Source organism: Microcebus murinus, chromosome 15, assembly GCF_040939455.1.
Source record: "Microcebus murinus isolate Inina chromosome 15, M.murinus_Inina_mat1.0, whole genome shotgun sequence".
Classification (NCBI taxonomy): Eukaryota; Metazoa; Chordata; class Mammalia; order Primates; family Cheirogaleidae; genus Microcebus; species Microcebus murinus.
This window is the reverse complement of record NC_134118.1, coordinates 63,381,180-63,513,391: the sequence shown is the minus strand read 5'-3', so window position 1 is coordinate 63,513,391 and position 132,212 is coordinate 63,381,180. Positions and strand designations below refer to the sequence as shown.

Below are 132,212 nucleotides of genomic sequence, written 5' to 3'. Positions count from 1 at the left end.
TCTACCACTGCATCAAAGCAAATATCAAAATAAAGCAAGTCATGTGAAATGTTTGGTTTGCCACTTGTAAGGCTGGTGGCGGCCCCCTCCCTTCCCTGGATCAAAAAGAAAAGACTCATGAGACCAGACCCACCAAGGACAAAACTGCCAGGCCCCGCTGAGAGGATCCACACCCAGATGTCCACCTGGATAAGAATGTTTTGGCTCCTGGATTCCACAAATACCTCCAGCCCCTCCTAAAATCCCCAGCTCTTCCCACCAAAAGTCCCTAGCCAGGCCCAAAGGATATAAAAGGCCTCAGCCCCTTCAAACTGCGGCGACTTCCGGGGCCCCCTGCTCTTGGAGCCCCAGAACCTCGTCCACGAGTGTATAATAAAGCCACATGGTTTGGCCCCCCACTCTTTCTCTTTCTGTGTCTCTTTTCTTTTCGCCACCGCCGAAAAACCTTACACCACTGCATACAAAAGTTATGTTTATAGTATTGTCTAGTAAATGTGCAAGAGTATTATCTCTTTAAAAATGTACATACTTTAATTAAAAAATTCTTTATTGCTAAAATATGCTAATGTTCATCTGAGCTTTCAGTGAGTCATAATCTTTGTGCTCGTGGAGGGTCTAGCTCTGATGCTGACGGCTGCTGACGGACCAGGGTGGCGGCTGCTGAAGGCTGGGGTGGCTGTGGCAATTTCTTAAAATAAGACAATAATGAAGTTGCCACATCGATCGGTCTCTTTCTTTCATGAAAGATTTTCTCTGTGGCATGCAATGCTGTTTTGATAGCACTTTATTTACAGTAGAACTTCTTTCAAAATCGGAGTCAATCTTCTCTCCTGCCACTGCTTCATCAACTAAATTTATGGAATATTCTAAGTCCTTTGCTGGCATTTCAGCAGTGCTCACAGCATCTTCACAGGAGCAGATTCTGTCTCCACAAATCATTTTCTTAGCTCATCTATAAGAAGCAAATCCTCATCCTCATCATGACATTGTAGCAATTTGGTCACATATTCAGGATCCACTTCTAATTCTAGTTCTTTTACAGTTACTTCTTCCAGTGAAATCTTGAGCCCCCGGTCATCTATGAAGGTTGGATTCAACTTCTTCCACACTCCTGTTAATGCTGATATTCTGACCTTCTCCCATGAATTACAAATGTTCTTAATGGCACCTAGAATGGTAAATTCTTTCCAGAAGATTTGCAATTTACTTTGCCCAGATTCATCAGAGGAATCACTATCCATAGCAGCTATAGCCTTATGAAATATATTTCTTAAATAATAAGGCTTGAAAGTTGAAATTTTACTCCTTGATCCACAGTCTGCAGAATGGATGTTGTGTTAGCTGGCATAAAAACAGCATTAATATTCTGTATGTCTCCATCAGACCTCTTGGGTGACCAGGTACACTGGGTGACCAGGTGCACTGTCAATGAACAGTGATATTTCAAAAGGAATCTTTTCTCTGAGCAGTAGGTCTCAACAGTGGGCTTAAAATGTTCAGTAAACCATGCTATAAACAGATGTGCTGTCATCCAGGCTTTGTTGTTCCATGTACAGAGCGCAGGCAGAGTGGAGTTAGCATAACTCTTAAGGGCCCTAGGATTTTAGGAATGGTCAATGAGCGTCGGCTTTACTACCTGTATTAGCCCCTAACAAGAGAGTCATTGAGTCCTTTGAAGCCAGGCCTTGACTTCTCCTCTCCAGCTATGAAAGTGCTAGATGCATCTTCTTCCAATAGAAAGTTGACTCATCTCCATTGAAAATCTGTCGTTGGCTGGGTACGGTAGCTCATGCCTACATTCCCAGCACTTTGGGAGGCTGAGGCAGGAGGATCACTTGAGGCCAGGAGGTCAAGACTAGCCTGAGCAACACAGCAAGACCCTGTCTCTACAAAAAAATTTTGAAAGAAAGAAAATTTGTTGTTTAGTGTAGCCTCCTTCAACAATTATCTTAGCTAGATCTTCTGGATAGCTTGCTGTGGAGTCTATATCAGCACTTGCTGCTTCACCTTGCACTTTTATATAAACTGCTGCTTTCTTTAAAGCTCATGAACCAACCTCCACTAGCTTCAACCTTTTCTTCTGCAGCTTCCTCACCTCCCTCAGCCACCATAGACTTGGAAAGAATTAGGGTCTTGCTCTGGATTAGGCTTTGGCTTAAGGGAACGTTGTGGCTGGTTTTATCTTCTATCCAGACCACTCAAGTTTTCTCCACATCTGCAATAAGGCTGCTCTGCTTTCTTATCATTCATGTGTTCACTGGAGTAGCACTTTTCATTTCCTTTAAGAATGTTTCCTTTGCATTTATGTTTGGTGAAAGAAGTCTATTAATAGCTTTCAGCCTATCTCAGTTTTAGACATGCCTTCCTCACTAAGCTCAATCATTTCCGGCTTTTGATTTAAATCAAGAGATGTGTTCTTCTTCCTTTCACTTGAACACTTAGAGGCCATTGTAGTGTTATTAATCGGCCTAATTTCACTATTGTTGTGTCTCAGGGAACAGGGAGGCCGGGGCAGAGGGAGAGAGATGGAGGAACAGCTGATTGGTGGAAAGAGCAGTCAGAACACACACACCACTTATTAATTAAGTTCTCTGTCTTCTATGAGTGTAGTTCATGGCACCCCCAAACAACATCAATGATCACGGATCACAGATCACCAAAACAGATATAATAATAATTAAAAATTTTTAAATATTGCAAGAATTACCTAAATATGACACAGACATGAAATGAGCACATGCTGTTGGGAAAATGGCACCTATAGACTTGCTTGACGCAGGATTGCCACAAACCTTCAATTTATAAAGCAAACACAATATCTATAAAGCACAATAAAGGGAAGTACAATGAAATGAGTTAAACCTGTACTCAAAAGAATAAAGGGACAAATCCAGGAAATGGAAGGACCTGTCCTTTCCAACTACAACTACACCATCAGCACAGTCTCACTGGCGTCCTCCACCAATGATCTTTTAAGAGCTTTGCCTAAGGTAAAAAGTATTCTCCAGGCCGGGCCCAGTGGCTCACGCCTGTAATCCTAGCACTCTGGGAGGCCGAGGAGGGCGGATTGCTCGAGGTCAGGAGTTCAAAACCAGCCTGAGCAAGAGCGAGACCCCGTCTCTACTATAAATAGAAAGAAATTCATTGGCCAACTAATATATATATAAAAAATTAGCTGGGCATGGTGGTGCATGCCTGTAGTCCCAGCTACTTGGGAGGCTGAGGCAGGAGGATCACTTGAGCCCAGGAGTTTGAGGTTGCTGTGAGCTAGGCTGACGCCACGGCACTCACTCTAGCCTGGGTAACAAAGTAAGACTCTGTCTCAAAAAAAAAAAAGTACTCTCCATATATTTCCAGTATAACCTAAACTCCTGTTAAAGAGGTTTGGGGAATTTCTAAAGGGGAACAGCTATTTGTTCTTTCCTGTATTTTAGTGTCTAAATCCCTTCTACGGAGCCTCTCACATTCACGGTTACAATGTTCTCGATCAACTGTGGCCCGTGGGGAGGGGGATGGGGGCAGCTGCTTGTGGAAGATGAACGAGGAAGGGAAGTAGACCAGAAGCAAGGACGAGTCATTAATTCTGATATGAAAGATTCCAACGAAAAAGAGAAAGTACAAACAGTTCCTTTTTGTGGGACTGAGGACCGCACCTGTTAACAAAATCTCAGCACTTGTCCACGAGGCTGAATCAGAGGAACGAGGACAAGTGTTTTGGGCAGGAGGAAAGAGATTACTTTGCTGGCAAAGAAAGAAAAATGGCAGAGCTTCTCATCTCAAAATCCAATTTACTGAACATGAGCAGAAATACAGAGCTTTTAAAGAAAGGGTCCCTTAGTTGTAGGCTATTGTGGTTAACTATTCTAATCCTCCCATCTCTGCCAATGACAAAGCCTGTGAACTCTGTCAGCTGCTCAGCTGGGAAGCTGGCGCCACCCAGGAGTTGTCTCTTTTAACAGAGGACTTAACCGGCTTCAGGGATGCAGGCCAGGCTGCAGTTCCCAAAGAGAGTGGGGGGAAGTTTTAAAGGGACAGAAAATCTTTTTTCCCCTCAGGTCCCTCTCTCTGTTACACACCTGCATCTACCAGATTTTTCCAGAGAGTCCCAGTTTCGAATGTTTAACCTGATAGTGGTGGACACGTTCCCACTGGTCAGACCTTGGTCCGGGTTGAAGCCTCAGAAGATAAGGTCACTGTGCAATGGGAGGCCTGGTTAGTGTCAGGGCTCTGCTTCCTCAGACCTGGTGCTCCCCTGGGCCATCTGCCACTCTGACCGGGAGGTAAACGTAGCCGTCTACTATTTACCACCAGACTTTATAAACCAAGGTTGGGGTGGGTGGCAGGGAGCAGATCAGCCTGGGAAAACATCGATCTCAGAGCCAGAAGGAAACTTAGACTGGCCCCCTTAGCAGATGAGCCTCTGCTTCAAGATTACAGCCAAAGAGAATGCATTGGGCTTTTCTATAGGTTTGGGAAAATCAATCCTAAAACCCTCAAGGATACTGCAACCATTTGCTATTTATAATGTTTTCCACAAGCAAGGGGCTATTTTATACTATAAACTGATATGAAGGGAGCTGCAAGGTGTAAGCTTATGGAGTGGATTTCATTGCCTGTGCTGCCCCCCACTGGTGAGGGGAAGATTGCATACCAAAATGGAAGCATTGGCACCTGCAAATCTGGGAATGAGCTACTTAGACTACTACCATTCACTGCTAATCAATGCTACAATAACCTTGTACGCTTGGTCCTCCTCTTCAGAAATTACAATATTAACCTCTCACTGACTTGTTACAAAAAAAAAATTACAATATCATCCTTACAGCTATGAATAAACATATTTTATGTACAAGCACTGGAAAATTTTACCTTCCAGATACAAGGCCATAGAAAAATGTTTTAAATATACCATGTATTATTGAGCAAATATTTACTGAAACTAGCCATAAGCCAACCACTTTCAGGCCTGAGGGACAGAAATATCAAGAATATAGGACTTTTAGCTGGAGAAGCTGACAGTTCGTGGCCTGGATTGAACAACCAACAAATCACTGCAATTCAAAGTGACGTGCATCTTAATAGCACTACGATGATCTTTACTTTTTCATATTTTCCCCTAGACAATAGTTCAACAAAATGTAAATGAAGGTTACAAAGATACTCTGTTCTCTTCTCCAGCACCTAAAACAAACCTTCCATAACTGTCTCTCCAGGCCCCTCTGTTAAGATGCAGATACCTGAAGAAGGATCTTCAGGTATCTGCATCTTCGTCAAACCCGCCTCCCATAGCTGACGGCAGCCCCAGGTCATAGGATCACAGGATGTAACTGTCCCCAGATAATTCTGCCCCATTCTCCATAAACCTTTCTGTCTAGTCCATGAGCGGCTTTAAAGACAAGGCAAAACAATTACCAACAACAAAACACTTTCTTATTACTCACATTTTTAAAAATGCCTGTTAACTTTACCACTTTATTCTTTTTCCAATATCAGTGTAAAAAATTGGCTTTTATAATATGTTATGAACATCATCAAACATCAAAGATATCAGGCAGAAAAAAATAACTTTGAAACTTTAGGGTTTACCCAAACCAAAAAATAAAAAGGATAAACTTTTTTTTTTTTTTTAACAGACAGAGTCTCACTTTGTCACCCAGGCTGCAGCCTCACACTCCTGGACTCAAGACTCAAGGGATCCTCCCGCCTCAGCCACCACCACAGGCATGTAACAGCACACCTAGCTAATGTTTTTTTCTTTTTTGAGACAGAGTCTCTCTCTCTGTTGCCGGGGCTAGAGTGCCGTGGCATCAGCCTAGCTCACAGCAACCTCAAACTCCTGGGCTCAAGCAATCCTGCTGCCTCAGCCTCCCGAGTAGCTGGGACTACAGGCATGCACCATCATGCCCGTCTAGTTTTTTTTCCTGTATATTTTTAGTTGTTCAGCTAATTTCTTTCCATTGTTTTTAGTAGAGACAGGGGTCTCACTCTTGCTCAGGCTGGTCTTGAACTCCTGAGCTAAAAAAATTTTGGTAGGCCCTGGACACTCCTATTTTTGAAGACCCTTTACTTCGTGTCATATCAAATATATTAAAGTGATCAAAATATTCTATATTAAATATAATTTTCCTATAAAATTTTGAAAAGAATCTTTTTTTTTTTATTATTATGCCCAAAATCCCACCATAGTGCCCATGAAAAGAATCTTTATAATACAGATCTGATATTTTTATTATTTTTTTCACTTTGATGTAAAAGCATTTTTTTCAGATTTCAAAGGTTCTTGGAGGTTCTTAGGGTTTTGTGGCCCTGACACTGCCTGTACTATACTGCCTGTTGGCTCTGGACTCATTTTGTTGGAGGGCGCAGGTTTGGCACTTAGCAGATTTGGTCTTGCCAACATTTCCTTTCTCTTCTATTGGCCATCATCTCCTTCCAAAATTTGCAGGCTGACATTGAGACCCTTTTCTGTGTTTGGCTACTCCAGGTGAATTGTGCTGTTTCTGTTGTCCTTAAGTATTCAGGGAAGTAGATCCTCTTATTTAACTTCATCCATTCACCTTTACCCCAAAGTCTTACATTTTTTTTTTTTTTTTTGAGACAGAGTCTCACTTTATTGCCCAGGCTAGAGTGAGTGCCGTGGCGTCAGCCTGGCTCACAGCAACCTCAAACTCCTGGGCTCAGCGATCCTGCTGCCTCAGCCTCCCGAGTAGCTGGGACTACAGGCATGCGCCACCATGCCCGGCTAATTTTTTGTATATATATTTTTAGTTGGTCAATTAGTTTCTTTCTATTTTTGGTAGAGACGGGGTCTCGCTCAGGCTGGTTTCGAACTCCTGACCTTGAGCGATCTGCCCGCCTCGGCCTCCCAAAGTGCTAGGATTACAGGCGTGAGCCACCGCGCCCGGCCAGTCTTACATTTTTTTAGAGAAGTAAAAGCTATCATTTTGAGTCTTTCCTCAGTGACATCTGTCTAAACCAAAACATCATTAGCTTTTTAGATATTTTAGGAAGTGTCTGTCATTCTTTGCTTGTCATCTCTTTACATCAAAATGGAAAAAATAATAAAAATATCAGATATGTACTATAAAAATTCTTTTCAAAATTTTATAGGAAAATTATATTTAATATAGAATATTTTGATCACTTTAATATATTTGATATGACACAAAGTAAAGGGTCTTCAAAAATAGGAGTGTCCAGGGCCTACCATAATTTTTAAATGGCCCTTTCAGTAATTCCTATATTAAAGAGGAGGTGACTGCAGCTTTACATTGTCATGGAGTGAAAAAAAATAATTCCTCTAAAAGTCGGCATTCATTTCGCTCTTTCTTTAGGGTTTTTTTTTTTTCTGTTAAATAAAATAGAACAACCCGGCCGGGCGCTGTGGCTCACGCCTGTAATCCTAGCTCTTGGGAGGCCGAGGCGGGCGGATTGCTCAAGGTCAGGAGTTCAAAACCAGCCTGAGCAAGAGCGAGACCCTGTCTCTACTATAAATAGAAAGAAATTAATTGGCCAACTGATATATATATAAAAAAAAAATTAGCCGGGCATGGTGGCGCATGCCTGTAGTCCCAGCTACCCGGGAGGCTGAGGCAGAAGGATCACTCGAGCCCAGGAGTTTGAGGTTGCTGTGAGCTAGGCTGACGCCATGGCACTCACTCTAGCCTGGGCAACAAAGCGAGACTCTGTCTCAAAAAAAAAAAAAAAAAAAAAAAAAAAAAAAAATAGAACAACCCAAGCAAAAAAAAAATCTTGCTGAATGAGCACACTAGTAGAAGAATAGAATGTGTATGATAAAGATAAAAGTAGTAGACTTAGGAACAGTAAATAGAAGTTACTCAATCTGAATAGCGGAGAAAAAAATACGCTGACAAAAATGAACAAAGTCTCAGGAACCTGTGGAACAATAACAAAAGTTATAATATTCATTTCAGTGAAATCAAAGAAAGAGAATTTAAAAAATGGGAAGCTAAAAAAAAAAGCTTTTGAAGAAACAACAGCTGAAAACTTCCCAAATTTGGTGAAAGACATAAATCCTAAGATTCAAGAAAATCTGAGTTAACTTCAAGTTAAGTAAATTGAAAGAAATCCATGCCAAGACACATAATAATCAAACTTACAGAAGCTAACGTCAAAGAAAAAATCTTAGAAACAATCAGCAAAATATGGTACTTTACCTAAAGGGGAACACCAATTGAAATATTAATAACAACAGATTACTCATCTGAAACCATAAGCCAAAGGAAGTGGCACATTTTTCAGGTGCTACAAGAAAAGAACAGTCAACTGTGAACTCTGTATCCAGATAAAATACCCTTCAGAAAGAAAGGGGAAATTAAAACATCCTCAGACTAGAAAAAAACTAAGAGAATTTTTCTCTAGTAGACCTTCCACTGAAGAATAGCTAAAGTAATTCTCCAGATAGAAAGGAAAGGATAACAGAAGAAAGTTTAGAACTCCAAAAGGAAAGCACAATGAAATGGGTAAAAATAAGGGTGAATATAATAGACTATTTTTCTTCTCATAAATTTCTGAAATCATATTTGATGGGTAAAGCAAAAATTATGACAGAATCTGTTGGGATGCTCAATATATGTACAGGAAATATTTGAAGCAATTACATCTAAAAAGTCGGCAAGGTAAAAGAACCTTAATGAAATTAAGTTTAAGTTTTCAATATTTCACTGGTTTTCAATATTTCACTGGAAGAACTAAAATGTTGATACCATTAGGCTGTGATAAGTTATGAATATATATTATACTCCATTGAGAGCAACCATTGAGAAAACTATACAAAGTGATACACTCAGAAACAGTGTAAATTGAATGAGATACAAATTTTAAAATGATCAAATATTCCATGGAAGACTGCAATAGAGAAACAGAAGAAGAAACAAACAGAAAATAAATATTAAAGTGGCAACCTTAAGCTCTAATACAACAAGAATTACCTTAAAGGTAAATGGTCTAACTATATCAATTAAAGATCAGTTTAGACAAAACAAAACAAAACTAGATATAACCCAGCTACATGCTGTCTACAAAAAACTCATTTCAAACATGGCATAAGTTGATAGTCTTTAAAAGAATGAAAAAAATACATATCTTGCTAACATTAATAATAAAAAAAAGCAAGAGTGGTTATGTTGATAATAGATAAAGTGCACTTGAGAAAAAAATTTCATCTATAAACTGGCTCAAGTCTAAAAAAAAAAAAGAAAAAAATTTCATAATAACAAAGAGGCATATTACATAATGATTTTTAAAAATCACCAAGAAGACATAGAGATACTAAATGTATATGCACCAAACAACAGAGCTTCAAAATATAAACAAATGCAAATGCATTTTTTATAAAAAATTAGCATTATAGTAGCCACATTTATTCAAAATTATTTTCTATCCATTTGTTACTATAGTAGCACAAACAAAGACATAGGGCTTCCTGTCATTTTCTTCTTCTACAATTCTCCTTGTTGCCTCTTTAGCAATGTTTCATTTTAAATTTGATTCTTCATAAAAATCTCTTACTTTTGGTTCTTCAAACTTCTTTTCTATACCTATTCTTAAATATATATTGTCCACTATTTTTTAGTATCCAGGTCAGAAAGTCCAGAATACATTCTTTTAAGGGTTTGGTTTCTGCAACATGTTAGAAGTATGAATGTTTTCCATAAACTAGGTATTTCCTCCCCAACTGTAACTGTCAGCTAGGAACAAAGTGGCATTATATACTCTGCAAGAGTTCGAGTTGATTTTTAATGTAGCCCAGGGTATGGTTAAATACTGGCTCCTAATCATACAGATCCATCAATGGCTTAGCACACTAAGACCTCAGCTGCTAGTTATTTCTGTATTTTTCCACTCTGTTGGAAAGGGAAAGTACAAAGTCTGTGAAGTTAGACCAGTTGTCATACCTGTAACATTTGGGGAGTTTTGTTTTTTAGCGTTTAGCTGCTTAACTGTCACACGTGGCATCTCAGGTGGAAGGCACTTGTATCATGGGGTTTTCCCTTCGTGCTCTGCGGCATATGTGAGCAGAGCCCCCATTCAGAAGCATTCACAAGTATTTTGTATACCAACATCACAATTAAAGGGAAAAATTGTTATTGTATCTTTTAGTTCCTGAAGGCCACAGTGATAGTAACTACGTCAAGGCTTCATATTCTCAGAGGGTCAGTCCTGGTCTTGGAGGGCACATTCCCCTTCACCCCACTGCCATGACTCACAGACCAAACTGGAAACAGTGAACATCGTGAGGTATGCTCACTGCCGCCCATGGTCAGTGTTGGTGCTGGTCAGTAGACCTACGTTCTTGTTGACAATGGGTAGGTTGATAAATGTCTCCTCGGAGGTTTTCTTGATTCATTTCAATTGCAGCAAGTGAACTTACTTAGAGGAATTCAGGAAGGTTGCTAAACAGGAGCCCAGGTTGAATTTGACTCCTCGGCAGGCCTAGGCTAGTGGACCAGGTCTATCATTTTTCCTCGTAGCCTCTGGCCACTCCTGGGACATATCATGATGCCACTACTGATTGGGAATTTAGTGGACAGTAGGTTGCTAATCCCTGTGACTGGGGACAAAAATAGACATTAAGAGCAAAGAGTTATAAAATGAGTGGGATTGACATCTGCTTATTGTGAGAGGTAGGGATTGAAGATATAAGAATTTGGTACTTGACAGCCATCTTAGTAGTTAGCAGGGCTCGATAAAACCCCTTCTAGTGAGGCTTCAACAATGTTTTCATGGATAGACCCCAGTGGGGAACCATGTTCCTTCATGATTACGCAGATCAATTGGTAGAACCTCTCTTACTTGTGAATGAAATGTCGCTTCTCATCATATATACAGTGTTATTATCCAACACATCATTTAGCTCTTGTATGTTTCCCCCCAAAATATTCAGAAGACCCAAAGTCCTACAAATTTATATTTCTTTTTTTTTTTTTTTTAAGCACAAAAAGCACTTGCATAAATTTATATTTCATATGGGGAGAGTGCCAGTCTCTTATAAGCTATAGATTTCATATTCAGAAGAGAAATGAGCAGGGACGGCGTTAACATATATCACGGCAAGTTTATTTTCCAAAATGCCATTTTGAGATTTTACTACTTCTATTGGAGAAGAATGAGGTGCTTTCGTCTTTAAAGTTTTCTCACTGTGTGGGCCTGAGAAATAGGGCAATTCTTGCAGTACTGTCGAGCTGCCCTGGGAGACTGGGAGCTTATTACTCACATCTCATTCTTCCCAGGATCCCGCCATCGTGTCTGTGTGCCAGGCCACGAGTTAGATCGGTGGGAAGTGCATCCCTTGGCAGTGCCAAATGGCCCTCTAAGTCGTGCCAAAGATAATTTGGGTACAAGGTCATCTGACGGTTTACTAAGTATTTTTCTCCCTGAATTTGGGGTTGTCAGAGAAGACTGGTTATTCTTTTTTAAATCAGGGGTCCGATCGGAGAAAGAGGAGCAGCAAAGACTTGTGTCAGGGAGCCAGCAAGGAAACAGGTACAGATGACAGTCAGAGAAGGGCCGTCTGGAGGTACTGCCTCCTCCAGAGAGACGCACCGTTAACGTTTTATAATTGTCATTAGTCATGAATTACCCCAACAGCATAGCCAGCGTCTCTGCAAATGTGAAGTTTTTCTTAGAAGAAACAGTACTCACTTGAGAAAGGGTACGTTCTGCTTGGGTGCCTTTGCTTTCAGGGGGAGGTGGGGCCAAGGGACTTTTTGTGATGTTTGGCTGGAGCAAACTGTTATTGTAGTTTTCTGTCGTGTTAGGCCGCCCTCTTCTTGGTCCTTGGCTAGGTATAGCAGGCTCTCTTTGGCTTGTTTTAAATCCATGCCCACTGGTGTCTGTGGGTGGCTGGCTTCTTTAGTATTCGGTCCAGCATATATGAGACAAAAAGAAAACCCAGGGACTCAATGCCATGTCATTCCCGGGTTCCTGGTTCCCTACCCCATCTTCCTTCTTCTATCTACTTTCAGAGTTTTCATGTATTTGTTTTATAAATAATGCCTAGGCTTTTTAGCTGTGCTTAGCAAGGAGGACTAGAGAGAAATGCATCTACTTCATCTTGGTCCCTGTCGTATTTTTATATCACCTACATAGGAATTCCACTGGAATAGAGAAGAATAGTATAAATTTCAGATGTTTCTAGAGACACACAGAGTGAGGTCAGTGTTTTCTCCGGTGGAAACTCTGTTCGTCATCATTTTTTAAAATCAACTTTATTACTGTTTGATATCCACACAGTAATGAATATATTACATACAATAAAATGCCCTCATTTTAAGATTACATTTCAGCAATATTCAACACATACATACACCTGTGTAGCTGTTACTATCACCACGACATAGAACATTGCCATTTCCCGCTCCCCAATCTCCCTGGGGCCCCTCTGCAGTTTAGACACCCTAATCCCTACCCCAGGCAAGTACTAATCTGATTTCTTTCACTATAGCTTAGTTTTCGCTCTTGTGGAAATGGACCTTAATACAAACAAAATTAAGCAGTACTGATGATAGCTTAAATAATGAGTGACTGGAACCGACAGGCACGCTCCAAAGAGGTTTATTAAGCGAAAGTCCAAGGACGTATGCCCGGGATAAGCACAGGTCACCAACACATCTGTGCCCTGGGCTCTCCGTCCAGGGATGTAGGAACAGGGTACTTAAAGGAGAAAGTCATACAGAAGAGAAAGAAGAGGGGAAGGGGAGGCAGTGTGGCAAATGATTACATTCTTGTGAAGCTGTAACTAGTGCTCAGTCAATCTACATTGGACATAAGATAGGGTGAACATTCAAAAAGGGAGCAGGAGGAAAGAGAATCGATTATGCAGTCTTCTCCTGAGCAGGCAGAGGTGTGGCTGGTTTCAGCTGTCCTTTATTCACATCTGTGGAAATAAACTTGCAATCAATATTGTCAGTGTGAAAGTTAACAGAACTCAGGGTCAAGGATTTATTGAGATTGTAGCTCTAAGGTTACAACTGGCAGGTGCATGTTTTATAGGGGCCATAAACCCTGAAGGGCCACTCCCTGTAAGCCATCTGGGAGGACAGCCACGTGGAGAGGCACGGGACCTTTGCTGTCATGGGAGCCTGGCTCACGCATGAATTCCCGCTCTTTGCTTTGGGGTGAGGATGGCAGTGCTGCACGGTTCGGTTCTCAGGCTCGGTCTCCCTTTTGGCGTTATGACCCAAAAGGAACCTTTTATGGGGGGGGTCCCAAGATTTTATTTTCCCTTTACAGTATGTATTCTGGTGCCTGGTTTTTTCTTTCCTTCAGCAAGATACCCCTGAGACCCATCCATGTTGTGTTAGTAGTTTGTCCTTTTTTATGGGTGAGCACTATTTTGTTGCATGACTACACCCCAATTTTTCCATTCACTCTCTTTGATGGACATTTGTGTTGTTTTCATTTGGGGCTATTATGGATAAAGGTGCTCGGAACTTGTGTAGACTTACATTTTCATTTCTCTTGAATAAACACCGAGGAGTAGAATGGCTGGCTCATACAGCAAGTACACATTTAAATGGATCAGAATCAGCCAAATTGACTTCCCACGTGGCTGCCCGATTTTGCATTCGCAACAACAGTGCATGGGAATTCTGGTTCCTTCGCATTGCTGGGCTGTGGCTCTGGTCCCAGCTCCGGGGAAAACCCCTCTGAAGCCAACATGGATTGAGCGCCAGGCTCTGCCACAGGCACTGCTTGCTAAAACCTGCCCACACTCACACCCCGTCAGCTCTTTTTTTTTTTTTTTTTTTTTTTGAGACAGAGCCTGGCTCTGTTGCCCGGGCTAGAGTGCTGTGGTGTCAGCCTAGCTCGCAGCAACCTCAAACTCCTGGGCTCAAGCGGTCCTCCTGCCTCAACCTCCCGAGTAGCTGGGACTACAGGCCCTTTCAGCTCTTTAAATCCCCTGGCACTGGGCCAGACAAGCCCCGGGGCTGCCCTGTGCACACCCAAAACCAACTCTTCCCGTTTGATTTTTTTTAAGTTCTGAATTTTTAATCCCACGAGTCTCTCTCAAGCTGAACCCTGCTCGTTAGCATAGGGGATCCTTCCTTAAAGGAAAACTCCCACTGCCAGGTTTCATTCGAAAGTTTATCCTGAAAGAAGTGTGAAAGCCCTTTGGAGGGCCAGGGCTGCAGAGACAAACAGAGCAGTCAGGGGTCAGGGGTCTGGACAGAGGACGCTGAGCAGGACAAGGCTGGAGCTGTTTTAACCCGAGCAGAGCTTGAGCGACTTTGTAAATCACTCACCGTCAAAATGTGACTGCCTCAGGGAGCCTACTAATATGAATGCAAAATTTTTGTCTATTATAAATGAGAAATAAGGTTTTATACTAAAGAAATGTTCCTCCATTCAATTAATTAATTCAACTTCAATTAATTTGAAAACAAGTCTTAAACATGTCTTTCTCTTTACGGCAGCAGTCGCTCAGGAATTTGATTTTTATGTGGAAAATGCCCCAGCCCACCCACACCAACTAGTCTTTTCTTCCATTCTCTAGTTGTCGCCCACTCGCAAGACCACTTGCGGGGAATCCTAACCAACTGATGGGTCCCTCCTCGGATGGCCAGGCCCAGCCAGCGCATGGAAAGCCCAGCCAGGACGCTGCTGCGGGAGGCCTGGGGCGGGGCTGGATGGGTCCCATCCCGTCCGGGCTTTAGTGTCGCCACAGTTCATTAGATGGAGGGTATTTCCGAAATCAGCCCCCAGGCCATGTGCTCTGCGTTGCTCTGGCTGCCTGTCACAACTCAGGATGTTCCGAGGGAGACAGAAGGGAAGGGGACGGGGTGACGAGATGTTTCCGCCGGGACATCACATTTCCCAGAGAGACCATGTATGGCAAGAAGGGCATGGCACCTAGAATTCAATTCCGGGATTCTGCAGGATCTGGAAAGAAGAAAATGCACCTGGTGAATTCCAAGTGAATCAAGAGCTGATTCACAAGGCAATCTACCAAGTTGCTCACCCCTTTCTAAGGCTCAGCCTCGTCCCGGAGCTGGTATGACTAAACAGGCAGAGGAGGCAGGTGGCCCCAGCCCCTGCCCCCAGGTGTACATGCCTTGTATGGCTCCCTTCCTCGTGTGTGGGTGGAACATGTGGCTATGACTAGGTTAGGTGGTATGGCAAACGTGACCGGATTTTGCGCCTTAACTAAGATCTCTAATCAATTGACTTTGAAGTGATCAGAAAAGGCATTATCCTGAGTGAGCTTGACCAGATCAGGTGAGCTCTTCAAGAGCCCAGGCCTTCCCTGAGAGGAGGAGACGTCTGAAGTGAGGGCCATCCTCCTGCAGGCCTTCAAGAAGCCACCTGTGGAGGGGCCACATGACGAGGGCGAGGTGGCCTGCAGACGCTGACCTGGCCCCAGCCAACAACCAGAAAGAAAACAGAGACTTCAGTCCCACAACCATAAGGAACGGGGCTCTGCCAATAATATTCCTGAGCCTGGAAAGTTTCTTTCCCAGTCAAACCTCCAGAGAAGAACGCCGCCCGGCCAGGACCTCCATTCCAGCCTGGTTAGCTGAGGATCCAGCTAACCTGTGCCCTGACTCCAGACCACAGAAACTTCCAGGGAATGGATCTGTTTAGTTTTTAGATGCTAAGTTTGCAGTAAATTGTCCCCCATCAGTAGGAAATGGAGTACAGCAGGGACCATTCAGTGCCAGCGTCCCCCCAGCTCTCTGCTGCTGGCCCACCTGGAGCAGGGACCAGCACACACCAGGGCAGCGAGCCCGACCGGGAATCTAATGGAAACCGTGGAAGATCCTCTAGGAAACATATGATCCCTCAAGTAGGACAGAGCTGATTGCCTATTAAGTCCTAAGCTGGGTACTTTATACACAGTTTTAATCTTCATAACAACCACACAAGGGTGTAAATAATGCTATTTATAATCATTTTATTATTATAAATGAGAAATAAGAAAACTGAGTTTCCTAGAAGTTGACGAAAATGCCCAAGGTTACATAACTATTGAGTGGAGACCTCAGGACTCAGAGCCAGATCTTGCTGACTCCAAAGCCCATGAACTTTCCTTTTTACAATGTTGCTTCCTATTTTCCCTCCACCTTGTTTCTGAGCCATAAGGGCCACCCGCACTGTCACCCAGCCTCCCTGTGCCCAACTCTGCTGCCTGCTTGTGTCGTTACTCCTTGCCTATCTTTTTTTAAAGACAGGGTCTCACTTTGTTGCCCAGGCATGAGTGCAGTGGCATGATCATAGCTCACAGCAACCTCTAACTCCTGGGCTCAAGTGATCCTCCTACCTTAGCCTCCCAAGTAGCTGAGACTACAGGCGTGTGCCACCATACCTAGCCAATATTTCTATTTTTTTGTGGAGACAGACTTCTCACTATGTTGCTCAGACTGCTCTCGAACTCAAGTGGTCCTCCCACCTTGGCCTCCCAAACTGCTAAGACTATATGTGTGAGCCACCATGCCCAGCCTAACTTACTTGCTAATTGCCAAATAAAAATTATATCTATTTATCACATATAACATATTGCTTTGAAATATGTGTACATTGTGAAATGGCCCAGTTGAGCTAATTAACATATACATTACTTCACAGACCATTTTCTTGTGATGAAAAACACTTAAAATCTTCTGTCATAGCAATTTTCAGGAATATAATGTATTGTTATTATATTAACTATAGTCACCATAATGTACAATAGATCTCTTGAACTTACACCTCCTTAGTTAGTTGGTTTCTTTAGAAGGTGTAATGAAATATAGTTCTTGGCCATCTTGAGGGCAGATTTTGGAAAACTGAGTTTCAGCCATTTGTTCAGATCCTTATTTAATTTAATTAATTAATTAATTTTTAGAGACAGGGTCTCACTATGTCATCCAAGCTGCAGTACAGTGGTGCAATCATAGCTCACAGCAACCTCAAACTCCTGGGCTCAAGCAATCCTCCTGCCTCAGCCTCCCGAGTAGCTGGGACTACAGGCATGCGCCACTATGCCCAGCTAATTTATATATATATATATATATATTTTTTTTTTTAGTTGTCTAGCCAATTTCTTTCTATTTTTAGTAGAGATGGGGGTCTTGCTCTTGCTCAAGCTGGTCTCGAACTCCTGAGCTCAAACGATCCTCCCGCCTTGGCCTCCCAGAGTGCTAGGATTACACGTGTGAGCCACCGCGCCCAGCCCATATTGATTCCTTTGAAACAAAAAAAAAAAATTTCCTTGCTGAAACTTTACCCACATGCTCCTTGTGGCAAACAGTGAGGTGACAGAGCTGAAGCTGATGTGGCTGACGATTTTTCAGGGTGGCCCTGGTGCTAGCATGCCAGGGAAGCGGCAGTGGCCACAGGCTTCTCCATGCAGGTTACTTATTTGGTTACTTTTGCTAGGGCAGTTCTCATGCTGACCTTTTACAGTTAGAAAATATATTCCGCTTTAACCTCCTCCCTGTCCCGAGCTGGGCTGGAGAGAGCTGAGCTGCCAGGTGTCCAGGTGGCTGACAGCGTAAGGACGACACGCCCGAGATGAAAGCAAACGCGGAGGCTTTGATCACCGACGGCAGCTGTAGGCAGAGGCCATGTGGACACAGTGCCGGTGCCCCACCTTCGAGTTCTGCCCACCGGACAGCCCCAAGAGCGGGCTGGGTGGATCAGCACAGATATTAGGATCCGCGCATTGAGGGAACCCCGACAAAGGCTCCTGAGGAGTTATAGGGCAGAGAGAGAAAGAAGGGCTACAGTGTGAAAGCACTGGACGCTGAGAGCAAAGAGAAATGTCTTCAAGGCCCCCAGAAAGGTGGTCTCGGCAGAGGCCCTGAGAAAGGCCTCCGCTCAGGGTTCTCAGATATGGGGACCTCTGAGAGGTGGGTTTGTGCCAGGATTACAGATAGATATGTGTAGGGTCGTGGCCGGCCCGGAGGACCCCAGACTATGTGCCAAGTCTGGGGTGGGGAGGGCAGCTTCCCCCTAGGCCTGGGAGGAAAAGCCTTTGCAGTTGCCCAGGGTTGGGCCTGAATGATCACATACAGGATTCCCCCCTCCTGGCCTTTTGGCCCGCCTCCTCCCTCCCCAGCGTCACATGCTTGGGTTGTAGAACCCCAGACCTAATTGCACCTAAAAGGAGATATATTGCACCACACAAAGGCATTTGGAATGTGCATATTTTAGAATGTCTCATCGAGCATAATTCTGTATCCTAGACACACGTTTATTCATTTGCTTAATTTTTCCACAGATATTTCCTAGCAATAGATACACAATAAATGTTTCCCATACTTCAAGGTGGTACAAGTTTTTTAAAAAAAATAAATAAAAAAAAATAAAAAAATAAAAAAATGTTTCCCATATGATCTTGGAAAAAAAAAACATGACAATATGAAGACGGTACACCACTTCTTTTCTGAGACACTAGATCTGATTTGTGGTGTGAGCAGTGGGTATGAATGGACAAAAGGGGGGCTAAGGAATGGATTCCAAGTATGTTTGACATTGTGATAGTCATTCTTTTTTTGTTTTGTTTTGTTTTTTTTGTTTTTTTTGAGACAGAGTCTCACTTTGTTGTCCAGGCTAGAGTGAGTGCCGTGGCGTCAGCCTAGCTCACAGCAACCTCAAACTCCTGGGCTTGAGTGATCCTTCTGCCTCAGCCTCCCGAGTAGCTGGGACTACAGGCATGCGCCACCATGCCCGGCTAATTTTTTATATATATATCAGTTGGCCAATTAATTTCTTTCTATTTATAGTAGAGACGGGGTCTCGCTCTTGCTCAGGCTGGTTTTGAACTCCTGACCTTGAGCAATCCGCCCGCCTCAGCCTCCCAAGAGCTAGGATTACAGGCGTGAGCCACAGCGCCCGGCCTGTGATAGTCATTCTTATCCACGCTCGTCCCCTTTGTAACAACCAGTGAGGAACTCAACGTTCCCACCCAGACCCCACATGGATGTCCCTAAAGAGCTGAGTTGTGCTAACGTGGCTTGGCCCGGGCCCTGTGCAGTCTGGGGGGAAGTAGGATGCGCCATCTCCTTAAGACCGAAACTCCCCAGGGAGCTTGGATCCAATGTGGTGCAGTTGAATGTAGCCTATCCAGTGACTGACTGCCTTGGGGTTGACCAGTCACTCATGTTTTATTAAGGTATTGAGTTTATCCAGGTTGCTTTTACTTTCTTTTTTTTTTTTTTTTTTTTTTTTTTTTTTTTTTTTTTTTTTTGAGACAGAGTCTCACTTTGTTGCCCAGGCTAGAGTGAGTGCCGTGGCGTCAGCCTAGCTCATAGCAACCTCAGACTCCTGGGCTCGAGTGATCCTGCTGCCTCAGCCTCCCGGGTAGCTGGGACTACAGGCATGCACCACCATGCCCGGCTAATTTTTTTTTTTTATATATATATCAGTTGGCCAATTAATTTCTTTCTATTTATAGTAGAGACGGGGTCTCGCTCTTGCTCAGGCTGGTTTTGAACTCCTGACCTTGAGCAATCCGCCCGCCTCGGCCTCCCAAGAGCTAGGATTACAGGCGTGAGCCATACTTTCTTTTTTGATAGATAAATAGGTAGAGAGTAAGAGGCTGGCTAATAAGTACCTAGGATAAGGCTCTCATAAGACACAGAAAACCCCACACACCAGGCAATTCTGCAGCAGGCACCAACTAGATGCCCTCCAATTCAATTCCAACACTGTCTACCTGGGAATAGCGTCAGATCCCACAGGTTAAGGGCTCAGTCTCCAAGATTGCCTCCCCTCCATTTCCAATGCCAATCGGAAATTCCTGGGTGTTCCACCTGTGTGTCTGACGGGCTATAAACTGGGGTTTCCATGACACCCTCATTGGGCTCAATTAATTTTCTAGAGTGGCTCACAGAACTCGGGGAAACACTTACATTTACCGGTTTATTATGTTACTGAAGGAGTGCAGGAAATTTCACCCCAAAATAAGACTCCTTGGGATAAAGAGTAGTTTGAATTTAAGGCCCTCAGAGATCAACAGGTGTTGGAAGGGGCTTCCCCTCTGTCTCCAGAAAGACCAGATAAACCAACCCATCAAGAAGAACAATTGTCTTTCCAACCCCTCCCTGTTATCTCACTATATTGTAGGAAATAACAAAAATGCAACCAGACCTGGCCCAATCCATTTTTAAAATACTACCTGTCTCTCAGGTTAATTTAATCTCCAAAGAGAACCATTTACAAGTCAATCTGTTTCCCCCATCCATCCATCCTCCCAAGTATCTACTCATCCTCCCTACTAATCATTTATCTGCCTCTCAACAGAATTGCCTATATTCCTCATCCTCCCCTTCTAAAATGAGGGTATATAAACTTGTAGACCCCATTGGGATATTGGGTAATCATTCTGTGATTCTCCCTATGTGCATTGTAAATACACTTGTAATCTCTTTCACTTATTAATCTGCCTTACTGTGAGTTGATCTTTCAGCAAAACTTCTAGGGGCACAGGGGAAGTTTTCCTTTCTCCCCCATATTACAAAGGACACAGATGAAGGGATAAGGTGTAGAGGGAAGAGGCACGGAGCTTCCATGCCCTCCCTGGACACACCACCCTCCAGGAACCTCCTTGTGTTCAGCTATCCAAAGGCTCCTCAAACCCTGTACTCTTTGGGGTTTTATGGAGGCTTCATCATATAGGTATGATTGATTAAAACTTGGCCATTGGTGATTGGCCTAACTTTCAGCTCCTTTCTCTCCCTGGAGGTTGGGGTGAGGTGCTGAATATCCCAACACTCTAGTCCTGCTTTGGTCTTTCTGGTGACAAACCCCATCCTGGAACTACATAGGGCTCCCAGCCACCAGCCAACCACTGGTGGAAAAGACACAGCATGGAAAAGACATAACTTTGGAGATCCTAAAGATGATTCTAAAGATTTTAAGAGTTGTTCGCCAGGAAACAGGGTCAAAGACCAAATATATAGTTTACAATATCACAATATCCCTGTTTGCTTCATCAACCAACTGAGGAACTCCTCAAGGGCATGAAATGTGTCTTTTATCTCTGTAGTCCTAGCACCTACCACAATGCCTGACATATACGTTGCAAGCATTCAGTAAATGTTGAACAGATACTTTACCCCAAGGAATGTCTGCACATTTAGGGCTAAACCAGCTAACATGGCTGCCACCATCATGCAGAATTTCTCCCACCCTCTAGGTATCTCAGCATAGTGGTTAAGAACACAGTTTCTATAGCAAGACTACTGAGTTCGAATCTTGACCCTCACATTTAATAATGCACTGTGACCTTGGTCAAGTTCCTTCAGTTTCCCTGTCAGTAAATTGGGGATATCTCATAAGGTTGATAAGAGGATTACATGAGTTAATATTTATAAATCACCTAGTACAGAGGCTGGTACACAGTGGAGAGTGAGGTAAGTATTGATAAGCTATGTAAGTGTTGCTAAATAAAAGTTTCCTTAGTTTTACTGACATTTTCAAGGACAATGTCAAACTATTATGGATATCTAGAACAACTTACCATGGTTCTGTTACCTTGAGCTCTCCATGTAATAGAAATTATTCAATAATAAGAGGCCAAACAAACTGCAGCACCAGGCAAGGTTTTGTTGGGGCTTATGTTCTAACACAAGGAAGGCAGTGCAGAGGAAAAACCCTCAGGCTTCCTCCCTGAGGGGAGTTCACGGAGAGTTTTTTTAAAAAGGCTTAGACATCATTCTAACATTTTAGGATAACTTAAAGATTTTAATGTACTAGAGTGGCCCTGAGTCTAGCCCATCTTTCTTTCTCATAAGCTCATTGAATAAACCAAAATACTGCCTTGGTTCAACTATTGAAATCTTTTAATTCTGCTGTATGTTTGAGGATGTGTGAGGGGCCAGGCTAGTATGCTAAAGGAACAGGAAAAAAATCAATTTTGTATGATTTTGTACCTACACTAGAAATTCAAATAAAATATAAAGGATACATGAATGGAGTGAATGTCAGAGAGATATGCCGTGGAAGTTCATAATGTCAACCTAAAGAAAGAAACTAAGGCAAAATTAACATAGTCTATTGGGCCTAATGTTGAGGACAGTTGCCTGGGACACACTTACAGGTTGCCTTGAGGAGTGTTCCGTTTGGCCCTTATTACGAGCAGGTTTTTAGAGGCAAAAGGGAAATCCACTGTTGTAAATGTTCTGCCGAAGCTTTGCAATGGCATACGTAAGTATAAACCTTCCATCTGAAACATCGCCCCAATTCAGCAGGAAGCAGCTCAATGACTATGTGGCCTCTCCTCCCATAGCTATGGGAGGGTAAAATTGACAGGGGGCATATGTAACAGAAGGAATGGCCTGAAAAAAAATGGCAAAATATTTTCTGTCTCTTTAAAACATCCCCCACTCCTTTTGGAGAATTAGGACCTGCATCCCTGTCTCAGGCCAGCGGTCAGGAGGGGTAGGGGACTGTTTTTTGTTCTTTGTGCTACAGGATATGGCTATGAGGAACTGCCAGGCCCATCCAGACCTGGCAGATGGAAGTCCCAGGTGGAGGTCACAGGACTGTCTTAGGCAGAGATGGGACAAGTAGAATCATCAACTGTATTTGAACAGTAATTGTCTGAAGCTGAGAACTCACCTTTTGAAAGCTCTGTTTTTCTGCTTATTATTAGGAAAATGATATTTTTAGATAATAGTCTCCATCCTCCTCCTTTGCTGGCAAATCAATAAACTCCTTTTTCCTTCTCCTCAAGAAAAAAACAAAAAAAAAAAAACCCCCCAAAAACAAAAATAAAGGCAAAAGTGGACAAGGAGCAGGCTGATATGAAGTTGTATGAAAGAATTCTCAGTGGTTTATAGAAATAACATTGGTTAGTAATTGGCTATACATTTTTGAACTATATTGTATGTGAACTAAAAATAAAACCATAAGCCACCTAGCCAACATATGGACCTCCTCTTGGCCAAGGAGACCCTAGAAAAACCTTAAAGCTGAGCTGCTGGCCCTGAGGAGAAGAGAGGTCAGACACGCTTTGTCATGACCCCTTCCTTTTGGAGTTACTCTCTGTAACAATAAGATAGCCAGGCCCAAGGCCAAATGAAAAGTTTAAACCACACCTGCAGCCCATCAATTTACATAACAAAGCACTTGAGTTTTGATAAACCTCCAGTGGCTTGTCTCTGATTAACAGACGTCCTCATCTTAAATTAAAACATTCCAAGTCTTGAGACAAAGCTTCATTTCCTTAACCAATTATAAATCAAAGAGTCTTTATTTCTTTTTTCTTTTTTTGGGGGGGGGGCGGAACTCTGAATGCCAATCAAAGAGTCTTTAAAACCACCTATCACCTGTAATCCTCTGCTTCGAGATATCCTGCCTTTTTGGGCCAAACCAATGTACGCCTTCCATGTATTGACTTATAACCTTATGTGTAATTCCTATTTCCATGAATGTCTAGAACCAAATGGTAGCTTGGCTGCCTCGAACATATTTTTCAGAACCTCTTGAAAAAGTGATCAAGGCATTCATTGGTCACACATACTGGGCTCAGAATAAACCTCTTTAAATTATTTTACAGAGTTTGTTTTTTTTTCCCTTAACAGGTAGGAGTTATGGTGTGCAGCATATGGCAATTTATGGCTCCTTGGCCTCAGTTAATCTAGAGCCTACCTAGCAGGTGACTTCAAGAGGCAGTTACCTAGCTCAAGGTGAGGAGTGAGATACAACTGCTGTGGCACTTCAGAGCCTCTCTGGGCCTGATAATTTAAAGGGGCTCACATTCCTCAGATAAAAACTTTCTTCTCTTTCTCAATATTAAATTTCTTATATATAAAGAAAATATTTTTGAAAAAAAAGTGTTTCCAGAAGGCTACCAAGTTGATCAATAGGAATAAAGTGGTAGAAAGTAGAATAGAAAGATCAAATCTGTCCACTAAAAGCGGATTTTAAAAATATTTAAATCATTTAATTTTTGTATTAGCCTGGGTTGGGGTAAAAGGATTGTAAGGGCCAAGGGAAAATTCCCCTTCACCCTCTGAACAGTCACTAAAAATCACCTCAGGAAAGACAGACGAATGGGGGAAAGGCCAATTTATTAACGGGTATGGGAATCTTACAAAATATAATAACTTAAAAAATTGTTACATGGTTGATGCTTTTATAGCATCTTGAGGTTACAGAAAGAATGGGGCTCAGTGCATGGCCAAAACCAGGTTATGGTGATAAAACAGGTTATGGGAGGGAGGTCGGAGAAGGCCTGGCTAGCAAAGGTGGTCTTGTACATAGACGGAGCCTAACAGTAGCAGCCCTCAGAGAGAAGAGATGGTGACTTTCTTTCAGACCTTTACAGGTGTCAGATTCTCAGTTAATCTTTCCTAGATTCGGACAAGGGAGGCCTCAGAGGCAGCCTGTCTGCATCAGTGCAGATTTTCTCTACAAATGCACGTTTCCCTCACAAAAGACAGCTGTGTGGGGCCATGTGTCTCACGGGCCCTACCTCAAAATATGTCAAAGAAGTCTATTTTGGGGTGAAATATTTGGTTTCCTTTAGGTGGTGAGTGAGACCACCGTTGATATGCATACACCAGACAAATCCAATTGCTTCATTCTGAGGTCTCTAGTTCATAGCAGGGGAAAGAGGGCGAAGGGGGCAGACAGGAAACTGAGGCAGGGTAAGACTGTGTAGGAGCACAGCCTAGCTTTGCTACAGCCTGCCTGCAACACCCTCTCCCAAGGCAATGCAACTCCTTCTCACATATTTACACATAATAGAAACTCTCAACAGAAACCACTTGCAAATTTTATTTCTCAGGTCTTCCTGCCTGAATTTGCATCAACAGAAAGAGCTCTGGAGGCAAATGTTCACAACAGAGACACAGCAGCATTGGCTGGAAATAGAACTGTTTCTACATGGTGCTATATTATGTTCTGATTAGAAAATGGGAAACAAAAAAACCTTATCTTTAGGTTTTGAGCAAAATCATCATCATTTTTTGAAAGCTTGAAAAATGGGCAAGGGCCTTGGAGAACTTGAAGATCAAGAAATTAAATACTATAAATGAACATAGGATAATATGGAAAGATAAATTCACGTGTTTTATTAGAGACAGATGATTCACAGAATATTAGGCTCTGTCTCTTTCCTGGCATCTCCCTGCAGCCATCTTCCAAGTTTCCAAGTCTCTATCACATCTACCATCTCCTTCTCCCCTACAGGGTCCTCCTTCCTCTGTCCCCCACCTTCACCAAGCTGCTTCTGCTCTGGCCATTTTCGGCTACTAAAAATAATCACTGTATACACTGCCTACGGGTACAGAGATGACTTGTTAGTTACAGGGCTTTGATATCTACCTGTGAAATATATTTGGTCTTCATCCTGGTTCCTGGCACAGAGCTCCTAAAACCCTTGGAATTTCCAGAGTGATGGGAGTGACTTTTGTTATTCATAAGAAACCCCTAGAGATCAAAGAAATGAAGCTTTGTCCCAAGGCTCAGAATGTTTTAAGATAAAGAAGTCTCTTAGTCAGAGACAAGCCCCAGCCATATGCCCAGACTCAAGAAATCTGTTAAGTAAATTGATGACCTGCAGGTGTGGTTTAAGCTTTGTCTTGCATAGCCTTAGGCTGTTAATGCGTTATTAATACAGAGGGTATCTCCAAGAAGGGAAGGGGGCATGAAGAGGCATGTCTGACCTCCCTTATCATGGCCAGCAACTCAGCTTTAGGGTATTTCTGGGGTCCCTTTGGCCAAGAGGGGGTTCATTCAGTCAGCTGGGGGACCTAAGATTTTTAGTTCCCAGGAGTTAGCCCCAAAATGTGACATTCCAGGTCTAAGGGAAAGAGAGCTCTAAATATGAACTTCCAGTTGCTTTTTTTTCACCTTCTTCTCCTTCTGGTCAACGCGGTAGTATCCAGTGGGGAGGTTTTGGGTATCTGTAAGGCAACTTTGCTTGAGAAGTGCCACTGGTATTGAGGTTCCAGGGGTGCCGCAGGTTCTGCAGCGCACGGGGCAGAGCCCCAGAAGGTGTGTTCCTGTCCTGCCTGGGCTTTCCGATGCTTGCTCAACACCCATGCTGGGAAATGTTAAAAACATTCTGGCCCCTTAATTCCATGACCTCATTTACAAAATGGTCTGTCCCTTCTAGGCCACTTTATGCTTCTCCTGAGTCAGTCCCATCTTCTTCATGGTCAAGCTTGTCCCACCTCCATTCAGACATGTTTCTGAGCAATCTCCATCATTCAGTCTCAGCGTTCCACTCCTGCCGCACTTCAGATTCGTCTGGACCATCACGCCATGGAGCCCCTTCTTATTCCCTATGATTAGCCTCCTCTTGTTTTCATTTCCCTGTCTAACCAGCTTACATTGTGTGGCCCATCAATGCAGTTAAGTCATTCTGCAGTACCCCAGAGTCTGTGGCCTCTGTCTTGTTTTATTAAACGTGGGCAAAAGCCCAAAGTGGAACATGCGATGTCCATGTCAATACCCGAGCAGCTGAGTGTTACTGGATACAATCACACAACAGGGCAGGCTGGTACCACTGTGCATTCATCATTGTTGGTTTCAACTGGGCTCCAAGCACTGCAGAGCCATCTTACTAATCTTCTACAGTCAATTCATTCCCGCTGGTGACAATGATTGTTTCAAACCTTCCTTGCTCTTCTAACCCTCAATCTCACTATCACCTCCCTAACTTTGAACAGTCCTTGTCTTCTGCTTCACAGAAAACACAGAAGCTGCCATAAGGGAACTTCCTGCCATAAAGACTACACATTTAGCTTCATTCACACCCGGACTTTCATACTTTTCCCTGTCAAAAAAAAGTTCTCTTCCTGCCACCCCCAAATGTTATTGAGAGTCAGTACTTACCCGTGAGGCTGAACAAAGAATGAAGACAAGTGGTTTGAAGAAAAGGAAATAAAAGTTTAATTTGCTGGCAAATGAGGATGGCAGATTCTCATCTTAAAGAACCATGTTCCCCCTTGAAGCAGAAATACAGGGTTTTTAAAGGAGTTTTTCAGCTTCGGGCTGTTAGGTCTGGTAGAGAGTAAACAGGTGGCAAGGAGGTGGCTAAGGGTGGAGAGCAGGCATTAGATTGTAGCTAGAAACCAAACTGCAGCTAGAATTGTTCCCTGATGTGAACATACACAGTAAAAAGTTCCCTAGCAGGGAAACTGCTATATAACCTACCCTGTTGTCTAACCTGTCACCTCATCTTTTATACAGCACCAACCTGTCAATCACCCCAAAGGTGGGAAACGGCAACCAATCCCACCAGGGGAAAGGCAGGACAAACTAGTGGTCTTATAAAGGGCAGCAGGTGCTCAGCCTTCCAGATCTTTCTTCACTCCTGGAGACTGACCTATTCCACTCTCTCTGGAACGTATTTTCCCTTTGTGTAGCTTCCTTTACTTTCATTCTTTCTTTTATGTGATAAACTGTTTGTATTAAGTTGCTGTGTTTGTGATCACTCTGTCATTGGTTGGACTTGGTACCAGTACTCATTCTTGACACTGGGAACCTGGGGACCAGGAAACATCCACACAGATGAATCTAACAGGGCTATTACTGTTTTCACTATGGCATCTCTGGGGAAGATGATCTCCTGACCTCCGTCCAGATAGTTTCATTGAGCCATCTCCTGTAGCTTAAGATACTAGAGAATGGAACACTCCTCTGCCCCTCTGGTCACAGGCCTCAGGTAGGAACGCAGGTTTTAATTCCTCAAAAAGGGTGAGGGGTTTAAAGAGACAACTTGTAAAACATTTTGCCCTTTGCAGATCCTTACTTCTGTTACCCAACTATGCTCAAATGTACCCTTCCTGGGGTTTCTAGGAACACTTCTCTCAGTGACTCTCCCTCCAGTGGTTCCAGTCTTTTTCTTGGCTGGATCCCTGCCACCAGCATTTAAACATGCACAGATCTCTCCCACTTAAGGAAACCCAAAACCCTTTCAGTTCACCTTCCCCTCTAGCTTCTTCCCTCTCTCTCCTGTATAGATGCACCAGTGTATTTAACCCACCTTTTTTACAGCTGGGTTGTTGCCATTTTTTACTAGTAAAGCAATGTTACTATGAAAAGCTTGCATATAATTTTCTATGCATACAGGTGTATGGGTCAGCTGGATTTCAAGAAATAATGTAACTGGCTCTCTGAATAAATCTCAATGACCCCTATATATTTTTTAATAACCCTCTCCCTTGACTACTTGGCCTTTTGAGCTGTTTCCCAGAAATGGTGCATCTTCTGAAAGACAAAGGAGCTGAGATTCTGAAGGCCCCTGGGCAGGCATCCTGACAGCAAGATTCACCAGCCCCCACAACCTGCCCCCAAGATGTGGCCTCTTCTTAGTTACAAGATGACCTGCCCCAAGCCACGTGGCCCCTCCTTGATCTTCCTCATTCTGAAAGATGGATTTGAGGCAGCATCTTCCCTTCTCCCCACAAGACTTGACATCTGTCTTATTAAAATTCCTTTTATCCTTGGCATTCCTTCTTGTTTCAATGATTGGATTTTTGTGTGATGAGCAACTAGACCTAGGCCGAAAACTCCTTGTGGTTGTGACAATAAGACTGCTACTGCAAAGACGAATGATGTGACAGGTTCCCTCCATGGGGAACTTCACCATTTCTCACCCCCACCAACATGAGAGAGTACATTTTCCCCAGGGCCTTGCCGACAGACTATGTTAAACTTTGGGATTTTTGCCAACGTGATGGATGACAGATGACACCCTAAATCTGCATTTCTCTTAACTGTGATGGAGATTAAGATCTTTACCCGGGTTTAAGGGACATCTGGGCTTCGTTTTTCTGTGAACTGTCTGTTCGTGCCGTGGCCCATTTATCTATTGGGTTGTTGGTCTTTTTCTTTTTAGAATCTGAGACCTCTTTATACAGCAGGGAGATTAGAATGGGCCAGATCTTCCCCATTACAGAACCACAGCTTTAACCGGGGCTTAAAGAACTCATTCATGGCACACTCTACTCCTCGGAAACAGGAGCCCCGTTTCTAATTGGGACAATTTTATTAATATTTTGTTTCTGATGTAAATATATGTTCATTACAGAAATGTTGGAAGAAATTTAAAACCAGCCACAGCTCCATGTCCTGTGGTTCCTCTTCCAAGCATGTAAGGTGACAGGGAGCATCATCCCAGGCACACGCCCTTCCCCAGGACACCAGCAGCAACCAGCAGCGCTCTGCTGTGTGTCCCTCTTAACTGTTTTCCTCCCCCTCCCCCTTTATCCCTATTTAAAATGTACATGGTGGGAAATGTTTCAAATTAAAAAATATGGTCACATGTAGGGACTGAGATGTGGGCAAAGCTAGTATCCTTGCTGGCACTGAGGTGGTTTAGGAACAGGACCTCCTGAGAGGACCTGGGACGCCCAAGAGCTCCGCTCACCCTATTCGGTGACTACCACCACCTCAAGGCGTCATTTGGTTCTGGTGCTTCCTCTTCCACTCTTCTGAATTAAGCTCTTGGTTAAAAATACTTTAACTTCCAAAAAGAACAACAATAACAAAAAAACTCAAACACATTGGTTAATTTTAAGTTTGAAAGTGTATTTTGAAATAAAATGCAAAAGAGGTTTTTATGAAATGGTCACACAAGAACATATCTTAAGATACCATGCCATGCTGCACTTACTGAGTTACAGGTCTAGTCAAAACAAATGGCTGTCATTTACAAATGTGAATTCTTCTCTTTAAGCATAAAGAAAGCTCCGGAGAAATGCCAGAGTGGGCCTCCAGGAGCGAGGCGGTGGGGGCCTGCACCTCCCCAGGGGCCAGAGGAGGGCTCTGGCTGGCTGACTTCTAGAGTCCTATGCACCATGGTCCTCTCATGCCAGAGAACAGTATAAAACAGTACTAGTATTTTCCTTTGATTATAAACTTCAACAGAAAAATAACTTACCATGCTTTAAAATTTTACTACGAAGAGTACTATAATTTTTATTGCGACATAACCACCTTTGAAAAAAATTTCCATCCAAGAAGTTTCTGATCTGGCTCAGTTTCTTACTTGGCGATTTGTGCCTTGGGGCGTCCTCCACACACGCCAGTACGGATGAAGAGACTAGCTGGTGGTCTTTCCCGAAGGTGCCTCCCACGGAGCAGGCTGTGCATGTCCCTGCTCAGGCTCCAACCACCTGCTCTCTAACTCCAGAGAGCCCGGCTGACCGACTTACTGTTCTTCGCTCACATTCCATTTTTATTACGTAAGTTGTATTTTAGTAGGTTCCTATAGAATTTGTGTCATCCTGTTAATGATCAACAGTTTGAGGTTTTTACACAGTAGCTCTTCAGATATTTTGCTGGTGTGTGAAGCTCAACTGACGTGCACAGGAACAAATACGCTGGCAGATCAGCTGCATTTCAGCACCTTATGGTTGTAGCTCCATCCCCTTATAAATGCTACATTTTACCCTTAAAAGCATCATCTTAGTTTGCTCATACTTCCTCTCGAATAAAATATTTACTTTCTTTTTCAATAGTAAACAATGACTTTTTTTTTTATAACAAAGACATGCTCAAGACAAACATCACAAAACCATAAGCTTAGATAAATGGTCTAAAACACAGTTGATTCATGTCTGCACATCAACTCTACACTAAAGGTTCCAGCCTTTGACCATGCCCACAGGTCCCTACGTTCTTCCACATAATCATTTTTATAGTTTGACAAAAACTAAAACACACCTTCCTAAGTGGGAAGATGTCGTCAAAATTCCTCACTGCAATGTTTCATGATTACTTAAAAATTCATAGCATAGCATTTTTTTGCTAATTATGAAAGTTGTAAATTTACAATCATTTCCTTTCATAAGGACTGCACCATTATCCATTTTTATTTATTCCTAGTTAAATTCAATTCCAACTACCTGATTTTGAGTCTGAGGTAAGCTTTGTATTGGTTCTACTACCATGGAAGTGGTATGTTTCAAAGAACCATCTAGAACATTCGATTGGATTTAAATGAGAGCAGAAAATACGGTATTAGTTGTACTGTTTTCTCCCTTGGCATACAAACTAAAAAAACCCAAACAACCATTTCTTTAGTGATAAAAATACAATTCTTTTGTGAGCATGGACACAATACATGGAATTTGTTTCTTTGCATGAAAAGTAGCTTCCAAGGAAAAGGACTCAAATTCCGTTGCCACCTTTCGGTTAACCCGAGTAAGAATGTGCATGAACTCGAGCTTGTGAGCGTACAGTTTCAACATAGCACAAAGTGACTGGATGAACCAGGAGCCATCCTTTGAATTTCGCCAGGAATAGTAACCTAGAAGGCCAAATACAACCAAGATACCATGAATATCTGGTTTTAGTTGGTCTAAAGATTATTATGTAATCAGAAAGGTAAATAAAAATAACCATAAACTCCTATAGGTTTTATTAGCCAAAAGAATGGAAAAATTACACCTTTGGTTTCCGGAGAAATTATGCTGTAGGGGAAGAAAATGTGTGCTGTGTATATACCTCTGCTTTCAGCAAAAGAGAATCGTGGACTCATAGCACCATTAAATTACTGAAAGTTTTACTTTCTGGGCTCCCCCTTCCAATAGGCAAGAATGGTAAACATGCAGAAGATGAGAAGATACAAAACAAAGAAAAATGGGAAGGACCATTATGAGTTGCATGGTGTTTCAATCAGATGCCATCTTATTTTAATACTGATTTAGCCAAGAAATAAATTGCTTTGAGTGTCCTGTCTACAGAGCATCTGAATGAAGCATAACACATTGCAGAGTATTCAAAAAGTCCCGAGAAGAAAATAGCATATTTATTGTACTTTTTTTTTCAGATTAACTATTAGACCCATTGCTTTTAACTTAGAAGTACTTCACCCAGGAAGATGACTGGAGAATAACGGAAACCATATTGGGCATATTTAAAAATGTTAATACTGTTTAAAAATACATTTACAACTTTAAGCTTCTAAGCTCTCCGACATTCTGAGTTAGCTGTGTAACAGCTGTATGATCAACAAACATTTATTTTTAAGATGATGTGCAACAGAACTGCAAAAAAGTAGAGGTTGACAGCATATTCACATGTCATTTTTAACTTCTATCCTCTCTTATACTAGTCACATGTTTATGCTTTTTATTTCCTATCTTCCAAAGAATTCCTGGAAAACATACCTCTCTTCCACTCTGTGGCCATACAGTATACTATTTGGTATTAAGTACATGGATGGCAATGTGTTAGTCTACTCTTAGATATGCATATTTTCTAGCCAGACTTGTGGCTAAAGACAACTTTTTGAGATCTCTCTGCGATTAGCGTACTCTAAAATATAGACAAGTTAGCTATTCTTTACAGATATCAAAATCTTGACAGTCTCTGGAACAGACTCTTAATTCCACAGTTAGTCACACTGTAATTCATTTAAAAATCTGCAGGTAACATAACATTACGTGTAAGTATCTTACCAGGTGCTGTGGAGTACGCGTACAAGAAGTCGGCCTCGACTGGTATTTTCTGACACGCCATGTCGTCATCTGCACTGCTGTCTGTCTCAATGCCACAGTCCAGTTCAGTGCCTCGGCAGGCCTGGTCATTAAACAATAAAGATTTATTTAAAAAAAATACGTGTGTGCACACACATAACTTATTTCTAAGACATGGGAGGGCTGTGTAAAAATGGATGTTCATTACGCTGAGTCTTTTCGATACATGTGTAAAATTAAAATTTACTGCATATCTAAGTGGTGATTTAAGCGAATAAGAAAGTAACAATAGTTCATCAGCCTCAGGAAGAAAAACAAATCCTCTGGGTTATTTACAACGGAGTATATTACTCCCTGATTAATCCTGAATAACCAAATTGCTCAATTCCACATTACCTGAATAATGAAAAGTTTGGGTTTTCCAGTTAGACTTCTACAATAATCCCCTCTGAAGAAACTTGTTATTTTTTTCAGGTCAACAGGTCCATTTGTCCCAAAAATTATTCCTTCCTCACCATGGCTTAGAAGCACGCAAATAAAACTGCTCCTTTTGCTGTGATCTTCTTTAGAAACTGGAAAGATATTTACAAGTAAGAAGAAACCCAATTTTATTCAACAAGCTCAGATACACTGTATGGGAATAAGATGAAGGAACTGAGAACAGATCATCTAGACCAGGGGTCCTCAAAACTGTCCCTCAGACAGTTGCAAAGTGCCGGGTACATTCCACACATGCGCACTGTGGGCCCGGGATGAGTCAGCTGCTAAGCAGGACAGGCAGCGGCAGCATGGGCCGGATAAATGTCCTCAGCGGGCTGCATGTGGCCCGGGGGCCGTAGTTTGAGGATGCCTGATCTAGACCCAACCTCAGGCAGAGCAACACACCTCAAACTATTTTTGGGAGCTGGCATAAACAAATTCTTTTTTACTTCTTATTAAAATATGTAAGATTAGGATTGTGTACAGTATAATTCCACAATCCTTACACTTTATTATATGTACAAACATAGCTAGGTCATAGAATAAAATTGGACAGCAAAGGTCAACGGTAATTATTTCTTACCGTTATGCATCAATTCCACAATTTCTTCACGTGTAAGATCGTTTTTATTTCTGACTTCGTATTTCAAGTTCATGAATGTTTCCCTGAGGTTCGCTGCATCTACATCTGTACCTGACCGAGATGGCATTCCTTGAAACAGAAAGAATTACTTTTAATTGCACTTCCACAGAAGAAAAAGTACTTTGAAATGAACTATTCAGCCACTCACAAAATCCACAACAAGTTCTTCCCTTTAAAATGCTCAGAAAATTCGGTGACATTGTCAAATGAATTAAAAATAAATAAATAAAAGTAAAAAATAAATAAAATAAATTTAAAAATAAAAAAAATAAATGCTCAGAAAAGTCTAATTGTTTTGATCACAGTAAGACAAAATCTCTTTAGTTTCTTAGCTTATAAAGCTGTATCAGTGTCACAGCCATGAGGCGATCTTTTACAGCTGCTTAGACGGTGAAAAACAGAATCAACTTAAATGCCTAACACGGGTCTGAAAAACCAAATTATGATTTAATTATATAATGGGATACTATGTTGTCATTTTGTAGATAAAATTTTGCCAACAAGTGGTCACTGTTTAAAAAAAAAAAGACCAGAAAACACACAATCCTGTTTTTAAGAAAAAATTTTATATGCAGTACATACACACATCCCACACACTCAGAGGAACTGCATTCCTTTGATTCTAACTTCCTAACAATTTTAAGATTGTATTACCACTTTCGTATTATCTTTCCAGGGAAAAAACCCAAACATTAATACAGTCCATCAGGCATTCTGCTATGGGTAATCTCCTTTAAATTCTTCCAACTACCACGAGACGGTTATCGCTGCTGGCTTCATTCGTACAGACGTGAGACATGCAGCCGTAAGACAACTAGTCCACAGCAATAAAGCTGGCGTCGGGCTGCACCCAGGGCTCCTCCACCGCACCTTTCACAGTAATGTACAGGGTGACCCTATGATGTGCTAGATTTCAAAATGCTAACAATGTTGGTGGGAAACACACCACAGATTTGAGTAAATTTAATACATGTGAAGGCTATGTTCAAAAAGTCTAAATATATCTCTAAAATACTGCTTATCTCTGGGTAGTGTTATTACGAGAGATTTTCATTCTCCTCTTTTTGCCTATCTGTAATTTCTAAAATTTCTATTATGGCATACATTATTTTTACCAAACTGAGATCATCAAGGTTTTGTCACTGGAAAGGCTGAGGACACCATGCAGCTGTGACAAGGTCTGTGGGCTGCACAGAACAGAAATCGCTGGGCTGCCTGAGATGCTGTGGGAATCTGGCCTTCAGACTGCAAGCGAGGAGAGGAGCTCTCCGTAGCAACATCCAGACCGCTGGCCCAAATATTTGGGGGCAGGTGGTGGTGGCATGACATGCTTTTTTTGTTTGTTTGTTTTTAAAATAAAAATAGGCTCTACAGCGCAAATTCTATAGGAAGAGGGCATCACAACTTGCAATGAGAGGCAGAATATCTATAAGTAAAATTATAAAAATAAAAATTCATAAAGCAAAAATAAAATAAGGTTTTTTAATTTAATGCTTGAAGATGGTACTCAAGTTACAGTCAAAAGTGATAAAAATGGTGCCATTTAGAGACCAATTTTCAACTATTCTCTCCTTGCTCCTTATAACTAACCTAACACCAACTTCTGTTTCTCTTCCCAGTATAATCTGGCTTTCTTCCGTTTTCACCACTATTCTGGTAGGGAGTGCCCTAAATTAGATCTACTGCATCTAGTTTCTCTAATTAAACATTAATTCTAATATGAATAATATGCCAATTCGAAGAATTATCACAGGATCAACTTAAAAATGAAAAACAGGGAAACAGTTAAAACATTCATTCAAATGGTAAATTACGCAAACTAAATGAATAGTATTTATATTTAGGGCTTGTAGTATTATACACTCATTATAATAACATGTGAAAATTATGCAGCAACATGAAAGAATGCCATTAAGAATGCCATTAAGTAGAACAAACAGGATACAATATTGCTTCCATGTTACGAATAAAATCAAGCTTTAAAAAAACAACTGTCAAGAACAAATATCAAGTAATACACCAAAATGTTGGTTTTCTGGGGACTGTGAAGGATTTTATCTTCTATATTTTTAAATAAAATTTCTAAAATACGATATCAGAGTCACACTGTATATAGTACAGAGGCCGACAAGGGGATCTGGCAGTCAGGCCACAGTGAATTTGGGGAGTAGTTCAGTGGTAGAGACAGAAAACAGAGAAAGATTCAAGAGGGACTGGGGAGAAGGGACAAGGGCCAGCTTAAACTACATGTATTCAAAATTGAGGAAGAAGGAAAGGAGAGAAACAGCAGAGGAATCGAGAGGAAGCAGGGTAAGAAACAGGTGTCTTCAAGATGAGGGGTCCCTGTCAGCTTTGCAGGGCAAGAGGAAAAAGGCGACAGAGCACAGGAAGACAAAGGAAGCGAAGGAGAGCAGAAGGCGGGGTAAGAGATCAGGCTTTGCAGTCAGGCAGAACGAGGCTCCGATCCTGACTCTGCAGTTATACTGTCTGTGTGACTGTGCAAGTTTTTTAAACTTTCGGAATCTAACGGGAGTTACTTTCCGGGCTGTTGTGAAAATGAAATGAGGCAGTGTCTGTGATGTGCCCCGCAGTCCTACCACTTAGTGTTTGGTGAGAACCTTCCACTGGGAGAACGGGGCAGAGGGTAGCGCAGCAGGGGTTACAGAGAAGCAGGATGGAGGAAGCCAGCACAGGGGCAGGAGGCCAGCTGCTGGGAGGAGCAGACTGAACGGGGTAGAGGAGTTAAGAGTGCACGTGGTGGTGTGGGACCCGCGGGGTCCTGCCCTACGTCTGCCTCACGCTGCTCTGCGTCCTGGCTTATGTCTAATCACACACCCGCTGTGTGTATTATATCACAAGTATTAATACATGGCACAAATATCTGAAAAGGATCACAGATTATGTAAGCTACGTACCGGTGCTTTTATGAAAGTTCTTATTATTAATTATTATACATAAACCCATTTCAGGATAATCCATTTTGTAGCTGTTGTCCAGGGACATTCCAGAGTCCATCGATTTGCTTCCATGGATGATCTTTCTGTTTGGAAATCAAACAATGGTGCACAAAGGCAGAAATGACCAACCCTTCCGTTTACATTAATATAACTTCTATAACTCATAAGAACAGTTAACATTTTGTTAAGTGTTACCTACCAGTGTTACCTACTTTGTGCTACAAGCCTTTCCTCATTTAAATTTCACACCAACACATTTTACAGATGAGGAAATGACCTGCCGTGAGGCTAGTTAATATGCTGAAGGTTATGCAGATACTGTGTCGGAGCCAAGGAGGAAGGCAAGCATCTGGTGGATTTCACAGTTCAGACTTTTAACATCTATGTTTTCCTCTAAATTTTAGTAAAATGTCATTAAATATCTTTTATAATTTAAAAACTTCTTATAACTTTGTGAAATATTTTATTCTTTAAGAGTAAAATCTTAAAAATTATTCTTAAGTGATAGAAAGTCAACAAAACGAAAATATAAAAAGTCACTTATCCTAAAACCTCTACTATCTAGATCAGGGAATCAGTAAACTTTTTCTTAAAGGCCAAAATATTAAGTATTTTAGGCTTACACACCACCCTGTCTCTGTTGCAGCTACTCAATTCTGCTGGTGAAACTAGCCCAGGACAATATGTAAATGAATGGGTGTGGCTATATTCCAATAAAACTTGACAAAAACAAACCATAAGCCTGACCTCTGTCTGATCTAGACCAAGAATCCGGAAAAAGTAGATCTATGAACAGCCAAACACTGACACTTAAAGTCCATGTACCAATGCATTAAATTTTAGAGTATTTCACATTATACACAGTTTTAAAAATACTGCTGAAGAAGATTAAAAGTACATTAAAGCAGTCAAGGTCAGAAAAGAGCTATTTATTACATTTAGGTAGAAGTGAAGAATCCCTACTTTTAAAGAGAAAACCAGAACCCTGAAAGTTGAGTGACTTGATCTTCTGGTTGCACAGAATAAACTCTCTAAAATGAGACTGCATTTAAGTTTAATGTTTGGAAAAATCCCTTTGCTAAACATTATGAAATCTTTATTGGTAACTTTTTAACAGTACTGCTGTAATACTGTTACTTAGTAATAAAATTAGTTTGTAATTCTCAGGGCAGCCCAGAATAACTTTACTGGGCTTTAGAAATAAACTTTTAGAATTAAAAGTATCACAAGAGATGCCAAATGAATAACAACAGACATGAATTAAATGAAAATTGTTTGAATTTTATCTTCTTCCTTTCCCTCTCTGCTAGTTATCAGAAGCATTAATAAGCAGAATATTCTAAAAAGGAAGAAAAAAAAAAGTAAAAAATAACCCATAACTAGTCAATTCTCTAGACTGAAAATTGGCATTGCATTTTAGTCTTAAAAACTCATAAATAGGATCCTGTGGTATGAGCTTTATAATTGAAAAACCAAAAAAACAAAAAAACCTCATAAACCAGAGGTCAAAAAACTAAAAAATCTATCCCCGAACATAAAAGCTCTAAACCTCCAGAGATGTGGGAAGGTGCAGAGCACCAGACTCGTGAGCTCTGCCTCTCCTGTGGCCTTCGTTCCTCTGGTCCCGGGATGCAGTTTCCAACTGTGGGTCTTTCCCTGCACCTTCCCCACGGTCTGTGAAAGTTTCTGACCTCCGTTTTACAGATGAGGTTGAGAGAGGATAAGTAAATCTACATAAAGCCACGGAGCTGTCTGAGGTAGGCAGTCCGCTTGGTCTCCCTGGCTGGAGAGCCCATACCCTTTCTGCTTTCCCACTCCTCAAAGCTTGCTATACTCCACACACCCACCTTTCTCTGATTATAGAGGATCCATTTAAGTACTCACGTTTCCAAATTTTTAATGGATTTTGCATCCACTGAGTTTTCACTGTTCTCCATGGATACTTTTATTAACTAGAAGATAAAGAAAATGGAAGTTAATAAAAAAAATCAGTTACAAAACAACTGCATTATATTAGTTATCCCAGTGATTATTTCTCCAAATTAATAACCTAGTTTCACCTCTACTATTAAAGATTTCTTTGAGTCAGATCTGGGTAAAAGGATCCTTTGTAATAGCACATATAATGTAGCTAGAATCTCTCTAATTGAGCTATGAATTACATATATTGAATTATATAAAGTACACAGATAGGAAGTGTGTAGCTTCATGAATTTTTATATTTGTATGCCCTCACCAGATCAAGACAGAGGATTCCCAAGAGATACAGTACCAAAAATACCAAACTTCCATATAATGTTTACTCTTAAACTGGGCTTTGGAATCCCAGTAGTGGAATGGCCTAGTAAACCTATAAGTAAAAACTAAAGTTTTTGTTTTCCTACTTCCATCAAACAATTATATCTTACATAGTGAACCAGTCCTTATAAGCACAGCAACTACCACTCATTGGGCACTTAATATATACTGAGTACTTTGCTAGGCACTCATCTGTAATCTTCCCAATAATGCTAAAAGTCAGGAAACCCAGATTCTAGTGGTTAAGTGACTTTGTCAGCAGTCACAAGCTAAGTGATGAGCTCCTTCTCTTCCCACTCCACTCTCCTGCCTCCAAAGAAGCCAGCTCCTTCTACCTGGCTTCTGGAGTTCTGCCACGTATTCTCTGGCTTTCCAGAAGGAAAGGTATTTCCCATGGTAATCCACCTGCCTAAATAAAGAAGATAGAAAAACAAGAACAAACACAAAAACAAAAAACAAGAATAAAAAAAAAATCATTTTTTTTTTTTTTGTAGGATCAGGGTCTCACTATGTTGCCCAGGTTGTTCTCAAACTCCTGGCCTCAGAGTGCTGGGATTACAGGTGTAAGCCACTGTGCCCGGCCTTAATTTTTAAAGTCGTGGTAAAATATACATAAGATTTACCATTTTTTAAAGTGTATAGTATAGTGTGGCATTGAGTGCAGTCACACTGTTGTGATCCGTCCCTGGAATTTTTTATCTTCCTAAACTGACACTCTATTCCAAGGGCCCCCTTTTCAAAGTCTCTTGGAAAACATAATTTCTCCCTTTCTCAGGGCTAAGTTCCTTCCTCCCTTCTCCCCCAGTGTTGTGTGCAGCCAGGACAGGGAGAGAATATGGAGAAGAGTTAAGTGTCACCATTTCAATTTAACCAAAGAGGGGAGTGTTGCACTTTCTCCTAAAGCCCATCCATGTTTTGCATTTCTATAAAAAGCTCCCTGCTTTTCTACCATCCTACTTCCTGTAGGCTTTCCAGAAAACCAAGGGAGGATGTGAGCACAGCTAGGATGAATCATCTTTTCGTTAGTGAGCAAATATTTACACACTTTGTGCAGGTACCATTCTAGGCACCGGGACAGAGTGGGAGACAAGACAAAGTTCCTGCCTTAAGGAAGTGTTCACTCTAGAGAGGAGAATAATTTCATGGTAGTCCGCACTTATCAGGAGGTAGAGAATCCAGGACCCCCAGCGGATGCCTGGAACCTCAGATAGTACTGAACCCCATATGAACCCTATATATACTATGTTTTTTCCTTATACATACATAACTACGAAAAAGTTTAATTTATAAATTAGGCACAAAGAGATTAACCATAACTAATAAAGGTTACTTGAACATAAGCATTGCGATGCCTCGACAGACGATCTGATAACCGAGGTGGCTACTAGGTGACTGACAGGCAGGCGGAGTGCTCAGTGTGACGATGAAGGACGACGGGACGAGTCACTCCTGGTGGGATGGAGCGTGATGCGCTCGAAGCTACTCAGAATGGCCTATAATTTAAAGCTTATGAATTCTTCATTTCTAGAACTTTCCATTTAATATTTTTGGACCACAGTTGACCGTGGGTAACTGAAACTGAGGAAAGTCAAACTGTGGATGGGGGGACGGACTATTGTAGATGGATAATAAGATTTCAGATACTGGTAGGAATTACAAAGAAAATAAAATAGTGTAAAGTAATAAACCGGGAGTGTGGGCTATACTTTAGCTAAGGTGGTCAGGGAAGTCATCGCCGGGGTGACATTTACACTGAGATCTCAGACTGAGGCTGACCTTGCGGGGAAGGACTAGCAAGAACAAAGGCCCTGGGAGGGCGTGGTGTATTCAGGAACAGAAAGCAGCCCAGTCCCGCTAGTGCAGGGTGAAAGAAGGGGAGCAGCGAAGGGAGATGACATAGGAAGGGCAAGGCCAAATAAGGTCTTGGGAGATGAGAGGAACTTTGATTCTATTCTAACTACAAGGAGAACCACGGCACATTTTAAGCACAGGAGGGACAGCACACTTTAAAAAGACAACTCTGGCTGCTGAGTATAACCCCAGCACTTTGGGACGGCAGGGCAGGAGAATCACTAGAGGACAGGAGTTTGAGACCAGCCTGGGCAACACAGCAAGACTCCATCCTTACAAAAATTAAAAATATTAGCTAGGTGTGGTGGCATGCACCTGTGGTCCTAGCTACTGGGGAGGCTGAGGCAGGAGGATCGCTTGAGCCTCGGAGTTCCAGGCTGCAGTGAGCTATGATCATGCTACTGCACTCCAGCCTGGGAGACAGAACAAGACCTTGCCTGCAAAAAAATAAAAAGAAAAGGGCTGAAAAAAGGAGAAACAGAGAATAAAAAGCACACTGGTCGTTTCAATGTTACTTTCTTTATAAAGGTTAAGGCAGAGGGGATTTCCTTACCATACCAGCTAAAATTGACCTGTTTGGGGATTATTTCTTTCTACTGATTTCTTGGAAAATCAGATAAACAACTTGGTTTCAGATAGGTGGTGTGGAACCTGAGCACAAGTAGCTCCCTTTTGGTTTGGTCTATTGAGCACAGTGCAGGAACTCGGTCCAGACCAACAGTCTCCGGTGATTTTTTTTTTTGAATGCAGAGTCTCACTCTGTTGCCCAGGCTGGAGTACAGTGCTGTGATCATAGCTCACTGCAATTCCAAACTCCTAGGCTCAATCAATCCTCCCACCTCAGCCTCCCAAGTAGCTAGGACTACAGGTGTGCATCTCGAAGCCCAGTTAACAATTCTTATTTTTTGTAGAGATGGGCTCTTGCTATGTTGCCCAGGCTGGTCTTGAATTCCTGGACTCAAGTAATCCTCCCTCCGTGGCCTCCCAAAGTTCTGGGATTACAGGCGTGAGCCACCACCCCGGGAGCTCCTATAAATATTATTTAATAAAAGAGACAAGGGGTATAGGAGGTTTCTTGTTCTGTTTTAAAGACAGTCCATGTTAAGGCATGTTTTCATGCTGATAAGAAAGTGAGACATTAGTAAGGCAGGAGTAGAGAGTGAAGTCCCTGAAGGGACGGAAAGGCTTGGGCATCCGGCTTCCATATGAAGAGTAATTCACTTCAGACAAGAACAGGGACAGCCCATCTGCTGGGATGCGAAAGGAGACAAGGTATTTTGACACAACATAGGGAGCCTGATGAAATTGACAGAAAGGAGAATGAGGTACATCTCATATGATTGCACCTATTTTCCCTATATTTTAGAAGACAAACTATGATACAAGAATCCCCAAATGTCCTCATTCTATAGTCTCATGTGCACTCACTCACCTACTTTACCAAGTAATACCAACAACTAATCCTGCATAATGCTAGCAAAAGTGCATGAGATAGCCGGGCGCGGTGGCTCACGCCTGTAATCCTAGCACTCTGGGAGGCTGAGGCGGGCGGATTGCTCGAGGTCAGGAGTTCGAAACCAGCCTGAGCAAGAGCGAGACCCCGTCTCTACTATAAAATAGAAAGAAATTAATTGGCCAACTAATATATATATAAAAAAATTAGCCGGGCATGGTGGCGCATGCCTGTAGTCCCAGCTACTCGAGAGGCTGAGGCAGCAGGATTGCTTGAGCCCAGGAGTTTGAGGTTGCTGTGAGCTAGGCTGACGCCATGGCACTCACTCTAGCCTGGGCAACAAGCAAGACTCTGTCTCAAAAAAAAAAAAAAAAAAAAAAAGTGCATGAGATAGGCATGCGTATGCGCTACTGAAAAGAACGTAAACTGATAAGATCTCTTGAGATTCTCCTGACAACATGTCCCCCTACTCCCTAATAAAAACCTTAAATTCTGATTTGGTAAAATTACACTACTAAGAATGCATCCTAAGAAAACAACCCCAGGGGCTGGGGATGGTAAGGAAAGGGAAGAATATGCATTATTCATCCAAAAATTTAAAATACGAGAACAGAAAATAGTTATAGTATGTCCATACAATGATTAATACAGACATAAATTTTTTTTGAAGAACTTACCAAGGAGATAGGAAATGCTCACAATATAAGGCCAAGTGAAATCAGTCTATGAAAAAGTATCATCTCAGGCTGGGTGCAATGGCTCACACCTGTAACCCAGCACTCTGGGAGGCTGAGACCAGCCTGAGCAAGAGTCCCTGTCTCTACTAAAAACAGAAAAATCAGCGGAGCATGGCGGTACATACCTACAGTCCCAGGTATTCGGAGGGCTGAGGCAGGAGGATCGCTTGAGCCCAGGAATTCAAGGTTGCACTGAGCTATGATGCACGTCACTGCACTCTCGCCTGGGGGACAGAGTGAGATTCTGTTAAAAAAAAAAAAAGCATCATATTAATGAAAATATACACAAGACCAAAAATACTTATACAACCTCTTTATATATTAACATATTTATTAACAGTGGCTATCTCTTGCTGATGATTACTGGCAATTTATTTATCACTTAATATTCTATATCTTCTTTCTATAACATTTGCATTGCTTTTAAAGTTCAAAAATAGCAACAAATATTATTTTATAAAATAATATCAACAAAGGAAGACTGCATTGACCTGGTTTGTGCTAGGCAATTTCAACTCTCAGCCCAGTTTCAAGAGTGACAAAAGTAGGAGTATTCTCCTGCAATCAAAGTATAATAGCAACCCTTCCTTGTCTGCACCATGCTCTGTACCATGTTCCAATCTACCTGCTTTTCTCTCTTTCTTTCACATATACAATAAACATGTATTAGGTACAAGGAAATCTCAAACTTTCTTTAACCATGATTACTATGGAGCCCAACTTGTCCTTATGCATGTCAATTCCAGTGAGCAGACCACAAGACAAATTAATTATCCATCTGTGGTTGAGGAACAAGGTGTGGTTAACTTGGTTAACTGACAGAACACTACAGGGTGGCTAACAAGTCCGGAAACAGGTGAATACATAACAAATGGTTCATTGACACTGCATTACAACCCATGAGAAAATATCTTGGTTTCAAGACTTTATGGCTAAACTATAGAAAATGGAGTGAAAACACCATGGGCCTATGATATACACACTACACTCCTGGTAGAATAGCCACTATCCAGAATACTGTCAACACCAACTGCTGGCGAGAATGTGGAGCAACAGAAATTCTCATTCATTGCTGATGGGAATGCAAAATGGTACAGCAATCTTGGAAGATGGTTTGGCACTTTCTTATAAAACTAAACATACTCTTACCATATGATCCAGCCATATGGTAAATGTGTGCTGTTTGGTATTTACCCAAAGGAGCTGAAAATTTATGTCCACACAAAAACCTGCACACAGACAATTATAGCAGCTTTATTCATAACTGTCAAAACTTAGAAGCAACAAGATGTCCTTCAGTAAGTGAATGAATAAACTGTGGTACACCCAGACAATGGAATATTATTCAGTGCTAAAAAGAAATGAGCTGTCAAGCCATGAAAAGTCATGGAGAAAACTTAAATGCACTATTAAGTGAAAAAAGCCAATCTGAAAAAGCTACATACTGTACAATTCTAACTATATGGTAATCTGGAAAAGGGAAAACTGCGAAGACAATAAAAAGATCAGTGGTTGCAGGGATTAAGAGGGAGACAGCACAGAGGATGTTTAAGGCAGTGGAACTACTCTGTATAATAGTATCATGGTAGATAAATGTCATTGAAAATTTGTCCAAACCCAGAGAATGTACAGCTCCAGGAGTGAACCCTATTACGAACTAGGGAGTTTGGGTGATAATGAGGTATCAGGGTAGGCTCATCATTTGTAACAATCTGACAGTGTCATCTCCAGTCCCATGGTTTGCCTTGAATTGTCCCTTGGAATGAGATTGCCAAACGCAGGTGCTCAGGAACCCCTGAGTGCCCATCAGCTTCCCCCAACAACCAAGGCCCTAAAGGTCTCTTTTTGAATACCTCTGCCAACAATGCAGTAACTCTTAGACTGAAATATTCACTTTTAATAACTTTTTGCCTCTTTCCAGGAATAAAGTTGTGGGATAAAATTATTCCCTCCTTGTGACTGGTAACAGAAGCTTCAAATAGTAATCAGCTTTCCAGAATTTTGTAATATTTGCTTTTCGGCTCAGACCTATGTAAGATTTCATCTAAATATTAGGTGATTTTACTTAAAAGTAATTTCCCTTCTATACATCAAACTGACTTTCTAATCAATTACCAAAAGTTAGGAAAAATTTCAGATATATCAATCTCAACACAAGTAATTATAAGGTAATCATTTCTGATATTAGACACAAGATAGTTTTTTAGTTGTAGTTGGTGGCAGAAACAAAAACGTGAATTCTTTTAGAATAGGATTTAAAATAATGCTTTAGTATTTTATAAGGATTTCCCTGGAACAAATACTATAATGTATTTAGTTTCCTTCATTATTGGTACCTGAACAATATATACTGCTACAGTTATGAGTTGATCTTGATATGCTATTAAAAATTTATATGATGGTAAATACAATCCTAACAGTACCAGACATGTGGACATTTGCTCTCTACTTGTCATCATCTGCTTTTTCCACATGAAAGCCCCAGGCAACTCTTGGGAGCAGAGCCTGGTTCCTGCAGAGTGCACGTAAGTGTTACACTTAGCATTACCTCACCTCCATTAGCTAATGCCCAGCTGGATACAAGTTATTCTGAGGATGGTGATCTCATCTCAGAAGGATAAAAAATTATCTTCTAAGGAACATAATTACTGATTTAAAGGATAACAGGAGTTTAGGTTCTTCTTAGAACATATTCACTTGGCAAAGGACAAATAGGGAAAACAATGGGGGTTTAAAAAACACGTATGCTGGCACAGCAATGGACTTAACACTAATTCCTTCTAACTGTGCTGATGTGTGTAATTCTTTGCATCAATCCAGGATGCTGATGATAAGAAAGCACATTTAGGAACATGTATCAGGTCACAGCCAAGTTCTAAGTAGACCAACTGACAGACTTAGGTCTCACAATCACTTCCCTAGTTCCTGGAATCCCTTCAACACTTGCCATCAAAGCTACAACGGTCAGATCTTCAAAAGTTAAAAATGTTATATGCTGACAGTTCCCCTTGCTGCGGGCTCATACAGCTAGACCCTGAGCAAAAAGGTTCATAGGTATTGCAAGTTAGTCCTCTCAATGACACTCTGAAGCATAATGATCCCCATTTTATAGATCAGTTGATTGAGGCTTAGAGAGTTAAGTAACTTTTAAGTGACAGAGCCAGCATTCAAACTAGGATCTGACTCAAGAAGGCAGTGCCCACTAGTCTATAGACCACTTAATACCATTCAGGAGTGACACTACTAAATTTCAAGAAAGGAAACAAAAATCCACATCTTAGAAGCTCTAATTAAGATGACATAAAGACCATAAATAACATAATAGAAACTGACTGTAGAGATACCAAAATAGCATATAGTACACTTAATTCCAATTAATGAAAAAAAAGCAATAATGATTATGGCACTTTTGATGCCACTGGGTAATTTATTTCTAAAAGTAAAATAACCAGTTTCATGTTCAGCATTCAGTATAAGTCATTAAGACACATTTTTCTCTTGTCTCTATTTGCCTCTAAAATAAAGCTGAAGCATTTCTAAGTATGACTTCTGGGAAGACTACACTTCTGTCAAAAGATTTGAAAAACATCAGGGTTATATTTATTACCTATCAGAGGACAGTCTCAAAAGCAGTCACATTTTCAGATTTAGTAAATGAAACAGAAAGATCTGTTTCACAATAGTTTGGATAAGAAAAAACTTTTCCAGTAATGTATAGAGGTTTTATTGAAATCTTTTCCCATCTGGTCTCTGAATTTCTTTGGGGACATATAAGAATTACCAAAGTGGTTATTGTCATTGGGCCTGGTGAAGTCAATCTTTTAATATTTATTAGAAAAACAAGCAAACAGGAAAGTGAACTTAAATACAGAATAAACTAAGTTCAATTGTACATATGAACAAATAAGCCATCCTTTCCTTTTCTCTGGCTTGGGCCACATAACCGGCAAGACAGACTAGAATGTTCCTCACTATTCAAAGCCTCCGAGTTTATGCCACAAGTCAGAGAGAACACAGTACTTACTATATGTAAGGGGTCTGTGTTCCCCTCTTCCAAATAAAGTCCTATGATGATAAAGAGAGAAAAATGGGAATGTCCCTGCAGACCTAAGTATCTTGTATGAAGTGTAGAATGGAGGATCTTGGATGCCTTTTATAAAAATTATAGATAACCTATAATGCCTCGCCACTCCTACTGAGAACCACTGCTTTGTAGAATTAGATTCAGATTTAAAAACACTTAAAGAAATCCTGCCTGCAGAAGGTCCGAAACAGTCAAAAGTCAGAGTTAGCATTTATTCATTTGATATTTGCACCATTAATAATTTGCTAAACAGTACTGCGTGCAGAATGCTGTATTGGACTCTGAATGTATAAAGCAGTGGAATTCACGAAAGACTCTATCTATCCCTATTCAGGGCTCATATTTAATATCAATGTTCACTGATATTGGAAAGTGGCTCAACAAACAAGGCAGGTGCCAGACTGTGTTCAATACTTACCAGATAACTTAATCTTACTCTACCATAATGCAGAAGCTCTACAGGCCATATGTGAAGGCAAGAATAAAACATGCAGTGAAATAACTAACATTACATAAATCTAAGAATTTCCACATTTTATTTAAGGTGCAAATACCAGTGCTTCCTATCTTTGGGGAAGAGCTTGAAGAACTATCTATTAGTAGTATTAAGTACCAGAATCAGGGTAATGTCATTCATGAAAATAAAGATTGCTTTGTAACATTAAAAGGTGGATGAAGCAATAGGAGACTGTGTTAAATTGGTTTGAAAGCAAAACGGTAAAGCAGCATTGTAATTGCCTATATCAGATAAGATGCAAGTCTCTTCAAATGGCAGGCCGCAAGCAAAAGCAAATCTGATTCTACTAAGTCCAATGTTTCATTTCTTTTACTTTGAACAGGTTTTATTACCACACCCAATAAATTGGTCATTCATTCATTAAAATACATTTTCACTTTCAAAACCCTTCTTTTGCAAAAGAGCAAAGCAAAACCAAAGCTCAAACATCATGTTGTGATAGGGATGATTTAAGCTTTACATGTCATTATCAAAGATCATGTACAAAAGCACAAAGTGGCTGAGCACATTTTCATACAGGCTGGCCTGACCTCCTTGCTTAGCCCCTCCTCTGCTTTCTTGCATGCTCATACTGTTACAGTGACTCCATATTTCACCTCTACCATTCTTTTCTAGTCCACATCTTAATTATAATTTGCTAAATAATGCTAAACCAGATTTACTTTTTCTAGATAAGGCATTATCATTAAAAAGAATAATACTATAGTAAAAACACTAATGGATGGGCATTCACTTGTGCCAGGACCTGGATTTGGGGAAAGACAGTAAGGAGCACCATGATAAAGTCAGTCCCTCATGGCATCTGCTTACCATCTGGTAGGAAAGACAGCAAACAAGGAACTGCAAAGGATATGACATGCCCCTTGAACTGTTTAATGAGAGCAGAAACATAGGTAGGAGCTCCTATTCTAAGCACATGTGATGGGGTGAAAGAGGGAATGCAAAAGTGTTCCAGGCAAAGAACAGGTTTGAGGGGAACCTGAGCCAAAATGAAGACAAGGCAGGGGAGGGTTCTCAGGACCCAGCCAGTGCTGGGCTCTGTTAACCAGTTAATCCCCTAGGACCGCTTTCTCTGCCTGTTCGTAAAGAATGCCCTGGAAGTGGGGAGGCAAAGGCTGCTGTGGTCGGGTGAGCGCCAGCGGGGCTGACCTCAGAGATGGAGAGTGGACAGATCTGGCAGACACTGCGGAGGTCGACAAGGCTTGGTGACTTGGGGAAGGAGAGGGGTGGGCGAGAAAGAGCTGAGAGGGATGGTTTCTGGATTCCTGCTTGGGTCCCACTTACTGCTCAAGCAGACCCACTGAAAACAAGTGTGAGAAAGGGGATTTCAAGGCTGCCCACACCCGACTTTGGCCTTGGATACACACAGCCACAGGTATGAGCTGGAAGGATTTATTACACAATTGAAGTTTAATGCTTCGAATTAGCTTCCTAGAACTAAACCTCACAGTCAATACGAGAAAATCTGGGCTCCAGACACAGAAAGCAGCAAGACCAAACACCTCATCCAATAAAGGGAGGATCAGCACCCGGCCGCCGCCCGCTCCTCCCTTCCCGATCCCGATCCCAGCATCCGGCTGCCTCCCGCTTCCAGTTCCAGGCTCCTGGGCCCCTGGCCCGGCCGCCAGTCCTCCCACCACCTACCCCGGCCCGGCCTCCCGCCCCCCGAGCTCCGAGTGGCCGATCCCGTCTCCTGCTCCCCGAGAGTGGTGTGTCCCGCCCCGTGTCCCGCTCCCTGGCCCGGCCTCCTGCCCCCCCGAGCTCCGAGTGGCCGATCCCGTCTCCCGCTCCCCGAGTGTGGTGTGTCCCGCCCCGTGTCCCGCTCCCTGGCCCGGCCTCCTGCCCCCCGAGCTCCGAGTGGCCGATCCCGTCTCCCGCTCCCCGAGAGTGGTGTGTCCCGCCCCGTCTCCCGCTCCCTGGCCCGGCCTCCCGCACCCCGAGCTCCGAGTGGCCGATCCCGTCTCCCGCTCCCCGAGTGTGGTATGTCCCGCCCCGTGTCCCGCTCCCTGGCCCGGCCTCCCGCACCCCGGGCTCGGTGCCCCCGGCCCGGCTTCCCATCTCGCGGGTCCCGGCCCCGGGCCCAGCCTCCTGCGCCGCCGGCTGCAGCGCGTGCCCCCGCCCCCGTCGTGGTGGCAAAACAAAGGATCCGCGCCCAGCGCGCCCATCTCCTCCGGCTCCCTGCAGCGGCTGCAGCCCCGGGCAGGTCCCTGGGGTGGCGCCGGGCTTGGGAGGCCGGTGGCGGCGGGCCCGGGGCGGACGGCGCCGCGGCGAGGGCGGCACTCACCGCACGGCCTCCTCACAGCCACCAGCCGCTCGCCCGGCTCCGCTTCTGGAGGCTTCCGCGCCCCGCGGGCCCAGGAGGTGAGCTCGGGCGCCAGCCCCCGCCGGCGCCGCCCCCGGCCCGCCCCTCGCGGCCCCGCGCGCCCAGCTCCGCCCTGACACGTCCCTCCATCCCGCCGCAACTCCGCCCCGCGGGGTCGGGCGCCGGCTTCCCGCCGCGGCTCGCCCCGCCCCGCCCCGCGTTCGCAGGCCGCCGGGCGCGGCTTCCGCCCGAGCCGGTCCAGGTGTGGAGCCGGGCCCCGCTGGGGGCCTCGCCGCCCCGTGCGAGCTCCAGGAGTAAGGGGAGCAGGCCGGGCCCCGCACCGGTAATCTCTACTTCCCCTCGCGTTTCCTTCGGTCACCCCCAGTTCCCGGCCCTGAAATCACAAGCCTTAACTGCCGTGCTGCCTTAACTGCCCGGCCTGTTTTGCGTCACGAACTTGCTCCAGACCCTGAGGCAAACTGAGTCGTCGCAGGAGACTGTACCAACACACGTGAGCACAAATTCTGCATCAAATTTCAAGGAGTTTGTAGCGTTTTAAGTCAAGCCAGGAACCCCATGGTAGAACCAGCCGGTCCCAACGCTTGTGTCTATTCGGGTATAAGTCAGAGGTTATATTCTGTACACAAATATACATAGTTATATATGTGGCTACCATTTGTTGAGTACTTATTCCGTGCTCTTATAGTTTCACAATACATTTTCTTATTTCATCCTTTCAACCATCCCTCGGGGTAGGAATTACATTCCCTACCCAAGTTTAAGGAGGTTTAAGTAGTTTGCTCTTGCTAAAAGGAGAGTTGTAGGAGTTAAACTTATCCTAAAAGTGAAACTTAGGCCTTTTTTTAATCCCTCCCAACTGAGGGAGAACCAGTGTTTGGCAGTCATTTTTCTGCTGCCTTAAAACTGAGGAATTGGATTCCCTCCCAAACCGGCCAGTGGCTTGGCCAGGCAGTGATGCGGCAGGAGGGGACCAGTACAATGTGTTGAACAAGACCTCCTTACCCCATTGTGAGGGCCAAATCGCTTCCCGTGCTCAACTGTCTTACCAAAGTGATAAAGCACCAGCAGTAGTTTTCTGTCTTCCTGTAAATTATGCTAATTTGCTTAGTCTGGAGAAATTTTAATCATAGCACAAAATAGGCTAGAGGCAGTGTCTTCTGACTGAGCCCAATAATTTTTCTTTACAGAGGTGTACCATAGGTGACAGAACTCGATCTGGGCCGGGAAGGGGACAAATCCGTGAAGGGCGACGCCAGGCATTCCAGGTGAGAGAAACACGTGCAAAGGGGCTTCTGGAGTGCTCCAGGAAGGGGGAAGAGGTCATTACCATTTATTTGCTGAGAAGTCTGAACATGAAGGTTAAGGAATAAAACAGCTAAGTGCCAGATTCTAGAGGGGAGCTTAGACTTCAAGAGGTAAACTATAGTGTGAATTCACTGGTGCTGTTATCAACGGAAAAGAACCCAAATTCTGTAAAATAATTTAAAGAGGTTTATTCTGAGCCAAATACGTGCTGCCATGGCTCAGAGAGCCATGTCCAAAAAGCTTTGAGCAAGTGGTCCTGCTGTGGTTGGGCCACAGTTTGGTTTTATGCCTTTTAGGGAGACAAGAATTACATGTAAATCATGAATCAATACGGGGAAGGCATACATGGGTTTGGCCCAAAAAAGCAGGACATCTCGAAGTAGAGGATTACAGGTTTTAGGTAGGTTTAAAGATTCTTTGATTTTTCATTGGTTAAAGAAATGAAGCTGTGAAAGGCTAAGAATGTTTTAAATTCAGGAAGTCTGTTAATCAGAGACAAGCTAGAGCATATGCAGAAGCTCAATTGAGTAAATTGATGATCTGCAGCAGGTTGGTTTAAGCTTTGTCTTACATGGCCTTAGGCCTGTTAATGATTTTGTATCTTATTGTTACACAGAATAACTCCAAAAGGTACGGGCATAACTAGGCAGTCAGACTTCCCTTTTCCTCATGGCCAGCAACTTAGCTTTAAGATTTTTTTTTTTGGTTGTGGGGGAGAGGGGGTCCTCTATTCAGTTGGCTGGGAGGCTTAAGATTTTATTTTAGTTCACATTATGAATCATTAATTAGTATCCGTCTGAAAAGTTATGAAAGTGGTTTAAGGGTGATTAGTCTGGCAAAAATGTGCTGTTTGGTTAGGAGATCCCGTGGGGAGGATGCACAGGAGGAAATGGAAAACAACAATGTATTGCCATGTGTTTTCTTACCTCTTACAAGAAGTTTTTGGGAAATTTAGCTATGAGTTACTTCTGTTCAAGCATAGATAGCCAAAGGGACTAAAGTAAAAAAAAAAAAAAAGAAAGAAAATGTAGTCATTTATTGTATTTATTTTTTAGAAAATGTTATTAATCTGGGAAGTAAACTTATGTAATTATATTTTTGTAAATGAATTTTGATCACTTTATACTTTATGATGAATACTTTAACATGGGAGAAATAGTATAAATGCATTCAAAGGGGCCAGAAAAGGGATTATATTAAGAAATCATTGTCAGATACCATATTACTGAATACTAGCACTAGAGTATTGCCAGAAAACATAAAATACTGATGAATCTAATCTCAGGATGGAGGGAGAAGTTGGAGCTGAGGAATAGAAATTGACTCATGATTAGACAGAAAGAAAAGAAAAAGAAACCTGGAGAAGTGAGCTAGAGAGAACCATGGCCGGGCTGGCTTCAGTCCCCCCACCTCCCACCTCCCCAAGCCAGTGACTATAGAGGTGGTGTCCTCTAGTCCAGCTTCTCCTAGGAATCAGGCCATCAGGTGTTACAGCTGGGCAAGTCTGGGCATAGACCCATAGAAGCCAGGGCTCCTTAGTTCTGAGTCATCTCTCCATTTTCATTCCCATTGCCCCTTCTCCCACTACAGTTATTTTAAAAAAGGACTAACCCAATCTTTTTTGTAGCTTGACCACCTTTAGTTGTAAAATCAGTATGGAACACGGTTAAATAAGCATGTGGTGCAACGTTAAGAAGTAAAGAATAGAGCTCTTTAACTCTACTCTTTTAAAACACAATAAATATTTTCGTTTGGAACTTGGAAATTATTACCAAAAATAGTTATGATTCCTGAGTGAAAAGGAGTTTTGATACACAGTTATGTAAAAGAAAGACAGCATTCTTTCCCACCAGGCATTAAAAGGATTTCTAATATGGTGACATACCCTCCCAGAGGGTAGGGATGAGGAATGTGATAGTCCCCAGCTAGAATACCAGATGCCTTCCTGGTCTCCATTTCCTTTGTTTTTGTCATTCAGCCCTCCTTGTGGAATAACCAAAGTACCAGTTGTCTTCCCCAGCTGTTAAAATTGTCAAGCTGTGCAAAGATCACAGGGGCATGACACATACTGAACTTCTTTTTTTCCTCTGTTGATGCTCCAGGTTTCTCCCATCCAGTGAATCTTAAATTGGTTTCCACAGTGACTCCATGACATTCATGTATGACACATTCCCGTGGTCCTGTCAGGAGTTTACAAAATCAAGAAGATTTTTCCTGATGTCAGTGTCCCCAAGCGTGAACATCCACATAATCATTTCTAGTCAGTTATGGGTCAGATACTAGCTGCGATTCCGATTACATTCTGTCAGATATGCTTGCATATCATATTTTCTTCATTTAGTAGTACCCAGTGGACTTTGTTAAAAGTTAATAAGTTTCATAGAAGGAAGTCAGTTTCTTGATTAGGTTTATCTAAATATAACAGATTTTAATCTGTATGTGAAGCAGATTAAAGTAAACTGAACACTCAGAATCCATCTAGAAATAAGGAGCCCTATCGTATCACTTTGCGAGCTTGTTTGGAGGTTCTAGCAGGGGAGCGCCGCTAATCATATACCCTTGACCGAAGACCCCCGTCCCTCTCTAACGGGGAAGGTCGTCCTCTTCAATCGAGCATGCAGCTTCCGGAGGGATGCACATGGAGCGGTGAGGGAGGAAGGGGAGGAAGGGGCCTAGCCAGCCAGATCAGCCAAATCAACCCTGGCGATCAATGGGGTGGCAGGTGTCGCAGCCAGATCGCTCTCACATCCCATATCACTTTGTTTTTTTGTTTTTGTTTTTTTTTTTGAATGTTTTCAGGAGACATCCCATATCACTTTGTATTGACATTTTTTACAAAATTGTTCTATCTCCTCAATCCAATAAAATCATATTTTAGGCATATCTGTTTTGAAATTTATATCGATGCCTTTAGGATTATATTTCTGTTTCTTGGTTTATAATTAATAATTTTCATGTGGATTAGGTATAATTCTGAGAGACCAATCAAAAAAATGTTTTAGGCTACATGGATCACTTTTTTTTTTTTTTTTTTTTGAGACAGGGTCTCACTCTGTTGCCCAGTCTTGAGTGAGTGCCGTGGCGTCAGCCTCGCTCACAGCAACTTCAAACTCCTGGGCTCAAGCGATCCTGCTGCCTCAGCCTCCCGAGTAGCTGGGACTACAGGCATGCGTCACCATGCCTGGCTAATTTTTTCTATATATATTAGTTGGCCAATTAATTTCTTTCTATTTATAGTAGAGATGGGGTCTTGCTCTTGCTCAGGCTGATTTCGAACTCCTGACCTCGAGCAATCCACCCGCCTCGGCCTCCCAGAGAGCTAGGATTACAGGCATGAGCCACTGCACCCGGCCTCTTTCTTAAATCTGTTATGGTTGATATCAAATTTGAAATCTATGGTTAATATGCCTTTATCTGTAACCAAGGTCATGATATTTCTACCCTCTTTTTATTTTTTAGGGTGATGCTATTTTTTCTTCCAGGGAATATATCATTTGCCAATGAGTTTGTGTTGCTACAAAGTTTTCTGCTAAAATTTAAGAAAATATTTGTCAACTTCATAAGCACAAAGGAATTTACCCTCAAAAGCCTTAGCATATATTATTATTTTGCTTTAAAAAATTCTAATATATCTGTTTTAATTTACCACATAATTTACCACATAGGTAAATTATGACATAGATGATATTAATGAAGAGGGGAACTATATCAGTTACCTATTGCTATATAAAAACCAGCCTAAAACTAACTGGCTTAAAAAATAGAGGCCAGGCGCGGTGGCTCACGCCTGTAATCCTAGCACTCTGGAAGGCAGACGCAGGCAGATTGCTCAAGGTCAGGAGTTCGAAACCAGCCTGAGCAAGAGCAAGATCCCGTCTCTACTATAAATAGAAAGAAATTAATTGACCAACTAGAAATATATAGAAAAAATTAGCCAGGCATGGTGGCGCATGCCTGTAGTCCCAGCTACCCGGGAGGCTGAGGCAGAAGGATTGCTTGAGCCCAGGAGTTTGAGGTTGCTGTGAGCGAGGCTGATGCCACGGCACTCACTCTAGCCTGGGCAACAAAGCGAGACTGTGTCTCAAAAAAAAAAAAAAATTTATATATATATATATATAGAGAGAGAGAGAGAGAGAGAGAGAGATTTATTTTTTCTTAACAGTTCTGTGAGCTGGCTGGGCAGTTCTGTAGGTCTCTCCTGGATTCCCTAGGGTGTGGAATTCAGATGATGGCTGGATGATCCAAAATGGCCTAACTCAACATATCTGACAGTTGGTGCTGGCTATTGGGTGGGATGCCTTGGTTCTTCTCCATATACAGCATGACAATCTCAGGGCAGGACTCTAAGATAACCTAATCTGATGCAAAAGCACATATTAAATCTCTGCTTGCTTCACATTTGTCAATGTGACATTGGCCCAAAGCAAGTCATATGATATGGCCAAGCCCAGAGCCTGTATGAGAGTGAGCTTAGATGGCATCTCTTCATCTAAGAAGGAAAAAATGGCAAGAGGTTTGTGGCTGTTTTTAATCTACAGTGTAAGCCCTCCCCCCATCCCGGCTTTCTAAAAACTCATCCTTTTTCCTTTGTAAATCTTAATCCGAAATTGAGTAAGTATCGCATGGCCCCTTACCTTGGCATGGCTAACGTGGAAGTATTGTATGGAAAGAAAAATCACCCGGTATAGCCTTCCAAAACTAGCCAATATCATGATCCCTATTCACACACTGAGTTATTCCCAACGGAAAGAAACAAATTGAGTTGGGAGGGAAGAGAACCGGAAAGAAACAGAGAAAAAGGGAACTAGGAGTTGCACATTGATGTTTAGAAATGAATTCTGCACTGAAAATAATAGCAGAAGAATATTGGGTGAGGTGGCAGCACCAGTGGGGCCAGGTAGGTAGCGTGATGCAATAAAATGGTTATAATGAAAACCGTAATGAAACAGAAAGCACTTACATTTTACACGAGGCTTTGTAATTTAGAGAACATTTGTATATATCTTACCACATTTATCCTCAAGGTAAGTATGTAAAGTATTTAAGAAGATCCTCCTATTTTGCAGTTGATTAAACTAAGACTCAGGGAGTTTTATTAACCTGTCCAAGGTCATCACAGTATTAGATGGAAGAGCCAGCATCTAAGGATTTCTGATAGCCAACCCTGTTATTCTCTGGTAAAACTGCATGCAAATAATAAAATGTAAAGCAAACCAGGAAATGAGTTTTGAAATTTTATCAAGCAAAATATGCTCTAAACAAGGAAATTAATGGCCTTTTTGTTTGTTTGTTTTAGTAGTAATTGATAGAAATCTTACATGGGATAGGATTTATTCCCTCCATACTTCTGAACCAATGAACAGAAAATGGGAAGCAAAACTGAAGCAAATTGAAGAACGAGCATCTCATTATGAGAGGAAACCGTTGTCCTCAGTCTATAGACCAAGATTATCCAAGCCAGAAGAACCACCCTCCATTTGGAAACTATTTCATCGCCAAACTCAAGCTTTTAATTTTGTTAGAAGCTGTAAAGAAGTAATTGCCTCATTCTCTTCTCTTTCTTTTTTTAGAGATACTATAACAAGATTTAAAACAATAACAAAAATCTGTTATTTTTCTTCATTTCAGGCCATGCACTCTACCAAGAGAATTTAATGGAAATCTTAGTAGCATATGATTTAAAAAATATATCTCTACCAATCAACCATTTAATTTATATTTGTAATGAAAAAGAATGGCATATCTAGTGTCAATTAGTTTGAAAAGTTTACAGGCTGAGCCCAGTGGCTCATGCCTGTAATCCTAGCAGTTTGTGAGGCTGAGGTGGGAGGACTGCTTGAGGCTTGGAGTTCAAGACCAGCCTAGGCAACATAGTGAGACCCTGTCTCTGTGAAAAATAAAAAAAATTAGCCAGGTGTGGTGGCACGCTACTGTAGTCCCAGCTACTCAAGAGGCTGAGGTAGGAGGATCCCTTGAGCCCAGGAGTTTGAGGTTGCAGTGAGCTATGATGATGCCACTGCACTGTAGCCTGGGCAACAGAGCAAGCCCCCATCTTAAAAAGAAAAAAAATTGTAATGACATTTAAATAAACATTAGGCTTAGAGGACAGGTGACCATATTTATTGCCAATACATTAAGTAAGTGGGAGAAAGAAGTGCTTGCTACATGCCAGCCTTACAAAGGGCATGGTGCTCAAAAAATAAAAATTAATAAATCATATATATATATTACACATTCTTTTTTTGTTGGTCACCGTGGGGAATATAAAGAAGTAGAAAAGATAAGATGCATATATGAAATCTAACATAAATGTATTGACAGTCTGATCACTGATGTTATATAAAAGCTCAAAGTGCTAGAAATCTTAGCAGAAAGATCCCTCTTTCCCTAGGAAAGAGACACTCAGGCAAATCTCATAAGAATAGTTTAGGAAATAAAAGAGATACCTTTCTTACTCATTTTGTGTAAACCTAATTAAGGTGTCAGAAATTAAAGTACCGATTCATTTGAACTTGAATTTTGTTGATATATATATTTTTTTTAGGTAAGCATGAAAATATGAGGTTTATCGAGGAGAGGAAGATAGGATTATAGGGTAAGAGCAAGATATAAGTTTACAGAGCGTGATACATACACCACAGATGACGACCAGACCCATTGTGGCAGCAAATGGAGAGCAAAAGGAAGGGCAAAGAGGAGTTGAACTTGAATTTTTAAAAAGAGTGTGTGCTTCCTGGACTTGCCAGTCACCATTTTATAAAATTCAATTCAAAAAGATTTTTAATAGAGTCAAGCAACTAGTCCTTGTGTGATTTCTTATGCATGAAAAAAAAATAGCCTCACCAGCTACCTTTAGCTAAGTGGAAACAAAAGAACTTGTATACATATTCCATTATTGGAAGAAATTATGGCAGCAGTCATGAAGGGTTGTATTTAATGCCACAGTAATTAACCTTTAAAAAATTGGTTCCCTTGGCGCGTGGTGGCTCACACCTGTAATCCTAGCACTCTGGGAGGCCAAGGCCGACGGATCAGATTGTTTGAGCTCAGCAGTTTGAAACCAGCCTGAGCAAGAGCGAGACCTCATCTCTACTAAAAAAATAGAAAGAAAGTAGCCGGATAACTAAAAGTATATATATAAAAAAATCAGCCGGGCATGGTGGCACATACCTGTAGTCCCAACAACTCAGGAGGCTGAGGCAGGATTGCTTGAACTCAGGAGTTTGAGGTTGCTGTGAGCTAGGCTGACGCCATGGCACTCTGGCCCAGGCAACAGAGTGAGACTCCTGTCTCAAAAAAAAAAAGTATTGGTTCTCATATTTTATATGTACTAGAGAATGTTAGCTCAGATTATTTATAATACTGTTTAGGTAGTTTTGAAAAATAAGTTTAATTATTTTATAAACTAAGAAAACTATCCTAGGAAGTCAAACTAGAGTAATAGAATTAAAAATGATTTTTCTCCTTTTTTCCTCTTTTTAATCTGTATATTCAAATTATTTTCACTTTGTGCATGTATTATGTGAATGATTAAAAATAAATATAAATAATTAGATTTTAAATGGTATAGATGTAGTGACTGTCTTGTTTTTAATAAGTATTCAAATTCCAATTTCTGAAAATTTGAATGATATTCTTTATGAACATTCAGTAGCTACAGTTGAATTTAGGTTTGCATTTTGTGAATTTTTCTGAATATTATTTTTGATTTTACACAGGACGTTCATGTATTTGCCTTGGAATGCAAAGTGGAAGATGGACAACGTATTTACCTTGTAACAACCTATACTGAACTTTGGTTTTACTATAAATCCAGGTAAGTAGTGTGTAACAGAAAACACATTTAAGCTGAAGTTACATTTCCTTCATCTAGTAGTTTTGATGAAATTAATTCAGGCTGAATTAGCTTTCACAGTTCTTGAGCACATGATTAGTTACTCCTTTACTGTCAGAATTGAGTTCTGGAATTCCCTTGTTATAGCAACACTTGATTATCTCACCAGGTGCTGGGAGAAAATAACCATAGGCACACATACATACATGGATATACCCAAAGGGAATTTTGAAATTTCTCTTGTAAACAAGTATACTATTAATCACAAGTGAATACTTATTAATAATAAAGAAATATATTCTTCTTTATTATTTTAAGTTATTTTAATTGAGTGATCTAGTCAGCTATTTCTCAGACTTGAGAAATGTATGGAAAAGGAGACCAAATTGTTATGGATGCTCTGTATTGACTTACAAGTATTTGGGGAGGGGGTAAGGAAAAAAATCCTTTTATTACAACGTTGCTTAAGTAGCTTCAAATATAAAACTAGATTTATTTGTGTTTATAAGCATGCAACATTAGCTAGAGTTGAATTAAAATCATGGTATGTTTTGCTGAAGCTAAATCTTATCTTGCAATGTAAATATGGTACTAACTGCTCCAGGGCATGTGTGTGTTGTGAGCAGTGAGACATGATAATACCTATCCCTTTTCCTTTTCCAAATTACTACAAATTCTTTATTTGTATAGGATGCCATCTGAGCGTCACTTGGCCCAAATTATCATTTTACGTGTTAAGTCGGCTTCTGTTGTTAACCCATGCCAAAGTCAGTTCTCTTCTTGCCAGCAAGAACGTAACTGAAGTCATGAACATTAAAAGCTTTTTAAAGTCAGGTGATTCAGAAATTTTTTAACAAATTTTTACAATATTATCTTTCTAATGCAAATAAAAAATATAAAAATTCTCATAGAAAATTCATGGAATCCCGAAAATATGTGATCCTGGGATCCCAGTTTGAGAAAGAAATTCTTTTCTCAAAATTTGTTTCATGGCGACACCAAAAACAAATATAGGGATATTATACAATATCAGAATCATCTGAGAATAAGAAACACTATGAGATTGTATTTTCTGGGTAAATAATGTTACAAAATACAATTGTTACATCTTGTTTGGAGGAAATTCTGGATACTATGAGCCATAAACCTATGGTAAACACATTCACTTTATCATGTCATTATTTCACACTTATATGTAGTTAAAGCAAAGTTAACACCATACTTGAGATATAAGATCAACTTCAGTGATTTAAAAGGTATAAGATAAAAGTCTAATAATATCGAATTATTCAATTTAGAAAAAATCTCTTGCACTGCTATGAAGTTATTCCTGAAAATGCTGTGTGCAAGCTTTACTTCGACTTGGAATTTAACAAACCTGCCAATCCAGGAGCTGATGGGAAAAAGATGGTTGCATTACTCATTGAGGTATGTGACACACTCGAGTTTTTCCTCCTTTTCTCGATCCATCCATCTCTTCATTCACTTACTCATTCACTCAGTGGAGTGACAGTAGGCTCCTATCTCTGCTCCATTTTCTTACCACTCTTCCTTTGACTCTCATTTTTCAATATCTCTTCTATAAACTGAAAAGGAAGAAAATTTCAATTTATGTTCATATATTTTGTAATATAATATTGCTATATCTGGTAAAAAAAAAGCTTTGAAAAAGATGGCATCGCTAAAATAAATATACAAAAGAAAAAAGGAAAAAGATGGCAGTTTGGGAATTTTCTGTTTTTAATTATATAGTAATTCTCTGATTTTCATTACAAATCACTGATTCGGGTAAAGGCTAGGCAAAGTAATTTTTACTGTGAAAATTGGATATAGAGATAAACCTCAAGAAAATTTTGATTAAAAGTAGTAGTAGAGTTTTTCAGCTGGTAGAGATTTTGAAAATTATTTCATTCTGTCATAAATGAAGAAATTAAGACCTACGAGAGACTAGCGCCTATTCAAGGCTCTGCTGCTAGCTGTTGGTGAAACCTTGTCTACAAACACAGTTATCACTATTTTTAACTAAGAGAAAAGAATGTAGTTCTAGTATTTATTTTTGACTTAGTTATGTCAACTAGAAGTTACTAAAAAAGGAATAATATGAGCTTATGCAGCTAAGTTCCATTATGATATTTCCAAAGAAATTTTAAGATTGTATTGATAAAGTTGTGTTAAAATTGTATTGGTTATTATTTGGCCTCAGAGTAGCTATTAACATTTATTGATGAGTTAGTTTTTCTTTTAGATGTTAATTGGATAATTTTGTAGATGACCCATTTTATTTTATTTTTTATTTCAAAATGTTAAGGGTGATAAAAATGTTTTGGATTACATGGATCACTTTTGTAATGCTTGAGTCCTGGCTATAGGTGTGCCTGTCACCCAAATAGTGTTCATTGTACCCTTGAGGTAGTTTTTTGCCCTTCCCCTGCCTCCTCTCACCCTTCTTCCCTACCCTGTGATTTAATCTTGAGAACCTGTGAATTTTTTTGACATAAACATGTATAATAATTTAAATACATTTCAATTTTCAAGTAAATTGGTAAGATTATTATAAAAATTCTGATAGTAAATCAAAATTTATTTCTTTACATTAGACTTGTACCAAGACTTTTGAATTTTGCTCATAGAAAAATTTTAAAACAAAAAGTGTAAATTATTTACATTTAATTTGTGTTTTCAGCATGTGTGTAAAGAGCTTCAAGAGTTATATAGTGTTAATTGTTCAGCTGAAGATGTTTTGAACTTGGATTCCAGCACTGATGAAAAATTTAGCCGTCATTTAATATTTCAGCTCCATGATGTGGCATTTAAAGACAACATTCATGTTGGTAAGTACACTGGAGTTGTATCATAGAGTTGTATTTCCTAATCCTCTCAAAATTTTGTAAGTGCTTGTCAAGTTTTTAAAATATATTTTAATCAAATTATGTATTGATTTAAACTTACTTGATTTCTACATTTTATATTTTTTTATTGGCTAGGTCTGTGGAATATCAAGTTTTCTGGTTAGTAACCTATCCTAAAAAATGAAATGTGATTTTTCGTGTTTTCGGGATTTGCCCTTAGCTCTCGACTTACCCTTCTGTTCCAGGCGCACTGGCCTGCTCGAGACCCCTGCGGCATTGGCATCTTGCATCATAGGTACTGGGCTGGCCATGCGTGTCCCGGTACTGGCTTCTGCTCCAACAGGATCCATTTCAGTTTTCTGATAATTCACGAGAGGCCTTTTCTTTTCAAGCCTTATCTATCACGCCTCTTATCTGGATTTCTGACCTTTTCTTCAGCCTTTGGGACTTGGGTCCCAGGTCATATCAAGGAAGACTTGTTTATGTTCCAGGCTGAACTTCAGGGTTGGGAGGCAGTGTAGATGCATAAGCCTGAAAGTGTAACCTGAGTAGTTTGTGCCAGGACTAGGCATTTAGAGATACAGGCTGAGGTGTAAAACAGTCAGTCTGGAAGAGAACATGTAGGCAGAATGGGAATACCAAAAACCAGAGTCTGAATAGAAGCCAAAATCCTGAGAGTTTATGAAGGCAAGGGTCGGGCAAGTATTCCTGGGTCCAAACAGCAGACAGTTGACTGAAGCTTGCGTGACAGGTCATCTGTTTCAGAGCTTTGAGTGTCTGCAGTTTCATGGCCACCTAGGGTGAAAGCATAAACATGGTCACTAAGGGACTGGCATGAAAGTCAGGAACCTAACTGCTGGATTAGGGTAATACTGGTCATAGAGACTGAGTGTGTGCTATGTTCACAGGGCTCCTCCTTATCTCCCTGCTTTCTGTTAGCTTAGTGAGATGTTCCTTCCCTGTCTCTTTCCCTCATCCATTAGATATTAGTAATTGTAGAATCTGTCCCTGACCCTCCTTTCACTCTGTCCTCACTCTTGACAATCATCCACTATCATAGCTTTAATAATCATCTGTGTTGTCGACTCTCAAATCTTTGTCTTTGGCCCAGACTGTTGTCCTAGATGCCAGACCCACCCAGCCAACTGGCTAGCAAACTTCCCCACGCAGACACTTCAGACTCAGGGTGCCCTACGCTGAGCTCTTTGTGTTCTCCCCCAGATCCTCTCTTGTGATGTGTGTATCAGTGAGTGGTGTCACCACTCGCTCAAGCAGAAATACTGGTGTCATCTTTAACCTCAGTGTATCTCTCAACCCACCTCCTCAGCTAGCTGCAGTGAGCCGATGACACTGCTTGTGTCTCAGGTGCTTCCATGGTCATTGATTGCCTTCAGGAAGAAGCGCAGCTGTCTTAGGGTACATGGTGAGGTCCCCTGTGCTCCCACCTCATCTCTGACCACCTGCCCTTGTCACCTGCCTGCACTGCGGCCATATCTCTCAGGTTCCTGGGCCTTTGCACAGTGGTGCTGCTGCGTAAACAGATGTGCCTCCAGATTCACCTGGTCTGCTAGGACTCAGGGTAGCTATCAAGTCAGCTGAGACGCTGTTTCTGTCACATCCAAACCCTAAGATTTAGGTGAGTGTTCCTTTGGGTTGCAGAGAGCGTCCAGTGTTCATCGTGTCCAAGTATTTACCACTTCCTGAGGCCATTTCCTGTCGTCTTGGTCATCTCCTCTATTCCACTTAATGTTTCTTTAGGGGCAGGGACTGTTTCTTATTCACTATTATATTTCCAGAGCTTAGCACATACTAATAATATTGTTATCAATGATATTAATATTAGAACAACCGTAGCAGTAAGAGTTACAAGTAGGCATTAAATAAACATTTGCTGAGTAAATGCATGGAAGGTAAGGAGGCCCTGCTGTCGGGGGTGGAGGCCGAGTCCTGAGCAAGCTATTTCTTTGCTTCCTATTCACTCTTCACACTCTGCTCTGTGACTACTGGGCACAGGCTAAAAACTGAGAATCTGTTGCTCAGGAAGAAGGGGAGAATAGAAATTTGCAAGGTAACCAACAGTCTCTGCTACAGATATCTTCTGAAAGCAGATGATGTTCAACCTGGGCTTTGAATAAGGTATCATGATACAAACAAAGGTAAGAAAGACTTTACTGTCAAGAGAGAACAGCATAAGCAAAAGTATAGTGATAAGAATGTGTGGCTAGATTGGGGAGTAGTGGGAGTCTAGAGACTTAGGCCTGGTAAGTGGGGTGTCATCCAAGGTGCTTGCCTCTAAAACTATGAACAGGTAGAGTCAGAGATGCTGAGAATTACGAAGTAAGCAATGCTTTCCCTTCTATTCCTCTCCCTCAGTGTATCCCTGAGGGCATTTCCAGTGCCCATTGTCAGCCTTTCGGAAAGGGGAAGTAAGAGGTCATAGAATTTCATTTACCTAAAAATCCTCTTCTGCCAGTTTGCCATCCTACCTGAAATTTCTGTGACTAGTTCTTTTGAGTTATTCCAGCTAATAAGATAGTCCCGTCTTCATTAGGGCTGGGGGCGATGAGAGAAGTAGGAAGCAGAGTAGTTTGCTGGGAGCCAGTGTGTTAGTGCTGATGCTGGTGACTGTCATCATGTCCTGGCCATGAGCTCCCTGCCGAGGCTCAAAGTCCTACTGGCCACCTCAGTTGCCACCCTCACAGCCATTTCTGCAACCATGTGTTCACTTTTTTTTTTTTTTAAGACAGGGTCTCACCCTGTCACCCAGGCTATAGTGCAGTGGCATCGTCATAGCTCACTGCAGCCCTGAATTCCTGGGCTCTAGTGACCTTCACTCCTTAGCCTCCCAAAGTGCTGGGACTACAGGCATGAGCTACCACACCCAGCCTTATCTTATTGCCTTAGGGTCAAGTAGATGGAATTCTAAGTTTTCAAAAAAATTAACTCTTATCAATTAACATTTATATTGCTTTGTTGTCCTTTGATACTATGATTTCTTTTAGCTCAGTGTTTATCTTCTCTCCTACATTCCAGAAGCAGTCATGTCTATACAGGCCTATCATTGCAAAGATCAATTGCTTTTGCTTTCATTTTGCCGTTTAGTGCTTTATAAGAAATTGGAGTTGTTTCTTTGAGTAAGGAAGTAATTAACTCTAATTTGGAGAAGGAGAATTTTGAATTTAGAGCATGCGTAAGTTAAGAGTTGAAGCTTTTCTGGTGACTAAAGTGAAGAATAAACCCAGACTATAATAGTTCTAGAGATTAAAATTAATTTTTTCTTACAGTATTGCGTTTCTCCAGTATTGTCACATAAAGCTATCAGGTTTTAGTCTGAAATGTCGGTTCTTGGTGCTTCCATGGCTGAAGAGTGACCAGACTCACCAAAGTAAGGTGAGCATGAAAATGAGGTTTACTGAGGAAAGATAGGATTGTAGGGCAAGAGCAAGATACAGGTTTACAGAGCATGACACATGACCACAGATGACAACCAGACCCATTGTCGTAGCAAAGGGAGAGCAGAAGGAAGGGCGCAAAAAGGAACCTCTTTAATTGGACAATTGGGAGTCACATGAGCTAAGCCTAAACTATGCATGTGGTTGTTCTAGTTCAATTTCTGGACTCTATGGTACCTATGATGCTTGGCCCATGGGCTAGGGAGTCTTCCACATTCTGTTGCAGCTTGCGCGCCAAGTTCTGATTGGCAGATTCGTAGGGTATTCCCTCCTGCCTCCAGTATGGAGAGAATTAGGGTTGGGCAGGACCAAGATGGGGGAAACAGTACCCACTTTAATCTCTAGGAGACCTGGAATCCCTCACTATCTATAACAAAGCAACTTAATAGCCAGATCACTTGATCGTGGCATAATAATGTATGCGAGTTTAAGGAAGTCTCAGATTGTCTTACACACTTTTCATGGTGCAGGTAGGACCCCCTGTTATCCAGAGTTCTTAGGATGAACGTTGACGTACAGTAAATGTATTGAATTGCTTTAGCTCTGGACTGTAGCTCCAAGGCCACAGCCCATCCCATGACCAGCTCGAGGGAGGTGGGAAAAGCAAGCAAGCACTCAACTACGTTGGAGCTGCCAGCTGTGGAAGGGATCGTGGGGCCTGGCCCAGCAGGGGAAGGAGAGGATAGCGCCTGAGAGATGTGCAACGTCTCGACTGCAGAAGCAGTTCCCTCAGGCAAACCCTCCGCTCCTTACCCAAGGACTGTGAGGGTGACCCCACTCAATTTGCTGTTTTCTTGGAGGCAGTGTGTTAGGCTCAGGCCCGTACTGGCAACGTTGACACACCTTCTCAGATTAACCTTCCCTTCTAAAATGATTTGTTTACAACTGACACCAAGCTCCTATTTCAGCAGGAATTGACAAAGCAAAAGATTGCGTAAGAGGAAGGAAGTAGCAGGAGGGGCATGGTATAGTTTATGGTGACCACTCAGTTTCTAACTCAGAAATGAAGAAAAGAAGGCTTACTATGTGTGTAACAGTGTCTTGTGTAGTTTTGTGCCCAGATCTTAAGTTATGGTTTATGGAAAAAAAGAATCAGATTAACCGTTGTATCTTTTTTCCTTAGGTAATTTTGTGAGAAAAATTTTGCAACCTGCTCTTCACTTAGCTGCCAACAAGGATGACAGCAGCCCTCCAGAGACAGCAGGCCACGGGGCTCCCCACTTTCCTGAAGCACCAGTAGAACAAGGAATTTCCTTTAACAAAATGTCCACAGATAAGGATCGAGGAGAGAGCTGGACGTTGAATTCAGAGAAACTGGGGACCTGGGGCTCAGCTGAGCAGAGCAGTGCTGAGCTTTCGTTTTTAGTTGTGAGAAACAACATGGGAGAAAAGCATCTTTTTGTGGATCTAGGTAAGAAAAATTGGCAGCTGTCTCTATTAGACTGTCCTAGGTGCTTTTGTGAGAAACAGGTCAGTGTCCGCTAGTTACTGTGCTCAGAATTCTCGCATCCACCGCTGCCCCACAGTGACAGTCCGGCCACTCACAGGATGTGACCGGTGAGTTCGGGTGCTGGGAATCTACTAGGTTTCTGTTTAGAGACCTTGGAGAGGTCCCTGTGGAACGTAGCACCAGGCTGGCCCGAGCTCCAAAAGACAATGCTTGTGGCTGGCTTCTGTTCTAAGTGTCCCGAAGATTCCTGCCAAAGGAGTCATTTTTGTTTTGTTTTGCTTTTTTAGAGATGGGGTCTTGCAGTGTTGCCCAGTCCGGCCTCGAACTCCTGGGCTCAAGCAACCCTCCCACCTCAGCTTTTCTGAGTAGCTGGGACTATAGGCATGAGTCACCATGCCCAGCTTGTCAAGGAAGTTTTGACAGGGGACTGTTGGACCAGTACTCCCTAACACTGCTGAGAGGTTAAATTAGAATGCATAAATTTTAAACCAGGCACACTATAAAAACAGTACACATGTAACACAGTAAACCTGGGTGTTTTCCTCACTAAAGATCTCTGTGACAGTGGCAGGAGCCGTTTCTTCTACTTTCTTGGGTGATGAAACTGGTGACTTCTTCAACTCAACGTTGGCTCTGCTTGCCCCGGTCTTGGAACCAGAGCATGTAGGATGCACTGGGCGGATGGGACTTTAGCTAATTCAACATACAGGCCAATCAAGACCCTGAATGCAACAGCTCCGATTTGGTGAACTAAACCTTGTTTTTATGCTGATGTTCCAGCTTGTTCCTTGAAAAGCTAAAAAGCCATGAAAGCTTTTTAGTATTTTTGCCATTGACTGAGCACCTGAGGGAGCTTCAATGTCTAACAGTTAAGGGGAAGCAGGATTAAGTTATAGGCCAGATTCCCAGGCCAACAGTGGTGCCTTAGATTAGAGAAGTGTTCCTCTGTATTGTGTATCTTTCTAGTACCTGTGTCAGTCAAGTGCCAGAATTTGGAAATACAGACAAGGGCAGGTAGAGCAATCATATGAGTTATGCGTAGGGGAGCATTCTTCCAAATGCCAGGTTTTGTTTTATTAGCAGGACACTGTCTCCAGGTTGGACTAGCCTGCAGTAAACTAGGGAAGTAAACTAGCCTGCATAGCAGGAAGTCAGTGCAGGGAGAACAGCGTTAGCCAGTGGATATGCTTGACTCTACCCCAGTGTTAGAGACCCCAGACAGAATCCCCCGGGTCATGGCAGCTCTGTCCTTGGAAATAATTGTTTCTACTAGTACTGCTGTACAAAAATAATGTAATATTTGTTGACTGTAAAACTAGTCATAGAAAACATGTATTAATTTTGTTTTATTAATTTTTGATGTAGGAGTTTATACAAGAAATAGAAATTTTCGGCTCTACAAATCATCAAAAATAGGAAAGCGTGTGGCTTTGGAGGTTGCTGAAGATAACAGATTTTTTCCTCTACAGTCAAAATATATTTCTGAAGAATATCAGTATTTTCTTTCTTCTCTGATCAGCAATGTCAGGTAGGTAGTGCCAGCATCAAACCATTGCATATTCATGAATACCTATTAAATAGTGAATGTCATTGTGTATTAACTAAAAGGTAAATCATGTAAATTCATTCTATAGTAAGTAAAAGAAAGTTCTTAAAATTCTAAGTTAACCTTTCTCTTTTTTCCATTCACTAAAAAATAATAGGAAAAGGAAATTTTTAAGTTTTCTCTTTATATTTTTTATAGTTATATTTAAGATATTTTCCAGTTTTTCTAAAATGATTATCACTTCTATAAAGAAAACAATATGACTTGTATTTGGAAATAGAATTACTGTTAATGTCTCATTTTCTCTTCATAGCATTTACATAGCTCCTTTATTTAAAAAATATTCTTGAAATCATTATTTATATGGTTATGTGACCTGATTTTTGTACTCAACATTATGTCATGAATATTTGCAAAGTTAATAATTTGCCAACAGTTAACTGTACACAAGACTTTTAATGTCTGTATGATTTTCTATTGTCAGTTCCATTGTCGAACTTCTAAGTTCCCATGTTTTGTTCACTTTTAAAAAGTATGAAAGTCATCTTTCAACAGAAATACAGTAAGTCCTCCCTTACCAACATTATAACAAAATGACATTGAACAAAATGATGTAATTTAAGGCACTGCTGTAGTTGTTTTGCTTAACGATGTTTTGTTGGTGATGTTAAACGAGGACTTACTGAATTTGCCTTCCTCTACCTTTTTTCCTGTCTGGGAGTTTCGTGAGCCCATAACATGTGGTTAAGGTTCTGACTGACTTCCCATTAACTTGTTATAATTGTTTCCCCTTTGCCTTCCCTAAACATAATTCTAAGGAAAAATTCTATAGAAATTGTGATAATATTTATGTTGCGGTAGGGATAGTTATGTCAGGATATACAGTTAACAGCTATGACCCAGGAGGGTGGGAAGATAGTTTTCGTCATATATTTTTGTACTCTTTTGGGTTCCTTTAATAACATATCTCAGAGGTAAGGTCAAAGTCTTAGTTTCCTTATATCCATTCATTCATTTATTTAAATTTAATTTATTTATGAATGAGACAGGGTCACTCTGTTGTCCCACTAGAGTGCGATGGCATCATCATTACTCACTGCAACCTCAAACTCATGGTCTCCAGTGATCCTCCTGCCTCAGCCTCCCAGGTAGCTGGGACTACAGGCGTGTACTCACCATGCCCAGCTAATTATTTTCTGTTTTTAGTAGAAACTGAGTCTCACTCTTGGTCAGGCTGGTCTCGAACTCCTGAGCTCAAGTGATCCTCTTGCCTAGTCCTCTCAGAGTGCTAGGATTATAGGCATAAGCTGCCATTCCTGGCCAGTTTCCTTACTTTTAAAATGAAAATAATAAAATGAATGAGTGGTTGCAGAAATATTTCCCACACAAAATATCAGTGCCCTGTACACTATGCATTTTAATCGAATACATCGAGACATAAATCTGGAAAAAAAATGAAAATAATAATAACACCTACCTCATGGAGTTAAGGGAATTAAATAAGTTAAAATTGTATGTATAAAACATTTACAACTGTGCCCAGCACATGATGTCTGCTCAGTAAATGTCAGTTGGTAGCAGAAGTATCTAAGATTGTAAAAGTGGTATAGAGGTACTATAAAAATCATATGACTTTTGCTGCCCCCTGTTGTTGGCACCGGAACAAGGTCACATTCTTTTTACCACGTATGGGGAAAGCAACATTTTTAGCCTGCGGTATAGCCTGAAGTGTAGGTAGTTTCCCGATTACCAAATCCCATTTCTTTTGCAGTTTCAATATTAATCTTACAAAAGTGAAGGGTTGTTCTACTGAACAGGGTTACTTTAATTGCTTAATTGCTTTCTGTGTATCCAAGTAAATACCAGGTATTTTTACCTCCTGAAATAAAGGCTAAACTCTTTATGATTGTGAATGTACCTTTTCCTCAGCCAATTTTAATGAGCTTTTCCTTTTGCTTTCGTCCCTCTTTCCTTCATTTCTTCCTATTAGTCACACTTCTATAATAAAATTATGGTAACCAAAATTTCAAAGGCTCTGTGTTTGGGGAATAGAATTATGAAGTTGTCTCCTGGTATTTGTGGGTGATTAATTCCGGGACCCCGGTGGATATCAAACTCCAAGGATGCTCCAGTGCTTGATATCAAATGGTGTAGTATTTGCATAACCTATGCACATCCTCCTGTATACTTTGATTTATTTTATTTATTCAAGGACAGGGTCTCGCTCTGTCACTCAGGCTAGGTGTGGTGGTGCAGTCATAGCTCCTGGGCTCAATCGATCCTCCCACCTCAGCCTCTCAAGCAGCTGGGACTACAGGAGTAGGTCACCACTCCTGGCCCTTCTTCAGTGTTTTCAATCTGGGGTTGGTCGAACCTGCAAATGCAGAACTATGGACCCACAGGCCAACTGCACTTCAGTCTGTCACTTTAGCAGTCCTAGAGTCCTCTGATTCACTTTGTAATTGAGGAAAAGTATTGTAAACAGTCACCAACCTACTCTTTTTTAAAGTTTTTTATTTTCTTTAACTGAAAGATCATACTATTTTTATATAGGTAGGGTTAGTGCTTTTGTGGGCTAATGTGACAGAAATATCCCAGAATAATTATCTGTTGAACAAAGGATTTTTTCTTTTTCTTTTTTTTTAAGACAGGGTCTTGCTCTGTGTCCCAGCTAGAGTGTGGTGGCATGATCATAGCTCACAGCAGCCTCAGACTCCTGGGCTTCAGTGATCCTCCTGCCTCAGCCTCTCAAGTAGCTAAGACTATAGGCGCACACCACTACACCTGGCTAATTTTTCTAATTTTTTTGTAGAGATGGGGCCTTGTTCTTGCTCAGGTTGGTCTCAAACTTCTGGCCTCATGCAGTCCTCCTGCCTCAGCCTCCCAAAGTGCTAGGATTACAGATGTGAGCCACTGAACCTGGCCCAAAGGATTTTAAATATGGAACTTGTTGAAAGTTGTTTCCTTTCTGTAGCTATGCCTCTTTAATTCTAATATAATGTTTGTTTCTTTTTACATATGTTCTTTTTCAGATTCTCAGATACTTTAACAGTTCTTACATGTGACACACCTCAGAATAAACAAAAGGGTGTTGAATATTTTAACAGTAACAACACTTCAGGTAATTTTAAGAAAATAATTTTTCTATCAAAATGTAAGGATCAAAAAATCTATTTTTCCTTTAAATCTTAAGTATTCATATCCATCGATCATTTAAAACTACTTCTAGGTTTCTATCCAAAATGGAAAAAATGTAAAAAAGATATTTATTAAAGTATTATTCACTAATTTTCATTTTATGGTGTTTTTTTTTGTTTTTTTTTTTTTTTTTTTTGAGACAGAGTCTCGCTTTGTTGCCCAGGCTAGAGTGAGTGCCGTGGCGTCAGCCTAGCTCACAGCAACCTCAAACTCCTGGGCTCGAGTGATCCTTCTGCCTCAGCCTCCCGGGTAGCTGGGACTACAGGCATGCGCCACCATGCCCGGCTAATTTTTTATATATATATCAGTTGGCCAATTAATTTCTTTCTATTTATAGTAGAGACGGGGTCTCGCTCTTGCTCAGGCTGGTTTTGAACTCCTGACCTTGAGCAATCCGCCCGCCTCGGCCTCCCAAGAGCTAGGATTACAGGCGTGAGCCACAGCGCCCGGCCTATGGTGTTTTTTTAAAAAGTACAAAAATGTGAGTTTATTGTATGAAATAAACACATACCAAAAACTAAAAATTATTTCATCCTTCTCTCCACAGTCTCCCTGTCAAAGGCAGGGAGCCCTTATAATTGTTTCCTGTATAACGCAGCCGAGCTTTTCCTGTATTTCCAATATACAGAGATCTTCATCATTCTTTTAATGATTGCATGGGTTTTCATGGTCTGAGTCTATCATAATTTAGCCATTTCTGTACTGAAGAACAGATCATTTTTTCCTGAGATTTCTTACCCAAACCCTCCAGTAAACATTTTTATATACATATTTTGGTATATCGTTACTTATAACAGGGAAAAACAGAAAACAATCTAAATGTACAACAAAATTGGATTGGTTACATGCTGTGAAATACTCTGTAACCATTACATTTAAATTTATAAAACATATGTAATATGGAAAACACCCATGCATGATGGTCAGAGAAAAAGTAGACTCTAAAATTATATGTATGGTATATAAATCACAAGCTTACTGAAAAATATGGATAACATTTTTTATATGTTAATTTTCTTCTGGTTGTTGGCCATGTATTTGTAGACATTGACTTGGAGTTATTTCTCTCATTTCTACATTAATATATTTTCCAATATTTCTCTAATTATGTATATTACTTTTGCAAGTGAAATATAGTCTTCATTTTAAGAACATTAGATTTTTCTGTCTTTAAAATTTAAATGTTTTAAATTGGTCGTTCTAAATTATCGCAGTAGATTCTTGGATGCACCGTATAACTGAATTGTCAGTGCCCTCTAGCCACGGCCCCCAGGGCACACACCCATACTGAGCCTGCTGAGTTTATCACTCAGGAAGCAGTGGAGAACGCAGACCCTGGGAACCGTGGGGCATTTTAGCAACAGAGGGTTGGAAAGGACTTTATAGGATCGGGGCTCAGAATAGGTGATTTGCGGAAGTGAACCAGGAAACGGGTTTGTTCTGAATTCGGTGTTGTCAGGGACAGTTCTATGATTGGGTATGTTAACCTCATCTAGAAGCCAGGCGGAGTAGAGAAAGGCTGATGCTGCAGTTGGTGAAGCAGCAGCAGTTACTTATGTTAGCCAGGATAGGGGGAGTTCGGTCATTTTCGTGGTTTGGAAAATGTTCCTGTTTTATCTGTGTTCAGACATGATTACAGAGTGGTCTTGTTTGTGTCTTGAATCCTCATGACCACAGAGTGGCCTTAAGTTCTGTGAGCTCGTTTATGTCTGTCAGAAGGCGTGAGCCCCAAGGCTTGGGCAGCCCCAAGGCCCTGCCGGGACGGGAGGGGCTGCTCTTCTCTTGGCCAGGGGAAGACAGCAGTTGAAATTATTTCAGATGTTTTCTATGAAAATTAGTTAACATTTGATCTAATTGAGATGTTTGAATTTTATGTGCTTCAATGTAGGGTCACGAAGGCCATGAAATGACTGAAAGGCAAATTGCAAAAAGGGAAATAAAAAGCTAAGGGTTTACAAAACACATAATTGTACTAAACAACAATTTAATCAAAATTTAACTTCTTAACTTTTAGCTATTGTAATTTATAATAATAATTCTCTCTGTTGCAGTAGAGACCATCGAAGGTTTTCAGTGTTCGCCCTATCCTGAAGTTGATCATTTTGTTCTTTCTTTGGTGAATAAAAACGGCATTAAAGGAGGTATAGCTAATTTTATTCTTTATGGACTGTTATATAATAAACAGTACCTTTAGAAACATCATTTGCATTTTAGGAATTCGGCGTTGGAACTACTTTTTCCCAGAAGAATTATTGGTTTATGATATTTGTAAATATCGCTGGTGTGAAAACATTGGAAGAGCCCACAAGAGTAATAATATCATGTAAGTAATAGTATTAATCATTTGTGTGCATCTAACCAATATTATATTTTAGGTGTTTATAACTTTGAGAGTCTAAAAATTTTGTTTTTGTTCTTTTTTTTTTTTTTTTTTTTTTTTTTTTTTTTTTGAGACAGAGTCTCACTTTGTTGCCTAGGCTAGAGTGAGTGCCGTGGCGTCAGCCTAGCTCACAGCAACCTCAATCTCCTGGGCTCAAGGGATCCTTCTGTCTCAGCCTCCCATGTAGCTGGGACTACAGGCACGCGCCACCATGCCCAGCTAATTTTTATATATATATATTAGTTGGCCAATTAATTTCTTCCTATTTTTATAGTAGAGACGGGGTCTCGCTCTTGCTCAGGCTGGTTTTGAACTCCTGACCTTGAGCAATCCGCCCGCCTCGGCCTCCCAAGAGCTAGGATTACAGGCGTGAGCCACCGCGCCCGGCCAAAATTTTGTTTTTGTAATAAATTTAGTTGTAATAAATAAAGTTTAGTTGTAAAAGTTTAGTTGTAAAAAATAGCTGTTATATTTGTTGAATTTGGTGTTTTGTAATATCTGCATTGCTTTGCTTCTAGCACGTCAGCTTTATTTGTATTTTATTTGGTAAAATCACCCTGTAGTGTATCTTGAGATGACTAAGGTAGAGGTGAGTAGGGCTAGAGAGGAGAGCGCAGGGGACAGGTGAAGAGAAGATGGTGGAAAGTGCGCCTCTCCACCCTGTCGCCATTGGCTCTTGACACCTCATATAATGTAGATTGAAACTGGGCAGATTTGGGCAAGAAGGAGACTCCTCAGTGTTAAGCAGTAGAGGTTAAGGTTGCGCTAACTCGTTCACGACAAAGCATGATGTTAAAGGAACTAATATTTATTGAAGGCTTGCTGTATAGGCCAGGCCCTGTTTTAGGAATTTTTTTTTAAATGCCCCTGGCAAAAAGAGAAGTAGAGAATGAAGCAAAACTACAAATAAAATTTTAAACAATAAAGGCATATAGTTAGAATAGAGATAAAATAGAAACCCAGTAGTTTTCAGTTGTGATATGAGAAATTTTGCTATTTTATATTTCGTGTCAAAGCAGAGACCGCTGTAGAGTCAGGCATGTACAGCACATGTGCCATGCGTGGGGAGGAGATCATGGAGCTTTTGCTGGACAGCTGGAAGACATGCTGGGTAGCATGAGCCAGTGCCGTACCTGATACACTCAGATGAACTCAGTTTAGGAAAACACCCTCAGAAACTAGGTGCTCAGTACACAAAGGTGTAACATAAAAAAGCACAAAGGAAAAGATCACCACAACCCAGTGATAATTACAGTTATCAGTTTGATGTGTTTATCCTTTTGTTCTGTGCATATCAATTTACCAAAAAACACTATCATTAATGATCACACCAAGTTGTATTATGCATCCATAATCTATTGTTTTTTAACTGTGAAATGTATCGTACATATAAGAGTATATATAATTTTAAAGACTAACACTAATATGAACACCTGTCCTATCTACCACCCACCTTAAGAAACAGAACTTGACCAAACCTCAGAAGCACCTTGTGGGCCCTATCCCATTGTCTTCCTTTTCTCTTGTCCTCAGAGATTATAGCCATTATCCTTTTTATTTTATTTATTTATTTTTTTGAGACAGAGTCTTGCTTTGTTGCCCTGGCTAGAGTGAGTGCCGTGGCGTCAGCCTAACTCACAGCAACCTCAAACTCCTGGGCTTAAGCAATCCTCCTGCCTCAGCCTCCCGAGTAGCTGGGACTACAGGCATGCACCACCATGCCTGGCTAATTTTTTTATATATATTAGTTGGCCAATTAATTTCTTTCTATTTATAGTAGAGACGGGGTCTTGCTCTTGGTCAGGGTGGTTTTGAACTTCTGACCTCAAGCAATCCACCCACCTCGGCCTCCCAGAGTGCTAGGATTACAGGCGTGAGCCACCACGCCCAGCCTATAGCCATTATCCTGGATTTTGTGTTAATCTTTTCCTTTTCTTTATGATTTTTTGCTTATATGTTTATAATGATATATTTTACATGTTTTGGGTTTTTTTCCCCTAACCTATCTCTTTAATTATACATGTTTTTGAATTGCATCCTTTCGCTTAGTTTTTGGTCAGCACTATATCTGTGAGGTGCATCCATGTCACAGCAAGTAGCTATTGCTTATTTCATTGCATGCCATTATATAAATATAAATATGTCACAGTTTATCTGTTGTCCTACATTGGACATTGTTTTGTAGAAACCATGAAGCTACGAACCTTCTTGTACATACCACCTTGTACACATGTGTAAGAAGTTCTCAAAGCATGTATCTAAAAGTGGAATTGCTGTGTCGTAGAATATGTACATATTTAATTCTACTAGATAATAAATTGTTTTCCCAAATGGTTGTGCTAATTTATACTCCTGCCAGCAGGGTTTCAAGATTTTCTACTGCTCCATATTCTCACCACCACTTTAATATTATTAGGTTTTAAAAATTTGTTTTGCTAATCTGGTAGGTATAAAACAATGTTGTAGTCTTCATTGGAATTTCCCTGATACCAGTGAAGTTGAGGATTAGACTACTGAAGCACACTCCCGAGAATCAGGATCTTACCCAGTATGCAGCTTTACTAACAATGTGAAGGATGTAAGGAATGAAAAGGTTCAGGTGACACAGAGCAAGGCCTGAGATAGCTGGCACGGCCGTCCAGGTCCCTCCTGCTCTCTGACTCAGGGGAATCTGGCAGAAGTGAGCGGTCACTGCACACAGCAAGGGGCACAGAGGCTGTGAGATATCTGTACTTACACCCATACAGTGGCATAGCATGGGTGACAGTTCCAGGAAACCATGCCTCATAAATCCGTAGACTTAGGTTTATTTACCATATGCAATCCTAAAATTAGAAATATCCTACAAAGGGCATTCTATAGATAAGGACTCTGCTCCTAGCATTTGATCCAGAGGTTCCCAGATTTTCTTGGTTTCTGCTGCCCCTGGTGTCTTAGTTATTTTTTTCACATTTGCTCCAAGGCAGAAAGAAACAGTTACGAGCTCTGTTAATGAATTACTTTCAAACAACTTGATAAGTATTTATGTCCTAACAATTTAGCAGCTGTTTGAAAAATAATATTCATATATTGAAAGAACATAATACTTTTATTTCATTCTTAAGTACTCTTAATTATTAATGGGATGTGTGCCCTTTGGGGTATTGCATAACCTCTAAACCTTGGAATCAGACCAGACACCCTCACACCTACCTCCTCTCTTACTCCACATCGATGTTGATGGTACTTTTTATCACAACCACCACCAAAAACCCCAGCTCTTCGAAGGTGGGACATCATTGAAAGGAATGAAGTATGATGCAATATTGAAGATAGGAACTGCAAGCAAGTAGTTCTCAGGGAACTTGACAAATGCCAAGTATCACTGTGTTTTCTAGAAAGATTTAAATATCCTTCAGTGCACCAGGGTACTTTAGTGTAGTTGTGGAGCTATAGCAGTAGTCCATTCATTAGAGTGTCTGCTATTAGAATGTTTATGAGGAGATGAGACTGGGTCACCTGCTGTTTTCTCTCCTGGGTACATGTTCCTCACCACCTCCTACCCCCTTGCCCCCTACCTCACTGACTGCCCCACAGAATGTAAGCCATTTTATGTTTCCTTTTCTGTAAATGTGAGAAAATTTTAAACTACTTAATCAAATTTTTAAGGTTTTTTTTTTTTTTATTGGTTATAGTGTTGTTTAGGTTTTTTGTTACCTCTAAGTTTGCTTAGTTTGGTATATTTTATTTAGTACTTTATCAATTTCACCAAAATTTTCAAAGTTACTGGTCAAAGTTGCCCATAATATTCTTAAATTTTATATATGATGCATTTAATTTCTAATATTTATGTATTATTTTTTGATCAACCTTACAATTTTATTCTCTTCAAACTTTAATTCTTTTTAGTTTTAGCTTTTAACTACTTCCTGCCTTTTATTTTATTAAGATTTATTTCTATTACTCATTTTCCAAGTTAGTTTTACTTAACTCATTTCTTTGAGCCATTCTTCTTTCATAATATAAGCTTTTCAGATTATAAATGTCCCTCTCAAGTCATTTTAGCTGCATTTCACATATTTTTAATATGTAGATTTCCAGTTCCACTAATTTCCATTATTTTTCCTTGAGCCATTGGTTAGAGATGTTTTTTAATTTCTGAATTATGGGTTTCTATTAGCTTTTTATTTCTAAAATTTGCTTTGTCAGAGAGTGTGTTGTGTGAATTGACACTTAAATTTGGTAAGATTCACTTTATAGTTGGCATATAGTCAATTTTTATTATTTTATATATGATTATAAAGAGCTTCACATATGCCCATTAGATCAAATTTAATTTTTTAAATTATCATTCACATTTTCTGTATTCTCATTGAACTTTTTTTGGTGGTTATTTGATCTTTAAGTTATCAAGAATTTTTTTAAATCTTGATTTATGCTTGTAGTTCTGTATTCACATTTTTTAAAAAAATTTGAGATAGGGTCTCACTCTGTCACCCAGGCTGGAGTGCAGTGGCCTCATCATAGCTTACTGCAGCTTCGAACTCCTAGGCTCAAATGATCCTCCTGGCTTAGCCTCCTAAGTAGCTGGGACTGTAGGAGTGCACCACACTATGCCTCGCTAATTTTTCTATTTTTTTTTTTTTTTTTAAGAGACAGGGTCTTGCTCTTGCTCAGGCTAGTCTCTCGAACTCCTGGTCTCAAGCAATCCTCCTGCCTCAGCCTCCCAGAATGCTAGGATTGTTCACATATTTTGAAGCTATATTATTTGGAGGATACAGGTTAAGAATTGTTATATCTTCCTGGGGGAACTTTTGTCAATATCTACTTTTTTCCCCTGCCTGAAGTTTTTTGTGTGATATTTTTGGGAACCAGTTTTCTTTTGGTTGGTGTCTACTTTCGTCCATTTACTTTTTAACTTTTTGCTTCTTTGTCATAGGCATAGTTCTTATAAACATTATCAGCCTAATTTTGTTTTCTATCTAGTCTTGGTATTAATACTTTTTTTTTTAATAAAGGATTCTGGTTGATCTGAAAAATGAAGTTTGGTATCAAAAATGCCATGATCCTGTATGTAAAGCAGAAAACTTCAAATCTGACTGTGAGTTATTAATTTTTGGATTTTTCTCAAAAGTAAAAATTAGGTATCTATATTAAACAGTTTTACTATCTTTCTGATTCAGGTTTTCCACTACCTGCTGAAGTATGTCTCCTGTTTCTTTTCAAAGATGTAAGTGCAATTTTTAGTGTCTTTTCATTACAAACTAGCTCTTGGTACAATAGTATACATGAGTTATAAGCAGTGTCTGTGTGTGTCCAGATAGCTTTTAAACAGTGTTTGGTACTTTGTTTTCATTTAGGAATATACTGTAACAATTTTCCCATCTCATCACATATCTGATGATATGCACCTCTTTTTTATTGCTGCATGAGAAATTGTATAATCAACTTAACCAGTCCTAGACATTTAAGAAGTTTCTCATATTTTTGTTTTACAAAGTAAACCAAAATTCTCGTCTTTGTTTCTTTGAACTATATCTGTAGAATGAATTTATAGAAGGAGAATATTGCCAAAGAGTATATGCAGTTTTAATTTTGGGTAAATATTACCAGTTTGCCAAATCAGCATTTTTCTTATACTTTTATTTACCCAAATAGTTAACATGTATTATAAAATGAATTAGAAAATACATAAAATTGGAAAACACAGAAGCAGCAAAAGGGGAAAGAATCTTCCTCTATCATAATTTGGCCACAGAAAACTGTATAAATGGTTTGGATATATCTTCCAGAATTTATACTTTGTATGTTTTCTGGGTTTTTTTAAGTTATAGTATACATACTATTTGGAGGGTATTTTTCTACTTAAAGTATCACAAGTATTTTCAGTAGTACCTATTACCAAATTGTTTTCCATAAAAATTACAAGATACTAGACTTACACAAGTAATTAATTTATGAGAACACCTATTAACCCACACTTTGGCCAACATTGCTTATGTTTACCTTCTAATCAATACCAATCTGGAGGCAAAAAGTGTAATTTTAGTTGTTTTAATTTGCATTTCCTTAATGAAGGTGAACTTTTTCCAGATTTACTATTTTTATTTCTATTCTGAATTGCCTGTATACCTGTCCTCTATTTTTCTATACCATCTTAGTATTTTTTACAAGAATTTTTTTTAAAGTACTCTTTTTGACATATTTTAACATATTAACTGCCATGTGAGTTGTACCTAACTCACTCTAGTTTTGAGTGTTGGGGCTTGTGAAGCAAAACCATGCATTTGGTTCACGAAAATCTTGATGTTTTTATCATTACAATTGATAGTTTAATTCTAAAAACATGAATTGTGTTGCATATAACTCATGCACAGAAAAAAATAACAAATTAGAAAGGATCATTTTAATAAAACACCATGGCCTCAGGGGAAAAAATTTTTTTTTCTAGTGTAGCAGTCAATGTGTTAAATTTTAAAATTTTACCTTTTGTTTACATCTATCAGTCTTTTATAGTGTTATGGTTAGAATAGAAGTTACCTGCTATAAATTGAATAAGTGCTTGAATTTACATTCTAGAAAACTCAACCTGGTATTTGTTCAATCTGATTTTAAAAATGTCTCTTGCAAAAACTCCATCAAAGTTTGAAATGGTAGAAATCCCATCTTTGGTCTGTAAGAGCTGGACATAAAATACTGATAGCCAAATTCTCTAACTACTGGGCTAAAAAGTGTTTTGAAATAACCAAGAACAAATTGTAAGACGGGTAGGAATGTATTGTCCTTGTTAGAATGTTATGATGTTCATCTATGTTTTGATGCGTATGGTTTTGGTAGATTTTTTTATATTTTATTTTATTTATTTTATTTTATTTGAGTCTCGCTTTGTTGCTCAGGCTAGAGTGAGTGCCGTGGCGTCAGCCTAGCTCACAGCAACCTCAAACTCCTGGGCTCAAGCAATCCTACTGCCTCAACCTCCCGAGTAGCTGGGACTACAGGCATGTGCCACCATGCCCGGCTAATTTTTTCTATATATATTAGTTGGCCAATTAATTTCTTTCTATTTTTAGTAGAGACGGGGTCTCACCCTTGCTCAGGCTGGTTTCAAACTCCTGACCTCCAGCAATCCGCCCACCTTGGCCTTCCAGAGTGCTAGGATTACAGGCGTGAGCCACCGCACCTGGCTGGTTTTGGTAGATTTTTAAGAAGTATTTTTTCTGCGTATCCAGTAATACGTCAGAAATGCCAAGTTGAAAGTACTTTTGGTACACTTACTAGTGCTACTGGAACATAACTTATTGTTTAAAATAATACAAGCTAAATAAAATATAATGAACACACATGTACCTATTAGTTTTAACAGTTAACATTTGATTGTTTCTGCTTCATCTGTTTTTAAGTATTTTAAACCAAATTACCAGTGTTATTTACCTGCATTTCTATTGCATTGATCTTATTAGTGTACTGATCACCTAAATATTGATTAGAAATTTTACAAATGTCTAACCTACAGAAATGTATAAGAGTAAGGAATTCTCTTGTCCTTTGCCTAGATTTGCCATTTATTAACATTTGGCCATGTTTGTTTTCTCCCTCTACTATAAACATATGCATTATTATTGATGGATCTCTTGAGAATAAATTGCACACATCAAAATCCTCCATCTCTTAATATTTAAGCATGTAGCTAAAGAATAAAGACTTCTTACATAGCAATGGTAAAATTCAGGAAATTTTACATTGATACAATACTATTATCTCATATATAATCCATAGTCCTATTTTGGCAGTTGCTCCAAATTTGTTCTTTGTAACAATTTTCTTAATCCATATTCTTAATTTTTAAAATACTTTGAAATTAGGGAAATAAATCCATTGTCAAGATAGCAAATGTTTTTTCCAATTTGTCTTTAGCTGGGCTGTCCAATTGTTAAATTAAGTCTGCCCTTGCTCTATCCCCATCTTGGGATACTGAAGTGTCACAAAACTGCAGGTAATTTCAAATTTGGAGTTTTAAATGTGTCTGAGCTGAATGGCAGCAACATTTGAAATAAGTGCCCTCATTCCCACAATGACTAAATTGGAGGTAGTATTCCTCCAGCATATTCATTTTACTGTCTGTTGAATTAAGGTCTTAAGTAATGGCCAATTCTTCAATATAGATTGAATATATAGTGCAATCATCAGTATTCTGATTAAACCTTTATTTTTCTATCCCACTTTCCTTCACCTTTCCTCATTGAAATTAAGGAAGAGGAGTTTCCAGCAGATGAAGCAGATGAAACTGGGAACAATAAAACCAAGAATCCTCATAAACAGTCACCTAATAAGTCATCAACAGGTATATCTTCTGATGTGGACTGGGATAATGGCATTGAAGATGCTTACTTTTTAGAAGCCACTGAAGATGCTGAATTAGTTGAAGCTGCAGAGAATAGTCTTCTCAGTTACAATGGTATAGATGATGAAATTCCTGATGAACTAATTATAGAAGTATTACAAGAGTAGCTAATTAACTGTGGACACTTAAATAACCAGGCTATAATTTGCCCAAAGTCTGAGATTTGGTAACATATTAAATTATTAACTTATTATTAAACCTGTTTATATCAATTAAGTTGTATCACTTTTTCAGGTTTTTTTTTTTTTTAATTGAAACCAATTTTGTTGAAAATTAGCCTTGGTGTACTACTAAAATTCAGTAGAAATCTTATGGGTTAAAACTCTTACATGTCTGGGGCTGATTGATCAGGTGGTAACATTTTAAATTTTATTACTCAAGACACTAGATTTTGGCCTCTAAAACTATTAGAGACTCAAACTGGTGCCGTTAACATTGTTCACATTGAATTTGGGCAAAGTAATATTAAATTCTGGTGACTAGGCTATACTTCAAAAAGAATTTTTATTTATACAAGTACAGTTTCAGAAGGTAACAGACAATAGCATGAGACTGATCTTTATATAGGCACATTTAGGTAGACTGGTCTTCTCATTCCTGGTCAAGGAGCTTCTCTAATTGATGGTTGATATTTTGCAGATGGGTTTCAGCCCCCAAAATGGTTCTTGTGTTAAATAACAGAGCTGGAAGGCTAGATGAATCATACTGTTGAAACAAAATAATTTAGATTAACAAGTATCAAAAACTTTTATAACCCTGGCTTTACATAGTTCAAGCTTATGACCAATGCCCATTTTTATAGAGCTTTCCATTAACTATAATACTTTCATTTTTTAAACTAGGACCATTGAGAAAGTTGGCTTTTATCCATTTCCTTAGGACATAATTGATAATATAAACTTGCAAGAGAACCGCTCAGCAAAGCTTGAACTGATCTCATCCCAGACAACTAGTTGAGGTTCAGAGAATTATTTAAAAGAGAAAATCATGCCTGAGACAGGTCAAGCATCGGTCTGCTTGATCTTGAGTCTATTTTAAAACACAAGAAACTGCAAAAGTAGGTTTTACTTTTACTGTAAGAACCAATGGAATAGGAATTCTGGGTCTATAAAAGTTCATAAGAAAAACCAAACATCTGGCAAGGCGTAGTCAGTGGTTCATGCCTGTAATTCTAGAACTCTGGGAGGCTGAGTTGGGAGGATTGCTTGAGCTCAGGAGTCCAAGACCAGCCAGAGTGAGACTCTGTCTCTACTAAAAACAGAAAAAATTAGCAGGGCATGGTGGCACATGTCTGTAGTCCCATCTACTTGGAAGGCTGAGGCAGGAGGATCCCTTGAGCCCAGGAGTTTGAAGTTGCAGTGAGCTATGATGAGGCCACTGTACCCTACCCAGGGTGATAGTGAGACTGTCTCAAAAAAGAAAAACCTAATGTCTATCATCTAGAAAAATTTTTTATTATTCAAGATCAATTAAATGTCTTAAAGGTTGCCAATCCAGATGTTCTTAATGATTAAAGACAAAATTAGAATACAAACCCAACCAGAAACAGAACACAAAATCCAACTCAATTCAACTTAAATATTTGAGAGCCTGATGTTTCCAAGATGTCATGGGCACCTTCTCTCAGGGAGGGATGGAGGGGAAGAACTCTCATTTGGGCAGTGCTAGAGGTTTAGTTTAGGAAACAAGGTAGGACGTATACCCAAATATCTATACTGTATAAGGCAAAAAGACAGATGCTAGTATAGAAGTACAAGCTATTGGGCATGCAAAGACTAGGATGCTCCTAAGAGTGGTGCATTCTAAACAAGGTAGAGTCACTCTCAGTTTTAACCAAAGTAATTATGTTCAAGTTGAATTAATGATACTATTTCTCCAAATTTAATAATCAAATCTCTAACTCCAAATAATAAGCGTAAGACTAGTTAAATACCAAAAAACAAAACTATTTCCCGATCTATAATATAAACCTTAGGCTCAAGAGAATTAGATCAGTGTCAAAATCTTAAAATTGAATTTAGAAGAATACAAATCTGATTGTAAGATACATGTATACAGTATATTTAATTATATATCATATAAAATATTAAGGTATAGAAATACAAATATTTTTCTATAACGTAAACATTTCCATCAATCTTTGCTGGATGGCCTGCAGAACAAACCCAGAAGCAACTACAAAATTTATTAAAACAGTAACATACCACATTTTTTCCTACTATATATGTTTTGTTTCTCTACTTCTAAAATCACACCATTTATATGGGATAATGGCTTGTTTTTCAGATACAAAAGATACTTTGAGCAAGGGCTAGACAAAGAGCAAGAGTGTCTTCCAAACATGTCTAAGTGGTCTTATAAGCAGAATGTGGCTGTTAACTGAGACTTATATGAAGAGTATATACTTCCCTTGATGAAATCCAGTTCTTTGAAGTGCAAATACCTTAAAAAAGAAAAAATCAATGATTCTGAATTTTTTTCCTACTCTTCTAGCCTTCATTAAACAGCTAAGAAAAGTGAGGGTATAACAAATCTTCACTGCTTTATAGTGATGCTGTTGTGGGTGGACTCTAATGTTGCACATGCATTTATCTTCCCTCAAAGCCTCTGGTATCCAGCATGCAAATGCCCTTGATCATCCTGGAAAGCACAGTAGAAAGTAAAAATCGGAGTTACCGTTTCCTTTATTTTTGGTTTTTTCTCTTGAACATCTGAATAATCTTGATAAAGTTGTTTTAAATTAGATAAGAAATATGCTGCATTCTTAAGAGAAGACTTTCTCTCCTTAAGTTCATCATATTTTGTTTGTAGTTGTTTCAGCTCTGGCTCTAACCTAAAACAAAAAATATTTTTCCAAAGATGAATGACATAAGTATATGTCATATATGACATAAGTATAACAGCACCTAGTACCCCTTAATGCCCATCACTGTGAAGCACTTTCTGTGTATTTACTCATTTACTTCCCACAAAATCCTATGAGGTGTAGGTAGTACTATGCCTGTATTCAAAAGAGGGAACTGAGGCACGGAGAGGTTAAGTAACTCACCCAAGGTTGGATAGCCAGTAAATGGCAGAGTGTGGTTTCAAACCCAAGCAGTGGAATTTTAGAGTCTGTATGTAAAAACTCTAATTAGGCTGCCTCCCAGGCCAGGGCTGAGAGAGCTGTTGAGAGACAGATCAGTGCTGAATTCTCCCTTGCTAGGCGTTCTGCAACTAGGAAGCATGGCCACCCGTCACTGAGCATCCAACCTCAAAGTTGGCCAGGGGCTTTAATATGACAGGTCAGCAAATACTACTGACCCAAATGACACAATTGTATTTTTGTAAGTAAGTTTTGATTTTGATATTATCTTACCGAAGTAGTTCATCTTGGACTTCAATTAAACGCTGCCTCTTCTTTTCGATACCTGAAATCATCTAAATAATACAATCATTTCTGTGTTAAATGAATTTTATAAATACTAGCACTCTCCTGTACACTGTGCCAGGTATTAAAGTACAGTGGGAAACAAGACACCCAATTCTTACCGCCATGGGACTTTGGTCTAATGGGGAAGACAGACATTGCTTATAAACAGTAAGTGATTACAACTTGTGACATTTTCTATAAGGGAAAAGAACAGCAGGGGCATCTACGTCAGGACAACTCTGAAGGAGGAGGTGGGGGCCAGGTACTTACTAGACCCTGTAACCTATAAGGTAAGAACTGGGAGATTTTATCTAGGTGCGCTTGGAAAATATCGAAGCAGGGGAGTTCCATGATACACTTTGTATTTTAAAAAGAACATTTCAATATTATAAATTTTATTAACTCAGCTATCACTTTTAGTGACTACCTAATATTCCATTTCAGACACTCAGAATGTTCCCACCTGCTTACAAGCAATGCAGAAATGACCAATAAGACTAAAACTGAAAGAACAACAAAAAAATCCTAAGGCTTATAATCACTTATAATCACTGGAAGCCCATTTCTATAATAAATGTAGAGGTGGGATTGGCTGTCCATCCCTGTGCTCCCCTCTGAGGTCATCTGGTCCAACCTTACAGACAAGAAAGGGGGGTCTGGGGCCGGCTGGCTTATCCCCCACTGCACACCTCATGGGGGACAGTTATCAAGATGCCGCAACATTGAAGCAACAGAACCAGGACTAGATACGAGGTCTCCTCATCCCTAACCCAGTGTACTTCCCAGGCCGTCCTTTTACCTGGGACAATTCTTAATTCAAAAAGGTTTTGCTTTTTGACATCCACAAATGCAATAAAGACACGCTACTTAATATCCACATAAGTGGTCATATTGTACTTGATAGCCATTTTTAGGTTAACTTTGGGACATTAAGGGCTTAGGTTAGGCGCAGTGGCTTACGCCTGTAATCCTAGCACTCTGGGAGGCCAAGGCGGGCGGATTGCTCGAGGTCAGGAGTTCGAAACCAGCCTGAGCATGAGCGAGACCCCGTCTCTACTATAAATAGAAAGAAATTAATTGGCCAACTAATATATATAGGTAAAATGAGCCGGGCATGGTGGCGCATGCCTGTAGTCCCAGCTACTTGGAAGGCTGAGGCAGGAGGATCACTTGAGCCCAGGAGATTGAGGTTGCTGTGAGCTAGGCAGGAGGATCACTTGAGCCCAGGATATTGAGGTTGCTGTGAGCTAGGCTGACGCCATGGCACTCACTCTAGTCTGGGCAACAAAGTGAGACTCTGTCTCCAAAAAGAAAAAGAAAGGGCTTAAATTTCTGTCAATTATTAAAAACAGACATTTGCACAGCTGTAGGAAACAAAGGTGACTAGGACCCCCACCATTCCTTAAGCTTGCCTAGTATTTGCCAGATCAACCACATGATCAACCAAATAACAGCCTGACTAGAAAGATTTAAAATCCTGGCCGGGCGCGGTGGCTCACGCCTGTAATCCTAGCTCTCTGGGAGGCCGAGGCGGGCGGATTGCTCAAGGTCAGGAGTTCAAAAACAGCCTGAGCAAGAACGAGACCCCGTCTCTACTATAAAAATAGAAATAAATTAATTGGCCAACTGATATGTATATAAAAAATCAGCCGGGCATGGTGGCGCATGCTTGTAGTCCCAGCTACTCGGGAGGCTGAGGCAGAAGGATCGCTCGAGCCCAGGAGTGTGAGGTTGCTGTGAGCTAGGCTGACGCCACGGCACTCACTCTAGCCTGGACAACAAAGCGAGACTCTGTCTCAAAAAAAAAAAAAAAAAAAAAAAAAAAGATTTAAAATCCTATAAAGTCTAAAGGTTATAAAACCCAGAATCAAGTATTTATTTAACCCTACATATGTTAGTATTGTGTATGACTATGACTCTAATCACAGAAGTGATTTACCTTAGCATTCTTCCTTTTCAGCTTTTTCAACATCCGGGCATCTTTAAGCTAAACAAAACATAAATATTCACATGCATTTTCCAAAAATTAAATGTTAATTAGCTTTACATATATTTAGTTTAAAAACAGTTCTGTGAAATACGGGTATTCTAATGAGTTTCTTACCATATTGCCAGCAAATGCAAGCTTTTCTAAGATTACATGTAGTATGCTGCCTCAGGATTAGTCAAAAAATTTTTAGACCAACAAATTTATGTCAGCTTACCATTTTGATGAGTTCCTCTTTAACATTAAAATAAAATTTGTTGATGGCTTCCTTACAAATTCTGGATTTTATTCTTTGTCTGTAGAGGAGTTTAAAAAAAAAAAGGTACTATAAAGGATTTTGAAAGGTATGTTTCATTTGCTTGGCACATAAACATACACACACAATTTGGCATATACTGTTTTAAATATCTAAGATGGCAAAGTTTAGCCTGCAACCCTTCCTTAGGCTTAAATGAAATACTGGAAACATGTCTCAGCAAAACAAAAAGAACAAAAATATTTTTCCCTAAGCCCTTTGGCATGAGGTCATCTTACTCCCTAACATTAGCCAAGCTCACGGGACCAACTAATATGCAAACACTTACAGCCAACCCCAGTCTTTTCCTACCACTTGATCTGAACAACCAGCAGGCTTTACTCCGCCCTCCTTGCCTGTTAGCAACTGTGAGAATAACTGTAAGTGGCCATAAATCAGCAGTCTAGTTCTTCAGAAACTATAAAGCTGACTCAAAGAAACTGGTTCAAGTCTCTGTCATCAGGAAGAAGAGATCTAGTGGCGAGGCTATGCTTTTCCCAGTTTGGCTCATTCATGGCTGGACAGCAGACCTATAGCACTGGTGCTGCAGCACACACTGCCACATCTTTGGCCAGTTTAATCGGGTTGTTTTCTTACTGTCAAGTTTTAAGAGTTCTTTGCATATTTTGCATAATAGACCTTTATTAGATATATCACTTTTTGCAAATATTTTCTCCATGTCTATGCTTGTCTTTTCATTCCTGACAGTGTCTTTTGTAGAGCAGAAATTTCTAACTTCATAATGAAGTTCAGCTTATCGACTCTTTAATAGATTGTGCCTTTGGTATCATCATCAAATTGTTGTCAAATCCAAAGGTCATTTGGATTTTGTCATATGTTATCTTCTAAGAATTTTAGAGTTTTGCATTTTTCATTTAGGTCTGTAATTGATTTTCAATTAATTTTTGGGACAGGTGTAAGGTCTGTGTTCTTCTAGATTCTTTTTTTTTTCTTTTTTTGTATGTGTATGTCCAGTTGTCTCCACTGTATTTCCTATGCTGCTTTGTCAAAAATACTATCTTTGACTACATCGGTGTGAGTCTATTTCTGGGCTGTCTATTCTGTTCATTGATCTATTTGTCTATTTTTTTTATCAATACCACACTGTCTTGATCACTGTAGCTTTATATTAAATCTTGATGTTGAATAGATCAGTCCTATAACTTTGTTTTTCTCTTTTAATATTGAATTAGGTATTCTGGGTCTTTTTCCTCTCCATATAAACTTTAGAATTGGTTTATTGATATCCACAAAAATAACTTGAAGGGTTTTTGATTGGGATTACACTGAATCTATAGATCAAGATGGGAAGAACCGAAATCTTTACAGTAGTCTTCCCATCCATAAACATGGATTTCCACTTATTTCTTATTGTTTTCTTCATACAGATCTTGTACATATTTTGTTAAATTCATACCCAAGTAGTTCATTTTGGGGGTGGTGCTGATATAAATGGTATTGTATTTATAATTTAAATTCCACTTGTTTATGGCTGGTATATAGAAAAGCAATTGACTTTTGTATATATCCTGCTACCTTACTATAATCAATTTCTAGTTTCAGGTGGGTTTTTTGTTTTGTTTTTCAGATTTTCTTAATAGACAATTAATTATGTCATCTGACAACTCACACAGTTTTATTTCTTCCTTCCTAATCTGTATGCCTTTAATTTCCTTTTCTTGTCTTACTGCATTAGCCAGGACTGCCAGTACGATGTTGAAAAGCACTGTAAAAGGGGACATCCTTGTTTTGTTCCTGATCTTAGTGGGAAAGCTTCTAATTTCTCACCATTAGGTATGGTGTGAGCTGTCCAGGGTTTTTTGGTAGATATTATCAAGTAGAAGGTCCCTTCTACTTTACTGAGTTTTTATCATGAATGGGTATTAGATTTTGGCAAATGTTTTACCTGAATCTACTAAGACTATGTGATTTAGCCTCTTCTTTAGCCTGTTGATATGATGGATTACATTAATTGATTTTAAAAGATGAACCAGCCTTGCATATCTGGGATAAATCCTACCTGGTCATGGTGTGTAATCCTTTTTTTTAAATTCTATTTTTTGCTTCCACTGAACATTGAAGAAAATAATTTTTTTATACATTGTTGGATTCAATTTGCTAATATTTTGTTGAGTATTTCTGCATCTATTTTCATGAGAGATATTGGTCTGTTTTCTTATAATGTTATCAGATTTTAATATTAGGATAATGCTGGCCTCATAGAATGAGGTAGGAAGTATTCCCTCTGCTCCTGTTTTCTGAAACTTTTCTGAGTATTTGTATAATTTCTTCCTTAAATGTTTGGTAGAATTCACTAGTGACCCCACTAGTGATTGCTGTTTGGGCAGGTCATTAACTATTAATCCAATTTCTTTGACAGATATAGACTTATTCAGATAGTCTGTTCAGATTCTTACAGGAATCTTGGCTGATTATAGCTATCATATAATTTGTCTATTTTATCTAGATTTACAAATTTGCAGGCATAGAGTTGTGCATATTACTCCTTGATTATCCTTTTAACATTCAATCTGTAATCATGTCCCCTATTTTGTTTCTAATATTAGTGATTTGTGTCCTCTTTTTCTCTTAGTTAGCGTGGCTAGGAGGTTACTGAACCAGCTTTTGATTTTGTTGATTTTCTCCACTGAGTTCCTATTTTCAATCTCTTTGATTTCTGCTCTAATTTTTATTATTTATTTTCTTCTGCTTACTTTGGATTTAATTTGCTTCTTTTTCTATAGTTTCCTAAGGCAGAAGGTTAATTTTGCCATTCCACCAAAACAAACAAGCCTGTTAGAACTAATAAATGAATCCAGTAAAGTGGCCAGGTTCAAAATCAACACATATACACACACAAAACAGTGTGGGCAAGTGTAGTGGCTCATGCCTATAATTCCAGCACTTTGGGAAGTTGAGACGGGAGGACTGCTTGAGGCCAGGAGTTTGAGACCAGCCTGGGCTACACAGTGAGACCCCATCTCTACAAAAAATTTAAGCCATGTGTGGTGGCGTGTGCCTATAGTCCCAACTACTCAGAAGGCTGAGTCAGGAGGATTGCTTAAGCCTAGGAGTTGGAAATTGCAGTGACCTGTGATTGTGCCACTATACTCCAGCCTGGGAAACAGAGTGAGACTATCTCAAAAACAAAACAAACAAAAAGAATGAGTTGTGTTTCTATGTACTAACAATAAACAATCCAAAAAGGAAATTAAGAAAACAATTCCATTTATGATAACAAAAAGAATAAAATATTTAGGATAAATTTATCTGAGGAGGTGAAAGATTTGTACACTAAAAATTACAAAACACTGCTGAAAGAAATTAAAGATACAAATTAATCGGAAGACATCCTGCCCATGGATTGGAAAACATAATATTGTAAAAATGACCATACAACCCCAAACATTCTACAGATTCAATATCCCTATCCCTGACATTCCAATGGCATTTTCTACAGAAATAGAAAAAAAATCATAAAATTCATATGGAATATCAAAGGACCCCAAATAGCCAAAAAAATCTTGAAGAAAAAAATAAAGCAGGAGGCCTTATACTTTCTGATTTCCAAGCATATAACTAAAACTACAGTAATCTAAACAGGATGGCATAAGCATAAAGACAGACACATAGGCCAATAAAACAGAGAACCAAGAAATGAACCTTCATGTATACCGAGGGCTTATGATCCTCATCAAGGGTGCCAAGGCTACACAATGGGGAAGGATAGTCTCCTTCAACAAATGGCGCTGGGAAAACTAGATGTCCACATGCAAAAGAAAGAAGTTGGACCTTTACCTCATACAAAAATTAACTTGAAATAGATTAAAGACCTAAGCATAAGACCCCAAACTATAAAACTTGAAGAAAATGTAGAGGAAATGCTTCATGATAGAACTGGCAATAAATTTCTTATATATGACATCAAAAGTGCAGGCAACAAAAGAATAGACAAATAGGATTACATCAAACTTGAAAATTTCTGCACAACAAAGGAAACACAGAATGAAAAGGCAGCCCACGGGACAGAAGAAAATATTTACAAACCATTATCTATTATAGTAAGAGGATAATATCCAGAATATAAATAATTCCTACAAGTCAACCACAAAAATCCAAACAATCCGATTAAAAATGGGCAAAGGACTTGAATTGATATTTCTCCAAAGAAGATACACCAATGGCCATCAAGCACAGGAAAAGATGCTCAAAATCACAAATCATAAGGGAAATGCAAACCAAAACCACAATACCATCCTACACCCATTAGGATGGCTACTATAAAAAAAAATAAGCAGAAAACAAGTGCTGGTGAGGATGTAAAGAAAACAGATCCTTGTGTATTGCTGGTGAAAATGTAAAATGGTGTAGTCACTGTGGAAAATAGTTTGACAGTTCCTCAAAAAAAAATTAAACACAGAATTACCATATCATTCAGCAATTCTATCTCAGGGTGTACACACAAAAGAATTGAAAGCAGGGACTTGAAACTTATATACCAATGTTCATAGCAGCATTATTCACAATAGCCAATAGGTGTAAGAACCCAAGGGCCACTGATGAATGGATAAACAAAATTGGTGTGTGTGTGTGTGTGTGTGTGTGCACACAATGGAATATCATTCAGCCCTTAAAAGGAAGGAAATTCTGAAACTATAACGCAGATGAACCTTGAGGACATGCTAAGGGAAATAAGCCAATCACAAAGACAAATACTGTATGATTCCATTTATATGGAGTATTCAGAGAAGTCAAATTCATAGAAACAGAAAGTAGAAGGGTGGTTGCCAGGGGCTGGAGGGAGGGGGAAATAAGCAGTATGTTGTTTAATAGGTAGAGAATTTCCGTTTTGCAAGATAAAGAAGTTCTGGAGACTGGTTGCACAACAATATGAATATACTTAACACTACTGACCTATGCACTTAAAAATGCTTAGGATGGCAAATTTTATATTATGTGTCATTTATCGTAATTAAAAAAATTTACATAAGCTCTATCTTTAAAAAAATTTCTAGTGTAATATAGATATAAAATTATGATTTTCAGATGTTAAAAATATTTTTAAAATACAGCAGGGCATTGTGGTGGCATGTGCCTGTAATCCCAGCTATTTAGGAGGCTGAGGCAGGAGAATCCCTTGAGCCTAACAACATAGTGAGAATTTGTCTGCAAAAAACCAAAAAATTTTAAAACTGGCCAGGCCTCTCTGCATATGTCTTGTAATCATAAATTGATGGATTCTATTAACACAAAGGTGATGGTCTATGTATGATAGTAAGACACAGCTCTTTCAAATTCTAATGCCTTAAAAATCTAGCTACTTTCCCTAGGTAACTAGTTGAATCAGTTAAAGAATATTCTAAGAGTTTGTAATGCCGCATTTCATGGCATACTTCCCTACTTAAACACATTGATAAATTGCTTATAGTCAGTAAGTCTATTAAGAAAGAAGCTATTCAGGTGTGAGTGCTAGGTACAGGATATTAAAAACAGCAGATCCTCAAAAACCTGATCTTGTGGTTGTTTTGTTTTGTTAGAGATAGGGTCTTGCTATGTTGCCCAGGCTGGTCTCAAACTCCTGGCCTCAAGCAATCCTCCCACTTCAGCCTCCCAAAGTGCTAGGATTACAGTATAATCCATTGTGCTCAGTCCTGTTTATTAGACTTTGAAAGAATGAAGTGTTTCACATGACTGAGAACACTATATTGTCAAGAAAACAAAACAGGAGCAGTAATTCACTGGAATTCTTATTTGGTATGACAAAAACACTAAGTTATTTTGCAATTTTAAAAGTTCAAGAAAAATACTGTATCTTTTCTAAATCATTTCTTATATCAAGAACTTAGCTCTGCTGAAAGGGAACAATACTATTTTCCCTAAAACTATAATAAGCTTCCTTTAAGAAATTTACGAATGGGAAAAGGATAACATAAGCACGATGGTCTTGGCTGTGTTAAGAGAACTTCCGTACCAGTTTTTAACAACAAACTGGCTCTGGAATATACAGTACAGAAGAATAAAACAGGCATTTCCCACAATGATGATGAGTTAATAAGCATGACAGGCTGGCTTCTTTCCCCAAGATCACCCAGAAGAACTACAGAGGGAACACCACCAAAAAATGGAGAAAGCTATGAAAACCCCAAGGGGGGGGGTATCTAAGGGTAAGTGTGTAAGGAGTGGTGGCTGTGGCCGGGGCAGGAACAGAGCTGTTGGAGGCTGACTCCTGCTTCTTGCCCACCACTGAGCCTCACAAACAGTGCCTGTCACCTACCACCTCGGCAATGCAGACCTCTGTCCCCATGTCAAGAGTAAAACCTTGGCTGTACTTATGAGACCTGGAGAAAAACAAGAAGACTGGATGACTTTGGGCAGCTGTTCCCTTCCCCTGCCCCTGCCAAACACCAGGCATGGAAAATGATGACCACACAGTCTGACAGAGAAACTGACAGCCCCAGGGGAAGATAAACTCATAGGCTGGAATAACAAGATGCTGGAGGAATGAACTATTTCAAAAGGAAAACACATACTTTAGAATAGATGATCCAGTCATTTGAACTTAGCCTAACAAATCTTCTAGGGAAGATAGTAGCAACATAAAACATAAATATAATAAGACCAAAAAAAAAAGGACCATATATTAAATATAAAAACTAAAATAGGCTGGGTGCGGTGGCTCACACCTGTAATCCTAGCTCTCTGGGAGGCCGAGGCAGGCGGACTGCTCGAGGTCAGGAGTTCGAAACCAGCCTGAGCAAGAGCGAAACCCCGTCTCTACTATAAATAGAAAGAAACTAATTGGCCAACTAACATATATAGAAAAAACTAGCAGGGCATGGTGGCGCATGCCTTTAGTCCCAGCTACTCAGGAGGCTGAGGCAGTAGGATCGTGTGAGCCCAGGAGATTGAGGTTGCTGTGAGCTAGGCTGACGCCACAGCACTCACTCTAGCTTGGGCAACAACAACAACAAAAAGGATTAAAAACATCAAAGAGTAGAACAAAAACTTTAAAGTAAAAACAATATACTAATATATTGTTCCAGATATAGTGATAATTACAATAAATGTTAATGGACTAAACTCAACAGTTGAAATTCAAAGACTAACACATAGGATTTTAAAAGATTCAGAGGGTGCAAAAATATAGTTAGAATGAATAATATTTGATAGCATAACAAAGTGACTATAGTCAACAATAAGTTATGGCATACTTTAAAATAACTAATAAGAGTGGGATTGAAATGTTACTAACACAAAGAAATGATAAATGCCCGAGGTATGGATACCTTAATTACCCTGATTTGATTATTACACATTATATGCCTGTATCAAAACATCATATGTACCCATACAACTATTATGTACTCATAATTTTTAAAAAATAAAAAATAAAAATATTTATAAGAAACATTAAGGTTTAAGGTCACACAGGGTTGGATGTAAAAGAAATTAAAAATAATGTAAAATCTGGCAAATGCTCACAAAAGAAAGCTAATGACAAAAATCAGCATCAGGCAAAGTAGATCTTAACATTCCTAAAAGCATGTTTAGGAATGGAGAGGGTCACTACATAATGATAAAATGTTCAATCTATAAAACAGAAATTTTAAACATTATGTTCCCAACAGTCTCTAAATATATACAGCACAAATTGATAGAAGTACCAGAAAAAATGGAATAATTACAGATTCCACATAGATCCAATAATTAGACATTCTAAGTAGATCCAGCAATTAGAGATTCCACATAGATCATATGCTAGGCCATGAAGAAAGCCTCAAAATTAAAAAAAAATTAAAAAATAAGGTATCACCAGACTATGATCTTTTACCATATTTAAGATAGAATGTTAATACAAAAATTTAAATTAAAAAGTCACATATTCAGACATAGAAAAACATACTCTAATAATTCAAAGGATTAAAGAAAAAGCTATAATGAAAATGTAAAAGTATCTACAACTATTTCATCATGTTAATGAAATAATACATATCAAAAACTGTGGGATGAGCAAAAATTTCTGACAAGGGAAATTTATTAGGTACATATATCACAATATCAAAAGACTTACTTATATTGTAGGAGGGTTTTCTCAAATGTAGGCAACACAATATCCAACTCCATGAGATCACTGGTTTTCTTTCCTTCTAGACACCAAATATCTAGAATATTGGAAGTATCTAGAATATTAAGATAAGTCAATTTAATATACCAATTATTCATAATTTTGCTGTATGTCCAAGGTTCTGAAAGCCTGAAACAAAAATAGTCCGACCAAATTGTAAAAGATAGCTATAGTGGAAGAATCAGATAGGACTCACTACTTCTTCCTATCCCAGTGCACAGTCTCACAAACCCCTGTCTATACTCTAACTGCTGTCTTGTTGGTTCTCCCATTTCTGCAGAAGCAACCCAAGGCACTGATGCCTTTTAATTACCCTGATGTGCCTTTATTGAATAGTCTGCAGTTATCAACATTACTGGAGATAAAGCTCCTCTTTGTAAGCTACATTTGCTGAATTTTAATCTATCAGATAGGCCATTTGTAGAATACATCAAGATCACTCAGTGTATTAATTTAAATAATTATAGTCAAATACAGTAACATACTGGAAAGGAATCTGAAGACCTAGGTTCTAGTTTGAACTTCTTCCTTGCTAGTCATGAGCTCTTAGGCAGGTCATTTAATCTTCTAGAGGCCCAGTTTCCTTAATTAAACAGAAGAAATAAAACATTTTCTGCCTTTCATTTACAAAACTATAAATTACTACACATTTGTATGGTGTTATCAGTAAATTTCTAAAGCATGCTCAAATTTTCTATATAATGTTAACATAGGATAGTCCACTCTTCTTCCATAATTAGTTTCTTATTTAATACTGCAAAACTGATGAACATGCTGAGAGTTCATCTCGGATTCACACTGACCTGAGCACAACTCTTGGCTGTGGTGGATTAACAACAGCTGCAGATTCTTTGCTACCCTTTCCTATTTTCCTTCCCCTTGAACCTGGGATAGCCCCAGGACTGGCTTGAATAAAAGAACATATGGAGTGATACTGTGCAACTTCCAGGGCCAGGTCTTAAGAGGTCTGCAGCTTCTACCACTTTTCACCTCCTAAAATGCTCCCTCCTAGAAGTCAACTGTCATGTGAAATTCTGACTACCAAACAACAGGGATCCCAAGCTTAGATAGAAGCATGAAAAGAGGTCACATGAGGGAGCTCAAGGCATCTGACATATTAACAAGAGACTCTTAGACCTTTCGCCCCAGCTCAGGCACCAAATGAGCAGATTGCCCAAAGCAAAATTGTGAGCAAATAAAATGGCGGTTGTTGTGCATCCGGGGTTGGCAAACTACTTCTGTAAAGTGTCAGACAGTAAATACTGTTAGCTTTATGGGCCACCTGCTCAACTGTGCTACTGCAGTATGAAAGCAGCCATAGACAATACACAAACCAATGAACCTGGCTGTGGTCCAATAAACGTTTATTTTCAAAACAGGCAATGGGCCAAATTCAGATTGTAGACAATAGTTTTCTGAGCCCTGTTTTAGTTTACGTGTTAATATACACCTGAAACACTGGCTGAGTTCACTTACAGCTGCGCAAGCTCAGACAAGTTTTTTGATCTAATCTTAATTTTCTCAAAAATGAGAAAATATGAAATAGCACCTATACCTCATAGGTTTATTATAAGGATTAGAAAAAGGATATTAAACACTCAGTAGAATGACACACACAGTAAACATTCCATTGTTTTTGTTGCTATTTACAAAACAGAAACAATGCATCCAGGCCAAACCTACAACACTGCTCACCCCAATGCAGCCACTATCCCCTGGGTCCCAGATCCCTGTTTACCAAAGCTAAGCTCGCCAGGACTTCTAGAAAAACCAGTAATCTGGTCCAATTTTACCTGTCACATTTAAGTCTTCAATTCACCTAGAACTGCTTTTTTGTTTATGCTGTCAGTCAGAGGAGGTCTCATTTCATTTTTCTACAGGGAAAACCCCACTGGCCAGCAATCTCGTCTTTGTCATGCACTCATCAAGTTTCTATATATCCATGGGCCTCTTTCTGGTCTTTTGGTCCTTAAGATTAAAATTAACTGTTCCTTAAATGTCTGTTAAAACTCACCTATAAAACTATCTGGAACTGGGCATTTTTTGTTAGTTTGTTTTTATAGAAAGATTTTTAACTACTGATAGAATTTGATAGTCATAGGATTATTCTAGTTTTTTCCCCTTAAAAACCAGCTTTGTTAGCCTTGCATTTTTCTAGATATTTAGGTGCTGCAAGTCAGGGGTGGAGGGCAGATGTCTCTTTTTCATCTATTTTTTGGGGGGAGGCCCTGGATTTTTTTAAATTTTGCTTCTAATTGACACATAATAATTGTACATATTTACAGGGTACAGTTTTGATACATGAACATTGTGTAAAAATCAAATCCAGGTATTTATTATGGGATATCCATCACCTCATACATTTATCATTTCTTCATGGTAAGAACACTCAAAATCCTCTCTTCTGGTTATTTTGAAATACACAATGCAATAATGTTAACCACAGTGCAACAGAACACCAGAAATTATACCTCCTATGAAGCTGTTCATTGTATTCTTAGTAACATTTTAAACTGTGGTGGGAATATAAAATTATCCAACTACCTTGGGATGTAGTTTCCAAAGTCTGGCAGTTTCTTGTAAAATTAAATATATGCCTACCCTATGACTCAGCAGCTTCACTCCTTTTTATTTAACTAAAAGAAATGAAAACATATGTTCACAAAAACATGTGTATAAGAATGTTCATAGCAGCTTTGTCCATAATAGCCAAAACCCGAAAACAACTCAGTTATCCATGAACAGGAGACTGGATGAACTATGGTATAATCATACAATGGAATAAAAATCACACAAAACAACATAGATGAATCTCAAAAAAAAAAAAATTATGCTGAGTGAAAGAACTGAAAGAAGACTTATACAAAAGTACATACTATGTTTCTTTTGATAAGAAGTAGGCAAAAATAAAACAATCAATAAATAAAGAGTACATATTATGTGATTCCATCTATATGAAATTCCAGAATTGGCAAAACTAATCTATAGTACAGGTGTTTGCATTTTCCAAAACTCAACTGACTGTACACTAAAGAGTTGGGCATTTCATTATGCTGCATGTACATTTTACATTAAAAGAAAACAGTGTTAACAAACATTGAACTCTAGTTAATCATGGGCATGCTGAAATATTTCAGAACTACTGACATCTAATTTATTATAAAATGTATTAAAAAATTAAAATGGATTAGCGGATGGATAGGTAACAAAGCAAGTATAATAAAATGTTAACTGTAAAACCTAAGTGCTGGATATATGAATATATACTAAAACATTTTTTCAGCTTTGCTACATGTTGAAAATTTTCATAACAAAATATTACTCCAAAGTCACAGATTCTTAATTTCTAAAAGAGGCAATTTTACATATTTACAATTTACTACTTTAACAAATTAAGAATAGAGTTTTTTTCCCATGAAATTCTTGAATGAGGGACAAAGTATAAAATAACCATTCTGTACCTGAGTCTATACTTTCACTTCTTGATTTTTCCCTTGTGTCACAAGACATCTTCCCTTCTTCCTGAGTTTTCTACAAAAAAAGCATAGGTTTTTATATTTAAGTTTTATTTCTCTTAAAACATAAGGATTAAGACAGTGTTATCAAACACTGTCATTCAATACTTTAGCAATTCTTATTTAGTTCTAAATTAATAGTTGCATTAATATAAATTATCTAAATTAATATAAGGAAACATTGCAAAAAATTAAATAAAACCATCACAAAATAAAAAGAAAATAACACTTTCAGTTGACTTATAACCAATCAGTTGCCTTGGAGGAAGTTGAACTTTTATTATTTAAGATAGCAATGTGTGTCATCAGCTGAAATTTCCGCTCACAGCTGTGAAGAAGCAACAGCTTCTGTACTAGCTCTCTTGCCATAAACAACCATAAAGTGGGGGGTCGGGAGCGGCAACTTTACTTAACCATAGGGACAACAGCAACACAAGACTGAGTTCCCTGAAAAAAAGGAAACTCAGAAGGTGAGCCCCATGAATGCCATCTCCCCCACATACAATTTCTACCTGGGGGCACAGCAAGCTAAAGTCCATGCAGAGCATGGAAATCCTACTCAGCTGCGGCGCCTGAATAAGCTGCCGGAGGAAAGCGTGGGCATTTGGTGGGGAGTCCTTGACTGAGTACTGTCCGTGTGCCAGGTGAGACATAAAGTCTACCAGAAAGCAGCTATCTGGGAAAACAACGTAACAGATAAGAGACGGCAAGCAGCACCGGGAAAAGTTAGAAAATGCAGACCTCACACCTGGCTATTCAGCAGAAAGACCACACTTAGCGTGCCATCTCAGGTCAATATTGTTCCCAGGGGGGAACAGCTGGTTCTTAGGGGGGTTGAAAAAAAAAAAAAAAAACTTCGATATTAAAATGGTTTGTAACCCTTCTCAGGGACCCAGTATATAAACAGATACACAATATACTTGTATACTTTTACATAGCATTAAAATTTAATTGTATTTGTGAGGGAAGGGGGAAAAAGTCTAAAAGGCCTTCTTAGGGATGCAAGAATGAAAACGAGTAAAGAAACACTGCTGTGAACTAAAATAAAATCCTAAGCCCCACACCCCAATTGAATGGACCCCCTCTTGGCCAAGGGGACCCCAGAAAAACCTTAAAACCGAGCTCATGGCTACAAAGGGAAGCAAGGTTGGATGCCTTGGACAGTAAGATACTAAATTATAAACAGGACATAAGGCCATGCAGAGCAAATGTTAAATCACCTGCAGGCCACCAATTTGCTTGACAGATCACTTGAGTCGGTTTATTAGGGCTTGTCTCCGATTAACAGACTTCCTTAAGACAGTCTAAGCTTTTACATAAAACTTCATTTCTTTAACCAATTACAAATCAGAGAATTTTTAAACCCACCTATAACCCGTAAACTCCTGCTTCGAATATCCTGACTTTTCTAGGCCAAACCAATATACACCTCCCATGTACTCACTGATGATTTTACCTGCAATTCCTCTCTCTCTAAAATGTGTAAAATCAAACTGCAGCCCAACCACAGCAAGACCACTTGCTCAATACTTCTTGGGTGTGGGTCCCCCGGCTATGGTCGTACATATTTGGCTCGGAATAAACCTCTTTAAATTATTTTACAGAGTTTGGGTTTTTTCCTGTTAATACTGCCCTAGAGTATGGCCTACTCTAAACATACCCTAAACAAAGCCTAAAAGCAACCTCTGACCAGATCCACCACTGAGACACAGACTAGAGTTTGTGCTAAGCAGAATTCTAAGATGACTTGTATAATTACCTCCCCCCGCCCCCATCAAGGTCTAATCCAGTGAAATTGTCTATATTAAAATAATTTAAAGCCATCAGGCAGGAATAGTGATAAAAGTCTGATTTCTATAAAAGTTATACTAAAAGTTAACCAGCCATTATTCCCTAACTTCCCTACTCCTGTAACTGCTTGCTGCTTAAGGTCACATCTCCTTAACAGGCACAAAATTTGTGACCTTCCCAATCACTTCTATAGATGACATCACTATTGTGAAACCTAAGACTAGTCTTTGAGATGTCTTCCAGACTCTGCATTCAGGGAGACCAACTGACGTCAACCAGACCAGTGGCCACGTGTGGGAACCCATCCAACAAGTCCCGCATCCTGCAACCACCTATCCAGGAAATGTCTCAGCCAAGAAGACAATTTCTGCTTCCCAACTCTGTAAGTTCACCCCCAGCCAATCAGCAGACCCAATTCCCTAGCCCTTTGTTCACCAAACCACCTTTAAAAATCTTAGCCCCCAAAATTCTTAAGGAGATAGATTTGAGCAATTACTCCTCTCTCCTTGCCCAGCGCCTTGCAAAATGAAACTCCTTCTCCACCGCAACTCCTGCTGTCTTAGTATACTAGCCTTCACAGGTGGTGGGCAAGGGACCTAGTTGGGTGATAACAAATTTGGGGGTTTGTCCAGGACCACCCTTGGGGCCACTTGCCAGTGGGCGGATGTAGGGGTGCACCCTCCATGCTGCACAGTCCCTTTTGGACCACGGGCCACCTCTCGCACCATCTCTGTTGGTGGGACAGTGTTGACCGCAGCGCTTAATAACTTGATTTAAAAACCTGGCTTGCAGTGGACTAGAAAAATGCCTTTGGTGACCATTCTAAGCGCATGTACCACCCTTCCCCCTCCCTCTTCCTGATCTGTCAGCTTCTTTTGGAGGCTATTTTTATTAAACATATTTTTATTATGTTAAGAAAAATATAAAATTTATCTTTTAAAAGATTGAACGGAAGAGAGAAAATGCTTTATATTTTCCTCCCACACATTTTTCAATAAACTTTTTTTTCTCTCCAAGGGAATGGCAGACACCCTCTTACCGGTCTATTTTCTGTTGCCAGGGTCTCTTTTTCAACTGAGGGCTGGGCAGTAAGTGGTCCTATCTTTTTAGGAGTGACCAATTCAGCTGGTTTCTCTAAAAGTTCTGAAGATGCTGCAGTTGGAATAGCTTCATGTTGTTGTGTAATTATTTTCTCTGCCGATTTAACTTTTCTTCTTACATCACTTTCTTCACTGGTGTCAGACTCATCTGTAATGGGCTTGCATCTTCCTCTCGGCTATGTGAAGAAAACAGCATTACTGGTGGAGGAAATACAAATGCTTATAATTCTTACTAAAAAAAGTAGAAAACCATGAAGTCCATATTTCTCATTTCTAAACTTCAAAAGTGAACATAATAGGAAGATGGCAACATAATTAGTGGCTAGGACAAAAATCCTAGGTTAAAGAGCTATGAATATACACTCCCAACAATAATTTAAAGCCTTCAGGCAGGTAAATCACAACCTAAACACATTACATGCATACTATGAAAACTGACAAAGTACAAAGAGATTTGAGACCTCTTTAATGAAAAACACTTCAGATATAAAAATATCTTGCTTTTTACTATAAAATGTAAAAGTTTCTCCGAAAACATAATATACTTTCTCTATGAAAAACATTGCTACAGAATATTTTTCTATCTATATCCACTCTATCTGAAAATGAATATTTTACAAAACATTTTCTCTATTTGCATCCAATCAAAATATAACTTAAACCCTTACAAATTAGAAAGGAGAGAGAACATTCCTACATACCTTTTTTGCACTAATTTTTATAGATTCGTTTTCACTTGCTTCACTTTCAGAAGTGTCCAAACTGTACCAAAGAACAAGCCATCAATATCTTGCACACATTCCATTTTTAGTTACGTATGTCTTCTGTAAGTTGTTTGTCCAATATGAAAGCAGACTCAATTTAATGAGGAGATATCCTACTTGTCACATGCAAGCCACCACCTTCCCAGATTTACTGGCTGTCCTACGTAACACCCAGACTGTGACAGGTTCCTCAGACAAGCAAGTACCAGTGTTCCATTACTATAGCACCTTGTGGTCATGTCTGAGAACTGCACCTTCCTCCAAGTGACCAGTCCCAGGAGTATGGGCCATTATTTGCACTAAAAGCTTATCCACGAGACCCATAATTAGGTGACAAAAATGGAAATACTTTTGTTTTATCCTTTGAAAAGGAAAAAAATATCCTCAACTTCTGATATGAAAATTCTTTCATATTTTCATTTAATTCAATACATTTAATACCAATCTCAAAATGCAAAGTATGGTGAATAATATCACCTTAAAAATGAAAGGTTTTCCTTTAAAGGTTTCACTGGGTAGTAGGAAGGCCAAAGGTAGTGCAGAGTGATGACTCCGCAAACATCAGACAGAGAAGACGACGTGGATACATGGCTGAGGGATTGGGAAAGGCAGCGTGGTTACGACACTTGAGCGGACTTGTGAAAGTACTTTTCCAGGAACACAAGTACGGGGAAGGAAGGGCATTTAAAGTAGATGGAAAGTGAATGTAAATGCATGGCGGTGTAAAGCCTGGCATGTTTGAGAAACTTCAGAGTACAGATAGAATCTATTTTTCAAGAAAAGATAATGCTAGGAAGAAGTCAAAGGATGTGACCAGAGGCTGGGATAGCTATCTGTGCACTATCATAGCTCACTGCAACCTGGAACTCCTGGGCTCAAGGGGTCCTCCAGCCTCCTGAGTAGCTGGGAATAGCTAATTTTTTTTCTTTGCTTTTCTTTTCTTTTTTTGTCAGACTGCATAGATCTCCCGGTAGTGAGTGGACAGCCTCCCACTGCAGAGCCATCAAACCCACACAGCCGTCTCCAGCCAATAACTGAGCATGTGAGGGCACTGGGGCCTGGCCACTCTGCCCGGCGCAGGCCTCCTTTAACAGTGACCCTTTCCTCTCGAGTTCTCCAGCAGGCTGGCCAGAACCATAAGTGCTGTAGCTCGGTTTGAAGCCAGCTCTGCCCAGTGCAGCTTCTTCCAACTTTAACCTTCACAGATGTTACTAATAAACCTCTTCCATGCCTAACTCTGCCTCAGTGTCTACTTACTCAAGGATCCAAACTGGCACAGGGGCATTCTATGCCACACATACAGGAAATGGGGAGCCCCTAAAAGGCAGCAGGCATGGGAATAAAACAAGACTTGTGTTTTAGTAAAAACACTCAGGCTGGGCACAGTGGTCCATGCCCATAATCCCAACACTTTGGGAGGCCAAGGCGAGAGAATAGCTGGAGGCCAGAAGTTCAAGACCAGCCTGAACAACACAGCAAGATCCAATCTATAAAAAAAAGAAAGCAAAGCAAAGAAAGAAAAGTTAGCTAGTCCCAGGCTACTCAAGAGGCTGGAGGTTCCCTTGAGTCCAGGAGTTCTAGGCTGCAATGAGCTATGATAGTGCCACTGCACTCAAGCCTGGGTAACAGATTGAGACCCTGTCTCTAAAAAAAATAAATATAGATAGATCACACTGGAAGTTGTATGGATGGGGACCAGAAGAGAGAGGGCAATCAGTTTAAGAGACAAGGAGACCAGGTAGAGAACTACCGCAGGAACACTGGTAAAAGTGGAAGTGCCTAAATTGTGGCAGCCACAGGGAGGCAGCAACAGCATGGAGAGGAAAAGGTGATTTTCAAGGCAGACACAGGCCAGAACAACAGGCCCGGTCAGACAAAAGAAAACAGCAGGGCTGATTCCCAGATCGCTGCATGTGAGGTGACTGGGTGGGCAGCAGGACCATTAAGCCCCAGAGAATACCAAAGGAGTTCAATGACAGGAGATGAGAAAGAGGAGGCCGGAGCTCAGTTTTGCCCTTGTTGAGTCCAAGGTGCCTGTGGGCCTCTAGGAAAGTATGACCAATATGCAGGACATCCTGGGACTCTGGAGGAGGGCTGGACAAGAGAGACAGACTTGGAGAACAGTAGCATACAGGTAGTTAAAACCATGAGAGTAAGTAAATTGGGGGATCGGTGGAGAAGAGAGGGCTAAGAGCAGAATCAGCTACACGTAAAGGGAAGAGAAAAAGAGAAGACCCAGGATCAAAAAATCTGAACATCCCTGGTTAGGATTTTGGGGCCTGGCTGCTGATGAACCCTGGGAAATGCAGATGTCTCTCCAGTGCATCCCTTTGCCCTGACTTCCTTTTGTATTCAGAAAAAAACCCAAACTATGTCTTTTGTTTGGACTTATCATGCCACCAAAACCAAGGTTACCAAGACCATCCATATCATTAAATGCAATAAACATGTCAGTCTTTGCCTTAACTGCTTCTTAGCTGCATTTGACCCTCCTGACTACACACACCCACCCTTAATACTTCTGCAAACACTCTCCTGGTTTTCTTCTCTCCACTTTTCTCTCTCCTTCTCCTCAACCCAGACAGATGTTGGTGGTAGGAGGGTTTCTTGAGGGTTGGCCGCAGGCCCTTGCCTTCTGTCAGGCTAGCTGCATACCACCTATATGCAAATAACCTTAGTTTTAGTTTTAACTCAACCCCAGCCCTCTCCTCTGAGCTCCCAACTGAAATACACAGCCTCTTTGACATCTCCACATCAAACTCATGATCTCTCTGGATGGATGAAGCTCAGTCTCCTGTCAAAGCTAATCTTATCCACTGCCATCAATCCATTTATACATGCCAGACATCTAGGAGTCATCTTCCCTACCCTCCTAAGCCAACCCATCACCGAAACCTGATTTGGTTCCTATTTCATGAACCTTTCCACTTCTCCAACTTGACCACATTTGCCCTGGTCCTCCCTGCCCCAGACTACTAAACAGCTTCCAACCAGTCTCCCCATTCCATTCTTGCCTCTCTCAGATTCATTCTCTACATGGCAGCCAGAGTGATAATTTTTAAATGCAGATCTGACCATGCCACCCCTGCTTAAAATTCAACTGCTCTTAGGATAATAACAAAACTCTTCATCAAGTTTATAACATAGGATCAGGTATGGCTGCAAATGATAGAAAAGACACCCCAAAAATGGCTTAAACAAAATACTTTCTTTCCCGTATCAGAGGCAATTCAGGGATGGTATCAGCAGCCCCACCATCAAGAGACCCGGTTCCCTCTATCTCAATGCTCTAATTTCCTAGGACACTGCCTCAGGGTCCAAGATGACTGCCCAGGCTTCGGCCACCACATCCCATTCCAACCAGAAGGAAGAAACAAAGAGGGTACAATCTCCTTATGAAGATATTTTCAGAAGCTGCAGATACCGCTTTGACCAGAGTTTAATCACATACAGACATCTCAGCTACAAGAGGAGCTAGGAAGTATATCTACTCTGAATTCTGTTACTAAGGAAGGAGGGGGAAACATCAGACAACTAGCAATCTCTACCAATCGTGCCATTTCACAGTGTGTTCTCCCTCTTCATTCTCTTTACTCTGGGTCACCCCAGCTTTCCTCTGTCTTGCAGTCACCAAGCTCCCTCCCACCTCAGGGCCTTCCCACACGCTATTCACCTTGCATAGACTGTTCCTCACCCCCCCCAATCTAATCCCCTCTTGTGGCATCTTCCCCATATGTGATTGGTCAGTATGATTCTTCATTAATATCATTGCTCCATAAGGTCCATGAGGACAGGGATTATGTCCATTTTGAGTTATTATTGTAAACCCAGAGCCTAACACAGGGCCTGATACCTAATCTTTGCTCAATAAATGCTTGTTGAAAAAATACCAATAAAAAGCTATTATTACTACGTGCCAATCTGTTTTAAGAGCTTAAGAGGATCAATTCATCTTAAAACAATCACATAAGGTGGTTATATTATTGTCCCACTTTCCAGATGAAGGACCCGAGGAGAAGTTAAAACATCTTGCTCAAGGTCAAATACTTAGTAGTGGCAGAACAAGGATTTGAGCCCAGCACGACAAGTCCCAGGCCAGTCACCTTAACCATGACACTACATTGCATGAATGAAGAATGAATCCTAATATTCCCTGAGTGTCCACCAGGTGCCAGATAGTGTCCTAAGAACCTGAGGTGCAACACTGAACAGAGCAAAGTCCTGTTCTTTTTTAAGCTACTTCTATTGTAGAGAAACAGACAATGAACACATTTTTCAAAGAATATACAATATTGGTTGGGTAGAGGTAAACGCTATGAGAAAGAGAATAAAGAAAACATGTTGATGAAAGGAGGTGATATTTTCTATGAGTTATCAGGCAGGGTGATGTGATAAGGTGATACTTAAAACCTGCAAGGCAGGCTGGGCATGGTGGCTCACGCCTGTAATCCTAGCACTCTGGGAGGCTGAGGCGGGAAGATTGCTTGAGCTCAGGAGTTCGAAACCAGCCTGAGCAAGAGCAAGACCCCGTCTCTACTATAAATAGAAAGAAATTAGCCAAACAACTAAAAAAATAGAAAAAATTAGTCAGGCATGGTGGCACATGCCTGTAGTCCCAGCTACCTGGGAAGCTAAGGCAGGAGGATCACTTGAGTCCAGGAGTTTGAGGTTGCTGTGAGCTAGGCTGATGCCATGGCACTCTAGCCTGGGCAACAGAGTGAGACTCTGTCTCCAAAAAAACAAAAAAAAAATCTGCAAGGCAACATGGGGACAAGTGTGCAGACCCAGGAGGGAAGAGAAATCCAGGCTTGTGGATGAACGGTCCATGCTAAGGTCCTGACGGAGTGCACACTTGGGAGTTTGAAGATCAGCAAGGAGGCCAAACCAAGGAGGGCGGCTTTGGAGCCCAGGAATGCAAAGATAGTTTTTAATATATGAAATTTATTAATGTAGGTCAAATGAGTAAAAAACACATCATTCTTTCAATAGATGAATTCTGATAAAATTCATAACTCAGTCTTAAGCAAAAATAGGGTATTTTAAGGGACAGGTATTCTTCATCTTTATTTTCCAATATCTAGCAAAATATTTAGCAAACAGTAATTATTAAATCATTTATAAAATTGAATTAAAAAATTCCTAACAGTAAAAGCAATAATAAATTCATAGCTTTCACATATACAATAACCACAACACAAAGATAAAATGTAAGAAAAGACCCCATTTATAATAATTACCAAACACAAACAAAAAAAGATAAATTATCTTGGAATACGTTTAGGAAATTTGCAAAATTGGTATGATTAAAACAGCACTAAAGGATACAAAGAATTTGAACAAATGGAAAAATCATCAACTATTCTTTCTAGTTTAATTTATAAATTTAACACAACCCAATAAAGATAGTAATAGTTTTTGTTTTTAACTTAAATAGTTGGTCTTAAAATTCATATAAGCAAACAAACAAACAAGGACAGCCAACAAAACTGTAAAAATCAATAAGGGAGCAACTGGTACTACCAGATACTTTAAATATGTTACAAAGCCTCAGCAACTACAAGAATGACCATGGAGCATGACTAGACAGAAAACCCATTGAAACAGAAAGTCTAGAAATAGACCCCAATACAGACGGAATGTAATGCACAAGATAGGTGACATTTCAGCCGGTAGAGGAAAGAAGGGCTATTTGATATACAGCACCTAGACAATGGAGTAGCCATCTAGAACAAACACCTCACACCTTACAAAGGGATAGAAAGCACAGAGGATTACACCATAAAAATAAATGACAAAAGTTCTAGAAGAAAACATGAAGGGAGATGCCTTCCTACTATGACTCAAAATTTCTAAATCCTAAAAGAGTGATAAATGTATTACCGTATTTACACAAAAATAAACATTGTCTAGGTGTTTTGTCAAAAGACAGATGAACTAGCAAAACAAATTTGTAACATAGGGTTCATCTCACTGATTTTTAAACAAAGTCATAGTAGTCAAGAAGAAAGTGACCAACACCTGCTAGAAAAAAGGAAAAGAGACATAAAAAGCTTACAGATAGAGAAGTTCAAGAGCTTTTAATCATGAACAGATGTTGCTCAATCATTCATAAGAAAAACACAAATGAGAACTAAACTGGGATAGCACTTTTGACCTATCACATTGGCAAAAATACAAGTTTGATACCTCTCTGGTTGGGAGTGTGGCATAACTATAAACATGACCAACACATATTTCATCTGACCCAGGATTTCACTTTTATGAATTTATCCTACAGATACATAGGCACCTGTGTGAGAGGGATGTGTGCCTGGTTGCCGACTACTGCACTGGGAGACTGGAGACACCTGACTGCCCGTCCACACAAGACTGGGCTACAGCATACTCATGCTGTGAAATGCCCACAGCTGTGACAAGGAGAAAGCTACACGTGTACTGACATGTAAAGATCTCCAAGATACATTAAGTGGAAAAAGCTAGGAAGCAAGGTATGCTGCCTTATCTATATAAAAAGGATAAAAATTTGTTTTCTTATTTACTTTTATATCCACTGAGAAACTCTGAAAGGACATAGAATTAATGGGGAGAAGGAAGAAACGAGTGCAAAAAATGGGAGCTAGGTGGATGATACAAACGAGATGAAGACTCGTATAAACCCTTATATATTTTTAAACCATGTGAATGTGTTACCTATTCAAAAAATTCCTCTTTAAAGATTATATTCACCACTGTTCATGTTTTCCCAATATTTGGCCCTTAGTGATTTTCAGTAACTATAAAAAACTGGAGTCTCCAAAATAACCAAGAACTATATAATTTCCCAATGCAGATAACCTCAAAATGACTTCCTCATTCAGATTTCTACATAACTGGCATATATCTTTTAAAACCCCAGTTTTGCTACTTGTAAAATACATTTAATAACTAGAATTGACCTATTAGCTAATAGAGGTCCTTAAGCCAAAGAGTTGCTCTAACTAATAACTTATAATTAATACTATAGTTATTGAAGAGTTCTTCATTATATAATATGTTCTCAAGTTGTCTCTATGAAATCATTTTTTTTTTTTTTGAGACAGAGTCTTGCTTTGTTGCCCAGGCTAGAGTGAGTGCCGTGGTGTCAGCCTCGCTCACAGCAACCTCCAACTCCTGGGCTCAAGCGATCTTCCTGCTTCAGCCTCCCGAGTAGCTGGGACTACAGGCATACGCCACCATGCCCGGCTAATTTTTTATATATATATCAGTTGGCCAATTAATTTCTTTCTATTTATAGTAGAGACAGCGTCTTGCTCTTGCTCAGGCTGGTTTTGAACTCCTGACCTTGAGCAATCCGCCCGCCTTGGCCTCCCAGAGAGCTAGGATTACAGGCATGAGCCACCGCGCCCGGCCTGAAATCATTTTTATAGAGATTTACCTCACCCATACTTCATATAAATTTATAGGACTCAAACCTATGAACCTTAAGGACAACACATCTGAAATGGACTGTCATTTCCTTTACAATTATCACCTACCATGTACAAGAAAACATTTGTGATAATTTGTAAATGAAAGGGACCTGTCAAAATCACCTAAAATGGTATGCTCATAAAAATTTCCCCTCTTATTTGTTTTACCTCAAAGCTAAACTACCTTTACAAGCATGTTTCCTAGAATAAGCAGGTGTGAATTATGACAACTGTTATAATTATTATGAGCAATGTCAATTATTAAAAAATTAAGTTTCTGTCCCAGTTTTCCTGAGGAAACACTTAACAAGTTGGCTCAAAAGATCTTAAAAAGCTTTAGTTTTATTAGCTTCTATCTTAAAAAGAGTTCCTCAGAAATCCCACCAAACATAAATGAACAAATGGTTGAAATATAACTGTACCTTCTTCTTGCTGCTTTTTCTGGAGGAGCTGAAGGGACAGATAATCCACAATGTTCGGAGAATTCTTTTTCATCATCGTATATAGCTGTGCTGTGTAAAGGAGGATCTTCAAAAGACAGAAAAAAGTGCAACTTTAAAATTCTGGTTGTTTGGGTAGTATTTAAGATTGTTCTCTTGCAATGGAGTACAAAACAATCTTTATGGTAAATGGCTAACTAAAATCAATTAGGTCACATCCTAAATATTTTGATCCCATACCTCACCAATAAAACAAACCATATCATCAATAAGTAGAGTGATACTTATAACTTTTAAACCTATATTACTGTACTTATATATTATATGTAAATTTTTAATGAGATAAAATATAATATAAATGAGAAGTGTAACATTTTCTTCCTCACCCCTACTGAGTGCCTTACACTGTACCTGGGAGACTACTGCACTAATTATAAACTCCCTAAACTTAGAGTGGCTGTCCACTCCTGTGACTATCACCTCACAAAGTGCGTAGCATACAGTGGGCACTCCATATCTGTGAATGCATGGCCCCTGGGGAGAGACTCCAGGCCTCCCTCCCTACCCTTCCTCTCCACCTCACTCCAGATCACTAGAGCCTTTAGACAGCATAAAAAGTTACCTTGAATGAGGAAGACAAGAGGAGGGTAAATGGCCTTGATGGAAAGGTATATAGAAAGGAGATACTAAGAGGAAGAGGATGCTCTCACTGACTCACATGTAACCAGTCACACAAGTTGGATTTATAATTTAACAATAAAAAAGACAAAGAACCCAATTTAAAAATGAGCAAAGGGTTTGATAGACACTTCAAAGAAGCTACACAAATGGCCAATAAGCACACTGAAAAGGTGCTTTACATCATTAGTAATTAGGAAAATGTAAACCCAAACCACAGCATACCACTTAACACCCTAAGCTTAGGATAGCTATTATCAGAAAAAAAAAAAAAAAAAACCAGTTTGCACCTGTAATCCCAGCTCAGAAGGCTGAGGCAGGAGGATGACATGAGGCCAGGAGTTCAAGGCCGCAATAAGCTATGATTGTGCCACTGCACTCCAGTGACAGAGCAAGACCCCATCTCTATTAAAAACAACAAAAAGAAAAAAGAAAACAAGTATAGGCAATGATGTTGAGAAAGTTGAGAAAGTAGAACCATTGTACATTGCTGGTGGGAATGTAAAGTGGGGCAGCCACTGTGGAAATGGCGATTTCTCAAAAAATTAAACACAGAACTACCATATGACCCAGCAATTCCATTTCTGGGTATATACCTAAAAGAAGGGAAGCAAGGACTCAAACAGATATCTGTACATCCATGTTCATAGCAACATTATTCACAATAGTCAAAAGGTGGAAGCAACCCAAGGGTCCATCAACAGATGAACAGATAAACAAAATGTGGCATGTACATACAACAGAATGTTATTCAGCTTTTAAGAAGGAAATTCTGACACAAACAACAATATGGATCAACCTTGAAGAAGTTATACTTAAGGAAATAAGACAGTTACAACAGTACAATTATTATAGCATGCTTCCCCCCGCCCCAGCTTTTTTTTTTTAAGAAATAGTGTCTGTCACCCAAGCTCAAGTACAGTGGCACAATCATAGCTCACTGCAGCCTCCAACTGCTAAAGCAGTTCTCTTGCCTCAGCCTCCAGAGGAATTCAGACTACAGGCATGAGCCACCACGCTCACCTTAATTTTTTTTCCATTTTTTTAAGACAGAGTCTCGCTTTGTTACCCAGGCTAGAGTGAGTGCCCTGGCGTCAGCCTAGCTCACAGCAACCTCAAACTCCTGGGCTCAAGCAATCCTCCTGCCTCAGCCGTCCAAGCAGCTGAGACTACAGGCATGTGCCACCATCCCTGGCTAATTTTTTCTATGTATATTAGTTGGCCAATTAATTTCTTTCTATTTATAGTAGAGACGGGGTCTTGCTCTTGCTCAGGCTGGTTTCAAACTCCTGACCTCGAGCAATCCGCCCACCTCGGCCTTCCAGAGTGCTAGGATTACAGGCATGAGCCACCATGCCTTTTCCATTTCTTTTTAAGAGACGGGTCTCACTATATTGCCCAGGCTAGTCTCAAACTCCTGGCCTCAAGCAATCCTCCTGCCTCATCCTTCTCAGTAGCAGGGATCACATGTGTAAGCCACCGAGTCCAACATGCTTCCACTTACATGAGGTTGCCAACATAGTCAGATTCATAGAAACAGAAAGTAGAATGGTGGTTGCCAGGAGCTGGGGGGAGATGAGAATGAGGAGTTGTCGTTTAACAGGTGTAGAGTTTCACAGTTAGGAAAGACAGAAAAAGTTCTGGAAATGGATGATGACGATGGTTGCACAACAATGTGAATGTACTTAACTGACACAGAAATGTACACCTAAACGTGGTTAAAATGGTAAATTTTATGTTATGTACATTTTACTATACACACAAAAAACTCAAATGAGATACTACTTCATATCCACTAGGATGGCTAGAATCAAAAAGCCAGATAATAAGTTTTGGTGAAGATGTAGAGAAACTGGAACTCTCATACATGCTCTGGGTATGTAAAGTGGTGCAGCTGCTTTGTAAAAGTTTCTCAAAAAGTTAAAAACAGAATTATTGTAAGACTCAGCAATTCCACTGCTAGGTATATGCTCAAAAGTGAAAACATGTCCACACAAAACTTGTACCTGAATGTTTATAGCAGCATTTTTTATAATGGCCAAAAAGTAGAAACAGCCCAAATGTACACCAATTGATGGGTGAATAACAAACCATGGTATATATGGCCAGGCATGGTGGCTCATGCCTGTAATCCTAGCACTCTGGGAGGCTGAGGCGGGCAGATTGCTCGAGGTCAGGAGTTTGAAACCAGCCTGAGCAAGAAGAGCGAGACCCTGTCTCTACTATAAATAGAAAGAAATTAATTGGCCAACTAATATATACAGAAAAAATTAGCTGGACATGGTGCCGCATGCCTGTAGTCTCAGCTACTCGGGAAGCTGAGGCAGGAGGATCGCTTGAGCCCAGGAGTTTGAGGTTGCTGTGAGCTAAGCTGACGCCATGGCACTCAATCTGGCCTGGGCAACAAAGCAAGGCTCTGTCTCAAAACAAAACAAAAAAACACCCATGGTATATCCAAACAATGGACTGAGCTATAAAAAATTTTAGGAATGAAATAGATGCATGCTACAACATGGATAAGCCTTGAAAACACTACATTAAGTGAAATAAGTCAGTGACAAAGGACCAGTGTCTATGATTCCATTTATATGAAATGTCCAAAAATGGAAAATCTGTAGAGACAGGAAATAGATTTATGGTTGCTTGAAGGAGGGGGAAACAGGAAGCGACTACTAATGGGTACAGAGTTTATTTTTAGGGTGACAAAAATATTCTGGAATTAGATTATGGTGATGGTTATACAACTTTGTGAAGATTCTAAAAACCAATGAACTGTATACTTTAAAAGGCTGAATTTTATAGTATGTGAATCACATCTCAATTTTTTAAATTATGGGATTTCTTTCAGATTCAGATCTTTTAGATTTTGACTTCTTTTAGATAACAAGCATTTTTATCAAGTCATAATAAAAGATCTATTGTGGTGATGATTACTTCTCATCTTATTTCACCTTATAAAATGTATATTTTCTTTTATTAACAAAAATTTAGACTGAAAATTTTCAGAAGCCAAATGAAACATATGAGAGAATACTTGTTTTCAAAATTCTTTTAAAACTTATTCCAGCAAAAACGTCTGACTACTACTGTTCTAGATGTGGGGGCACCTGACACTTTGCATCATTTTTGGCCTCTGGTGTGGCCAATGACATGTAGTGAGAGAAGCAGTACATCTGGACAAGTCATATGCTCCTGGATAGCCGGGCACCCACCCTTCCACCTCATACTACAGGGAACACAGGTGAAGCTCCCACTGGCTCTCCTGAAGGACCCCCTGCCTCAGTGAGCTTAAGATCAGAGAAAAGTACCCAACTCTTCTCCTCCTTAAATTAATGGCTCTACTAGTTGCTGGAATGGAGTAAGAAATATATTTTATATGCCCCTTCTTACAAAGCACTTTAGTAAGTGTCCTTCTATGACTGCATTGCTTTTTCCTTTAAATTTTTTTATATAATTTTTTTTGTCTGTGTGCCAATTAATTTCTTTCTATTTTTAGTAGAGATGAGGTCTCGCTCTTGCTCAAGCTGCTTTCGAACTCCTGAGCTCAAATGATCCGCCCGCCTCGACCTTCCAGAGTGCTAGGATAAGAGGCGTGAGCCACCACGCCCAGCCTATGACTGCATTGTTAACACGCTCTACTAGAAGAATTCTACTTTGATAATGTCCTTAGTTTCAATGTACCTAGAAGTGAGAAAAATTAATTCAAATTATCCAAGTACTTCCCAGAACATCATATTTTTATATAGACAACTGATTTTTATATTAGAAGATACTTCTATGTTTTTACTACATCTAGCCTAAGTTCCTTTAAAGTCACGTTAGGATAAAGATTTAAAATACTAACCAAAGGTTTCAAAAGGCTCTTCATCTTTCTCATTTTCACCCAGCCTGCCAATGCTTGAGCTATCAGAATATTCAGGAAATTCAAATATACCAGAAGGCTTGCGCTTTTGAACAGTTTTCTAAAAGTGAATAAAGTCAAAGTTACTGAATTGGCTCTCACAGAGAACATTACAAAGCTGATTTATTTAAGGAGGATGTTCCTGCTATCACTGCTGCCTAAAACAGCAATCCTAGCAATATGGAGATACCTTAAAGCGATACAAGTGGATCTACCATTTGATCCAGCAATCCCATTACTGGCATCTACCCAAAAGAACAAGTCACTCTATGAAAAAGACACCTGCACTTGAATGTTTATAGCAGCACAATTCACAATTGCAAAGATGTGGAAACAACCCAAGTGCCCATCAATACATGAATGGATTAATAAAATGTGGTATGTATATACTATGGAGTATTATTCAGCTCTAAGAAACAACGGTGATATAGCATCTCTTGTATTTTCCTGGATAGAGCTGGAACCCATTCTATTAAGTGAAGTATCCCAAGAATGGAAAAATAAGCACCACATGTACTCACCAGCAAATTGGTTTTAACTGATCAACACTTAAGTGGACATATGGGAACAACATCTATCGGGTGTCGGGCAGGTGGCGGGGAGGGGATGGGTAAATACATACATAATGAGTGCAATGCACACCGACTGGGGGATGGACAGGCTTGAAGCTCTGACTTGAGGGGGAGTAGGGGCAAGGGCAATATACATAACCTTAATATTTGTACCCCTATAATATGCTGAAAAAAAAGAAAAAGAAGCAATCCTTATACATGAGATGACAGATACACTAGCCACCCTGACTGGGTCATTATACAACATATATATGTATTGAAACATCAAATTGTATCCCATAAATACGCACAATTATAATGCGTCTGTTCAAAGAAATAAAAGCAGCAATCCTTAACACTTTTTTGGGGAAACAGACTCCTTTGATAATCTAAGACAGGGATTGACAAACTTTTTCTATAAAGGACCACAGAGTAAATATTTTAAGTTTTGCAGGCCATAAGTTTTCTGTTGTGCCCACTAACTCCATTACAGAGTGAAAGCAGGCAGTGACAATGCAAAAAAGAACGTGCATGGATGTGTTCCAATAAAATTTGACTTATGGACACTGAAATTTTAATTTCATATCATTTTCACATGTCATGAGATATTTTTATTTTATTTCAAGCATTAAAAATATAAAAACCATTCTTAGCATGCATGGCTGTACAAAAACAGGCAGTAGGGAACTGTGGCTCATGCCTATAAACCAAGTGCTCTGGGAGGCCAAGGCAGGAGGATCATTTGAGGCCAGGAGTTCAAAACCAGCCTGGACAACACAGTGAGACCCCCAACTCTACAAAAAAAAAAAAAAAAATAGCCAGGTATGGTGGCACAAGCCTGTAGTTGCGGCTATTCAGGAAGCTGAGGCAGCAAGACTGCCTGAGCCCACAAGTTGGAGGCTGGAGTGAGCTATGATCACACCACTGCATGTCAGCCTGGGCAACAGGTTGAGTCTCTTTGAGACTCTGTGAGACTTTTTAATTTAAAAATTAAAAAAAAAAAAAAAAGATTTGGCCCACAGGCCATAGTTTGCCTACACCGCTGACCTAGTGAAAGCAATGGGCCCTCTGCCCAGAAATATTTCCATATACCTGAAAGTTCATAAGTAGTTTTGAGGGCACACAGGGGTAAAAACTCCTGAATAAAGGAGACACACCAGTTTCCAGTTCAATATACTGATAAGCCCATGAAGTTTGCTACCCCAAATCCTAACGAAAGATGAAAACACACAGGAGAAAATCTTCCACAGTAGTTCTGGGAAATGTGGAAGGATACTATCATCAGATAGGACTATAAGAAAATTCTGCAAGATACAAAAATTAAGAAATAAAACTGGCAAACCAAACAAAAACTTTACCACTCACAACCCCTCATGGAAAAAATCATTCCTGGAGTGCTTGGGGGTGGAATGCCAGAAAAGAGCTGGCAGATCTTCCACCCTCTCTTAAGGCAAAAGAGGCCTCCACCACATGTAAGGCAGCTTCCTTGCAGAGGGAGGACAGGAAAGCTGAAGAAACTGGTTCCAGGCACTCTGGACTTTCAGCTAAGGCAGGCTGGGAACAGGGCTAAAGAGCTTAGAGAAATCCCCGCAAGGCACACGACTTCCGCTACCAAGGGCAGGGCGGCAGGGCAGGAGTGCTGAGAAAGCCACCCCAAGAACCAGCGGGCTAAGGCTGAGGCGGGAGCAGAGCACTGGGCAAAATCTTGCACAGGTATCCCAGGGTTTCACAGAGAGGAAAAGAACCATCTTCTAAGGGCTAGGGTTGGGGACACAGTGTGGAGAGAGACCACCTAAGACAGAAGCAGAACAGAGAGCAGAAAGAACTCTCAACTGCCTGTCAACCTGAACAATAGGCAGGATCATACATGATGTGAATTCCAGTGACAACTGGACAAGCCATTGGAAAAGAATTTGGGATTAGCTATCAAGAGTGTTAAATGCACCTGCCTTTAACATATGTTTATTTATTCTAAGACTCTATCCTAGAAAATTAAAACTGTAATGTGGACTAAGTGGAATTTCATGAAATCGTAAATAATTGTTGAAACATGGAATAATGGCTTTAAGTCAAAAAAGCAAAATACAGAAAGTTGTACAATTTTTACATGATGTCAGTTAGGTAAATGAAAATAAAACTAATACAGGCTCAGAAAAAAAGAAGGTTCTAAAATGTTCACAAAGGTCATTTTCTCCTTTATATTAAAAAAAAGTGTGAGGGAAAGGAATATACTTTTTCACTACAATAAACATTGAGCTTACCAAGTGAAGTCTACACAACTCTGAGGTCCCCACAAAATGTTATTTTATATTGTCAATAATGAGAAAATTACATTAAAATATAAAAAGATAACTTACATCTTTCATGGAATGTGTTCTTCCTAAAGTGTTCTTTGAATATCTTGCACTATTAAACAGAAAAAAAAAACAAACAAAACACACACACACAAAAGACAGAGTTAGGAAATATTTAAATTATTGGGAAAAACACTGTATCTTGTGACCCTTTCCAAACATTTTCTTTCCAAATTATCTTCCTTATCAGTTGCACTAATAGTGTGTATCTGATGAAATTTAGGTTATGGTAAAATCCTTTTAGAAAGTAGAACCTGGCCGGGCGTGGTGGCTCACGTCTGTAATCCTCGGCACTCTGGGAGGCCGAGGTGGGCGCATTGCTTGAGGTCAGGAGTTCAAAACCAGCCTGAGCAAGAGCGAGACCCCGTCTCTACTATAAAACAGAAAGAAATTAATTGGCCAAATAATACATATAGAAAAAATTAGCCGGGCATGGTGGCGCATGCCTGTAGTCCCAGCTACTCGGGAGGCTGAGGCAGAAGGATCGCCTGAGCCCAGGAGTTTGAGGTTGCTGTGAGCTAGGCTAACACCATGGCACTCACTCTAGCCTGGGAAGCAAAGCGAGACTCTGTCTCAAAAAAAAAAAAAAAAAAAAAAAAGTAGAACCTGTACTCTACAAATTTAATTATACTTTTTATAGGCCAAATCCTATAATTAATGTATAAAATAACATATGTCTTTTGTGAGCGACCTGGAAAACTCCTAATTGTGCCGTTATCCGGTTTCCCTGAGGTCCTAATCAGCAATATATTGACTTTTTCTACAGAACTGAGCAAAGGGGAGGTACACTAACACTAAGCACCTGACACCTGTTCCATCCTGCAGCTGGCTCTTATACACACATTTTCTCATTTAATCTAACAGTCCTATAAGGTAGAAGTGAATCCCATGTCACAGATATATGCTTGCCCAAAGCAACAGGGAGTCAGGAAGGAGAGAAGCCTGCACTGCAATTCACATTAGTTCAAATCCAGAGCCTGCCCTCTTTACACCCCTTCACACTCCCTTCTTTGGGCGATAGAGTAAAAAGATAAAGTTGTACGTCTTCAACAAGCTTAAAGTAAACATAGGTAACAAGAGTGACCACAATAAAATACATTATTTTATTAATAACAATAATATTGTCAGTAGTCAGTGAATAGGTATTGAACATCCTTCGTGTACTAGGCATTAAACAAGGGTACTGGGTATACTCTACGATACTACTATACGTTGTCCCTGACTTTAAAATATGCCATGGACACCTATAATCCTAGCTCTGGGAGGCCGAGGTGGGCAGATTGCTTGAGGGCAGGAGTTTGAAATCAGGCTGAGCAAGAGCGAGACCTCGTCTCTACTATAAATAGAAAGAAATTAATTGGCCAACTAATATGTATAGAAAAAATTAGCCAGGCATGGTGGCTCATGCCTGTAGTCCCAACTACTCGGGAAGCTGAGGCAGCAGGATTGCTTGAGCCCAGGAGTTTGAGGTTGCTGTGAGCTAGGCTGACGCCATGGCACTCACTCTAGCCTGGGCAACAAAGTGAGAATCTGTCTCAAAAAAAAAAAAAAAAAAAATGTCATTGAGATTATGGCAGTTTTTTTCAAATACTCATTTGTAGACAGCAAAATCAGTTTAGTGAATCTGAACCACTACTTGAATAATTTTTTAATTGATGTAATTTCAAGCTTACAGAAAAGTTGCAAAAATAGCACTCATACCTCCTGTAGACTCTTTACCTAGGTTTACCACTTACTTACATTTCATCTGGTTTGCTTTCTGTGTGGTAAACTGGACCCACTCAGCACCCCCACCCCTAATACATCAATGTGTCTTTCCTAAGAAAGAGAGCATTGTCTTGCATAGTCATACTATAATTTCTAAGATCAAGAAATTTAACAGATATGATTATCTAATCATACTCGAATTTCATCAATTTCATCAATTGCTCTATATTGTCAAGATTTCAAGCCCAGCATTCTTTTTTTTTTTTATTTTTTTGAGACAGAGTCTGGCTCTGTTGTCCAGGCCAGAGTGCCATGGCGTCAGCCTAGCTCACAGCAACCTCAAACTCCTGGGCTCAAGCAATCCTTCTGCCTCAGCCTCCCGAGTAGCTGGGACTACAGGCATGAGCCACCATGCCTGGCTAATTTTTTTCCTATATATTTTTAGTTGGCCAATTAATTTCTTTCTATTTTTAGTAGAGATAGGGGTCTCCCTCTTGCTCATGCAGGTCTTGAACTCCTGCCCTTGAGGGATCCGCCAGCCTCAGGCCTCCCAGAGCGCTAGGATTACAGGTGTGAGCCAGGCCAGGCCCAACATTTTTAAAACACGAAATACAGGAGAATACATAGTGTAAGATTGCACTAGATATAGTATTTTCATAAGCCTTTTGTTTTGCTACATGTGTGCACTAGCGTGCAAAATGTAACAAAACATCATTACTGCAAATGAAAAAATAAGTTGGAAAACTGGTGATTCTTAAACTTGAGTGGCATGAGAATTATCAGCGGGGCTCATTAAAGCAGGTTCCTTGTCGTCACCCTGAGTGTCTGATTCAGTTAAGTCTGGTGTGAGGTATAAGATTCTGCATCTTTAACGAGTTCCCAAGGCTTTGAGTCTCAAAACTTAAGGAAGAAGGTAGAACAAATATTTAATGTTAATTTTATAGATTATAATTCTGGAGTTCATAAAAGTTAAGCGTCTTATCAACGGTCACAATGGCCAAGTAACAGAAAAATGACTAGAAACCAGATCGCATAAACTTCTTAACCTAAACTCTTTCCACTATCTGCGCTCAGAAAAACAGAGCAAGGTTCCTTCTCTCTACCTTAGAATGAGTGAAGGTGGGGCTTTCAAAAGATAGAGACAACCGTGATAATCTACCTGTAAAATTTTTGTTGTACGTGCAACTAATGTGTTTTGGAGGGAAGGAATGAATAGGTTTCACGAGTCTCAAACTCCAGAGTTAAAAAAAAAAAAAAAGACAACAAAAACCACTGGCCTATATCGGTTCAACTCTTTTCAGCTGATATTCAAGGCTACTATATTTTTTTCTAACCCTCTTCTCCACTGGGCGTCTTCAGTTCTCCTCCACTGGCCACGGGAGTTTGGTCTCAGCTTTCCCGGCCTCCAGCTTCCATCCCAAACCCGCACGTACAAACACCGCCTCCTCCAGGCAGTCTTCCCACAGCCCGCAGGGAGTCCCCGGCGTGCGGGCGGGCTCGTGTGCCGGCTGTAGCTACCAAGGCCCTTCTAACCAGGTCCGCGCCGGACCCTGCACGGGAATTCGCCACGAGTCCACGAAGACTGATATTTCGGAGCGCAGTGTTGCGACCTGTTTCTAAATACACGCCCTTTTTGATGAAATTAAACTGCTCGACCCAGCCGGGAATGCCGGTTTAACAAGCGGCAGCTTGGCCCCGCAGCCAGAGATTGCAGTCTGCAGTCCACAGTTCGTGTTACGAAAACAGCAGCGTCTTCGAAATGCGAATACCACCAGCTGGAGTGCAGACTTCACTAGAACACGTCTTGCAAACAGCAGACACTTAATAATGACTAGTTGAATACTCTGCTTAGTGTTGTGAGACCCACCACATTAGACGACGCTCGCCCACACGAAGTAAGGCCGACACTAGCTTTCTCTGCTACCTGCTGGATAGTGTGAGGCCGTAACTCCTCTAATCTAGGAAGCTGGGACTATTAATAAATACACCCGTTTTACAGGCGGGGAAACCGAGGCCCTGAGCCATTAACTACTCGGACAAGTTCCACAGCGGCAGCGCGGACAGTTCCAAGAGGCACAAACCGCGGCGGAGAGGAAGAACGTAGAGCCGGCCTCCAGCCGCGCGCTCCGAGGGTCGGCAGTACTTACCCAGCTCGCCGGGGAGGCGGCACCCGCCGCCGGGGCGCCATCGCGCCGTTCTCTGCGCCGGCGCCGTCCGAAGTTCCCGCCAAGCCCCGCGCCGCTCAGAGCAGCCAATCCGGGCGAAGCATGCCCGCCCTGGCTTCGTTCCGGCGCGAGCCCAGGCTCCGCCCCGGCCTCGAGCGTGAGGGAAAACCCGGCTTGGATATGCGACCACAACGGAGCTGGAGTCCAGGCCTTACGACCCGTTGCTGACGCTTCGTGCGCCGCCAAACATTTTCCGGGCTTTCCCTCCCACCCGCACCGCCTGTTTACCTTCGCTCTAAAACCCGGAAGTCGCGAGGGCCCGCACCTCCGGGGCGGGGAAAGGGGAGGAGCTAGCAGGTAACAGGTGGGTCCAGACCCGGGTAGGGAGCTGCAGCTGTGGGACCCCGGAGCGCTTGTCTAGCGCGATGCTTTGCATTTGGCGGCTAGCACCCTGCTGCCTTTCATCTGCGGTGTGAGCTTGGCTTGTTATTTTACCTCTCTTCCAGTGTCTTCATTTGTAAATGGGCAGGGCCCCTTAGGGAGGTAATATTCTCTGATGCTTTTCTTTCTGTTAAAATTCTATTATAACGCAAAAGAATAAAATTGAACCCTTACCTTACACCCTGTATATAAAAATTAACTCAAAATGGTTCAAAGACCTAAACATAAGAGCTAAAACTATAAAACTCTTAGAAGAAAACATAGGGCAAAAGCTTCATGAACTTGGCAATGATTTCTTGGATATGACACCAAAAGCACAGTTTGGGATGATGAAGAGTGGTGGATGGTTGTGCAACAAGGTGAATGTACCTGATGCCACAGAACTCTATATTTACAAATGGTTAAAATACTAAATTTTATGTTAGGTATAGTTTACAATTAAAACATAACATGTTTCATGCATACAAAAAAACGTATATAATGTGAAGATAAAAACAAACACCCATGTAACCATAACTATATTGGGACATAAATCATTATTTTATATAATTGTTAAGCACCCCTGTCAATGGCACTCTTCTTCTAAGAATAACCACTCTTCTGATTTTCTGTTTATCATTCCTATGCTTTTTTCTACCTTGATATATCCCTAAATAATGTATTAATTTTTGCATGTTTCTAAACTTTATATAAATGATATTTGGTAGGTATTCTGCAAGTGCCATTTCTTACTCAAAGCTATAACTTTTGGATTTATCCACATTGTATCCACATCACATGTACCTGTAGTCCATTCATTTTCATTGTCTGTGGAACACCTTAGGTAAATATACCACATTTTATTTATCTTTTGTATATGGATACAACAGTTGTTTTCAGTCCTTTGCTATTACCAACAATGCAACACTAAACAATCTCGTGTGTCTCTTGCAAAGCACATGTCTTTCTCTAAGGAAAGATTCAGTAGTGATATTACTGCTATGTAGGCTATAGACTTTTCAGTTTTATGTGATAATGCCAAATTTTACACATTGTTTTGTAGATTATACAATTTACACAACCGTCAGCAGAACAATGTGTAAGATTCCCCTTAGCCCCACATACTTTCTTTTTTTTTCCTGAGACAGAGTCTCACTGTGTTACCTGGGCTAGAGTGCTGTGGAGTCAGCCTAGCTCACAGCAACTTCAAACTCCTGGGCTCAAGCGATCCTTCTGCCTCAGCCTCCCGAGTAGCTGGGACTATAGGCATGCGCCACCATGCCCGGCTAATTTTTTCTATATATTTTTAGTTGTCCAGCTCATTTCTTTCTATTTTTAGTAGAGATGGCATCTCGCTCTTGCTCAGGCTAGTCTCAAACTCCGGAGCTCAAATGATCCGCGCTCACCCCCACCCCTGCCCAAGCCTCCTGGGCCTCCCAGAGTGCTAAGATTACAGGCTTGAGCCCCGCCCCGGCCCACATATTTTCAAATACTTAGAACTCTCAAGAGTTTTACATTTTTTACCTCTCTAGTGAGTTATAATGGTATTTTCTTGTGTTTTTTGTTTTCCTTTCCATGCAGTTGATCATCTTTTCATTGTTTTTTCTTCCCCACCCCCACCCCACTTCAACAAGCACCAGAATCTTTTCATTGTTTATTGGTCATTCCTGTTTCCTCTTCAGTGAAATGCTTGTTTACCCTACTCAGAATCATTTGGGTCAGTGCCACACAAGGGTAAACCACCTTGAGGTATTGAAGGTAGTTCCTCATTGATGGGTAGAAATAGGCTTCCTGGAGCCACTGAAAGTTGTCACCCTTAGGACAGTGGGTAGGTTGCTCCATTTTCTGAGAAAGGAGGTACAGTCAAAATTATATGCTTGTAACAGAGTAGTCACCCCTCCTCCCACAGATATGGAAGGAAAATATTGACAATGGAGAATATGTAGCAGAGGGAATGGCCTGAAAAAAGCAGGAAAAATGTTTTGTCTCTTTAAAATTTCACTCTTTTTGAGAACTAAAATGTTTCAGGCTAGTGGTCAGACTGGGCAGGGGAATATCCTTTGTTCTTTGTGCTACAAAAGAACTGTCCAGGGACGGGCACAGGTCCTGGGTGGAGTCACAGGATTGTCTTAGGCAGAGATGAGGTGGAGATGAGACCATTAGAAGCTGAGAACCCACCCTTTAAAAGCTCTGGGTTTCTGTTTATCATTCAGATGATGGCATTATAGACAGTAGTCTCCGTCCTCCTCATTGGCTGGCAAATTAATAAAACCATTTTTTCCTCAAACCATTTTTTCTGGTTTTTCTGATGCGGCCTCAACAACAGTGCTGAGCTTTTAGTAACTTGCTTGCGAGTCTGAAAAAAGATACTATCCAACTGTCAAGACAGAAAGAGCTTCAACCAAATAGGTTTAAATAATAAAAGGGATTCATGAGCACGTGTTCCTGAGAATTCCAGAGGTAGAATGGGTGTCAAGCTTGGTTGGATCCAGAGGTTTAAGAAGCCATCAGAGCTCTGAGTCCACTTTCTTGCCCTTCTTGTACGTCAACTTTTTCCTCAGACTGGGTCCTCGCCCCATCATCATCTCCTCTCGGATTTACTGAGCATTTACTGTGTATAATCCAGGCAGTGTTTTAGGTGCTTGGTATCTATTAACTCATTTACTCCTCTCCATAACCCTATGCGGTAGGCACTGTAATCTCACTGTACACCTGGGGACACTGAGGAGCAGTCCTACTGCTAGAAAGTGGCCGTGCCTGAGGTGGATCCTGGGAGTCTGGCTGGGAGCTCGCAGCTGCCAGCACCCCAAGTCTCACGTCTGAACTCTGCCTCAGAGTTCAGAGTTCGCCGTCTCTCAGCACTCCTGGAAAAGGGCCTGATGTACCTACCTGTTTTAGTCAGGGTTCTCCAGAGAAATAGACCCTATATATATATATATGGAGGGAGGCAGGAGGCAGGAAGGGAAGGGAGGGAGAGAGAGAGAGAGAGAGAGAGAAAGATTTCAAGGAATTGCCAGTATGATCGTGGAGGCTGGCAAGCCTGAAATCTCCAGGACAGACCGGCAGGCTGGAAGTTCAGGTAAGAGTAGAAGTTTCTGTGTTGAGTCCATAATCTGCAGAGCAGACCAAGCAGGCTGGAAACTCAAGAGTTTTCATGTTGCAGGCTTGAGGAGAATTCCTTCTTCAGAAAATCTTTGTCTTCTTTATTTTTAAGGCCTTCAACTGATTTGGATGAGGCCCACCCACATGACAGAGGGCAATCTGCTTTAGTTAAAGTCTACTGATTAATATATCAATCACTTCTAAAAAAAAATACCTTCATGGCATGGTGTTTGAGCAAACAATTGGGCACTATAGCCTAGCCAAGTTGACACAGGACGTTAACTGTCACACTTCCCCTGAACCAAACCCTGGGGCCAGGGAAATGGAATATACTCATTAGCTTCCTGGAACCACATGGATTCCCACTGGAACTGGGTGTCTGTACATTGGGAAAGGGGGGAATGGGTGCTGCAAGACAAACAACTCAAATTCCCGACAGAAACTGCCCGAGGTTGTAGAGCTAGACACAGGGAAGCCAGGGTTTCAACCCAGGTATCCTAACAGCCAAACTCACCTTGTTCCACCCCACCGTGCTGCTTTCTCCATTAAACTATTAGCTTAGAACAGTGATGGTCAGTTGGGGTGAGGGGAGGTCAGAGAGAAAGCATTGAAGGGCCTCGCATTGATGTAGATCAGGGATCCTCAAACTTTTTAAACGGGGGGCTAGTTCACTGTCCCTCAGACCGTTGGAGAGTGCGCACTGTGGGCCCAGGACATGACTGCTAAGCAGGACTGGCAGTGGTGGCAAAAGCACCCGGAGGGCCGGATAAATGTGCTAGGTGGCCCGTGGGCCGTAGTTTGAGGATGGCTGGTGTAGACGATAAAGCAAGTCAATACAGTATCAGGAGGAAGACTCCAGCCTGCTTGGTCAGAGGCTGTGTGAGAACAGCCATCTTTAGTTCTGTTGGTCATCTGTGTTGCTGAGTATGGAGACCAGAACACCTTCATGAGCTTCTGGATATGCAAAGCCGGGTGTAGAGTGCAGTTTGGGGAGGGAGGAGAACACGAAGGCTCATCATAAAACATGAATAAAAGCACGGGGATGGGGCGGGGAGGGGAAGGGCGCAGCAGAGGAGGAGCTGCAGCCAGGGAGAAAAGGAGCCCTCCCGCCAGGAGGATGGTGGGCTGCTTTTTAGGGAAGCTGTGCTCAATATTTCCTGTTTTAAGACGGTGCCAGTGTTGTGCTGGTGGCTTTCCACTGCTGTTCGTGAATGTTTGCTAAGTCAACAGCCTGTGCCTGTGTGTCTGGGGCAGTGAGGAATGAAGGGTGGAGTTCAGGATAGGGGAAGCGTGGGCGTTGGAGCAGGCTGGGCGGAGGACAGGGGCTGAGACCACAGGAGTGCACAGGAGGCAGCAGGGTCGGGGGCCCTGGAGGTGACCCTAGAGGTGACCTGGTGAGCAACCACTGAGGAGCCTCCACTGTACCAGAGAACAGGTGACCTCAGGATGCTGAGGGACACCTAGGTAGCAGGTCCTTAAATTATATAATATACTTTTTTTTTCAAGCTTGATATATATTTTTATGTTTGGGAAATGCAAAAAAAACTATTGCTTTTATAATACAAACTACAGAAAACAAGGAACTACAAAACTTCTTGGATGCTTGGGATAAATGGAGCGACTGGGCATGGACACTTCTCTATGGAAATATATCTTCCCTGTGGAGGGTTGATGTATGTATTAGTTCCATATTGGTAAATTATTAGTTTGATTTTAAATGAGAATATTATTCTTTATCTTACAGGATTATCATAAAGACAGGAGGTAAAGAATATGGAGGTCCCTAGATACACACGAGGGTGCTCCTTAGCGTGCCTCTTTGCTTTTTTCTAGTGAGCATTTCTGTAAAATTTTCTGTTCAGCACTGCGTCCACCAGAGGGCAGATAAAGAAAAGGACTGGAGATCTGAAAATGTAATTGGAGAACAGAGATACTCATTTTCAGACATGGAAAATATTGATTCAGTTCAAGAAGGTTAGTAAGACTAGAGATTTTTTTTTCTTTCTTTCTTTCTTTTCTTTTTTTTTTTTTGAGACAGAGAGTCTCGCTCTGCCGCTCAGGCTAGAGTACAGTGGCATCATCATAGCTCACAGCAACCTCAAACTCCTGGGCTCATTCAATCCTTCTGCCTCAACCTCCCAAGAAGCTGGGACTATCGGTTTTTGCCACCACACCCAGCTAATTTTTCCATTTTTTGTAAAGATGGGGTCTCACTCTTGCTCAGGCTGGTCTTGAACTCCTGTCCTCAAGTGATCCTCCTTGCCTTGGCCTCCCAGAGTGATTAGGATTACAGGTGTGAGCCAATGTGCCCAGCCAGGACTCGATATTTTAACTACCTTTGCTTAACAAATTTTTTCCCTTCACGTAAATTATATTCTTCCATAATTTATCAAATCCATTCTTGTAAAATTCCCTTAAGGCAAAGAATATGATTTTCTATTGTGGAGAGGAAAATAATTTATTTCTCACCTACTAATTATTGGGTACACAGGAATATCTCACTAAACTTGGCAGTTTAACAAACTAAAGTCATTATCTGTTTTAAACAGGCCAAGTACTCAACATCTGTAACTATGACATTGCAAAACAAACTTGAAACGTCCCAGGAGGGTAAGGGGGGTGAGCAGAGGAGGAAACATTCTCTTGGATGTTTCCTTTAAGAAAAAGAGGAAATAAAGGCCAGGTGCTGTGCCTCACGCCTGTAATCCTAGCACTCTGGGAGGCGGAGGCTGGAAGATTGAAGATCACTTGAGGCCGGGAGTTGGAGACCAGCCTGAGCAAGGGAGAGACCCTGTCTCTACAAAAAGTAGAAAAATTAACCAGGCATGGTTCACATCTGTAGTCCCTACTTTGGGAGGCTGAGGTAGGAGGATCATTTGAGCTCAGGAGTTTGAGGTTGCAGTGAGCTATGATGACACCATGGCACTCTAGCCTGGGCCACAGAGCAAGACTCTGTCTCAAAAGAAAAAAATAAAAAAGAAGAAAAGAAAGAAAGAGAGAGAGAGAGGAAGGAAGGAAGGAAGGAGAGAGAGAGGGGGAGAGGGGGAAAGAGAGAGAGAGAGAGAGAGAGAAAGAAAGAAAGAAAGAAAGAAAGAAAGAAAGAAAGAAAGAAAGAAAGAAAGAAAGAAAGAAAGAAAGAAAGAAAAGAAAAAGAGGAAATAAAATCCAGAAAGGAAGTACGCCTGGGTGTCTTTTAGAGGGCAGAACGATTTTTCCACTGCAGCAAACTGCATTGACATGAGATCCCTTCCAATGTCACGTGCAACATTTCCCTGACACTGTTACCCGACTACTAAATTTATTTGCTCTGTAACTAATGTTGTTCTACTTTTTCCAGACCTCACTGGCACTGGTCCTACCCAAGCTGAGATCACATGGCTAACTAGGTCTGACCAGTACATCATGACCAAGCAATGTCACATGTTTCAGATTCCATTCCCAGCTGCCTGAAGGGCTAGGAGAGTCTGGTGCTGGAATCCTGGCAGGAGCATTCTAGCAAAATCCAGGATTTCTTTAGGCAAGGAATGGCAGACTCCCAACCTGCACAGGAGATAACTGTATACCTCAGACTGATGTAAAAGAACCCAGTGAGTGCATAAGCTGAGAAAGAGAAAACGAGAGGACGTTCCCAAAGAAAAAGATTTTCTTAAGGAGAGAAAAATAAGGAAAGAAATAAAATTTCTACAGTAGAGACTTTGTCTCCATAATTCTTCCTCAAGCTGTGGTTAGAAAAGAACTTTCTGGAAAAAGTTTCATCTTTTGAATGAGCTTGCTCACTCTGACATCACTTTTCTTTTTTTTTTTTTTTTATATTGATCCTCCTGCCTCAGCCTTCTGAATAGCTGGGACTACAGGTGTATGCCACCCTCACCCCACCCCCCGTGAATTTTTAATATTTATTTTGTAGAGACAGGGTCTCAATATTGCCCAGGCTAGTCTTAAACTCCTTCAAGTGATCCTCCTGCCTCAGCCTCCCAACGTGCTGGGATGCCAGGCGTGAGCCACTGCGCCCGGCCTGACATGACTTTTGGTTGGCTTGAAAACCCGCACAGCTGTGAGGCTGACCTTGTTTACAGGGTTCCCAGCAATGTGTGTCCTTACCTCAGGAACCGCCTCTGCTCAGGCGCGAATGCAATCAGCAGATGGTGTCCATCAGACAGACTTCCAGGTGATGCGGAAACCTTTGTAGACCCCTCTCTAGAAGGAAAGGCCCTGGCTGCTGTCCTGTACCTCACAGGCCAGCTCTCCCACCCAGCTGACCTTGTCATTTAGCATAAATATCATTACCACCCTACTCCTACCTCACACCACTGCTGGGCCACAGTCGTGCTCAACTCTGCTTCCGGGTCGTGGAGAATCATAAAAGGCTTCCTGGAGGAAGTGCCCCCTATGGTCCTACTAAAGGAGTAGGAGCAGCCAGGCCAGGGTGCTTTGCAGAGGGCAGGATGAATAAGTTCAGTGTGGCTGGAACAGAGTTGGGAGGGGGCAAAAAGATGACACTAGGCACCCAAGCAGGGGTCCTCCCAGTCCTCGCTCCTTCAAGTACAGTACACAAACCAGTGGCACTGGTGTCGCCGGGAGCTTGTGAGCAATGCAGTTGCAGGCCCGATTCTAAATTTATTGAACCAGAATCTGCATGTTAAAATCCCCAGGTGCCGAGGTCAGGAGTTCAAACCCAGCCTGAGCAAGAGCAAGACCCTGTCTCTACTATAAAAATAGAAAGAAATTAATTAGCCAACTAATATATATAGAGAAAAAATGAGCCGGGCATGGTGGCCCATGCTTGTAGTCCCAGCTCGGGAGGCTGAGGCAGGAGGATTGCTTGAGCCCAGGAGTTTGAGGTTGCTGTGAGCTAGGCTGACGCCATGGCACTTACTCTAGCCTGGGCAACAAAGCGAGACTCTGTCTCAAAAAAAAAAAAAAAAAAAAAAATCCCCAGGTGCTCTGATGCACAGTGAAGTGTGAGAAGCCCCCCTCTAACTACAGTTCAGACTCAAGAGCCCTGGGAAGCCTCTGAAATATTAAGCAGGAGAGTCACTTGGTGTGACTTGTGATTTAGGAAAATCATTCCTGCTGCAAAGTGGGTAAGTTAGCAGAGACCAGCACAGGTGACAAGGAGGCCAGCTAAGAGGCTGGTGCGGTTGTCCTGGCAAGAGAGGGCCTCTGCCCTGACTAAGGAGTGGAGAGAGTGGCCAGAGCTGCTAGACAATAGGAGCAGGCATGGGCAGGAGCTGGTGGCTGCGGCTGCCTGGGGCAGGCCTGGCCCGGCTCCCAAATGCACGGCCCACTGACAGCTGAGCCAGGCGGGGCTGAGGAGCTGGCAGCAGTGCAGGGGGGTGGGGTAGGGCAGTATCAGTGGGTGTGGGAACACAAGAGCCTCCAAATCCAGAGTCCCTCTGTGTCTGCACACATCACCTACGCAGAATGTGAGGGAACTGGTTTTCACACATGCTCAGTGTGTGTCCCATTTGGTGCGCGGCGCCGCCCTGCTCAACCTGTGGTTTGGAACAAGCCACATGCAAAGCAGGAAGCCTGCCTGGTGTTTTTGGAGGGAAACCCAGCAACCTTAGTACTGAGCAAGGACAATTGTGGTCAGAGAAATTTGACAGTCAAAACCATTCCTCTCCCCTGGTAAAAATCTCAGCAAACAACAGTAGTTAAGAAGTTACCTGCAAAATACATTTGTGGGAAAAAAAAATCTTGCTTTAGGTCAAGAACAGAATCTCTCTACCCCTTAAGAAAGCTGCTTATGTAATCCTAGCACTTTGGGAGGCCGAGGCGGGCGGATTGCTCAAGGTCAGGAGTTCAAAACCAGCCTGAGCGAGACCCCGTCTCCACAAAAAAAAAAAAAAAAAAAAGAAAGCTGCTTAGAAGCAAAATCCGCCTAGCAGGACGTCTATGCTTTGAGCAAGTCAACAGAGTGAAGGAATTTAGAGTCCAAAGGAAAACCTGAATTTGTTTCTATGCGAAATGTATGGATAATGAGTAGGTTGGGTCAATTTCCCTCATCACTCAAGCTGAGTGAAGAAGTGCTTTTATTCTGCACCAACACATACCGAGGCATCTACTCCGGGCCACAGTGGTGCAAAGTCAGCCAGGGTGGGGGGCGGGGGTCGCCTCTGCGGGTCTCCCACTCTGCGGTCTCCGGGACAACCTGGAGCTGAGGCTTCCCAGCACTGAGTGCAGGCACAGACTGTCTCGGTGCTGGGAACCTCAGAGAGTCCCCTCCACTCAGACTCAGGGCTGCAGCCACTTTCCATAGTAAAAGCGGAGCCTGAGGCTGAGGGTTGGGAGGCACGCTGGCCAGTCTAGCTGACCCATGGCCCTCGCCTG

General features: G+C 40.6%; 3 protein-coding genes and 1 long non-coding RNA gene across 11 annotated transcripts; 2 read left to right on the top strand and 2 right to left on the bottom strand.

The window, feature by feature from the left end:
- Positions 1–29,472: 29,472 nt before the first annotated feature.
- On the bottom strand, positions 29,473–49,819 carry CASP3 (caspase 3). 2 transcript variants are annotated; one of them, XM_076010692.1, is made up of 8 exons: positions 49,692–49,819; positions 42,932–43,050; positions 38,352–38,419; positions 36,426–36,550; positions 33,451–33,579; positions 32,784–32,959; positions 32,370–32,490; positions 29,473–31,216 (listed from the first exon to the last, which is right to left on the bottom strand). In XM_076010692.1, the coding sequence occupies exons 3-8, from the start codon at positions 38,402–38,404 to the stop codon at positions 30,987–30,989; spliced, it is 834 nt and encodes a 277-aa protein (XP_075866807.1). In that variant the 5' UTR covers positions 38,405–38,419; positions 42,932–43,050; positions 49,692–49,819; the 3' UTR covers positions 29,473–30,986. The 2 variants fall into 2 exon arrangements, with proteins under 2 accessions (XP_075866807.1, XP_075866808.1); XM_076010693.1 differs by lacking the exons at positions 32,370–32,490; positions 42,932–43,050; positions 49,692–49,819 and having other exon boundaries at positions 31,022–31,216; positions 38,352–38,416.
- Positions 49,820–49,900: 81 nt separating this feature from the next.
- On the top strand, positions 49,901–82,336 carry PRIMPOL (primase and DNA directed polymerase). 7 transcript variants are annotated; one of them, XM_076010683.1, is made up of 14 exons: positions 49,901–50,220; positions 50,918–50,995; positions 56,335–56,570; positions 58,754–58,851; positions 60,168–60,297; positions 61,553–61,700; positions 66,294–66,581; positions 67,986–68,148; positions 71,199–71,287; positions 73,419–73,505; positions 73,579–73,687; positions 78,742–78,824; positions 78,907–78,953; positions 81,974–82,336. In XM_076010683.1, the coding sequence occupies exons 3-14, from the start codon at positions 56,391–56,393 to the stop codon at positions 82,229–82,231; spliced, it is 1,680 nt and encodes a 559-aa protein (XP_075866798.1). In that variant the 5' UTR covers positions 49,901–50,220; positions 50,918–50,995; positions 56,335–56,390; the 3' UTR covers positions 82,232–82,336. The 7 variants fall into 7 exon arrangements, with proteins under 7 accessions (XP_075866798.1, XP_012640402.2, XP_075866797.1 ...); XM_012784948.3 differs by having other exon boundaries at positions 73,416–73,505; XM_076010682.1 differs by having other exon boundaries at positions 56,332–56,570.
- A 273-nt stretch (positions 82,337–82,609) lies between these two features.
- Positions 82,610–122,445, bottom strand: CENPU (centromere protein U). The gene is made up of 13 exons (XM_076010691.1): positions 122,340–122,445; positions 118,489–118,537; positions 115,524–115,641; positions 110,984–111,089; positions 103,051–103,111; positions 102,289–102,525; positions 99,405–99,474; positions 95,890–95,998; positions 87,741–87,819; positions 87,476–87,523; positions 85,483–85,544; positions 84,801–84,957; positions 82,610–82,829 (listed from the first exon to the last, which is right to left on the bottom strand). The coding sequence occupies exons 1-13, from the start codon at positions 122,378–122,380 to the stop codon at positions 82,716–82,718; spliced, it is 1,251 nt and encodes a 416-aa protein (XP_075866806.1). The 5' UTR covers positions 122,381–122,445; the 3' UTR covers positions 82,610–82,715.
- On the top strand, positions 95,994–104,348 carry LOC142876372 (uncharacterized). Its single transcript, XR_012923268.1, has 2 exons — positions 95,994–101,631; positions 104,067–104,348. It is a non-coding gene; the product is annotated as an uncharacterized LOC142876372 (long non-coding RNA).
- Positions 122,446–132,212: the final 9,767 nt, after the last annotated feature.

Coding starts and splice junctions, on each gene's coding strand:
- CENPU (XM_076010691.1), bottom strand. CDS start 122,380: ATGGCGCCCCGGCGGCGGGTGCCGCCTCCCCGGCGAGCTGG. Junction 85,545..87,475: donor TGAAAAGGAAGAATGCTAAG/GTAAATCACTTC, acceptor TGTATTATTTAG/ATGATTTCAGGTATCGAAAA. Junction 84,958..85,482: donor GTCCAAGATGAACTACTTCG/GTAAGATAATAT, acceptor TTTTTGTTTTAG/GTTAGAGCCAGAGCTGAAAC.
- PRIMPOL (XM_012784948.3), top strand. CDS start 56,391: ATGAACAGAAAATGGGAAGCAAAACTGAAGCAAATTGAAGAACGAGCA. Junction 61,701..66,293: donor TAAAGACAACATTCATGTTG/GTAAGTACACTG, acceptor TTTTTTCCTTAG/GTAATTTTGTGAGAAAAATT. Junction 73,688..78,741: donor CACAAGAGTAATAATATCAT/GTAAGTAATAGT, acceptor TTTTTAATAAAG/GATTCTGGTTGATCTGAAAA.
- CASP3 (XM_076010692.1), bottom strand. CDS start 38,404: ATGGAGAACAGTGAAAACTCAGTGGATGCAAAATCCATTAAAAATTTG. Junction 32,491..32,783: donor CCAAACTTTTCATTATTCAG/GTAATGTGGAAT, acceptor TTTAATGACCAG/GCCTGCCGAGGCACTGAACT. Junction 31,217..32,369: donor CGCGTACTCCACAGCACCTG/GTAAGATACTTA, acceptor TTGGCCTTCTAG/GTTACTATTCCTGGCGAAAT.